Source organism: Lynx canadensis, chromosome C1, assembly GCF_007474595.2.
Source record: "Lynx canadensis isolate LIC74 chromosome C1, mLynCan4.pri.v2, whole genome shotgun sequence".
Classification (NCBI taxonomy): domain Eukaryota; kingdom Metazoa; phylum Chordata; class Mammalia; order Carnivora; family Felidae; genus Lynx; species Lynx canadensis.
Window position 1 is genome coordinate 162,903,116 of NC_044310.1, and position 144,179 is coordinate 163,047,294.

The window sequence follows — 144,179 nt, forward strand, 5'->3', positions numbered from 1 at the left end:
TAGTGACTGCACCAGTTTGCATTCCCATCAACAGTGCATGAGGATTCCTTTCTCTACATCCTCGCCAACATTTACTTTAACTCTTGTGTTTTTGAGTTTTGATTCTGACAGGTGTGAGGTGGTATCTCATTGTGGTTTTGATTTGCATTTCTCTGATCAGTGATGGTGAGCATCTTTTCCTGTATCTGTTGGCCATCTGCATGTCTTCTTTGGAGAAATGTCTGTTCATGTCTCCTGTCTATTTGATAAATAGATTATTTGTTTTTTGGGTGTTGAGTTCTACAAGTTCTCCATATATATCTGATAAGGAGATAAAATTCAAAATATCATTTGCAAATATATTCTCCTACTCAGTCAGTTGTCTTTTTGTTTTGTTGATTGTTTCCTTTCCTGTACAGAAGCATTTTACTTTGATGTAGTTCCAATAGTTTACTTTTGCTTTAGAATAGTTTCCCTTGTCTTAGAAGACACATTTAGAAAAATGTTATGGCCAATGTCAGAGAAAATTTGCCTATGCTCTCTCCTACAATATTTACGGTTTCAGGTATCACATTTAGGTATTTAATGCAATTTGAATTTATTTTTGTGTATGGTGTAAGAAAGTGGTCCAGTTTTATACTTTTGCGTGTCGCTACCTAAGTTTTTGAACATCATATGGAGAAGAGACTGTCTTGTCCCCCACTGTATAGTCTTACCTCATTTATTGTATATTAACTGACCATATAATTGTGGGGTCATTTCTGGGCTCTCTGTTCTGTTCTGTTGATGTATGTGTCTGTGTCTATATTTGTGCCAATACCATACTGTTTTGATTACTATAGCTTTGTAGTATATCTTGAAATCTGGGATTGTGATACCTTCAGTTTTGTTCTTTTTCAAGATTGCTTTCCTATTCAGGGTCTTTTGTGGTTCCATACAAATTTTAGTATTATTCCAGTGTCAACAATGCTTTGGGTAGTATGGCCATTTTAAGAATATCTGTTCTCCCAATCCATAAGCATGAGGTATCTTTCCATTTGTTTGTGTCATCTTCAGTTACTTTCACTGATATTTTATAGTTTCCAGAGTACAGGTCTTTCACCTCCTTGGTTGAGTTTATTCCTAGGTACTTCATTCTTTTTGGTGTACTTATAAATGGAATATCTTCTTAATTTCTCTTTCTGCTACTTCATTCTTAGTGTATAGAAATGCAACAGACTTCTGTATATGGATTTTGTATCCTGTGGCCTTATTGAATTCAGTCATTGCTTCTAGTAGTTTTTTTTTTTTTTTTGATGGAGTATGGACATTTACATTTAATCTCCACAATACTATTCACCTGTCCTTCCCAAACTGTCTCCCTTTCCCAACTTATTTTTATAAGTGACACCACCATTCCCATCTTTCAAGCCTGAAAAATGGAGTCTTCTGACTTTTTTTTTCATTATCTCTCTTTTAGTCTATAAATTCTATAGGCATTTCTTGCAAAATATTCCTTACACCCATTCCCTTAGCTACTTATTGGCCCTTCTTTCCCAGTCCTTATCACAACTCATGGCTGAATTCCTGCAATTTGCAGCTGGTTTCCATGTGGGCCAGCCTTCCTATTGTCTATTTCTTAAACTACTTTCCTCATGTCCCTTTTTGGAAAGTCAATGGTTTCCTAGGTTTTGTAGTCTCAATGAACTTTGAAGGCCCTCTATAATTGTAGCTATGCAACATCATTTGTTATTCCTAATCTTTTTCCTATTTCTCCATTGTACTATGAACATACTTATCTTTTTTTTTTTTTCAACGTTTATTTATTTTTGGGACAGAGAGAGACAGAGCATGAACGGGGCATGATGCCTCAAATGGCAGAGAGAGAGGGAGACACAGAATCGGAAACAGGCTCCAGGCTCTGAGCCATCAGCCCAGAGCCCGACGCGGGGCTCGAACTCACGGACCGTGAGATCGTGACCTGGCTGAAGTCGGACGCTTAACCGACTGCACCACCCAGGTGCCCGTGAACATACTTATCAACCCTTGTGTCTTCACCTTTGTTTTCTTTCTACCCCAATCTCATTCACAATTTAAGGTGAAGCTCAAATTTAATGTTAGTCTGTCTCCTTTTCTGAACTTATAAAGCCTGTTTCCTAAATTATAGACTGGGATTATTTCCTGTCATAGGTGTCACAAGTATGCTCTTTTTCCAAACGGATTCTACTTGAAGGTAGGATCCTGGTCTTTATTTCTACTGTGGGCCCTATAGTCCAACACCTCAGCACAAAGTGGCAGTTCACTGTACTTACTAGCCAAATTCTTCTCTTCCATGGCCTGTCGTTCAGTGGGCCAACACTGATAAGTACCTTCACCAGCAAGAGAAATAACAGAAGCCTAAGTTAAATTTATATTCAAAATTTTGGTAAGAGATTGTGGCGGGGGGAGAATTTTAAGCAAGGGGTTACAATATTTTAAAACTGGGGCCCGTGGGTGGCTCCGTCGGTTGAGCGTCTGGCTTCGGCTCAGGTCATGATCTCAGTTTCGTGAGTTCGAGCTCCACATCGGGCTCACTGCTGTCAGCGTGTCAGTGCAGGGTCTGCTTCAGATCCCCTGTCCTCCTCTTTCTGTTCCCCCCCCACCCCGGCTTCTGCTCTCCCAGAAATGAAATAAATATTAAAAAAAATATTTTAGAATTATCTATGATTTTATATATGCCTCTGCACTACTAGTTATGGCAGGCCTACAGATGTCTCTCATGCAAGTTCTCAACTTATGGAGCAACGTCCTCTTCAACAATAGCTCACTACTTTTGAGGTACTCCTACGGCATCTGCAGGTAAGTAGGACACTTATTAATGAAAATGATAGTGGAGAGATATCTTATTTTCAAAATTGTCACCTAATGTTACCGTGTCACAAATACACCCTAGTCCATAAAAAATAACTTTATTTTGCCTCTAATATCATGGGAAAGGTCTGAAGAGTTTTGCTTGCAATACGTTGAGCTATTGACAAGGCTGTTTATGCTTTTGCAGATGGCCTCATGGCGCCGGAAGTCACTTCAGAAACTATTAGTTGAGCTGAATAAACTAAGATGCAAAAGAAGTACTTTCCTAAAAATTTAGCAGTTGGGGAAAGTCAATAATAATCTGAGTGGTTTTTTGAATGTCCAAATTAATTAATGCTAGAGTAGTTGTATTACCTCATTTTATTTTTCACTGATGTTATTTAACTAGACCCTAGGACAATTTTGGACAGAGAAACTTAGCTACGTGTTTAAATTAAAAAATTATTGGTAGAAAAAAATCAAACAAGATAAATAATGTAGTAATAGCTAATGCAAAAAGGTTTACTTTTGAAGATAATGTATTAACAAATTTTATTTCCTCCTAAACCTAATGCATTTGTTCCCAATTCCGAGAAACTTATAATAGACAACACTCTCATCTCACATTCTGCTAAGTAAACCCCATTAAATAATTATTGCTTAATTTTTTTGTCAAGCTATAGAAAACAGAATTTCTTCCTAATTTACATGCTTTTAGAAAATTAGCAAAAATAATTTTAAAAGGTCCTCCTTTGAGAGAGCCTTCCTTTTTTTAAAAATTGATTTAAAATTTAATTCCAAGTTAACTTACAGTATAATAATGTTTCAGGAATAGAATTTAGTCATTCATCACTTACATATAACAACACCCAGTGCTCATCTCAACAAGTGTCCTTCTTAATGGCCCTCACCCTTTTAGCCTATCCCCCCACCCAACCACCCCTCCAGCAACCCTCAGTTTGTTCCCTGTATTTAAGAGTCTCTTATTGTCTCTCTCTCTCTGTTTTTATCTTCTTTGTCCTTCCCTTCCCCTATGTTCATCTGTTTTGTTTCTTAAATTCCACATAAGAGTGAAATCATGTGATATTTGTCTTTCTTTGACTTATTTTGCTTAGCATAATACATTCAAGTTCCATCCATGTTGTTGCAAATGACAAGATTCCATTTAGTCATTGCTGACTAATATTCCACTGTATATATATACCACATCTTTATCAGTTCATCTGTTGTTGGACGTTTGGGCTCTTTCCATACGTTGGCTCTTGTCAATAGAGCTGCTATAAACATTGGGGTACATATGGCCCTTCGAATCAGCACTCCTACGTCTTTTGGACAAACACCTAGTAGTACAATTGCTGGGTCATACATAGGGTAGTTCTATTTTTAATTTTTTGAGGAACCTCCATACTGTATTCCAGAGTGGCCGCACCAGTTTTCATTCCCACCAGGAGTGCAAAAGTGTTCCTCTTTCTTCACATCCTCACCAAAATCTGTTTCCTGAGTTGTTAATTTTAGCAATTTTGGCAGGTGTGAGGTGGTATCTCACTGTGGTTTTGATTTGTATTTCCCTGATGATAACTGATGTTGAGCATTTTTTTCATGTGTCTTTCAGCTATCTGGATGTCTTCTTTGGAGAAGTGTCTATTCATGTCTTTTGCCCGTTTCTTCACTGGATTATTTGTTTTCTGGGTATTAAGTTTGATAAGTTCTTTATAGATTTTGGATACTAAATCTTTATCAGATATGTCATTTGCAAATACCTTCTCTCATTCCTTTTAGTTTTGCTGATTGTTTCCTTCGCTGTGCAAAAAGCCTTTTATCTTAATGAGGTCCCAATAGTTCATTTTTGCTTTTGTTTTCCTTGCCTATAGACACATGTCAAGTAAGGAATTACTGTGGCCAAGGTCAAAGAGGTTGTTGCCTGTTTTCTCCTCTAGGATTTTGCTGGCTTCCTGTCTTACATTTAGGTCTTTCATCCATTCTGAGTTTATTTTTGTGTATGGTGTAAGAAAGTGGTCCAGGTTCATTCTTCTGCATTTTGCTGTCTGGTTTTCCCAACACCATTTACTGAAGGTACTGTCTTTTTTCCTTTTTTTTTTTTTTTTTTTAATTTTTTTTTTTTCAACGTTTATTTATTTTTGGGACAGAGAGAGACAGAGCATGAACGGGCGAGGGGCAGAGAGAGAGGGAGACACAGAAACGGAAACAGGCTCCAGGCTCTGAGCCATCAGCCCAGAGCCCGACGCGGGGCCTCGAACTCACGGACCGCGAGATCGTGACCTGGCTGAAGTCGGGCGCTTAACCGACTGAGCCACCCAGGCGCCCCGGTCCTGTCTTTTTTCCATTGGATATTCTTTCCAGCTTTGTCACATTAGTTGGCCATACGTTTGTGCATCCATTTTTGAGTTCCCCATTCTGTTCCATTAATCTGTGTCTCTTTTTGTTGTCAGTACCATATTGTCTTGATGATTACAGCTTTGTAACACAGCTTGCAGTCCGGAATTGTGATGCCTCCAGGTTTACTTTTCTTTTTCAGGATTGCTTTTCTATTCGGGGTCTTTTGTGATTCCATACAAATTTTAGAATTGTTTGTTCTAGCTCAGTGAAGAATGCTGGTATTATTTTGATAGGGATTGCATTGAAAATGTAGATTGCTTTGGGTAGTATCGACATTTTAACAATATTTGTTCTTCCAACCCATGAGCATGGAATGTTTTCCATTTTTTTGGTGTCATCTTCAATGTCTTTCATAAGCTTTCTATAGTTTTCAGTGTATAGATTTTTCATCTCTTTGGTTGAGTTTATTCCTAGGTATTTTACGGTTTTGCTGTAGTTGTAAATGGGATTGATTCCTTGATTTCTGTTTCTGTTGTTTCATTATTGATATATACAATTGCAATCAATTTCTATACATTGATTTTATATCCTTGCGACTTTGCTGAATTCATGTATCAGTACTAGCGGTGTTTTGGTGGAGTCTTGGGTTTTCCACAGACTATCATGTTCTCTGCGAAGAGTGAAAGTTTGAATTCCTCCTTGCTGATTTGGATGCCTTTTATTTCTTTATGCTGTCTGATTGCTGAGGCTATGACTCCCAACGCTATGCTGAATAACAGTGGGGAGAATGGACATCCATGTTGTGTCCCTGACCTTAGGGGTAAAGCTCTTAATTGTTCCCCATTGAGGATGATATCAGCTGGGTCTTTCATATAGGGTCTTTATGATCTTGAGGTATGACCCTTCCGCTCCTACTTTCTTGAGGGTTTTTATCAAGAAAGGATGCTGTATTCTTTCAAATGCTTTTACTTCATCTATTGGGAGGATCATGTGGTTCTTATCCTTTCTTTTATTGATGTGACCTATCACATTGATTTTGTGAATATTGAACCAGCCCTGCATCCCAGGAATAAATCCCGCTTGATTGTGGTGAATAATTCTTTTAATGTATTGTTGGATCCAGTTTACTAGTATCTTGCTGAGAATTTTTGCATCCATATTCATTAGGGAAAGTGCCAGTAGTTCTCCTTTTTAGTGGGGTCTTTGTCCGGTTTAGAAATCAAGGTAATGCTGGCCTCGTAGAATGAGTTTGGAAGTTTTCCTTCCATTTCTATTTTTTTTGGAACAACTTCAAAAGAAGAGGCGTTAACTCTTCTTTAAATGTTTGGTAGAATTCCCCTGGAAAGCCATCCAGCCCTGGACTCTTGTTTGTTGGGAGATGTTTGATTACTGATTCAATTTTTTTTTTTACTGGTTATGGGTCTGTTCAAATTTTCTATTTCTTCCTGTTTCAGTTTTGGTAGTTTATATGTTTCTGGGAATTTGTCTATTTCTTCCAGATTGACAAATATGTTGGCCTATAACTTCACATTATATTCTCTTATTATTGTTTGTATTTCTGCTGTATTGGTTATGATATCTCGTCTTTCAATTGTGATTTTATTTATTTGGGTCCTTTCCTTTTTCTTTTTGATCCATCTGGCTAGGAATTTATCAATTTTGTTAATTCTTTCAAAGAACCAGCTCCTGGTTTCATTATCTGTTCTACTGTTTTTTGTTGTTGTTGTTGTTGTCCTTTAAATTTCATTGATTCATTTTTTAGTATCATGGATTTCTGCTCTGATATTATTTCCCTTCTTCTCCTGGTTTTGGGCTTTATTTGCTGTTCTTTTTCCGGGTCTTTTAGGTGTAAGGTTAGGTGTGTATTTGAAAACTTTCTTCCTTCTTTAGGAAGGCCTGGATTGCTATATACTTCCCTCTTATGACTCTCTTTGCTGCATCCCGGAGGTTTTGGACTATTGTATTCTCATTTTCATAGGCTTCCATGTACTTTTTAATTTCCTCTTTAATTTCTTGGATAACCCACTCATTCTTTATTAGGATGTTCTTTAATCTCCAAGTATTCATGTTCTTTCCAAATTTTTTCTTGTGGTTGATTTTGAGTTTCATAGCATTGTGGTCTGAAAATATGCAAGGTCTGATCTTGATCTTTTTGTATTTGTTGAGGTCTGATTTGTGACCTAGCATGTGATCTATTCTGGAGAATGTTCCATGTGCACTTGAGAAGAATGTGTATTCTGCTGCTTTAGGATGAAATGTTCTGGATATATTTGTTAAGTCCATCTTGTCCAGTGTGCCATTGTTTCCTTGTTGATTTTCTGCTTAGATGATTTGTCCATTGTTGTAAGTTGGGTGTTTAAGTCCCCTTTTATTATAGTATTAGTATCAATGTGTTTCTTTAGGCTTATGATTAATTGATTTATATATTTGGGTACTCCACGTTGGGGGCATAAATATTTACAATTGTTAGATCTTCTTGGTGGATAGTCCCCTTAATGATAGAATGCCCTTTTTCATCTCTTGTTATATCTTTATTTTAAAATCTAGTTTGTCTGATATCAGAATGGCTACTCCAGCTTTTTTTTGATGACCATTAACATGATAGATGGTTCTTCAGCCCCTTACTTTCAATTTGCAGATGTCTTTAGGTCTAAAATGAGTCTCTTGTAAGCAGCATATAGATGGGTCTTGTTTTCTTATCCATTCTGATACCTATGTATATTGATTGGAGCATTTAGTCCATTGACATTTAGAGGGAGTCCTGAAAGACATGATTTTAGTGCCACTGTGTTTCCTGTAGAGTTGGGGTTTCTGGTGATGTTCTCTGGTCCTTTCTAGTCTTTATTGCTTTTGGTCTTTTTTGTTTTTGTCTTTTCTCCACTCAAAGAGTTCCCCTTAACATTTCTTGCAGGGCTGGTTTAGTGGTTATGAACTCCTTTAGTTTTTGTCTGAGAAATTCTCTCTCCTTTTATTTTGAATGACAGTCTTGCTGGATAAAGAACTCTTGGCTGCATATTTTTTCAATTCAGCATGTTGAATATTTCCTACCACTCCTTTCTGGCCTGCCAAGTTTCTGTGGATAGGTCTGCTGTGAACCTGATCTCTCTTCCCTTATAGGTTAAGGACTTTTATTCCCTGGCTGCTTTCATGATTCTATCCTTGTCTGTATATTTTGTGAACTTGACTATGATGTGCCTTGCTGATGGTCGGGGTTTGTTGAATCTAATGGGAGTTCTCTGTGCTTCTTGGATTTTGATGTCTGTGTCCTTCCCCAGATTAGGAAAGTTTTCTGCTATAATTTGCTCACATAAACCTTCTGCCCCTTGTTTTCTCTCTTCATCTTCTGGGACTCCTGTGATTCAGACGTTATTCCTTTTTAATAAGTCACTGAGTTCTCTAAGTCTTGTATTATGATCTTTTGCCTTTGTTTCCTTCTTTTTTCTCTGTTTCATTATTCTCCATAATTTTATCATATATACCCCCAATTCGCTGCTCTGCTTTGTCCATCCTTGCCATTGTGGCATCCATTCAAGATTGCATCTCAGTTATAGCATTTTTAATTCTAGCCTGACTAGATTTTATTTATTTTATCTCTGCAGAGAGGGATTCTCTGGTGTCTTCTATGCTTTTTTAAACCCCAGTGAGTATTCTTATTATCGTGGTTCTAAATTCTGGTTCAGACATCTTGTTTATATCTGTGATGATTAAGCCCCTGGCTGTCATTTCTTCCTGTTTTTTCTTTTGGGGTGAATTCCTTTGTTTTGTCATTTGGAGGAAGAAAAAAATTAATAAAATATAAAGTTAAAATTAAAAAATTAAAAACAAAACAAAAATCAAATAAAGGAAGCTAGGTCCTAGGTGTGTTTTGGTCTGCTTTTGAAAGTAGCTTGATAGAATAGAGGAAAAAAGGGAAAGGGAAGAAAAAAGTGAAAAAATAATTTAAGAATTAAAAAAAACTATATAATAGAATTATAAAATAAAATAAACAAAATGAAATAGAATAAAAATTTAGAAAAAAATAAAAAATTAGGGGCGCCTGGGTGGCGCAGTCGGTTAAGCGTCCGACTTCAGCCAGGTCATGATCTCACGGTCCGGGAGTTCGAGCCCCGCATCGGGCTCTGGGCTGATGGCTCAGAGCCTGGAGCCTGTTTCCGATTCTGTGTCTCCCTCTCTCTCTGCCCCTCCCCCGTTCATGCTCTGTCTCTCTCTGTCCCAAAAATAAATAAACGTTAAAAAAAAAAAAAAATTAAAAAAAAAAAAAAAGAAAAAAATAAAAAATTAAAAAAAGTATTTTATCTTTCTGTATCCAAGAAAGAAAAGAGAAAAAGAAAAAAACAATTTAAGCAAAAACAGAAGCAAAGAAAACAAACAAATAAATGAACCAGCAAACAGAATGAAACCCAGATGAAGTTATATCCAGTTTCCCCTACAACTGAAACTGTGGAGCACTCTATAGTCTGTACACTAAGCAGGTGGAGTATCTTGTGCTGGTCTTCTGGGGGATGTGGTTGGAGGGCGCAGCTGGGCTTGGTGTAATGGCTCCATTCTCAACTAAGTGGCACCGCTTAGCTTACTGGGGTGGATCAGTGTGGTGCGCATGCTGGTATGCATGTGTGCGAGCACGAGAGAGGTGGAAATGGCTCCACCCAGCTCCCTAGTCTCTGGCACAGGAATTCTTTGCCCTCACCGACCTGTGATCAAGCACCCCTCCTTTGTCTCAGGCCTCTGTCCACTCCCCACCTCTACCCTGTCCCTGTCCAAGCTGTCTGCTTGCCAGGCAGCACCTTCTTCCAGTGTTTTATCTCAGACGGAGTTGTGTTTCAAAACCCTACACTTTGGAGACCCCTGGGGCTTAGACCCATCTACACCGACTCTCTGGTGGAGGGTCTTGCTAAGCAATGGCCAGGTGCCGGCTTGCCCCAGAAGCGTTTGGGTGATTGTGCAACGGCAGGGGTTCAGAGATTATGGCAAATTACAACATACAGCTGTTGCCGGGTTTCACTGCACTCTGGTGTTTTTATCCCAATACTAGCAAACATGGCTGCTCTTCAGGGTTCACTGGGACCTTTGCCTATGGGGAGGCTGTATGGCCTCTACCAAATGCACTCCAAGTAGGGGAACTGCTTCTGTGTGGCACACATACCCCCTCAGGTTGCTCTGCCTGCTCCTGGGCATCCACCCTGCTTCCTCACCACAGCACTGCCCAGCACTGAGGTCCGGAACTTCAGGCTCTGCACTCCCCTGTTTATAGAATCCTAGTGGTGTTAAAACCCTTTCCTTTCTCCCCATCAATGGTTTTGGGAACAGATTTCTTGTTCAGTCTCGCCTGTGTTTTCACTCTCTCTCTCTGTCTCTCTCCAGGTAGCTTTGGGGAATGCTTTTGTCACACAATCACGATGCACTACACTCTCCCCCTTGCTCTGTCCTCTCTCCGCCAAAAACACCTCCCTTCCCTCTGCAGCCTTCCTCTCCCCCAGTTCACCTCTCTGTACCATGTACCTACCAAATTCTATGGCTTAAGTTATGCAGATGGTTGTGTGAATCCTCAGATCAATTTCCTAGGGTTCAAAATTGTTTGGCACTAATCTAGCTGTGTTTCAGGGACCAGACAAGCTCAGGGTTTCCATGCTGCTCCGTCACCTTAACTCCTCCTTGGGAAAGCATTCTTTTGGTGGGGGATGCAAAACCTAATGTAAGTGAATAAAGCAAACCAACCTTTATTCGACATAACGGACATAGTTAAAAATGCTTCCCAAATAATTGAGGTAATGATAAAACCATGGCAGCCATTTTGTTAAACACATTCTAGCTGAAGGAATTGCTTTACATTTAAAATTTAATGCAAAATAAAGAGGCAAAGGAAGGCATTGTGATCATGACCATATACTAATGACTTCCTCTTCTCAGAAAGCCACTGGAAAAATTTGCATGTGCATTTGATGATAAAAGATGCAACTCACTGTCCCATTATTGAATAACAAAACCCTTCTAGAGTGCTGTGACACATTTGATTATTTTACTATTAACATTTGATTCTGTACTTTAGACTGCTACAATAGAATAAAACTATGCATATACTTTTTATTGTAGGTTTCAATATCACGTGGCCTTTGTTATTTCAGAATAAATCCTTTAATTTTGAAACATTTTCACTGACTGTGCTTTTTCTATGGCAATACATGGAATTGGCAACTCACCACTTACTTAAATGGTAGATTGCTTTTTCCAGAAAGGTCCTCATTCTAAATTTTGTGTGGGTTTTTCTCTACACAGAAAGATGCTAGCTCTCTAGGATCATGATACTTAGCTTCAATGAGCACCCATGTAGAAGTCTGTTGTTAGTCTTGCAAAGACCTGTATTTTTTTTTTAACTGTGGGAGAGAATTACAGAAACAAATTTGTATTTATTAATAGTTTAAAGAAACGATTTCTCATAACTACATGAGATACAAAATGGTATGAATTGCCTTCAAAAGTAACCATTATCCTGTGGTCAAGATAATCTAGAAAATGTCAGATTAAAAAATTTTTTTAACTTTTTAAATGTTTATTTTTGAGAGAGCACGTAAGTGGGGGAGGGGCAGAGAGAGGAAGACACAGAATCCGAGGTAGGCTCCAGGCTCTGAGCTGTCGGCCCAGAGCCCAACGTGGGACTTGAACTCATTAACTGTGAGCTCATGACCTGAGCTGAAGTTGGATGCTTGATTGGCTGAGCGCCCCAGGTGCCCCTAGAAAATGTTTTCTTCTAAATGTCTTTTAGAACTAAATTTTTGGATAACTGTGTTCTCTAGGCATTTTTTTTCCCTGTGTCTGTGCAAGTGTATATTTATACAAATGAAGGCCTACAAGTAAACAGATTTCTCCTATAGATTCTCACAAGTGAATTCTTAATGTCAAGTGTTAAACGCTACAGTCTGAGATGTAGAAGTAATAAAACTACATTTAACAGTAAGTACATGCCAGAGACAAGATGATCTTTCCTGTCCTCTGAAACAAATCAATGCAAACAATGAGTTTGACCTTTTAATATTTTCGTCAAATTTTGTTAGGTATCAGCAGCTTGTCTTCATGAAATCTTTTATCTAATATCATGTAATCCAGATTAAGTACCTTCATTAGAACGTGTACCTTAAAAAATAGCCATGTGATTTTTTTGCATCTCTTCAGATTGGCTCAATCTGAACAAGACCAAAGTATCAATTCACATGCTCTCCATCTTTAATTTCTTCACTTAGCACTGACCACTTTTAGCATTTGTATCAGTAGGTTAATTGTGGTTCCCAACACTAACCCCCCCAACCCTCTTTGGAATGGAGCTCCATCCACAAAGGCACGGATTTTTGTGTTTGGGCTCCTGGTGCATTCCATGTGCCCAGAACAACGAGTGACACGCTGAGTAGCTCTCACTGAATAAAACGAGGTAGAGGGGTTCAGAGCCAGCACAGCACCGGGATGGGGAACAAACCGTCTTGCAGGCCGCTGTATGGACTTCAGCTCTGAGTGCAGCGAGCTGCTCCAGGATTGGAGTAGATGGAGCACCACAAGCTGATTTAATTTGAAAAGTACCATTCTAGCTGTTGTACTGAGGATGGGCTGAAGGAGGAGGGGTGGAAACAAGGAGGCCGTTACTAGGCAGATACAGTACACTGGGTGAACGATAATAAGGGTACAGAGCAATAGCACTGTACAGGGGGAGAAGTGGTTGAATTCTGGATTGTTCTGATGGTAAATCCAACAGCATTTCCTGATAGTTTGGAGGTGGGAAGAGAGAAATCAAAGACACCACCACCGTTGTCCTGGCTTAAGCAACTGGAAGAAGGGAGCTGTCATCAAGTGTCTTTTGAAAGACTGCTGGAGAACCACACTTGACGGGAAGGTGGGGGGGGGGTGCTAAGGAGTCAGTGCTGGACGTGTTACACTTGTAACTGAACTATAATGGTTGGCACATAACGTTGGATGTGTTACGTTTAAGATGTTTTGTCAGGCAGTTGCCAAGAGATGCCAGAGGCGGGCGGACTGGTGTATGGGTGTCGTTGAGAGAATGTTCGTGGCTGGGGACAAAAGTTAAAAGTTCAGTGTATCTGGCTGGGGCTTAATGAATCCAGAGAAGGACAAGGCCTGAGCACCCTGCAGTTGAAACGTCTTTAAGGAGGACTGAATTTTATCACAGAAATAGAAAGACTATCCGGTTCTTCTCAGGTAACAAACATCCTGAAGGGGGCGGAAAGCATATTATCAAGTGCTGTTACTTTACGAAAGAGAGGTAAGGACAAGCAAATTATGAACATAATTTAAAGATAGAATTTATTCTCTGATGGTTTACTCATGCAAACTGCACATAAAAGAAAGTAGTACAGTTTGTGTAACATTGCAAATGTAAGGACTCAAAATGCTAGGTACAGAAGTAGTGCGACATCCTGAAAGTCAAAATGGAATTTGTGTTTATACAACTAAGAATGATTTTCATTTGCTGAGCACAGACTGATTTACAATGAAAGTTTTGCTAACCTTGGTAAGTTCATTAACCGTTTACATGACTTCTTACATCTATGTAGTTTTATTTTACAGTTGCAAGAATTCCTGTTACCAAAAACTTTAACTTGCATAAATAATAAAATGAAAGAAAAATGTACTGAAGGACTTAGGAGAGTGAAAAGTTGAGGCTTTTCCTAACCCATCCAAACTTACAATAAAAAACTGCCTTCTTGCAGAATTCATATTTTGTGCCTTTGAGATCAACTCCTTAGCATAACTATGAGAAAATCATGATCAGAAATTCATTGCTTTAAATTACAAAATCAGTTAAAAATAAAAAAAAATTTAGAAGTAGAATTATCAACTAAAAACGCTCACTCTTGATAAGCCAAACAATAAAAATCCTATTATCTTCATACTTAAAAGTCCTGAAATGTCATTTGTATAATTTGAATGTTTCCCAGTTTGGAACTTAGGCAGGTGGGATAGTTCCTTGAATTACCAAGGAGATTCGACATAGGTTTTTAAAAGGTCAGTCTCGTTAGGAGATGGCACCGAGACATTCGTAAATAGTGTAGTATAGATGCAGAACAGACTACACAGCTTATTATAAATGTGTTACAGATATTTACATAATGGAATCCTGCTTGAATGCCAGAAGTTGCTACTGGGTAGGACTCGTAACTATTTTACAAAGTTTTCTTACACACGTCTACTACTTTATTTTTCACAATTTAGTCTATTTTAAAATATTGTACTGTATCTTGAACATAACTGGAGAATAAAAATAGATAATGGCACATTAGAAAACTCAGTATCCCACGGATGATTGGATAATGAGAAAAGTGTACCTACAATCATCTCCTCAGAAACAAACTACATCATGGAATGTTAGTTATCCAAGCCTGCACAGTAATGACATTTTAAATTGCAATCATCTATCGGCCAGCATCACACCGAAGGCATCGTTAAACATTCAAGCAAAGACTGCTGGCATAAACTATTGAAAGAAACATACACACATAACACACATACACACACACACACACTCTCTCTCTCTCTCACACACACACACACACACTCTTGCTTCCCACATTATAATTACAATGTTCTAAAGATAGATACTGATTTTTTTTCCCACGAGAAACATTATCAAAATTTGCTACTAAAAGATGACAGTGCTTTCACAAGAATAAGTACAAGTTAGCTTGCAAGTACAAGACAATGGGGGCAAACAGCCTTAAATTTTCTAAGTAATTTTTAGGCTTTTTCTGGCAACCACACCATACTTGATTATGCATAAACTTCTCAGTTTGTAACCTGAAATCTGCAAAAAAACCCAAAACCTAATTTCAAAAAATTATTAGCTATCTGATAACCCTGTATCATAGATGATATAATTTCATGTTTTATTAGCCTCAAAACATAGGATTTAAAATACTGAATTTAAGACTTGAAAAATAGTCCTTTTGAAATGTTGGAGGATTCCAAAATTCCTGTCTACTTAAAATCTTAAAGAAAACGCACGACGGATGACCTTGATTTAGTTTGAGGGTGCATAAAAGCACTGTATGTCTTTTACCACGTTTCACTCACTTAAAAAGTGTTCTCTAATGTTCTTCCTTTTGCATAATGTGCAAAATAAAAGGCAAAAAGATTAAAAGCAAATTTCTATCTTTCTCTTGCTAGTGCTTTATGACCTTGTTAACATTACAAAGTCAACAGGGACGATGCAGAACTTTGGTATAAATGATATGACAATACTACCATCACAGTTGAGGGTAAGAGGTGGTCAAAAGAAATGGAAGTGGGAAGAGACTCAGTAACACCCCCATTTATTAAAACACCACCAAATTAAAAGTGAAATAAACCACAATGAATTATAATACAATTTACACATTGAGCACAGAAAATTAATAAATCTAACAATATTTATAAAAAAAGCAAAATCAGTCTTTTTCCAGAGACTAAAAACTGTTGTTCAGGCTGATCATCAACTGCCGCTACACCAACTTTAGAGCCAAATTTAATTTCAAGTAAAAAAAAAAATTTACAACCACAGATTTCGCATCAACGGAAACCGGTCTTTCCTTGATTTCCCTTTGAAGTCACTAATGAGTATCTAAAACTGCCGCACCGCAGGTTTTTAATCAACTTCCTGAGGGCTGTGACTGGGAGGCAGGAGCCATAACAATCTGCGACAGCGCGGGCTCTGTACTCTGGTCCGCCATCTGTGTGAGGACTGAGGTGGCCACAGCTTCGGCCTTGGAGGTTGAACTGACTCCATTGGATGTGCTGACAGAACTATGCTGTATAGCTTCAGGGTGCGGGCTGCTTGGCACGGACAGGTCTTCTGAACTATCGTCTTTATCAGCAGCTGAGCGGAAAAAAGAAGAATCACGGTTTCTTAAAAACAGCTGTAAGAATGTATCAGTAGGTTGTCAACACACAAGAGTAAAGAGTCAGGGTTTGACAAAAGCGGTTATTTAGATACGATGGGATGACTGGAACTGAGCAAACCAAAAGGTGGCTTTCCGATTTTACTTGCAGCAGCTCAAATGAAGGCCTCGCCATGCACACGGAAGCATCTGCGTGCCCAGCTCACAGAACCGAGCCGAGGACGTGTTTGCTCAACAGTGTTAAGAAAAGTCAGGCAGGAATTTGGGAGACAGACTCTTACAGATATAATCAGACCCTTACCAAGTAACGACAATTTAACACAACCGGTCTGTTTGCCTACATGCCATTCTTATTAAAAGATAAGAAAATTTATACCCACACGCATAAACAAAATGAATTCTTCCATACAAATTGCATTTTCAAATTACTCCCTCTGCATTCTCTAGAACTATATTTATTCTGGCTGACTTTCCATCGATGGCAGCAATGGGTGATTACAACACCTGACTCTAATGATGCATACACATGAGAATGAGCAATATTTAGAATCTAAATGCCACCAGCTGTTAGAGCTGCACGAATTAATTGGGATTCAAATAAAAAATTATATAAAACTCTAGAAACTACAATGGAAGATACTCAGAAAGAGGCATTCTGTGTACTTGTGAAAATCTACCAACTTTTAGGACGGAACAATGCATCTCCTACATCTTTCTCATTTTAACAGGATCAAATCCAGTAATTTCATTTAGTGAAAACTCTGATACGCACACCACACCGGTAGTTACAGTGTACGTAACTTATAGAATGATAACATGGACCAATGATAACTGTGAACCTAGCCCCCAGCTTAAGAGAACACCGCCAATAACAATGATGCTTCCTGGAGGCTCTTCTCCTCATCAAAGGTAATCACTGTTCTGATAGCTCTTTAACCATTACCTTGTTTTTTGTTCGAAGTTTTACCAAATAGGTATGCATCCCTAGAAAGTAGCATTTAACTTTTGAACATTCTGAAAATTGTATCATACTGGATGTATTCTTTTGTACTTTTTTTTTTTATAGAGTTTATTTATTTTGAGAGACACAGAGCTGAGGTGGAGCAGAGAGAGGGAGAGAGAGAATCTCATGCAGGCTCTGCACTGTCAGTGAACAGCCCAATGTGGGGCTCGATCTCACAAACTGTGAGATCATGACCTGAGCCAAAACCAAGAGTCAGACGTCTAACCAACTGAGCCACCCAGAAACCCCTCGTTTTCTTTTCATTTGGCTTTAAAATAATTTTTATTTAGTGCTTAAAGGTAACAAGCGGGCTGTCAAATCTGACAATGCAGACTGGCCTGCTTACTGGTGGCCAGGTGCCTATTCTGAAAGTCCATTATTAAAAGACTGTGGACGCTATGAAGCAGGACTTATTCCATGATTTGTGATGCAGGAGATGGAGGAGGAGAAACCTGGCCAGCTTGATTTTAGTTCACATAAAACCCATTTTGAGAGTTTTCTGAAATATAGGACTTAAAGAATTTTGACAAGTTTGCCTCAAATCCATGCATTTTCTGGAAAGCAGTTTTTAAAAATATATTAATTAGAATCCCCTCTTCTCTATAAATCTGCTACCAATGCAAAATCACCCCTCAAGATATGATAAAAAAATCACAATAAACCTTTTAAAATTATATAAAGTAGAAAGGATCCTTTTTGGATGAGGCAATAACAAATGTTATAAAATATTTCTAATTCAGTTACATAGCCAACAGAACAGTTACGTGTTCAAGAAACCCAAACCCTGGCAATGGCACTCAAACTGACAAGAGTACAGTCCCCTTTACGTCTCTTCTTCAATATGAAAACAAACGGACCTTCCTCTCAATGTTAAGTTCTAGGGATACACCAGCTTTCAAAAACCAAGAGGCGAAGGTGCCTGGGTGGCTCAGTCAGTAGTGTCCAGCTCTTGATTTCTGCTCAGGTCACGATCTCACAGTTGAGCTGAGCGTGGAGCCTGCTTAAGACTCTCTCTCCCTGCCCCTCCATACCCACTCCTCTCTCTCTCAAAATAAAAAATTTAAAAATAAAGAGGCTGATCTATGATGAGAGGTCTAAGGAAATGTAAATACAGAGTACAGGCAATGACAACATAAAACAGTAAATTTTAAAGACAAGTGCTAATCTCCAGACTTTCAGAATTAGGCAAAGCAAATCTTTAGGCTATACAAAGTACCAGGTACCGATTTATAAATGGCGTAATTATACATTTTATATGTAAAATACTTTTATAAAGGGATATACCTGCACCTATGTCCACTTCTGGAAGGTGAGGAGAGAAAAATCACCAACATAACCCTAAGCACTAGAAAGAGAAGAGTTCTTACTGCACTCACAGAGCCCTTTTCAGCCCTACTTAAAAGCTACTAAAAAACCCCCAAGTGTTTGACAATTCACGCTCTGAAGATTTCTACCTATGTTCATACATATATTTTCATTAATGAAAATATAAGCTCTCAATTACATCTAGGGCCCAAAGAAGGTTTCCTTCGCACTTAAGATTACAGAAGCAAGTATAATACAATTTTAATTATGCTCCAAAATTTAGAAAATAGGAATCAATGGTAATAAGATCACTCTTGTGCTTTATTTTTCATAGAATCCAAACATCAAAAATATATTCCTATTTTCATTCATGTTTTATACTGTTTAAGGTGACCAACTGTCATGGTTTTCCCATGCCTGAGGGGTTTCATCCTAGGATGCACGGACTTTGACAATTAGAAGTGAGACCGTATGGTGGTGTGCTTTTATACTGTCACCTTTATCTGAAAGATTTTTGTAATATTCATTAGTTTCTATTAAACCTTGACTTCACAGATGTTTTGAAAGTCTTAACTACTATTACAGTTCACCATCAGCAATAGCTGTGTGCTAAGACATGCATAGTGTTCAGTATTTGTGAACTTCCCCACATTTTCTCCAAGATGTTAAGTACTCACTTACTCAATCCATCTGCCTTGACTACTAAACAAAAGTCAGATTTTCTGCTTCAAACTTGAAAACAGAAATTACTTTACAATTTCTACAAAATCCAATTATCTCCCAAGAGCTAAAGAGAACTAATTTTATACTAAAACCGTATTTTACTTCCATTTGATTATCTAGAGGACTAGGTAGGAAAAAGGCAGGAATAGTTCCAAACGTCCAAAATGTGTTATTCATTTCCTGCAGTCTATTCAACCTAGCATAATATGTATTTCCTAAAAATTTATTAATCTAGACTTTCAGTTTATTTAAGGGTATGGCACATAAACCCACACATTTATACCTTAAAAATATCTTTATAAATTGTTGCTTAAAATGAAAAATTGGCTTGCCTTTGCTGTGCACATGCTACCTTGATAAGAGATAAAACTGATGGGATTAAAAAATTGCAGATGAGATAAATTTTTAGTTGGATGCAACGGAAGAATTCATTTTCCTTCTAATTTTATAGAATCATTTGTATATTCTTTTTGAACTATCAAAATTCAAGAGCGCTCTCTTGTTAAGAAAATCATAGATGCATAATGCTGAACTCAGTAGCTTCTATCAGAAATTATGTTGTTAAGTCAGATGGGAGCCATAATGGCCTCATCCCTGCAGCAATCATTGTTAATACAAACCCCAAACATATTTCTATATGGTTCCAATTTACTCCACAATGTGTTTCACCATCCTGTGAAAATGACTAGATATCAAAGGACTGAGATTTATTTGCTCAAAACTGACAAAAATCAATGTTCTAAATATATATGGCAATAGAGAGTTGCTAAATCTACTGAATCTTTTAAATTAAAAAATATTGCCCATTCTGATGAAACTGCTTACAATGACTACAAGTAAAGATGGTGGCCATTAAGTTTTATCGTGAGCACCTGAGGAACTGTTTGCATCCAATACAAAATGTTTCTTTCTTTTGAATTACTGACACTGGCAAATTAAAATGAAGTGGATACATATGGTTGAAACAATCTTCACATTTACAAATATCCTGAAATATCACTAAATCATAAAAACAAAAGCTGTGGGTTATATATTATGAATGTTGCCTAATGCCTTCCCAGCTCTGTTACTTGTTACAAATTTGTGTACGATGGACAAAATTGGCCATTTATTCAAGAGTAACAGCTGGCTCCAATATTGTGCATCTTATCAAAAAAGAAGGACATTACAAGAAAGAAAAAGCACAATTAACCTCTAAAATGCTGAAAAACAGAAGAATCTCATTTTGGGGAAAACATGTAAAAGGAAACTTAGAAGCAGATAATGGAAGTAGTGTTCTGTAGCATTTTTATGACCAAAAGACTCAACATAAAGATTCACAACAATAAAAAAAACTGCACAATGCTGATATTTAAGAACAATAGGATCCGATACTGTAAATGGGTACTATATATTGTTAAACGAAGATAGTTAATTAAAAAAAAAATTACTCAATGGAGGCTGGAAAAGAAGCAGTGTTTCACTCTGTCGTTCTAAGACCAACCGTTACCCTGGGAAGATGAAATACCATCAGTACTTACAGTATATTTTGAATTATTAACCTGTTTTGTTGATGTATAGTAATCCCTCGAAAAAAGGCTAGAAACAGGAAAATTCAAAAACTCTAGATTCTACAAAGTATATTCCCCGTTCCATAATAACCCTGCAGAAGTTCTGATATTTAATATTAAGTATTAGAACTGCAGCCTCTGTCTTTTTAACTGTAGCGTGGTTCACTCTGGCAGTATTTCACCGACGCAGCCTAAGGCTATAGGTGATGGCACATTACTCACTATGATAGCCAGATTTCTTCTGCATGGCGGTTACAGGGCAATCTTTATGAGCCAGAAGAAGCTGTTTCAGCTGTGCCACTTCATTTCTCAGCAGGGTGACTTCACTCTAGAGAAGAAACAACTTATGTACCTTAACAGCATCAGACTAAACGTTTCTTACTGCTGATAACAAGTGAAAATTAAGGGTATTGGATATCTTTAACAGAGTATCAAGGAATAAACAAAACACACTGCTCGAGCAGGTTTAATCAGTACACATCAGTTTTTGTATTTTAGCATTTGTACAAAGACTGCAACTTCTATAAAAATTTAAATGAGGTAACAACATGACTGGATAACATATTTCAAAGTTTTTATGTTACCATTTGCCTTGGGACTGCTTATATATTACAGGTTACCTGCAGAAGGTATTTTTTAGTTATGTTGCATGCTCTTTTGATTATCTGAAAAATTAGAAACATCAAGGGAGTCAGAATGAATGTTCACTGTCTCTGTTCACTTGAAAGTGAAAAATTTATCCTGGAAACTCAATTAAGCAAGTTTCTGGTTTTCTGGAAACTATGAAAGCCTCCACAGAAGAAACCACAATAATCAAAGAATCATGGATACCTAAAATGCAACAAAGTACTGTGTTGGACACGGAACCAATGATAGTAGATATAATATCTAGATGACTTAGTTGCCCTTGATCTAGGTAATCTGTACACATCAAAATTTAAATCCGATAAATTAATGGTGATTTGTCCTAGTCCTTATTTAAAAATGAGCACTTCACAGCCTTTGTTTTGGAGGCGTTAATCTGGTAGATTCTATATTAAAAAGTTCCAAATTAAGGGAGTCCATTTAATTCCCTTGGGTCACCCCCAAATATTAAAGATGCAGAAGTTAGTGATAATTACCAATACTCCAGAGTGAGTCATAATATGAATTTAATAAAATGGCAGGAAAACTCTTAATTTACAAACACATCTACTTATTTGGACTTACATTACCCTTAAGTAACCCGAAATTAAATAAAGAAATATAACAAGCATGTGTACGTAAAAGCTCAGGAACTTTGTTTTCCACCCCTTGGTCTCTTAACCAGGAAGCTGAATGTAGAATTATTTAGAAGATTAGACTCATTAGATCCTATTAACTGATCAATGACAGAAATACAAAAATCCAAAGAATGAAACTTAAGCAAGTCTCTTGGGCCAAATAGTTTCTCGCACCCCCACAACAACAAATTGCAACAATGCATTAAAGCACAGAACAAAAATTGATGCTCACAATAACTCGGAACATTAAAAGGCTAAATTGTGTTTAAAATATTGTATTTGAGACAAGAATGGGTGTATGGTGATGAAAATATAAGAGGGAAATTTTTAGTTTCACTTAAAAAAATAAGCTGCTTATTAGAAAACTCATTTCTCTGTAATACTGCAGTCATCAGTGTCAATACTATAAATTATAGCTCTTTATTAATGACACCAAGCACGAGAAACCACGTTATGAAGAACCTAATATATATTATCCAAAATTCCTCCCTCCCTGCTGCATCAGCTTGATTTTGAGATCCATGTCTAGTAAGTTTCTCTCATTAATTTCTGTAATATGAAATAGGGTTGGACATGTATTTTTAGCCCAGAATATATAGTATAATCTTATAATAATCTCTTATAATCTCTTATAATCTGGTACCTGTGACCACCCTTTCACATTAGTTTGAACCTATGAAAAAAAATACTTAATTGTTCTGAACTACACAAACTGAAGTTCTTGTGAATACACACAATTTTCTCTACCTAGAAAAGCTTTCCTCTCCTTCTTCTCATCTTGCTAATTTTTTCACTCATCTTTAAGAGTCCACTCAGTATAAATTTGGATAGGAAAATAAGTTAGGAGTCCGTTTCTGTGTTCCCAGAGCCATATATACATATGTGTGCGCATTTACGTAGTATTCACCACACCAGGATTGTTAATTTTTGGTTTACTTGTTCATCACCTCTGCCAGATTGGGATTATCTGGCTCTCTGTATCCCCAGAGTACAGCACACAGCCTAGTACGGAGTACTATTTAGTACTATTCTAGAGAGAACCACGGTAATTCTATGTCCAGGGGAGGGTTAAAAAATACCAAAGAAGGTGAAATGAAATTGCTTAAATAATATAAAGTTGGTCAGAGGTCCCGATTTCCTTATTTATGCCCACAACCTCACCAACACAGCTACACTGTTAATTTTTCTCAGACATAAAATGAAAATTGGCATATTTTACAGTATCATCTCACAGAATTTAAAAAATCACAAATGCTCTCTCTCCTAAATATTCTATATAGACATTCATCATAAACCATGTTATGATTTTTTTTTTTTTTTTAGTCAAAGTAAAACATTTTTGGTAAGATAAGACAGATGCTGAAAAAAAACTGTTATTCTGGTCTAAAAGTAAATTACTTTGGCATTGTCTGTACCATTGCTTCATTCCATCTGTAGCTACTCAAAGGTTAATTACATACTAATGAACAATTCTTTTTTAGTTTATATGAGTAATCTATTAAAGGTTTTCATTGATCACTGGCTATAGATTGAGGACCAAGTATTCCATAAATTTATGATCTTTGGCTTTTCAGTTTAGACACTACCCCTCCAAATTAAATAAGGGAGTTTCTCATTGCTAAAGGTATGATTTTCCTCATGTTTAGTCTTCACAAAAATCAATGATTAAGTATCAAGATTCCCCTCACACAGTTCCAAGGACTGTCATGGATGCAAAAGCTTACACTTGAGAATGAAATACTTAACTTATGTCTATGACGATAGAAGAAAAAAAAAAGTATTTTGGAAATACTTTGTGAAATGAATGGGAATGACCCTTTTCTCATTCTCCTTAGTCTCATACTTTGTTTCATGTCAGTCTCCTCTGATAGACCACAAATTCTGTAAGTGCAAGGACAATGTCTTTTTCACTGTTGTATCTCCTGTGTCTAATAACATGCTCTGCACACAATAGATGCTTAACGACAGAATGAATAATAAATAACTAGCATTTGCATAGTGTCGTTATAATAGACTTCTCTGTACTCTCTCTCTCATTTGATCTTCATAATAGTACTTATTCTAGGAGTATGACAGATGGGGAAGTAAAGGCTCAAAGATTTTTAGCAAGGCCTACTAAAACGAAGAACCAGGTCTCAGGCTCCTAGTAAAATGCATGAAGTAGAGGTGGTATCACTATCACCCTTTCCCCCTCTACAGCGTAATTTAAACACTCAGGGGAAAAGAAGGAAGGCGGTGATAGCACACAATACTTCCCCACCACACCCCCACCTTGGAATTAAAACAAACAGGTATAGTATTTTCCAACTGTCACTATTCTTTCCTATTTCAAGGGATAAATACTGAAATAAAATATTGTTTAGGTGTCAGAAATAAAAGATTTGATTCTATTCCCTTTTAAGTCAACAAAGCAGTAACAAAACCTTTTCCGTGTCATCATTAACTTATGAGTGAAGTCTTCCAAGTACCCAGCTATGAAACAATGCTTCCATTTTTAAAAAAACTTACTAAGCTTCTACTCCACACACATTTTGCAACACTTAAGTTTCAAAAGCAAAATCCACGACAAAAACTCCCAAGTTTTATATCAGAGTAACTGTTAAGGAGCTACGGTGAGTAAAGAATCTGTCTTTGTCCACAAAGGAAACAGGGTGAAATTGTAAACTGACAACAAAATTTCAAAATGAGTATAACTGAAAAGCAAAGTCATGAAGAGGTAGAAACTCTTTCAAGTAAAAGACCACAAAAATCACATATTACCTTTAAAAATATAATAATTTATAACCAACAGTATCCAAGTTTTGGTCTAGATTACCATGTCTCCAATTCAACTTCATGATATTGCCTTTTAGCAGCAATTTTAGAAGGCTAAAATATTAAATTCAGTGAGTGGGGCAAGAAGATTGAATAATTAACATGTTCTTTAAAACCTAATATGTATTTGGTAAAAATATGAACAGTCACACCTCAACACTCATTAAAATTTATTTATAATATATAAGTAACCATGGGTCATTACTGCCCACTATACTGATCAGCTATGCCTGTATGTCACGTGAAGGATTAAGGAAATGTAGAATTGATGGAATGTTTTCACATAGTTTAATTATTTCTCTGACATTCAATTTTCTTTACAAGTCATTCTGTTCTTCACAGTTAACAGTTTTGCTGTTGTGAGACAAAGTTTTCCTCCCTGAATCCAGGTTAACTCTTTATATTCTGAAAATCAGAATCTGTCACTTTTTAGAACTGCTATTTCATTTGATAACTAAAAAACAATGAATAAAAACCATATAGCCGCTTGAAACAATTACTGAAGCCTACTCTATTCCCAAATCGTTCATGCTTCTCAACAGCCTTTTCCCCACTGTTACATCCTGGTGCAGATCATTCTTAAAATTCCACTTATATTTAGGGATTCATTCCTATAGTGATTTCCATATCTACACATTTATTCATCTAACTATAAACTTTTTATTAATGAAAAAGTTATGCTCCAACTATTTTTTAAGTAATTTAGTGAGGTGACATTCCATGAGCTAGAATTAACCATTTTTTAAAAATGTTATTAATTATTTTGAGAGAGAGGGAAACAGAACATCAGCGGGGGAGCAGCAGAGAGAGAGAGGGAGACACAGAATCCGAAGCAGGTTCCAGGCTCTGAGCTGTCAGCACAGAGCCCGAAGCAGGGCTTGAACCCACAATCTGCAAGATCACGACCTGAGTCGAAGTCAGACACTAAACCGACTGAGCCACCCAGGCACCCCTAGAATTAACCATTTTGAAGTGAACAATTCAGGGCGCCTGGGTGGCTCAGTTGGTTAAGCATCCGACTCTTGATTTCAGCTCAGGTCATGATCTCATGGTTTGTGAGATCAAGCCCTACATGGGGCTCTACTGTCAGGAATCCCTGCTTGGGATTCTCTCTCCTCTCGCTCTGCTTCGCTCACATGTGCACTCTCTGTCAAAATAAACAAACAACAACAACAAAAATAAAGTGAACAATTCAGTGGTGTTCAGTACGTTTACAATGCTGTGCAGCCACCTCTCCCAATCTGGTGATAAAACACTTCTGTCACTCCAAAGTAAAACTCCTTACCCATTAACCAGTTTCTCCCTATTTCCTCCTCCCCATGTCACTGGTAACCACCAATCTGCATTTGTCTCTATGGATTTCTCTCCTCTAAATATTTCATACAAACGGAGTCACACATGACTTTGTTTCTGGCTTCTTTCACTTAAGCATGTTTTGAGGTTCATACACATTCTGTACTCTCACTCCTTTTTATGGCTGAATAATATTCTGTGCATATATAACATAACCAGTCCATTCATCCACCGATGGACATTAGGGCTGTTTGCGGCAACTTTCTTTTTACCCCTAATAATATATTACAGATTATTTCCCAGGTTGATACATACATACGAACTTCATTCTTAAGCATTTTAAAAAACATCCCTGATAACACATCATTTCACCTATCTTCACATTCTGATATGCATTTCTAAAACTAAGAACACTTTCTTATCTAACCATGAAGCCATCATCACTTAGTTTTTAATGATTAAACATACGGAGTTTACTTTTCTGTTTGTAATCTGAAGTATTAACTAACGTCCTATTAAACTGTAGCGGTTAATTTAGGAATTTCTTTAATTTGACTTCAATTTAAAAGATTCATGCTTTCAAAATGATACGTTTGTTAACTTTTACTGAGGTGATAAATCTTGCCTTTATTCCTCCAATCAAGAAATTTCTACCCAGATTAGGAAAACATAAAATATATTTTAAGATAATGACATTTAATCATAGTTTGTATGGTGGAAAAAAAACATGAGATGAATGAAGTAAGGATTACATACATTTGTCTCGAATGTTGAATTTTCCAAGGTTTTCTGAAATAACAAAGCACTGTTGCTATTGATAATGGTGACCAGTGCTGCAATACAATTAAGGGAATAGCAATGATTCATTAAAGCTGTTAGTACTACCATACCTTGGGTCACAGCAGAAAACTGGCCCAATCTGAAGTCCAAGAATAGCCTGTAGATACCATATATTTCTATCCCACTTTAAAGTTTTCAAACATTTTTACTTCTTAAAAAGAATAAGCCAAATTAGGAAAATATTGACCAATTTAAGATTTAAAATTTATGTACTTAAAAATTCTTGCACTTATTCTAATTCAAATGATTTATGCAAAAAACCCTCAAGAGAAGTAGGATCAACAGGCATTATCTCTATTCTATGTGTAAGGCAATGGAGGCTAACAGAGAATAACATGCTTCATGTACAACTAAAAAACAGCCAAGTCATTTAGAAGAATAATCTTGTTAAGAACAGAAAGGAAACAGATACACCTAAATCATTTCGTTAATGTAACATATTTGAAACTTTAAATTAGTACCTATAATCTGTTTCATTTTATTTAAGAGGACAAAAAATCATAAAAATCATGTTTTTTTCCTAAAAAGTTATGAAAATAGTTTTAATATGATTTTTATTTTATGGAGAGAGAATCTTTAAGTTTATTTATTTTGAGAGACAAAGCATGTGTGGGGCAGGGTCAGAAAGGGAGAGAGAATCCTCAGCAGCGCAATCTCAGTGCAGACCCTGCCGGATCCCATGGTTTGTGAATTCATGACCTGAGCTGAAATCAAGGGTCAGGTGCTTAGCTGACTTGAGCCACCCAGGTGCCCCTAGAGGAAGGGATTAGGGGGAGAGGGGGAGGGGGGGAGGGAGAGGGAATGAATCTTAAGCATGCTCCATGCTTAGCACGGAGCCCAGCACAGGGCTCGCTCCCCATGACTCTGAGATCATGGCCTGGGCTGAAATCAAGAGTTGGATTGAAAATAGTTCTTGATTAAGAATTCACCAGATGATGATAATATATGTTTAAGATAACCTAGTATGTATTTAAAGTCTCTGTGATGTGGTAAATGTTTAGATTTTTTTCTAAATGGTTAAAATGGCTAAAAATAAATTTTTCAAGACAAATTTATTTGTTCTCGAGCTCATCCATCAATATCCAAAGCACAATAGAGAATTTTAAAAGATGACTGCTTCACATATGAAAAAATTTTTATAAAATTTACGTTAGGTTAAATACTTTGTCTGATATTAAAAACTTTTTCCGAAGTATTGAAACAGACATTAATACTGGTGACATCTTTAAAGATAGATTTAACAAGAGAGCAAGTCTCCCCATCAATTATGATTATACAGAAAGATTCGTTTTTAACTAGGAAAGGACAACTCAAAAGACTGACCGGTAACAAGTACAATTCACTGACATCAATTTTCTAGTTGATGCTCATCGTTTTCCCGGAGAATATTCACAACATTAAAACAAAAACAAAAGGAAGAAAGAAAAAAAGAGCATGAAGGAAATCGACTTGGTACCGACACCATCACTGTAAATCTTACCAAAGACTCAACAGGAAAGAGCTTTAAAACCTTTATATCCCATGAGGTTCCTAAGAAACCTGTCTGCAGTGAACTGGCAGGTAGAAATGATTTCTACTGCCACTGGCCATATTGTACCTGTTCTGTGGATAATCAGAGCCCTTCAGTTTCCAAGGCTGTCAATCTGACACCTTTTCCAAGCACTATATTCACTCTAAATAAACAAAACAAAATTTATAATTCAAAGAACAAAAGAAATTAAGAACAAAAATGCTACTAAAGCAACTTTACAGCTGTGATAGAAACCAAAAAATAAGAAAAATGAAATACCAGTGGTATTTTAAATTTCAAGGTTCTTTGTTTGAACTTTATACCACAACTTTATAAAGTTTAAGCAAGATAGTTTTGGTACTTTTGTATCACACAAGAACTTATATTTAACATTTCTTCATAGTGTCAGTGTTTAAAGTGTTATAACCCTTCATCTCAGTATTCAAATAGGTTTATAAAACTACGCTTTAACTACAGATTCCACACACACCCAATATTGTGTGCTAAAATGTCTGGATGGCTAAGTGGAAAAAACAGGGAAGAGCTAAGTTCACAATTACTAAAAATAAGACAACATTTACATATATGCACCTTACCTGCAGTTGACCATTTAATGAACTCAAGTCTTCTGCTTTCTTCTCTAAAGACTGAACCCAGACTTTCCTTTTTTGTCGGCATCTTGATGCTGCTGCTCTATTTCGCTCTAGAAATTTCCTCCTTTTTTCATCAGGATCTTCATTAGCTGCTCTTCTTCGACGACCGCTTGTATTTTGGGTCTGTGGAGTTGTGTGAGCTGGAGAAGCCTATAATAAACACAAATGGAAGCTTTTTATGTTTGTAGCAGTGAGCGAGAACATAGGCAGTAAAGGGTTGCTACTATATTTTCTAAGTCTCATTGTATATTATCAATATTTAGGGGTGACATGAAAATCACCCTGCAGTTTAACGAATTCCTTGAAATAAATAAGCCCTGCTAAAAAAATAAGATTCTCACTTTTTCACTACCATAGTGAATATATTTAAAGTTTGTATAACATTTTCATTTATACAGAAATAATGTAGAAAACTTGAAACCGTAATACAAATGAACACGTATAGATCTTGTGTTTTTCCAACTTTTTTTTTCAATATATGAAGTTTATTGTCAAATTGGTTTCCATACAACACCCAGTGCTCATCCCAAAAGGTGCCCTCCTCAATACCCATCACCCACCCCCCTCTCCCTCCCACCCCCCATCAACCCTCAGTTTGTTCTCAGTTTTTAAGAGTCTCTTATGCTTTGGCTCTCTCCCTCTCTAACCTCTTTTTTTTTTTTTCTTTTTTCCTTCCCCTCCCCCATGGGTTTCTGTTAAGTTTCTCAGGATCCACATAAGACTGAAAACATATGGTATCTGTCTTTCTCTGTATGGCTTATTTCACTTAGCATCACACTCTCCAGTTCCATCCACATTGCTACAAAGGGCCATATTTCATTCTTTCTCATTGCCACGTGGTACTTCATTGTGTGTATAAACCACAATTTCTTTATCCATTCATCAGCTGATGGACATTTAGGCTCTTTCCATAATTTGGCTACTGTTGAGAGTGCTGCTATGAACATTGGGGTACAAGTGCCCCTATGCATCAGCACTCCTCTATCCCTTGGGTAAATTCCTAGCAGTGCTATTGCTGGGTCATAGGGTAGGTCTATGTTTAATTTTTTGAGGAACCTCCACACTGTTTTCCAGACTGGCTGCACCAATGTGCATTCCCACCAACAGTGCAAGAGGGTTCCCGTTTCTCCACACCCTCTCCGGCATCTATAGTCTCCTCCAACTTTACTTTTTAACATCATGGTATTATACAATCCTTTGAAAAACTGTGAAGTACTAAAGGAAAAAATTTAATAACTTACTTAAATTCACTATGAAAAAACCGTTTTCTTACTATTTTTGAAGTAAAATTTTAAAAATAAAAAACAGTAAAATTTTCTTTTAAAAATTGGTTTCTCTAAAATTGAGGAGCAAAAGTACAGTAGTGTCCCTTATCAGTAGGGGATGTGTTCCAAGACTCCTGTGGATGCCTGAAGCCACGGAGAGTAGCAAACCCAATATATACTACGTTTTTTCCTATGAATATATACCTATTACAAGGTTTAATTTATAAATTAGGTATAGTGTGAGATCAAAAATAACTCATAATAAAACAGAACAATTATAACAATATACTGTAATAAAAGTTACGTGAATGTGGTCTCTCTTGCTTTTAAAATACTTGTACTATACTCACCCTTCTGGTGATGATACGAGATAAAACGTTTATGTGATGATGTGATGTAAGGTGGATGATAAAGACACTGTGGCATAGTGCTAGGCTACTAGTAATGAGCCTTCTAGCAATCTGTCAGGGAGGACCATCTTCTGAGCCATGGTTGACTATGCATAACTGAAAGCACGAAAGCTAAACTGTGGGACGAGGGAACTACTGGATATACATAGTTTGGTACACTCCGCTTTCCTTCAATTTGTGAAATTTAGGGTCAGGTTCACATGATTATTAATGTTCATCTTCCTGGTGGGCAGAATCTCACGGGAGTCTAAATTTTAATTTTAACTGGCTCCCCTTGCTCAACGGATCTGCCTAGTTATCTAAGATCAGCCAGGGGCAGAAATTTTCAGTCAGTCACTAGTGATACTGTCTAGTATCTGGGGCTATAGAACGATAAGCATTTCCAAGCCTTTCTTAAATCCCAAAATTGTGCCATGGAACACCTGAACTTGGGAGACAGGAAACAACGAACCCCTGGAAATAGCGCAAAGGAAATAGCACTTTGTGACTACAGGTATGTGACCCAAAGAAGCCTGAAAACAATCTTTTTTGCCTAATATGAATTACATTCCAAAATGGGGTGAATAAATAAAATTTCTATCTTCTAATCTACATAATAAGCAATAATCTTATATATAAGCTCAATCAAGGTAAGCTCTGCAGGGAAATCATCAAACTACTTCTCACTCGACAAACTCCAAAACCACAGGTTCTCATTTAATTTCTTTTCCAAATAACTAGCATTAAAAATTATGAGGGTAATTTAACTTATACTGTATTTTAATTGTAATAAAGATTAAGTATTAAATTAGATCATTTATTTTACGTACATAATTGCAAGTTAATCTTTTAGAAAAATATTCTATGCTGGTTTCAAGAATGGCAACCTTGAAACATTTTCTTGTCTTCATCCTCTTAACTTATTGATAATAGCAGGTTTTTTCTTTTACTCATTTGGCTGAATAGGAAAGAACAGGTTTGTTTGTTTTTTTTTAAATTTACAAGTCAGTTATTACAGCAAAGGCTAATCACAAGTATTATAAGCAGAAACTAAATACAGAGTTACATTTGTACATTTTTACACCTCACAATTTAAGGCTACTTAAAAGCATATATTCCTCCATCTCTCCTTTCTTTCAGTGATCCATTCATTACACATCATTAAAAAGAACACAGGAACTATCCTAGAAACTAGAAATACAATAGTAAACAAACATAAAGTCCTGCCTTATGAAGCTGTCATCCAATATGATATAAAGATACAAATAAAAATTAGATCCAGGGGAATAATGGTTAGCTTTATACAGAAATTATATAAAAATTTATATTTTCATAGTTATATAGAAGTTATATAGAAATTATTATATAGAAATTATATGTTCATTTCTTTTAAATAAACTTGGAGGATGTAAAAACCACACAGAGCTTGCAGACGATACAAAAAAACAGCCATGGGTGGATTTGGCCCATGAGTCCGTTTGCTAATGTCTGAATTATGACATTAAAACACATCCACTTATTTACCTTCTCTCTTGGCCCCTATGTTGTTTAGTCGATAACTACCATAACTACATTCCACTTTAAGTTTTGTAAAAATAAAATACAGTTATCTAAAAACTTATGCTTATGAGGCAATCTAGAACTTGCCATTTACCTGTTTAATAGCAAAGTTTTGCTTTTTAATGCTAATGCTAATACTGTTTAAGTATCTCTTAAGATAAAAGTTCTAAATAGAGTTCTGAAACATTTAACAGAAATAGTTACCCTTCCATGTAGAAATGCACTGTAGACATAACAGACCTATCAACCATCTGATAAGCAGTCACAAACTACAGATAAATGAAAAGGACCTCTGGTATAAACAGTGTCCATAAAGCATATATATCTGCTCCTTTGGTAATGTCTCTCACATTTTAATTCAAGAATCATTTGACTGGGGTGTCTGGGTGGCTCAGTCGGTAAAGTGTCCAACTTTGGCTCAGGTCATGATCTCAAACGGTTCGTGAATCCTAGCCCCACATCGGGCTCTCCGCTGTCAGCATGAAGAGCCCGCTTTGGATCCTTGGTCTCCCTTCCCTCTCTCTGCCCCTCCCCAGCTTGCTTGCACTGCGCTCTCTCTCTCAGAAATAAACAGAAACATTAAAAAAAAAAACCATTTGATATATGCCAGTAATCTCATAAATACAATCCACAAAAAATGAGTTAAAAAGCGTCAGTGGAGATTTGTGCTATGTCAGACCAACATACATAGACAAAAGCATTTACAGGGTGTCCTGAGCAGTAATAATTGCTCGACTATTTTAATTATTTACTTATTTATTTTTGGGTGTCAATACTTTTTGAGAGACAGCATGGGTGCAGAGGAAGGGCACAGGGATAAGGAGAGAGAGAATCTTAAGCAGGCTTCACACTCAGCGTGGAGCCTGATGCGGGGCTAGATCTCACAACTCTGAGGTCATGACCTGAACTGAAATCGAGTTGGACACTTAAATGACCGAGCTACCCTGGCACCCCTGGGTGTGAATACTTTTACACTGAACTACCTTTCCTAATGTTTTTGGTACCCTTTTGAAATATGACCAGAAGTAATTTTTTCAAAGTATATAGTCCTTTAAGTTACCCAGTATTTGTTTTTTAAAGGATAACAGAGTGTAGATTATAAAAACAACACACATACCGGAGTTTCTGTAGTGGATGTGGCTGGCTGTTGTAGGGACTGTGGTCGAGATTCCTCTGACTGAGTTCTAACCAATCCACTACCATGACCTTTGACAGTATCACCATTGGTAACTGGAGGATGTTGCTGGGTCAAAGCAGCTTTTAATCTCTGAAATGCAGACATCAATTAAAAAAAAAAAGTTCCCTGCTTTCCACTCAAGTCCAACTCTCAAAGTATTCTTTCGTTAACCAAAAAAAAGTATTTGTTAAGAAATGCATTTGGCTTTAAAATTAGTTTTATCATTACAAATAGTAAGACAAACACTCTGGAAAGCTTTCCTGAGTCTTTCTGAGTACTACTATAGGATTTAATACTTTGCTATCCTAATCAATTTTGAGGAAGGAGTGAAAAACACCGTTAACTGAAAATAACCAGTTCCGTTCAACTAACATAAATAACACAAGGTAATTATGTACACTGTCACCTATTTTCTTGCCCTTCATTCCTGAATCTCCATCTTTTTAGGCTCTCCTAGATTCTTAAACCTAAATCTCTTCCAAATTTGGGCCCACTTTGGACAACTGGGCTTATTTGGACAATGACCTGATGTTGCATTTTTTAGGCCACTATATTGACTGTCAGACTGAACCTCCTCCTAGAACCTACAGCTAGGTTTGCCTCCCGTAGGTCTTCCCTGTCTCCAGTAAGAAGGTTTAGTTTGAAGTCTATCCCCTCTACTATGTTCCATTTGCCATTTCACTGAATTGCATCTGACCCACTGCCAGGGTATGAGTAACCTAGTGTCAGAAGGAGGCCTTAGACACTTACGGCTACCTCTTAATAAAAACACAATCTGCATAAAACTTACTATTCTATCAGCAAAAGTGTATCACATGTGAATATCTTAGTTCCTCAAACAGTAAGCTCTTTCAAGAGCAGAGATTTCCTTACATTTCTTTGCATCCCTTTTAAGCGACTGGTACACGGATTTGCTACGTGGGTGAACAACAAATGTATTTGTTAACTGAGAGAAATTGGATTCTTTGGCAAAAATGGCACAAGCGATACCTGGGGTAGTTTTATTGTTAGAATCTGTAAATATGAAATAATTGGCACAAGATAATCATACCATAATATCTTAGCAATGAAAGGCACCTGAGAGACCTGGAATTATTATTGTTGATATTGTTCTCAGTAACAGTTGTAGTCCTTAAGCCCAAAATAAAGTTTCATTATCTGTGGGGGAAGGAGGCTACAAAATTGATATGAGAAATGTGTTGCAGTCTATCCAGTGCTTTCCAAACTTCCCAGAAGTCATAATTGGCTGGGTGCTAAAAACAGATTTGTACCCACCTTTCTCTCTCCCTTCCTTGCCGATGGCAGGGAGAAGTGGGAAAGAGAGAAGAGCTTTTGAAAAGCACCCAGGTGATTCTAGGACAACTGCTTTCATTTACTCCAATAAGAGCAACTTAGCAAATTATACAACTATCCCAAAATCTGTAGTTTGTTTTCATCTATGCATATCTACGATGCCATCTACAAATGATCCAGACCCCTGAAAAAACTGAAGCATATATGAAAAGGTCCACCAAAATTTCCCTTGAGGCAATAACTATACCTAGACAAGTGTTACTCGACATTTTCTCTCTACTGCTAATCACTGTAGATGCTGGGTATGATTTTAAAAATAAGCCAATAGTTTAAAAATAAAAGTTTACTGGGGTAGAAGTTATACATCGTAAAATGAAGTCTTTTTTGTGCATAGTCCTATGAGTTTTAACAAGCACATACAGTCGTGCAACCACCCCCTACCATCAGAATACAAAACAGTGCTATTATCCCCTCAAATTCCCTCATGCTCCATTCCTGTCACTCTTCCTCCCACCCCCAGTCCTTAGAAACCATTAATCTGTTTTCTGATCCCCAAAGTTTTGCCTTTTCCAGAATGTCATATAAATGGACTTATACAGTGTTACAGCCTTCTGAAATCTGGCGTCTTTCTTTTAGCATAATGTACTTGAGATCCATCCATGTTATCAGTATTTTTTCACTGAGTTTCTAACAGGACAGTGTCCCTATTTTACAGATTGGGAAACCAGAGATCATTTGCCCAAGGTCGTCTTAGTAGCTAAGACACATGAAATTGAGACACTCAACTGAAGGGATAGTATGGAAGTGGATGGATTAAACCAAAATGAGGTAAGTGATCAAAGGAGTAATTGGCTCCAACCAGTAGGACTACTTAGGATAAATGGTAAAGAACTCAAAGTAGAAAGGAGTTTGAAAGTATAGGTCAATATAAATAGAAGGAGGAAAATCTGGGGAGGTGGTCAGCCTACATAATTATATCTTTTAAAAACAGAAATGTTACACATCAAAATAAAAGAAATAGTACCTAGTCTATAGTGTTAGGTTAGGGCTTTCACTTCTAGATATAAAATGTACATAAATCTAGGTAGTGGTTGAGATGTGAAGCTTGGTAAATTATGTGTTGGTAAAACATTTTGAAGTCCTTAGGTAGAAAACATCATAGAACTGAAGAGCATTTAAAGTTTTATAGTGAAGAGCTTAACTCTTAGAATTAATGAAATACAGTAACTGCACATAGGGGAGTCTGAAGTACATAAACATCACTCTCTTGAATAATCTTTAGTAGGGCAAGTTACTACCTTATAGAGCACTTAAAAGCAGCATCAGTATTCATTCATTATCCTCTCTTGACTGCCCCAGTGTATACAGTACTCACCCAGTGAGGAAGCTCTAATGTTTGCTCCATGCTGTTACATTGATTACAATGGGTCTGACTTAGAAAGTGTGCCACTGGGTACAGAATTTAAGAAAAAGATTTTCAAGGGTTAACACTGCTCTGAGCTGCATGCATATATATATATATATATATATATATATATATATATATATTGTTGTAGTTGTTGTTGTTTTTAAACAGCAATAAAAATACTTGTGTGCTAAAAAAAAATTAGAATGGGTTAGGTGAAAAAAGTCACTAAACAGAATTCATAAAAATTTTATAAGGATTTTCTATAATCCACCCAAATATATTTGCTAGAGACATCTTAAATAATGACAAATAGTTTGGTTCAAAATTATTTATTTTAAAATAGAATTTTGGAACTAGCAGATATATTGATAATTAGTCCAATCACCAACTTACAGATAAAGGCCCAAAAAATGAAGTTACTTCCCAGAATCACAGTTAGTTAGAAGCAGAGTGACCAGAAATTCTGTTGACTCCTAATTCGTTGAACATATTTTAGACAAAAGTTTTGCCAAACTGGAGTTTTTGCCTGATATTAACTATTTTAGATATATTAGCAATCAAGAAGAGTATCAGACATTGGCCAGCTCATTTCTCTCCATATGGATATTTAATATAAGTAAATGAAAAGACTGAGTACTCAAAGAAATTCAGTAAGATCCATAAGGTCTGTATTCTCCAACATGTCCAATTAAAATAAAGCTTGAGCATAATTTTAAACTAGAGGCACTGTTTGAAAGAAAACTAAAATATCTTTATTACTCTATTTCCAAGCAGACTAGTGTTTTGGAATTAATTTTTAGCAACATAAAATTCAACTACTATATTGAAACTTTTTTTCTTAGATATAAAATGTGTCAATTAAAGGATGATTGGTTTGTTGTGCTGGCCAATACAACTTACTCATTGTAAGAGATAATCTCCTAAAAATAATTTGCTTTTCAAATTCTATGTTATATTTCACATTCCTGGAAACAAATTTTATCACATCTGTCAGAACTTAGTAGGAGCAAACTACTCCATCATAGTTCAAAGAAAAAACATAATGTTCTCTAGAAACAATTTATGAAAAAGTCAGATCCATATTTCATATGTGCCACAAAAGCTCATCAGAGTAATAACCCTCCTTCTCCTGGGTGTTATCCTACCATCTGCTGCTCTATTACTTATCTTTATTTTGCAACTAATTAACAGCATAATCTTCTAAATTCAGCAAGTTAATTATCATTATTGTGGTCTTTGCAGCATCATCAGTCCTCATGAAGTCTTGTCTCCCCACCCCCAGAGAACGTGTGAAAATGAAGTAGGTTGGGAGAGAGTCTGTTTCTTTGGAGTGGGCTCATTAGGTGTTTGCTGATTAGCTTGGCATGCAGAGGCAGGTCAGAAGAATTCTGCTGAACATGAGGTTCCATGCAGGGCCCAACTAAGTTAATGTAGGTTTCTGAACATTTGCCAAGATGCCCTCTGTCAGCTCTCGGTAGAAACCCCCTGCAGAAAACCTACTGGCTTCCCACCGTGTGCAAAGTTATTTCTCAGTTTGTCACACAACACTTCAAGGAAGGATTGTGAAGAATGCTACCTAAATACTTTATTAAATCTTCTTAACAAAGCTCCTAGACAATTAACATTGTCTTATTCAGACACATTACCTTTTAGTTACAAATATTAGGTAAGAAAGTTGTTTTAGTAGAAGAGTAACACAGATAGCAAACACCTACAGTTTACTTGCTTAATGACAAAACTCCTAAATCTAAATGTGGGGAGGTCCATTGCAATTCTATGGAAGACAGTAGATCCTAGGAATTTTTCTATAATATTAAAAAATACTAGATAATTTTGTATTTGTGAATCCCCACTTACATTTCTTTTTCTTACCACATTCTTACTTTCCCAAAGACTTAATGTTCTAACAACCAAAAAAAACCTTGCTCTGGAGAAATTTCTTTAGCAAAAAAAGGATCCTATTTCAATATTTATAGTAGACACAAACAATATGTATTTGTCTTCCTTATATAAGCACTAGGTTTTGAAAATCAGGGCCCCACAAAAGCATTCCTGGCTATCTTCAGATACAAATAAGTTTTCTCTTCAGCTGTAGTGTGCTAGTCATTCTAATGTGTTCCAATGCTATTTCTCCTAATTTTTTATTTTTTAAATGTATCTTTCACTATGTTTAAAAAATTTTTAATTCCTGTATAGTTAATATACACTGTTCATTTCAGGACTTATATAGTGATTCAACAATTCCATATACTGGGGCAACTGGGTGGCTCAGTCGTTCAAGCGTCTAACTTCGGCTCAGGTCATGATCTCACGGTTTGTGGGTTTGTGTCCTGTGTCAGGCTCTGTGCTGACAGCTCAGAGCTTGGAGCCTGCTTCGGATTCTGTATCTCCCTCTCTGTCCCTCTCTCCCTCACTCTCTCTCTTCTCTGCCCCTCCCCCACTCACTCACACACTCTCTCAGAAGTAAATAAAGATTAAAAAACTCCCACATTTCCATATATTACTCTGTGCTTATCTAGGTAAGCGTACTCTTAATTCCCTATTTCACCCATCCTCCCCACCTCCTCTCTGCTAAACATCTGTTCTCTATAGTCAGAGTCTGTTTTCATTTGTATTTTTTATTTCTTAAATTCCACATATGAATGAAATCATGTGGTATTTGTCCTTCTCTGACTGGCTCATATTGCTTAGCATTATACTCTCCAGATCCTTCACGCTATTGAAAATGGCAAGATTTCATTCTTTTTTATAGCCGAGTAACATTCCATTCTCCATATATACCTCTTCTTTATTCATCTATTGATGGACACTTAGGCTGCTTCCATAATTTGGCTACTCTAACAATAATGCTGCAATAAACACAGGAGTGCATATATTCCTTTGAATTAGGGTTTTTGTAATTTTTTGGGAAAATACCCAGTAGTGAGATGACTGGATTTTAGGGTAGTTCTATTTTAATTTTTTTTAACTTTATTTATTTTGAGAGAGCAAGCGAGGGAGCAAGAGAGAGCTAGAGAGCAAGCACAAGTGGGGGAGGGGCAGAGAGAAGGAGAGACAGAATCCCATCCACGTCATCAGTGCAGCTTGATGTGGGGCTCGAACTCACAAACCATGAGATCATGACCTGGGCCAAGATCAAGATTCGGACGCTTAACCAAACGCTCATTTGGTTAAGCGTCCCTTTAACTTTCTGAGGAACCTTCATACTGTCTTTCACAGTGGCTGCACCAGTTTGCATTCCAGCCAACAGTGCATGATGCCTCCCTTTTTCCCAACATCCTTGCCAACTCTTGTTTTTCTTTTTTTGATTTGAGCTTTTCTGACAGGTGTGAGATGGTATCTCAGTGAGGTTTTGATATGCATTTCCCTGATAACTGATTTTCATGTATCTGTTGACCATCTGGATGTCTTCTTTGGAGAAACACCTGTTCATGTCTTCTGCCCATTTTTAATTGATTGTGGTTTTTTTGGTGTTGAGTTGTGTTAAGTTCTTGATATACTGTGGATACTTACCCTTTATTGGGCACATTATTTACAAGTATCTTCTCCCACTCGGTAGGTTGTCTTTTTGTTTTGTTGATTGTTTCCTTTGCTGTGCAGAAGCTTTTAATTTTGATGTGCTTCCAATAGTTAATTTTGCTTTTGTTCCTCTTACCTCAGGTGACCTATCTAGAAAGATGTCATTATAGCCGATCTTAGAGAACTTACCGCCATACTCTCTTCTAGGATTTTTATGGTTTCAGTTCTCACAATGAGGTCCTTAATCCATTCTGAGTTTATTTTTGTATATAGTGTAAGAAAGTGGTCCAGTTTCAGTCTTTTGCACATAGCTGTCCAGTTTTCCCAACACTGTTTGTTGAAGAGACTCTTTCCCAATGCATATTCTTGCCTCCTTTGTCAGATTAACTGACCATATAATTGTGGGTTTATTTCTGGGCTCCCTATTCTGTTCCATTGATCTAGGTGTCTATTTTTGTGCAGTACCATACTGTTTCGATTACTACAGCTTTGTAATCTGAAGCCTGGAATTGTGATACCTCCAAGTTTTGTTCTTTTTCAAGATTGCTTTGGCTATTTGGGGTCTTTTGTGGTTCCATGCAAATTTTAGGATTGTTCTAGTTCTGTGAAAAATGCTGTTGGTATTTTTTTTTTTTTTTTAAATGTTTATTTATTTTTGAGACAGAGAGAGACAGAGCATGAACAGGGGAGCGGCAGAGAGAGAGGGAGACACAGAATCGGAAACAGGCTCCAGGCTCCGAGCCATCAGCCCAGAGCCCGACGCGGGGCTCGAACTCACGGACCGCGAGATCGTGACCTGGCTGAAGTCGGACGCTTAACCGACTGCGCCAGCCAGGCGCCCCTGCTGTTGGTATTTTAATAGGGATTGCATTACATCTGTAGATTGTTTTGGGCAGTATAGACATTTTAAACATATTTGTTCTTCTAATCCATGAACGTGCAATGTCTTTCCATTTCTTTGTATCATGTTCAATTTCTTTCACCACTGTTTTACAGGTTTCAGAGTACAGGTCTTTCACCTATACTCCTTATTCCTAGGTATTTTATTACTTTTCGTGTAATTATAAATGGGATTGTTTTCTTAATTTCCCTTTGTGCTGCTTCATTATTAGTGTATAGACATGCGATGGATTTCTGTATATTGATTTTGTATCCTGTGAACTTACTGAATTCATTCATTAGTTCTAGTAGTTTTTTTGGTGGAGTCTTTATTTTTTTAATGTTTATTTATTACTGAGAGACAGAGCCCAAGCATGAGAAGGGCAGAGAGAGAAGGAGACACAGAAACTGAAGCAGGCCCCAGGCCCTGAGCTGTCAGCACAGAGCCTGACGCGGGGCTCAAACTCACAGACAGCGAGATCATGACCTGAGCCAAAGTGGGACACTCAACCGACTGAGGCACCCAGGTGCCCCTTCTGTGGAGTCTTTAGAGTGTTCTATACAGTATATAAAATCATGTCATCTGCAAACAGTTGAAGTTTTACTTCTTTCTTACAATTTGGGGGACTTTTATTCCTTTGTCTTATCTGACTGCTGTGACTAAGACTTCCAGTATTATGTTGAATAAAACTTGTCTTCTTCCTGACCTTAGGGGAAAAGCTTTCAGTTTTTTACCATTATGATGTTAGCTGTGGGGTTTTCATATAAGGGCTGTATTATGTTAAAGTATGTTCCCTCTAAACCTAGTTTGTTGAGGGTTTTTATCATGAATGGATGTTGTATGTTGTCATATCTTTTTCTGCATCTATTGAAACAACCTTATGGCTTTTATCCTTTCTCTTACTGATGTGATGTATCATGTCGATTGATCTGTGAACATTAAACCACCCTTGCATCCCTGGAATAAATCCTACTTGCTCATGGGGAATGACTTTTTTAATGCATTGTTGGATTTGGTTTGTTAATATTTTGTTGAGGATTTTTACATCTATGTTCTGTAGCGCTCTCTTTTTTATTTGGCAGTGTGTTTATTTGGTTTTAGTATCAGGTTAATATTGGCCTTGAAGAATGAATTTGGAAGTTTTCGTTCCTCTTCTATTTTTTGGAAAAGTTTGAGAAGAATAGGTTTTAACTCTTCTTTAAATGTTTGGTAGAATTTATCTGTGAAGCCATTGGATCCTGGACTTTCGTTTTTGGGGAAATTTTTGATTACTGATTCAATTTCATTGCTGGTAATCTATATGTTCAAATTTTCTGTTTCTTCCTGCTTCATTTTTGGGAAGTTACATGTTGCTAGGATTTTATCCACTTCTAGGTTGCTCAGTTTGTTGACACATAATTTTTCATAATATTCTTACAATCCTTTGCATTCCTGTGGTGTCGGTTATTATTTTTCCTCTTTCATTTCTGATTTTGAGTCCCCTCTCCTATTTTTGATGAGCCTGGCTATAGGTTTATCAATTTTGTTGATCTTTTCAAAGAACCAGCTCCTGATTCATTTTAGTTCCTAGATCATTTATTTCTGTTCTGATATTTATAATTTCCTTCCTTCTGCTGGGTTTGGGTTTGGGTTCTTTTTCTAGCTCCTTTAGGTGTAAGGCTAGGCTAATATTTGAGATTTTTCTTGCTTCTTGAGGTAGGCTTGTAATGCTATAAACTTTTCCCTTAGAAATGCTTTTGCTGCTTCCCAAAGATTTTAGACCACTGTGTTTTCATTTTCATTTGTCTCCATGTGTTTTTTGATTTCCTCTTTGACTTGTTGGTTGACTCATTCACTGTTTAGTTGCATGTTATTTAACTTCCATGTATTTGAGCTCTTTTCAGATTTTTTTCTTATGGCTGATTTCTAGTTTCACTGCATTGTGGTTGAAAAGATGCATGGTAACTTCAATCTTTTTGCATTTGTAGAGATTTTGTGGTCTAATATATAATCTGGAGAATATTTCATGTGTACTTAAAGAATGTGCATTTTGCTATTGTAGGATGGAATATTCTGAATATGTCTATTAAAACACTAGTCCAATGTATCATTCTAAGCCACGGTTTCCTAATTGATTTCATCGATGTAAATAGCATGTTAAAGTTCCCTACAATCACTGTGTTACCATCAGTTAGTTCCTTTATATTTGTTACTACCTGTTTTATGTATTTGGGTACTCCCATTCTGGGTGTATAAGGGTTTACAATTGTTATGTCTTCTTGTTGGAGTCCCCCTTAATGATTATGTAGTGTCCTTCTTTGTCTCTTGTTACAGTCTTTGTCTTAAAGTCTATTTTGTCTGATACAGCTATTGCTACCCCAGCTTTCTTTTCACACCCCTTTGCATGATAAATGTTTCTGCATCCCCTCTTTTTCAATCTGCATGTGACTTTGGGTCTGCAAGGAGTTTCTTGTTGGCAGCATATACACTGGTCTTATTTTTTTTTTTTTATCCCTCCCATCACCCTATGCTTTTTTTTTTGGAATGTTTAGTTCATTTACATTCAGAGTAATTATTGATAAGTCTGTATTTATTGGTATTCTGTCATTTGTTTTGTGATTGTTTTTGTAGATCTTCTGTTTTTTTCTTCCCTTGCTCTCTTCTCTCACCACAAGTTGGCCTTCTTTAGTGATATATTTGGATTCCTTTATTTTTTTATTTTATTTTTTTTTTCTTTTCAACGTTTTTATTTATTTTTGGGACAGAGAGAGACAGAGCATGAACGGGGGAGGGGCAGAGAGAGAGGGAGACACAGAATCGGAAACAGGCTCCAGGCTCCGAGCCATCAGCCCAGAGCCTGACGCGGGGCTCGAACTCACGGACCGCGAGATCGTGACCTGGCTGAAGTCGGACGCTTAACCGACTGCGCCACCCAGGCGCCCCTGGATTCCTTTATTTTTTTTGCATACCTATTACCAATTTTTGATTTGTGGTTACCATTAGGTTTGTATATAACATCTTCTGAACCACACATCATTTTAGCAAAACCAAACAGGGAGGATGTTTAAGTATTTTCAAAGAGTTGAAGGCAACAACAAAGCACAGTCCAACTCAAGCCTGAAAGAAGACATTGTAAATTTTACTAGAAGGTTAGCAGACTGGCAAAAAAAAATTATTTAATGTGTAACATGAATCAAAGGGATAAGAGCTGGGAATCACTCATTTGGAGAAACTGGGTTTGGAGTCCTATCACTGATGGAGAATCAAGTCCTGTGATCATTTACCTGTCATTAAGGAAACCAGTCTCAACTTTCTTCAGTTGGGAGGATACAATTATTTCCTCAATTGGTAAGTCTTTTACCTTATTAAGCTCCAGGGGGCTAAAAATCAATGACACTGACATATTAATTCAAATTTTAAAATCATCTGTACCTATTTGGTATTCTATGTTCTGAAAGTAATTAAAGTAACTTGCCACAGACTAATAGGTTACCCTTGAATTTCAATTTAAAATGGTTAAAAGATCAATTCAGTCTTGTGATTTTAATTGGAAGAGCTAAAATAATCTCATAAGCCTCCCAATAATGGACTATTTAAGAAAACCAAGCCTCATATCTATAAGTTTAATTAAACTTAAAAGGTTATTAAAGTACTTAGAGAAGTTTATTAGACAACTGAGGTACCTATAGGGAAAACAGGATATATTAAGTTTAAAATGAAGTTTGGCATGTTTAAAATTAATTATATTTGAAGACCTTTAAAAGCAATTATATAGTTGGATTTGTAAACTGGCCTTAAAAATTCAGGGAAGAACTTTCTGAATTTGTAACTTTAATAAATCTAATATATTTTTTAAAAGCAGTCCCTGAAAAAAAAAATCAAATAAATAAAAGCAGTCCCTGAATAATGGTTTTTATGCACAAAAGTTATCAAGGGCACCAAAAACAAACAACTCACTGATATAATCCTAACTGCTAAAGAATATAATCAATGGCCTTAAAAGAAGACTTCTTTGCCTCTCTTGATGATCACCAGAACGATTTGCAAGAGAAACTCAAAATTTAAGATCACATATGCTGAATTTCTTAGCACCTAAGAAATGTATGTTAAATAAATGATAATTGACAGAAATAATTATTAAATGAGACTGAGGAAAAACATATGAACATGAAACCAACTACAAAACCCAAACTATTTTTAGGTCATTTCCCAATGTCGGTAGATTGGTTTTGTACTTGTAACAATATAGAAGTATAGTTGATAACACGCAAGCAGTGAAAATTCTTAGACAGTAATATAAAATGAACATTATAGACTAAGGGAAAACAGACTAGCAATATTTCATAAAAATATAAAACCAATGATGAAATGTGAAATTATTTCTGTACAACAAAACCCCCAATTAATCAGAATTCCCTTAGCATTCTAGGCAATTGGTATTTTGTTACCAGTTCATATTACCTGGATAGAAGGGCAATATCTAATTTTCACAAATGAGCCAAACAGGTATGATATATTAGAAAATGGAAACATAGGACAATCAAATATACCAAAGGTGGTATGTTCTCAAACCACAACGTAATTAAAATAGAAATCAAGATAAAAAGGAAAGCCCCCAGATATTTGGAAATTATACAATATACTTTTATATAAGTGCCAGTAGTTCAAAGAAATCACAAAGGAAATTAAAAGATATATGATAATGAAAATATAGCAGATCAAATTTATGGAAAGAAATTTATAGCTTTAAATGCCTATACTGGAAAGGTAAAAAGGTTTAATCAATAATCCAAGCTTCCACTTTAAGCCAAAAAAACATAGGCACATTAAACCCAATTAACTAGGAGAAACCATTAGAGATAAAAGTAGCAATGAATGATATGTTTGTACTATCATTAAGAAAAATAAAGCCAAGCTACCCACTAAGAGAAAATATTTGTAAGACATATGTAAAAATTTCGTATTTAGTATATCTAAAAAGTTCCTATGACATAAAAATAAGAGACAACCCATTTTAAGAAATCAGCAGAAGATATCACAAAAGCATCTGGCAAAATCAGAAATTAAATAAAACCGTAAGATACTGCTACAAACTGCTAGAAATGTCTACAATGAAAATGAGACAAAGACAAATGCTGGCAAAAATGTGGAACAACTGGAATTCCCATACTCTGTGAGAATTCAGAACTTTGGCAAATGGTCTGGCAGTTTCTTACAAAGTTAAATGTATACCTACCCCTTACTCAGCAAATTCTACCCTTCAGTAGATAGGCCAAATGAAAATAAACATCCGCAAGAAGAGTTACACAAGAACGTGCACAGCATCTCTGTTCACAATGCTAAACACTGAAAACCATTCAAGTGTCCACCAACAAGAGAATGGATAAAGAAACTGTGTTATATTCACACAATGGAATACTACTCAGCAATAAAAAGCAGCAAACCAATACATTCAACAACATTGATAAATCTTGTGGCTGGACACAAGAATATACGTGGATTCATTTATATTAAATTCTAGAACTAATTGCTGGTGACAACAGTTGGGAAGGTATACTGATTGCGAAGGGAAATAAACTTTCTGGGTAGATGTTAATGTTCTATATCATGATAGCAGTGTGAGTTACATTAATACACTTATACATCAAAATTAAAATTGGTTCATTTCAATGTATATAAATTTTACACTGAGAAAGGCCTATTAAAAAATAATTGAGTTGGGTAGGGAATGGTCTGAGGCATAGATAAAACACTAATGGCAGTTACAGTGCTAATAATTGAAGCTGGTGATGGGTACATGGGGGTTCATTATTCTATACTGGTTGTTTTGTATATGTTTGAAATTTTCCATAATGAAAAGTTAGGAAAAAAAAAAAGGAAACGGACTAATTTCTGAGTCTTTTTATTTAATTAAAACTGGACAATCTTATTTACTACTCCAATTAAAATAGGCAATCACCTAAATATGGTTATTTTACATTAGCAAAATCCTAATAATAAATTTAACTGGATTGTTAAATTTAAGTAGGGCAATCTATGACTCCCCATGCTATTTTTTGGGCCTTCAACCAATGATTATTTTCCATATATAAAGTTATAGCTTTGATTTTTTTAATATACAAGCACACAAAACACTCTTATTCTTGTTAATTTCCTGATGACCTAAAAGAAAAAGTTATTCAAGGAAGTATTAAATTTAATAGTTTCTACAAGTATGGCCTACTCTTATAGCCAAAACTATTTCTTTAAATCTGACTTGTTCCTTTTGAATTAATTTGCTAGGAAAAAAAGTCCACTGAATATGTAAAAGTATTTTTAGATGGAGGATAGAACAACAGATCTCGTTAACTCCTATTTCTACTCTATTCAGTTCTCACTAAATTGAATTTTTCACTAGTACGGTATGTTTAGGAAGTGTAAAAAACATTCCCAATGAAGCTTTTTGCTATCAAGTGAAGATGCATCTTAGTATTTCCAAAGCTTTGAGTTAAACATGCTGTTAATGCAAAAAATTGCCCTCTTGGGTTTTCATAAGTTCTCTCACCACAATCAATAACTAGCTAATTTTTACACTCTTCAAACATTGTTCATTCAGATGGTGTGTTAAGTTTTACTGTTAGTTATCACATGCCATTTTGAGATTATTAGCAATGGAGAATAGAGGTAAAAAACTTGAAACATTGCAATATATAATGATTTTTATATGTACACATTTATACTGTTAGTATACTGCCTAGCACAGAACTGATGCAAAATTATCTATTAATTTTTCTAAGGATACATTAACTGATGTTCAGAATTAGTCCTGAAAATGTGTTAAGACTATAGAAGGGAGAATTACATGTATTAAAAAAACAAAAAGCAGCTTTACTTTTTTTTGCCAAGGAATTTAGCACATTTATGGAATTTGGGGCTAAGAGACATTCTAAAAATCAACGTTTAATCTCTTTACACCTAAGAATACTGAGTCTCCTCAAAATTAAAATGGCTTGATTAAGGGTAATGAACAGCAGAGTCAGAATTAAAATTAAAACCCATGTCTTTGGACTCCTAATCTATAGCTTATCCCTTAAACACCACCAGTTTCTTGGTGTCAAAACGCAACTCAAAAATATGGATTTTCTTTATGTATTATGTGCTACATTTACTAACTTGTATACAATTTCAGAATTCTTGTCAATACTGTTCTACTAATTCCTATCACTGTTTAAAACCATCTGTATGGCCTTCCAATGTTTACACCTAGTTTCAGCTGTAATATTCCTAGCCACCACAAGGAGGAGATTTTGTTCAAAACGCCACAGCTCAAAAGCAGACAAACCGATGACAAGAACTAGGACTTTACTCTCAAATTCATCCATTTATTTTAAAGTACCACTAATTAGTCACTATGCTAATGGAAACTCTTCCATATTATCTGGTTCTTGCATAGTGTAATACATTCCAAAGCTTTATAAGATGTGATCTAAACTGTACATTTGAAGCAGGCTTTAATGGAAAAACTAATTCAAAACAGGCTCAAGAAATGTACAGAACAAGTAAAATCTTGCTTACCATTTTTGCTTCTGACTGTACTGGTTGAGGGGAGGAAGGACCTGGAATTCCTGGAACACTAGGCACCATGGTGACTGGCCGAACAAGCTATGCAAAATATATTAACAAATAATTGCTAGAGGATATATTCAATATGAGATTTGTGCTATATCTGCACAATGGTTATACAAATTTGAGAGTTCAGAATCAGAAAACTGTAAACCCTTATTATCTACTGTCCTGATTTATCTTTTAAAATTTGTCAATTTCCATAAAAGTTCACAGAGAGTGTCCTTATAAACAATTCCTGCAATAATCAAAGTACCATGGAATTACTGGACATGTGTTTTCGTACACATATATTCCTAAAGAACAGAAATCTGTGTTAATAATTGAATTCTACAAATCTAGTCAAAGTGAAATGGGCTGAATAAGGAATAAATTTCTTAAAATTAAAAATACAAGGAAGAATTTGAGAAACTTAACAGAAGACCATGAGGGAGGGGAAGGGGAAAAAGAAAAAAGTTAGAGAGAGGGAGGCAAACCATAAGAGACTCCTGGATACTGAGAACAGACTGAGGGTTGATGGGCATTGAGGAGGGCACTTGTTGGGATGAGCACTGGGTGTTGTATGGAAACAAGGAAAAGAAAATTTTGAGAGGATGGAAAAACATTTTCTAACCAATTAATTATGTTTGTCTTGAATGGTATATGCTGTCATTATAAATATGAATGAATACACACTACTAACCCCTAGTAAGTATTTTTTTGGATTCAGTTTCATAAACCAATCAAGCAGCCCTAAGTCAGTTTACAGAGTCTAAACCTCAAACTTACCGGGACTGCAGCTGGAACATGCACATTAGAACTTGTAATTGATGCGGGAATAGCAACAGGCATGGTCTGTCCATTAGGAAGATGCAACAGAAGAGGAAATGGGCCCGGTACAGGACTAAGAAAAACAAAAGAAGAATAATTAAAGGTAAGAAATCCTTATCAGCCACTTCTAACAATACGAGAGTATTTTTACTCCTATTATCATATCATTTAAAAATAAATTTTCTAACCACTGCAAAGCAAATTACAAAATTTTATTATTTTTAATTGTATTCTAAATACATAATGTATATAGCAGTGTGGAGAAACAACAGGTCCAGAAAAACAGGACAATCTCCAATATGCTGAATGAGAAAAATTCTTATCAGAAGGTCTTGAGGGTCACCTGGCTCAGTTGGAACAGCATTTAACTTCTGATCAGGTAAGCTGAGCCCCATGATGAGTGTAGAGATTACTTAAAATGTTTGGGAAAAAACCAAAGTCTTGACATATGTTTAAGAACTGAAAAAAATGTCATCTGCTGGAGTAATTTTATGTATTCTGTGTGAAATAGCATGAAAACTAGAGACCACCTTAAATTCACATTCAATGCAATTTTTTTAAAAAATTAAGTTTTAGATATTTATTTTCTAATCTATTAGAGAACACTAAGAGAGAAAGACAACCCAAATACTTTTTCCAAAAATCAAAGCATGCAGAACATGATTAACATACACACACAAAACTAAGGCCACAATTTGAATTACATGTCGTGGGAAAAACTGTGACAAGAAAAACTTGATTCATAAACAGTTCAATGACTGGCCCAAATCATCACTTACACGATTGGCCTGTTGGAGGATGGTGCCTGGGTGATCACAGTACTTGAGGTTGGTGAAGGTACTGCTTGCTGAATAATTACACTGGAGTCAGAACTTGTAAGCAGCACGTTGGGAACCTGTAATGATGCTGGACGAACGATAGCTGATGTGGGCTGTGCAGTTTGTGCCAATGGTACCTCCTATTTAGTGATGAAACAAAAAAGGGTGGGATTTAAAATTATACATCAATCCGGGGCGCCTGCGTGGCTCAGTTGGTTAAGCGTCTGACTTTGGCTCAGGTCATGATCTCGAGGTTCGGGAGTTCAAGTCCTGCAGCAGGCTCTGTGCTGACAGCTCGGAGCCTGGAGTGTGCTTTCAGATTCTGTGTCTCCCTCTCTCTCTGGTCCTTCCCCTCTCAAGCTCTGTCTCTCTCTCTTTCTCTCTCTCAAATAATAAATAAACATTAACAAAACATTTTTTTAAATTATAAGTCAATCCATGAAACTTAAAAGTGAACAGAATATAACACACTTCTAAAAGCATCTACACGCGTCGGGCTCTGTGTTGACAGCTCAGAGCCTGGAGCCTGTTTCGGATTCTGTGTCTCCCTCTCTCTGACCCTCCCCACTTCATGCTCTCTCTCTGTCTCAAAAAAAATAAACGTTAAAAAAAAAAAAATTAAAAGCATCTGCAGAATAATACCCTCCCCCAAAGTAATGTCCAAAGTTATTTAAAATTTTACAAGCTAAAGTTATTAAAAAGAAAATTTTAGAAGTAGCTAAAAAGCGTCAAATATAACGTTCATATTTGAATTTAAAAACACCTAAAAAATAATAAAAATAAAAACATCAGAGTGGTGTTTTTTTTTTTTCCATACTACTTGTTTTCCTATCAATCCAGAAACAGGCTAAGTAACTTGGCTATGATTCCATGAACATTTCTGAAAATCCATGAGAGACTGCCTAGTCCTACTCCATCATTATACTGTAAAAAGGGGAAACAGATCCAGAGAGACTGATACAAATTAGTAATAGAAATGATTAAAAAATTTTAATACAAATGTTTGCTACAACAATTTATTAATGTCAAAAGGTCAAGTAATGTTGATATCCTGAATGTAAAATAATTACTGGAGTGAAATCTTTGCAAATTAAAGAAAAACACAGAATTTGTTGAGTTAGCCAGGACCTTAAAGATGGTCTTTTCCCCAGTTTTACAGATTAGGAAGAGATTAAGAGCTTTACCTAGAACTCCTTTTACTAGTTAGGGTAAAAACTGGGTCTACTGTGTTCTTAGAATTGGTCTTTACGCTGCCTCTTATTATCAAAATCTTATTTAGCTACATAGGAAGAAAAGATCAACTAGTACTGTTGGAACTTCATTTATTCAACAAGTTTGAGAATTTATAGCATGCCCTCAAGGGCTACTGGGAAGAAAGAGACAATTAACAAGTAGAACAAGAAAATTCCAAATAGTAGTATGTTATAAAATAACAGTACAACATAATAAATCATGAAAGATTAACTGAGGGAAGGTTGGGGTTGGCTTACTTTAGATAGCATACATAGTGAGGTGAGGTGAGCTTTTCTGCAAAAAATGGTGCTGGATGAACAGATACTGAAAGGATAGCCGGAGAAAATTCTATCTAGGGAGAGGGAAGCGATACCAAGAGTAATGTCTTTAAGGTAGGAAAAAAACTTAGACTATTTGGGGAATACACCAGAGTGGCATGAAGTGAAGGTCGAATGGGCAGACAAGCTCAGATCAATGAGGCCTTATGAAAGGACTATTAGTTATCTTAAATGCCATGGCTAACCACTGAAGGATTTTAAGCAGGAAAGTGATTCTATAATGTATTAAAAATAAAGCTACCTATAGAATATTGGAGATGGAAGTAGAAAGTCCAGTTAGAAGTAATTATTAATAATCCAAGTAAAAGATGATGGCTTGGGACTAAAGTGATGACACTGAAGATCAAAGAAGATAAATTAATATTTCAGAAAGTAAGTCTGATAAGATTTGCTATTGGTGTTGGTGTGAAGAAAAGGAAGAAATGAAGGATTCTTGACTTGAGCAACTCAATGGGATGGAGAGAAAATTTACTGAGATAGGGAGAATTATGGAAAAAAAATCAAGAGTTCTGATTTAGATGTATTAAGTTTAAGATGTCTTTCAGTCATAGAAAAGGAAATGTCAAGACGGGAGTGAGAGATGAATATGGAAATCCAGGAGATACCTTGGTTGATAGAAGTTTGAGAGTCATCAGCATGTAGATGGTTTTTAAAGTTATGGTCTAGGTGATCTCACCTAGAAAGAAAAGTGAGAAAGAAAAGTGAAGAGGGCCCAGAATGGACTTTAACAAATTGGCATGGCTATGCCCTGCCCAGGAGGAGGCTAATGACTGAGGGAGGAATGTAGCAAGGATTACTCCTGAAAGAAGCTGAAGCAGCAATGAACAGGGAAAAACTGTTGAGTGTGAAGGGACTGGCACGATCTTTAGGAAAAAAGATACTCATATCAAAGAGTTAACAATATTTCCTGTAACTGTGATAATGTGGAAACCTTTATGTCCAAAAAAGAACAAGATAATTAAATACATTAAGATAATGATAAAGTACAACCATTAAAAATTATGATTTTGTGCGAATGTAAACTGGTATAGCCGCTCTGGAAAACAGTATGGAGGTTCCTCAAAAAATTAAAAATTGAGCTACCCTATGGCCCAGCAATTGTACTACTAGGTATTTATCCAAAGGATACAAAAATGCTGACTGAAGGGGCATATGCACCCCAATGTTTATAGCAGCACTATCAATAGGCAAATTATGGAAAGAGCCCAAATGTCCACTGACTGATGAATGGATAAAGAAGATGTGGTATATCTATACAATAGAATATAACTCGGCAATCAAAAAGAATGAGATCTTGCTATTTGCAACAATGTGGATGGGACCAGAATGTATTATGCTAAGCAAAATAAGTCAGAAAAAAGATAAATATCATATGATTTCACTCATATGTGGAATTTAAGAAACAAAACAGATGAATACAGGGAAGCAAAAATAAGATAAAAACAGAGAGGGAGACAAACCATAAGAGACTCTTAAATACAGAGAACAAACTGAGGGCTGCTGGAGGGGTGGCTGGGTAGGGGGATGGGTGATGGGCATTAAGGAGGCACTTGTTGGGATGAACACTGCATGTTATATGTAAGTGATGAATCAATAAGATTCTACTCTTGAAACCATTATTACACTACATGTTAACTAACTTGGATTTAAATAAAATTCTCAAAAAATGAAGAAAATTATGATTTTGGAAATTTTCTAATGATGTGGGAAAATGTTCATTAATGTTGAATGTCGAATGCATGATATAAAAGTAAACTCGAATCAGGATGCCTGGCTGGCTCAATTGGTAGAGCATGTGACTCCTGATCTTGGGGTCATGAGTTCAAGCCCCATGATGAGTGTACAGCTTACTTAAAAAAAAATTAAAAATAAATTTTTTAAATTAAAAAGTAAACTAGGATCTTTCTTCGAATTTTTCTTTGTATCTATTTATCCTTCTAATGAGCTATTCACTTACACAGTATATTTGTATAAATGCATGCATATATCTAGGAAAAAATGTTTCAAAATATTAGTATTTCTTATCACTCAATTATGGGCTAAGAGGAGATTTTGGTTTTCTTCCTTATATTTTTCTATATTCTTAAAGTTTTTATAAAGAGACTCACTTTTATAATTAGGAACTGAGGAAAACACCCCACAAAACATCTAAGGTCAAAGCCATGTCATCCTCTGCCATGACAGAAATCCATTAATCCATTTATGGTTTTAGAATAAAATAATCTACACAGAAACATTGTCAATGCCTCTTCATTGTGCCACACATAGCACCCCATGTGTTCATTAGATGTGCTTATGAAAAAAAGCAATCAAGAAATACTCACAAGAATGGTTACTCAACCCATACTATAGCCCAGAGGGTCCCAAATTACCAAGGTATTCAAGATCCAGGAATAAGCCCTAAATTGCCTACAAAAGGCCTGTACTAAGACAGTATCACCATCACCTCAGTTGGCAGTACCAAAGACCCATTGCTGAGAATGAGTATTGCTTTAGCCCTTAAAAAGCCTAAATAACCTTGGTTCGAGCAATTTTTAGTAGTAAAGATAAAGCTGTCACTATACAAGAGCAGTGAAGAACAGGGGCGCCTGGATGGCTCGGTCGGTCAAGCGTCCTACTTCACCTCAGGTCATGATCTCGCAGCTCCAGATTCTATGTCCCAACCCCCTATGTCCCCAACTCCCCTGCTTGCACTCTCTTTCTCTTAAAAATAAACATTAAAAAAAAAAAGGAGCAAAGAATAAAATAACAAAACCCAGAAAAATTAAGTTTTTATAAATTTGTGTAGCCTTTAAAAAATAAGTTTTATTTAAAATGACTGCTGTCCTCCCCTATAATTTTTCTGTGTAATAAAAAGCCAATTTTTTACAAAAGTGATGTCTTCTTGCCCTGAAATTTCCATGAGTATTCACAGGCTTTTACATATAAGACTATTACAACCTGACACTCAATTATGTACAACTTATTACATTAACATTTTATGTAAATCAAATACTAAACTTTACTTGGGGTGATTTTTTTACACTAAGTTTCTATTTCTACCAAAAATGCAAATTTCTAACCTTTTCATCACTGGTAGTAGATTCTGGGTGAGGTAAAGGACTATCTTGGTGAGTTGTTTCTACAACAGAGGGCTCCTCAATTTTGCTTCTTATAATGGGTGTTGCAAGAGGGGATAAATCTAGAGGCATCTAAAATACAAACGTTAAAAGAAAATGTTAGGAATTCCAAAATGCCAATCAGCATTTCTAAAATAAGAAAGCAGGAAGTGTTAGCTATGATTATTGTTCTGTTAGAAGTACTCTTTTTTTTAATTTCATGGTTAACAACATACTTTTTTAATGTCGTCTTCTGAGGCTTTCTTGAATTCATTCTCAAATGGACTTGCCAATTCATTAAACAAACCCACTTCTTCACAGTTTTTCAAGAATCTTGTTGGTGTTGGGGTCTGATCTGAAATAAACGTCAAGAAGCAATCACATAGATTTAAATATCATGCACGACCCTAAAATATAGCTAGTAAATTAACAAATTAGCAGGACTGGTTCAATCAGCTGTTAATTCTCTTTGGAAAGACCTCTTCCTTTAAAGCAAACAAAATTTGGTTAAGTTTTTGTTGCAGTTCAAGATATTTTCTCCAACTTTATGAACCATAAAAGTATGAAAAAAGTCCTTCTTCTTCCTTAGTCCAGACCTTCTCTCTGAGTAGAGTGACAAGCATCTTCTACTCAGAGATCAACTATTATCATTATTTAAGGCAGTAAGAATTTTAAAAAATTTTACATTATTAAAAAATTATGATTGTTTAAAATACATGCAGTTTGGGGAAAACTAGGACTAGAGCATGTATCTTCACTCTAGCCTGGCCCTTCCACTAGTGTTCATAATCTATTACGAAAGCAAGCTTAAGATAAAACAGAATTTTTAGGAGGTAGATCAAAATACTACAAGGAAGAAAAAGAAGGTTAAAACAAGAGCCCTGAAACAAAAACAAACCAAAACAACAACAACAACAACAAAAATAACCAACCCTCCCTCCTTATTACTATCCGCTAAAGCCAATTTTCTATTTTAATGCATTTTTCAAGTTTGGAACAAGGGGCTATTTAAGAGTTACATATTTATGTAAAGTTCTACCTTAATTTCTAGGCAGTAGAGGAATAGTCAACTCTATTTTCTCACAACTTGGAATATTTTTTTTTTTTTAATTTTTTTTTCAACGTTTATTTATTTTTGGGACAGAGAGAGACAGAGCATGAACGGGGGAGGGGCAGAGAGAGAGGGAGACACAGAATCGGAAACAGGCTCCAGGCTCTGAGCCATCAGCCCAGAGCCTGACGCGGGGCTCGAACTCACGGACCGCGAGATCGTGACCTGGCTGAAGTCGGACGCTTAACCGACTGCGCCACCCAGGCGCCCCCACAACTTGGAATATTTTAACTATCCTTGAATATGTACTTATGCTATGTACATTAACACATATACTGGTTATAGAATAAATGCCAGTTAAGGTCCATGTTGAATAAAAAATAGTATTTTTATGGACTCTGCCTATTTGGTCTCATAATTTTCCAGGCTATTTATTCATCCTGACCAGAGTTGGTGGCACACTGAAATTCTATTCACATTCTATGCATTTTAACTTACAGGTTGTATTAGGAATCTAGCCTAAATTAAATACATGTATAAGGATGAATCCTGGTTTAAGATTTTGTAAGATTAAAATTCATATATTTGTTAAATACTGTGTCCCCAGAATGGGCATTACTTATTGTTTCATCTCTGCCCCACATATATCTAGAGTACTGATATGCTTACTACATATAAATATATTTAACACTAAAATGACCTACATGTCACACATATTATGTATAATGTAAGCCTATTTCAAACACTACTAGTATTATCTAAATTACTGAAGAGACTCTCTCTTGCCTTCATTTTACCTGTTAGTCTACAACATACGTACCCACTAACCCTCAAAAGATTTCTATAATTCTATTACAGTAAGGGCTCAGAATACTCATATCAGTTTAAGTCCATCATAGCTGAATTAGTAAACTGAATATAAATCTGACTCTTCTATTCACATGCAAAAGGTCTATCTCACCTCAACAGAAGGCTCCTAATTTGTGTTAAAGGGAGAGAAAGAGCTTAAAAATAACCATGTTTTATGCATATGCATTATTAGTGATTACTGGAATGATGAAGCCTGAGAAAAGAAACATCAACACAGGCACGGTTTAAACATCAATGGTTTAAATATGATATGCAGTGGCTTATGGCTACTGACCATCAAATATATACCACACACATCATGCATTATACAGTAATGCTAAACTACTTATTTCAACATATGTTAGTAAAAAAATGGTCAAGTGCTGTGTTTGAACATGTTCTATTTTTCTACTGTAATAAAGGTAAAGCAACAGGAAATTTCTAGAAACCAATCTCGAAACATTTTTAAGTTGAAAATTTCCAGACATTGCTCTAGGGCAGGAAGTTTCAGACAAGCAAAGACCTTCATGCCTAGGAGAGTGAACTGTCCAGGTTGTTGTTACTTTGTTTGACTGCTTTTTTTTGGTTCTAGCTCTTTAGATCTGATGTATACCATTTTAAAGAAATGTATAGCTCATTCTTCTCTGCTTCCTTTTACGGAACTAAAGATACACTGAGCATTCTCTCTTTCATTTTTCCTAGTTTTTGACAAATTACCAACTTTTTGTTACCTCAAATTTTTTCAGTACAAAAATTATGATACTGAAAGTACAGGAAAAACCATCTGCCTCATTATCTCTCCAGAGCACTGCATATGACAATTTCTATGCTGGGTATTAATTTCAAAATATTCATAATATTCAGATATCAGGGTTAATTCCAGACTTACAAGCAGTATAACCCAAACTTTAGAAAAGAATAATTTAGGGGTGATTCTGAATACTTACGACTTTGTGGTTATGACACAAAAGGGTCTGAAATTTATATAAATATATTAAGTTTTATATGAAACTTTGTTTTCTTATCATGATACTTATAAAATATAGAAAGTGCAGTAAAACTATGCGTATTATGTGTGTGTCCATACACATAGACGTGTGTGTATATATATTTAAATACCAAAAAAGGGGCAGCTAATACAGCATGAGAGGACAATAAAACAATGCATGAATTTTCTCTTTTCACATATTGTGAAAGATATTCATCTGCTTATGTAATACTGTATGTTCATAGGCTCAAAACACAAGAAAAGCAAATACTGAATTTAGGCCCCTTTATTGAGAGTATTTTACTAACACAGATGTTTTAGTCCCAAGAGAAATATAAACAAATTCTAGTGAGCAAGTCAGCTAATTGATCTCTCTCCAACAGGAGGAGCTTGATCATTTCCTATCTTCCCACAGCATTGTAAACCAGGTGTAAAAAGCTAAAAGAAACACTGACTAAACATCACCTTAGTTCAATTATCAATTAAATGTAAATTCTGGAGATGCTATAAAAATGCTCCTGGGGTTCTAAATTAACTTCCACAAAACTGACATTGAAATCTACATTTGAAAAACCACACAAAAAAAAGTGAAATGAATGGTCAGAAGGAAACATGAAAATGTAATGGGTAAAATACATGTTGCCAACATTTACTGTAAATGAATTGGAATATCACCAGACTATATTATTTACAGAGAATACACAAAAATTGTGCACATTCCAGGTGAAATATGTATATAAGCTATTAATAAAAGCATATACTAACCAGCCACAATGACACTGTCATTACGTGCTGGACCAAATTTCAGTGTCATCTCATGTTTATGTTTATGGACAGCCAAATGATCCTCGTTGGTAAAACGCTGTGGCAAAAAGTTTTAAAATATAGTTAAGATTTTCAATTTGATCAAATAAGTAAAATGATAAGGAAATTCATTTCCACAACATGTAAAACCACCATTAACAATGAAATAGTTTGTTAACTATAAAAGAATCTATTGTTAGTATAGATAAACACAGAAGACTTCATATAATCATAGAGAAACCCATTACCCAAGAATAAGCAATACTGATGTATTACTAAGTCACAAAACTCATTTGACTGAGGCAAACTCATAAAACCTGAGGCAAAGAAACTTCATATAAATTTCATTTGGATACTAAAAACAGACCACTACTGTTTTTTTCTTTTTTTTGCTTTATCATAGTAGAAATATATATTCCATGGTACAATGACTTCTGAGGAAAGCACTGTATTGACCCAGACTTCAGGTTACTTACCACTTTTAAAATGAGAATTCTCTTATAAAAATATTATTCCCGGACAAATTAAGAAGTAAATCAGGTTCTTTATGTTACCACGTTAAAAAAGAATGCTTTTGTTATAATCCAACAAAGAAATAGCAACCAATATAATAAACTAGTTCATTTTAAAATAAAATTATGTCTGGACATCAACCTTTATGAAGATGCTCCTTATCGAGCAACAATTATAACTGAAAATAGGGAGCACTTATATTTTATTTCAGGGCAATAATTATAAAATGCCACATTAAGAGATATAAACTCTCTGTTCTACATCCTTATAAATGGGAATGTTAAAATTATACGTATTTGAACTCAGTTCCCCTAAACCATCAAAATGGATTCCTTCTCTTGTAGAAATATTACTCCTGAATAAATTAAGAAGTAAATCAGGTTCTTTATGTTACCATATTAAAAAAAAATGCTTCTTGTAATTCAGTGAAGAAATAGCAATCAATATAACAAAGCAGTTCATTTTATAATCCAGCTCTTTCCCACTCAAGTGCTATCTTACTATTGCTTTATCATTATAAGAATTACTCCCAAATTTGGAGGGAGAAGTAGCTGTCTTTTCATAGACTGCTGAATAACTGCTCTTAGAGAATGAACATACGTGTAGAATTTACTAGCATATTTAATTACCTTACATTAGAATTTAAATATACATGTATTACATTCCACACTAAAAGTACCTTAAAGCAAGATTCACTTTATGTCCAAAGAACCTAACAATGTAATTTCTCCCATGAAGGCAATAATTAAACATTTGTGAATAAATGCATTTTGGTAGAGGTCATAATTAACAGATAAGAACATGGAAAGTTATCTCCTAGGAACTTATTCTACCACTATCCCCTGCCTGGATTGGTTCGACCACAAATATCCAAATCAAAGAGCAACTACATATAGAATTGCACAAATTGTACAAAACATGTGAAAATGGCACCAAATTTAATCCTAAGTAAAAAAGAACAGTTAAAAGAACCCTAAAAACCATTTAGGATCATGTGAATATTAAAAGGGGGAGAACAAGAAATATGAAGTCTCACATATGATCTACAGATCAAATTTACCAAAATGCTATTTATTAAGAGATTTTTGATCAGATATTATTGATGTACATGGATAAAATACATTGAAACTGGTACCTGATATAGGGGAGTTGAACCTTAGCTATCACCTGAGGTAATTTATTTACCTTTAACTAGAAACTTAAAAAAAATGTCAACAGTCATCTTGTCAAAAGGCAGTCACCAGGAAAGGACAGATATATCTATAGATAGATGAATATATATCTATGTATATGAATGAAATAAATTATTTTTTCAACAAATGCTTATAAAATAGCTACTACATGCTAAGTTAAAATTTTTGCAAAATCTATTTGCACCGTTTTCTGAGCCAAATTAAAAAGTTTATTTTGAAAGTAAGTTTTATAGAAAAATTATGATACTACTAGTAATAACAACATACTGAATTCATAATTTCTTTCTCCCAGGCAATTCAGAGTACAACCCCAATGCAAACTGTTACACATGTACACAGTATTTTGCTAAACAACAAGGCTTTGAGCATACAGCTGAATAAAATGGAAAGGCAGTCAAGAAAAGTAGGATAAGATAACCATCTCTCTTAAAAAGTTAAAAAGGGTAACCTGACAGATGGAAGGGAGGTAAACCAGTTGCTTCTATAAGGAATTTAAGCTCTGATATCTGAGAAATCTGTGTTTCTAAGGCTTGAACACTCACCAGAACTAACTTCCTAAGAAGTCAGTCATTCTGCATTTAATACATGCATTCACATCCACGATATAGATTATTAACAGATTAAATAGGTACAACTAAGTTATAAAACCATCAGACCACTAGCTCATCTTACTTTTTTACTAGTTGAAGAAATCTACTCAACATCAGAAAGTTATACACACATATTCACATTAACATACCTCCAGTGACACTTTAGACTGAATAAAATCAATCTTAATTTCCTTTGCAAAACAGCTTATAATGTATAAACATTCTACCAAAGAGATAATTTTCAATGAAAGCATCACCAAAAGCAAAGCTATTACCAATAAAATAGAAGAGTTCCCATGTTAAATGAATCTTTCACTAAATTATCTCACTTTGTCTCTTTCACCAAATTCAGTGGAACATCACTTTAAAACAAATGCAATGAATGCAACTCTTTCTGTGAAATACATAATAGTGGCATATAAAAACATTTTTTAATTTTTTTTTTTTTACATTTTTTAAAATTTATTTTTGAGAGACAAGAGCGAGACAGAGCACAAGTGGGGAAGAGGCAAAGAGAGAAGGAGACAGAGAATCTGCAGCGAGCTCCAGGCTCTGAGCTGTCAGCACAGAGCCTGACGTGGGGCTTGAACTCACAAACTCACAAACTGCGAGATCATGACCTGAGCCAAAGTCGGACGCTTAACTGACTGAGCCACCCAGGCGCCCCTAAAACCATTTTTAATAGCAACAGTCAACAGTTAGTATTCTCTGCACTGATTTCTACTGGTCTCTCTCCAAAATAATATCAACAAAATATGTTTTAAGAAATTTAAAATCTATTTGAAAATTTAAATTTAAGTGCACTAAAGCTAAATTTCAAATTTGGAATAGTATCAATACTTATGACAAAAAATAACTTGTACTACATTACCACCACCAAATTGGTACTTCTAAAATCAATTTTTATATGAATTTTCAATTTCCTAGGAAATACTAGTCATAAAAAATTCTGGGAAGTGTAGTTTTTATAGCTTTCTTGAATTTATAGAAAAATGAATATCAAATATATCTCCAAAATATATGTCAAATCAGTCTATTTCTCTATATTTCCACTATTGGCATGTAGACAAAGACACCATTATCTCTCACCTAACAGCTGTCAGTCTACTCCCCGTTTGCACTCTTAGCTCAGTAATGGCTTTTCATCACTCTGTGAATAAAGCCCAAATACCTGATCACAGTCAACAGAGTCCTATAGAGTAGGACTCTTTTTTTCTACTTGACAGCATCTCTTACCCTTATTTATCCTTGTTGGTCACTACATGCTCCAGCACAATAGTCGTCTTTCTGTTTTTAAACACACCCAAACCCTTTCCCTCCTTAGGACCTTTATATTTGCTGTTCCTTCAGTTTAAAAACTCTTCCTCCAGGGTCTGCTCCCACATTTTCACGTTTTAATTAAAATGTCACCTTATCAGAGAGGCACAACCTGTATAAATAGCACCAACCCTGGTAATTCCTATCTTTACCCTGGCTCAGCATCATCAGATATCAGGTAAATTAAGATCATAATGAGATACAACTACATCCTCACCAGAGTGACTAAAATTAAAAGACTATCCAAAACAATCTTCAAAAGGAGAAAGAACTAAATTGGTGAACTTCCCTTTCCTGACTGGAAGCATTATTATAAAGCTAGAGTAATTAAGATATTGTGGTACTAGCATAAAAGTTGACAAACTGATGAAAGGAACAGAGTAGACTGCTCAGAAACAGACCTACAGTTACACAGTGATTTGATTTTCAACGAAGGAGTTGAAGCAAATTAATAGAGAAAGAAAAATCTTTTCAACAAATGATGCTGAAAAATCACATGAAAAAAAAGTGAGCTTGAATTCCTACCTCACACCAGTATATACATATACAAAAACGAGTTCAAGATGAAACAGAGACCTGAATGAAAAAACAAGCTTTCAGAAAAATAAAGGAGAATACCTTTGTGATCTAAAGGTAGGCAAAGATTTCTTAGACAAGATTTCTTAGAAAGCAACAACCATAGAAGAGAAAAAGTTAACACATTAGACTTCACTAAAATTAGAAAGACTTGTTCAAAAGCTTTTATCATGAAAATTAAGATGCCAACCAGACTTAGTAGAGAAACTATTTGACAATGGACTGGTATCCAAGATGGCAACCGTCCAACAAGCACATGAATAAGTGCTCATCTTTTCATCAAAGAAATGCAAATTAAAACTACAGGATATACAATAAAAATGGCTAAAATGAGAAGACCAACACAACACCAAATGTTGGCAAAGATATGGCACAACCAGACCTCTTATACACTCTTGGTAAGAATGTAAAGTGGTGCATCCATTTTTGGAAGACAGTTTGGCAATTTCTTAAAAAAGTAAATACATATCTATCATATGATCCCACCACTACATTCCTATGCATTTACCCAAGAGAAAAGAAAGCATTCATCCATACAAATGACTTGAACACAAATATTTACACCAGTTTTATTTATAATAACTGAAAACTGGAAATAAGCCAAATGTCCACATTTAATAATGAAATATTACTCATCAATGAAAAAGAATTTATTGATTACATAACAAGGGAAATCACAAATTAATTATGTGGAACAAAAGATGCCAGATAAAAGTACAGACTGTGTGACTCTATATAAAATTCTAGAAAATGCAAACTAATCTATAGGGATATAAGGCAGAATCGTGGTTTACAATGGTAGGAGGGATAACAAACGGAGGGATCACAAATGGGCATGAAGAAACTTTTGGTGTGATGAGTATGTTCACTATCTTAATTATGGTGATGGTCTTATGATCTACAGTTTGTATCATTAAGTACTCTGTAATTTGACTACACATTAAATTTATCCTTTTACTGGTGTCTATAAAGTTAGAATTATCATAATAGCAATAGATTAATAATGTAATAGCCTGTTAAAAACACTGAAATATTATTTTTTGAAACAATGCTGATTTTTCTGAAAATACTTTCACACATGCTCTGTAGTGAAAATGTTAGACTTAAGTACATTAAGAACATTAATGCATTAGTGATATTGTCAGAGGTAAGTATTAATTTTATGAGTTCAGCAAGTAAAATAATTTTCAAGCAAGATAATGTATATTTCATTTCCAATTAAGCAAATTACAATGATTTTTAACCAATAATGGTCAAATGAAAATACTTTTAAGCCCTGGATTTCATCTAGGTATCCACCTTTCCATTACAGGAATTTTAACTTTTTTTCCCCATATTAGATTGTGTATTTCAAAATTCAAATATTCTATTCAGAAAAATGAAGAATTTCTTCTCAAAAATTTTCTAGGTTATTTTTATTCGAACTCCAAAATTTTACAAAAAATTGCAGGAGAATCCTTTTCATGACAACAAAAACTGTCATCAGTGTTTTAATAAATGTGACTATACAAAATGATTTAAAGTAATTTATATATTACCTGGCCACATCCAGGGGCAGTGCATAGAAAGGGTTTGTCATCACTCATATTCCACAGGTCCTTGTATTGCCTATAATAAAACATTAAGAGATGACTTAACATTTTACAGTACAGATTTTTAAAGAATAATTTAAAATGTAGTATTATATGATTTTCACTAAGCTTATTACCTTTTCTACTTCAATGTGAACTAAACATTTTTACTGATATTTTAGCCCTATTTCCCTTTCATCTTCAATTTTTTTTTTAAAGTTTCTTTATTTTTGAGAGACAGAAAGAGCAGCAAGGGAGCTGCAGAGGAGAGAGGGAATCCCAAGTAGTCTCTGCTGTCATCATGACATGAGCCAAAATCAAGGGTCGGGACACTTAATTGACTGAGCCACACAGGTGCCCCCCCTTCCATTTTCTTATAATGAGTAGACAAATACATGCAGCATGCAGATTTTACACTACAAAAGGAAAAGGTCAGGAACCTGGGTCTGTCAGGCTAAATTTTTCCTGTTCAACAGTTTAAGTAAAGAATGAATGAAACAATTAGAAAATCATCACTTTAATCCCCAATGAAATAATGGATCTAGACCAGGTCACCAATGTCTGATGAAACCATTAGCAAAAAAGGTGATGGGAAACAGGTCAACCTTAACATCACTAAGAATGGGACAATCAGACATTATGCACAAGAAAGTAGTCCAGGGAGGCAGGGTGTGTGTGTGTTGGTGGTGGGGGGGGTAGGGGGGTGGATCGGGGTGTCAAACCTGAATCTAACTGAGCATCTCTAGATCCAGCTACAGGAAATATAGGAGGTAGAAAAACCTGTGAAAACAATCTGGAAGCAGTCAGCCAAATTCTATAGGACAAAGCCCTAGTCACTTCAACAAATAAATATCATGGAGTACACAAGAAGAGAGGAGGTAGACAGGAACTGTTATAAATTAGAGGAGATTTAATAAATCTCCTAAATACTAACTACATGTAAATCCTCTTTTGGATCCTGATTTGAACAAAATAACTAAAAAATTTTTTTGAGTCAAGATTATTTTCCTATTTTTGATTTAGACTTAAAGTTCCCAATCACTCCTATCAACTTGTAGGTTTTCATTGTTTTGGCTTTCTTTCTAAAAATTACATGTAACTGGGGCACCTGCGTGGCTCAGTTGGTTAAATGACCAACTTCAGCTCAGGTCATGATCTCATGGTTCGTGGGTTCGAGCCCCGCATCGGGCTCTGTGCTGACAGCTCAGAGTCTGGAGCCTGCTTCGCATTCTGCTGTGTCTCCCTCTCTCTCTGCCCCTCCCCCACTCATGCTCTGTCTCCTTCTGTCTCAAAAATAAATAAACATTAAAATTTTTTTTTAAAAATTACATATAATGGTATTTGACTCAGCTAAAAATTCAGTAACGTTGTTCTTTTTTCAACATTAACTTGTTAAGCCTTCAGAGTAATGTTTCCCAAAGCATATTCAACAGGGATGACAGCAGCTACTATAGAAACAAGGTATGTAATCAAACAAATTTGGGAAATGCTGGAGGACTTTTTTTCTTTAGGACTTTTAAAGCCTTTAATATGTTCAAGTGAAATGACTAAAGGAGCACCTAGAATATGGCATTTTTGCCACATTCATTTGCTATTTGAAATCCTTTTTTATGTAACATCTCATGGAACTAGTATTATCTGACACTGTAGAAATCAAACCCTAAAATATGTTTATGTTTGTCATAGTTATATGTATTTTAATGCTCCATTTGATACTTTAAAAACACAACAGGAGTATCAGCTAAACTAATATACCGGATAAGTGTTTTCTTTTAATAGAAAAAAATATTGAAATATTTATCTAGAAATAACTATGAAAATTTTTATAACCTAAAATATGAAAATGGCTAAAAACCCCAAATCCTGCATACATACCTGGCAGAATTCACATGTAACTTGAATTTCATAAGTTGAACAACTTATCACGTCCTCTTTTTCATGGCAAGGATACTGAAAAACAAAATAGTTTTCACACTGTTAAAAATAGTTTTGAAACATTTGAATAATATTGAAATATTGAAATATTTGAATAATTATTACTTTGTAATACTGTCACCCCCAAAGCCTGTCACTATTAAGAATCTTTATAATAGGTAAGAGTAGTGCTCCTACAATATGAATACCCATATAAATGCCTCAAACATAGGATCTATATATCCAACTCCACCATAGAGGATAAAAGGAGAAAAAACATTTAATTCAGCTCTTAGGGCTATAGTTGAAAGGAAGCTATTAAAAGAGTAAAAATCCTGGTTTTGGGAGTCTGATGAGAAAGAGGAGATCTAGCATTTCAGAATATCTATTTGGAAAGTTTTTAACTTCTTAAAATATAGTCAGAGGTGATCAAGTTCTCAGCCTAATTCACCAAAATCTATTTGTCCCATAATATCGTTGATCTATATAAGCATCTCTCTGTTTCACAACTTTATAACTTATTTATTTGATATTAGTTTGAGAACAAGTACAACATGTTGGAACTATCCAGGTCAGTGGCCCATTTTCTTTTATTAAAAAAAATTTTTTTTTAACATTTATTTATTTTTGAGAACAGAAACAGAGTGTGAGCAGGGGAGGGGCAGAGAGAGAGGGAGACACAGAATCCTAAGCAGGCTCCAGGCTCTGAGCTGTCAGCACAGAGCCCGATGTGGGGCTCAAACTCACAAACTGTGAGATCATGACCTGAGCCGAAGTTGGATACTCAACCAACGGAGCCACCCAGGCGCCCTGAGTGGCCCATTTTAAAAACTCTGCTAGGGGAGCCTGGCTGGCTCAGTCAGAAGAGCATGCGACTTTTGATTTGGGGTTGTGAGTTTGAGTCCCACGTTCGGTGTGGAGATTACTTAAAAAAAAATAAAGAGGGGCGCCTGGGTGGCTCAGCTGGTTAAGCACCTGACTTCAGCTCAGGTCATTATCTCATGGTTCATGAATCTGAACCCCGAGTTGGGCTCTATGCAGACAGGTCAGAGCCTGGAGCCTGCTTTGGATTTTGTGTCTCCCTCTCTCTCTGCCCTCCCCAGCTCACTCTCTGTCTCTCTCTCAAAAATAAATGAACATAAAAAACAAAACAAAACAAAACTTAAAACAAAACAAAAACCCAAACTCTGCTAATACTTCATCTTAGAATTACTAAAACCCCATCCAGTGGTGAACAAAGTATATGCTTTTTTTCAAGTTTACTTTGAGACAGAGCACGCATGTGTGTGCGCGCACGCTTGAGTGGGAGAGGGGCAGAGAGACAGAGACAGAGACAGAGAGGGAGGAAGGGAGGGAGGGAATCTCAAGCAGGCTCTGCACTGTCCGCACAGAGCCTGATGCAGGGCTCGATCTCACGAACCACAAGATCATGACCTGAGATCAAGAGTAGGAAGCTTAACAGACTGAGCCATCCAGGCACCCCCCAAAGTGACTATATACTTATCCAAATAAGCCAGTGATGCACAAAGAAAAATTTTTTTTCTAATTTTGCTTATAAATGTGGTAGCAAGAATGTCTTGCTCAGAAAAACTGGATAATTCCTGTGGGGAAATGTGTAAATAGCCACCGTTCTGAGTCTTGGGGTCAAGGGTGATCTGGTATAGGAGGGTAGGAAGACAGTTTTTTCCCTGGTTTCCAGGCAAAACTTGTATCTGGTAGGGTTCTATTCCTCTATTCACATCCAACTCTACCATGCTGTCTGTGAGAAGAGGGAAAAGAACACCAGAATAATCTAAAGGAAATCTGTAAAAGTTCTGCTTCTCTTACCACCAGTAAAATGTGACCTTAATGAGGGCAAGGAACTTATCTTTGGCTTAACTACCTAAAACAGTGCCTATCTCACAATAGCATTTACTCATTAAATATTAAGGAATGAATAGTCATATGATGTGAACAAGTTTGTCTACCTTAACAAACTCTTCTAAAACTAGTAAGAAAATGCAGTTATATTGCCATGAAAAATCAAAGCAATATTTAAATTCAGTTAAGTTCAAGAAACATTTAAACACCAAATACATGCCAAGACACAAAGATGAAAAAAGTCTCTGTGCTTGAGAAACTTTCAGTCTAGCAGAAGCAAGAGGAATACAGAAATATAATCTCAATTCCTCTGATAAGAACAAGAGTTAAAATACTATGACAATATACAGGGAGTGCAGGGACAAACCTGACAGTTCTAGAAAGGCTTTCTGAGAGAATTAGCCTGTGGTACCCTTCTCTCTCATCTCTTCCACTCCTGCACCATTACAACTGCCCCCTTCCTCTACAAAAGAAGTTCCTTACCTACATATCAGCCTACTTCCTAGCCAAACAATAAAAATTCCCATTCCTTATTACTATTTTCTAAAACCTCGCTGAGGTAGCTGTAAATACAACAGATGAAGCACCTTGAGACATAAATGATGATATTTGCTCTGGGAGGTTTAAAAACTATCTCTTCCTTAAACTGAATCTCAAGCCTCTAAATCTAGCCTTATTTCCCTTTTACAGCAAGGTTGGAAATACGTTCATAGGGAAAGGAGGCTTTGTTCACTATAAATTGTTGGGACTTCAATGACTACAGATAGAGAATTGTTAATATACCACACAGCTCTCTGGCAAACATCCAAAACTACACTGGTAAGAGAATTACTGTCACGAAGAAGACACAAGAGGATTGTAAGCAAAATTTAAAAGAAGTTCTTTGGTTTCTCTAATTTCACTCTTAACTCTTATTCTAACAGTCCTTTATCTTCCTTGCCCTCAAGATCCCATACCATTGGAGTTTCCTCTTTTCTTCTTTCAATCAACAAATACTTGAGCATCCACTTCCGGCTTGGCACTCTGCTAGATGCTAGGGATGTAGTGGGGAACTAAGATAGGTACCTGCCCTCAAGAAGCTTCCAGGATAGTGAGGAAGTTTACATCAGCTAATCTAGCATGCAACTCAGACTTCTTTCCAGGTTTCTAAGTCAATTCCACATGTAAACATGTATGTGTGCCCTAAAATATATTTCTCTATTTCTTTGCTATAAGGCATTTTATTTTAGAACCCCCAACCTTTTTTTTCATGTTTATTTGAGGAGAGAGAGAGAGAGAGAGAGAGAGAGAGACACGCGTGCATGCACGCACGCATGAGTGGGGGAGGGGCAGACAGTGGTGCTGTCAGCACAGAGACTGACACAGGGCTTGATCTTATGAGTGGTGAGATCATGACCTGTGCCAAAATGAAGAGTCAGACGCATACCAACTGAGCCACCCAGGTGCTCATAGAACCTCAACCTTCAACCTATACTTTGAATGTTGGTATACTTTGAATTTTGTTTGTTACAACAGAGCCAGAGCAATTTCCAGTATTAGATATCCTACATAAATTAGCAGTATTACAAAATTCTGAAAAACCTTTAAAGCAAAAGTCTGGGGTTCAGAAGAAGGCCATTGTTATTTCCCGATAATATGAACTAAATTACCCCTACTAAACTAAGATATAGTAAGGAGCTTTAAATTTGCTCCCATAAAAATACAGAAGAGCAAAAAGAAAAAAATAAAGTCACCCAAAAGACCATGATTTAGGGACAACTACTATTCGACATTCCAGAGTACATATTCCACAGTCTTATCAATGTATGGAGATATGTAGCTTTACAAACTGTACAAACAGTGTTATAACTTTAAATTGCAATCATCTAAATTCTGCTACATCATTAAATAGTAAGATCATTAAGTATTATATATAATTTTTAATTGTTATCTAGTATTCCATCATATGGTTGGGATATATTCATAATTAATTTTCTATTAGTGGATTTTTTTTTATCATCAACAAATATCTTTGGCAGCAAATCTTTGTGGAGTATCTGTAATAATTTCCACGGGAACAATATCTAAAAATGAAATTAAATTACTATGTCAAAGAGCCCAGCACCTCTTCTACCATGTCTTCCTGGGCCAGTGGGAATACCCTGAAGCGGCCTACTGGAACAGCTCAGGCTGGAGGCTGGAACTCCCGCAGTACCACATGCAGAATACCTGCAGGGATGTCCTGCTGGTAGGTAAGTGTTCCAGCTGGAAGCAACCCCTTCCAGGAGCCCAGATCCTGTGCTTTATTCTAAAAGCTGTGGGGAAAAAAGTTCACTGAGGAATGCATTTAAGCACAAAGTGATGAAATGACTGCTTCTAAGTCTCAAGAAAACACTTTTCTCCAGCCAAATGGCTTTTAGATATTTCAGACCTTTCCTGTGATCTGTCCTATAACCAATATTCTACAGAAATTGATGAGTTTCTACTCAGGTAAGGAAACTGGGTGAAGGCCATTATTAAACAATAATGGCCTGATTCTTTTGGTAAAGTGTTTTTTATGTTTAAGACAAAAAAAAAGTGTTACCACCAAATATAACTCTTTCCTAAGTGAATTACTAGTGTTGCTACACCTGGAATATTATGTTTGTTTTATTTACTGAATGTTTCTTTACGTTTTGGGAAGGAAAACATTTTTGTTTGTTAAAAAACTGGGGGCACCTGGGTGGCTTAGTCGGTTAAGCGTCCAACTCTGGGTTATCGGTGCAAGTCTTTATCTCACAGTTCATGGGATCAAGCCCAGTGTCAGGCTCTCTGCTGACACTGTGGAACCTGCTTGGGATTCTGTTTCTCCTTCTCTCTCTGCTCTTCCCCTATTCTCTCTCTCTCTCAAAATAAATACACTTTTAAAAAATTGAATATTTGTAATCTGTTGTTCCTGAGATTTTTTATACCATAACAAAACTTGTTCTTTTCTCATGAATTTACAGTTTCTAAATGAAGACAAGCAAGTATAAAACTGGGGAAGAATAGACTTTATTAATCAAATGATATCTTGATTTTTCTAAATGAGAAGATTGTTTTATTTGTAACACTAAACATGGGAGCAGTTTCTTAGAAAACTTGTTTGGAAAGATTCATAGTGTATTATGTATCAGATTACCCTATCCTATGTTTGAAGATTTGATCTTTGTCTTAAGTTCCTCTACTTTATAGTTATACTTAAAAAAATTAATATACTACATTATTTCATGTCTTTAAAAAATGTTTAAATGTGAGGGGTGCCTGGGTGGCTCAGTCGGTTGGGCGTCCAACTTCGGCTCAGGTCATGATCTCACCGTCCATGGGTTCGAGCCCCACATCGGGCTCCGTGCTGACAGCTCAGAGCCTGGAGCCTGCTTCGGATTCTGTTGTCTCCCTCTCTCTCTGTCTCCCTCAAAAATAAATAAACATTAAAAAAAATTTTTTTAAATGTTTAAATGTGATCTTAGAACACTGCAAATGATTTAAAAAAATAATGTGAAAACACTACAACCTAAATGAATTCTTAATGTCACAAGTGTTTAATGATGTGCTTTTGATTTAATTTGGGACACTTTTAAAAGGATACTTTGTGTTTGTAATCATCTTTGATGAGTTTGGAAATAAACTTTCTGCTTAATTAAAAAAACAATAAAAACAAACAAAAAAACAATTAAAAATTACTGTATCAAAGTGAAAGCATATTTTTAAGACTTGATTTACACTGTTAACTGCCCTCTAATATAGAGTACTGATTTCTCCTTTACCAGTAGTATACAGAAAGACCTCATTTCTTCACACCCATACCAATAGTGAATATTACTTTTTAACATTTTTGTCCGATTACTGGAACAAAACCCTAATTTTAAAGTTGCATATTTTGACACACTTAGGTTATAATTTTTCATATATATAATTATTATTTGTAGTTCTGTGAAATGTTTACATTGCCCATTCTTAAAAAAATAAAATCTTAGTCCAAAATTCTCTCTTGACTATAGATCATAGGCTTTCTTATCACACAGATTTCTGATCATGTACCTTATTGTATTCCTGATCTAGTCCTGACTACCTAACCTACAAATGAGGTCCCAAAGGGTGAAATGACTTACTGCTAGGTAAAAAATGGGACAAAAACATTCTTAATGCTAGACTGTACCTGCCAGCTGGTATGCCTTGCTATACTATGTTTATCAACTGTTACGCCTTGCTATCCTATGCCTACCAACAATCTAGAAATTTTATGTAAACCATCTTTTAAACATAGTATAGAAAGACTCTTCTAGGACTTCCAGAATTATTCAACAGACCTATTATCAAATAAAATCACACATAATATGAGATGCCAATAAGAAAATAGTAAAGAACACTTCCAGGAACAAAGAATAGAAAAAAATGGGAGAAATTAACTACCAAACATTTCTTATAACTTAAAATTAATATGGGGTGCCTGGGTGGCTCAGTCGGTTAAGCGTCCAACTTCGGCTCAGGTCATGATCTCAGTTTGTGGGTTCAAGCCCCACATTGGGCTCTGTGCTGACAGCTCAGAGCCTGGAGCCTGCTTCAGATTCTGTGTCTCCCTCTCTCTCTGCCCACCCCCACACTCCGTCTCTCTCTCAAAAATAAATAAAACATTAAAATTAATATAAAAGCCAAGCCTCCAGAAAAAACATATATTTTGGTATCTTCATGAGAGGCAGCTTAGACAGGCTATTGGGGAACAAACCAGCGCAGAGTGTCACAGAGTGGGCAGAGTGAGAAAGTTGTCCATGGCAATGGAAGGTGGCTGGGGGGAAGTCTGAGGAGGCAACCACATGAGGTAAGGAACAGAGATGGTATGAGTCTAGCACAGGATACCTGGGCCCAAGCTGGAGAACATCTAGATGATGATGAGAAGTGGGTGTGGTGGCAACAGGTGATTCATTATGTACAAATACAAGGAATGACAGAATAAGATATATCAAGGATGTGGGTGAAGGGAAATTTACACTATAGGTGAAGGTAATTATAATACAGAATGAATCCTGGCAATTAGATGAAATTTAGAGATATTGGTGTGAACTCTTGACTTTCAAAAGAGATATAAAGGTACAGAAATATAGACGATAAATATGTGTGTGTACATATCTGCATACATGTTCATGTATTTCCCTAGCTGTGTCTAGTGAGGGGGGCCTGAGAACACAGATACCCCCAAAGCAATACACCTACTAGGCACCCAGATCTTGATGTCTAAACACCATTCTCTACCAAAAGGAACCTGAGCTCTTTCAAGAATTGTCTGATTCCAGGGCTAGGGCAGGGCAAGTACAGGATGGCCCTTGAATATCTTGTGCAAGAAAATTAAGAAGGACTTACTTATGAATTTGGCCAGAAAGTGGCCAGATCTGAAACAATTTCAGAATCAAAATCAAAGATGATAGTAATGGATCATACTGTGAATAAAACAGGATCCCATTAATCCATACTGATACAAAAGAATAAACTCAGCATTTGATAAGACAGGATATTTATATCCTCTCAAAGTATTTCCTGATAAAATATATCTTAATTATAAAAACCTGGCAAATATTACCTTACTCAAATGATCCAAGTTAAAATTAGAAATAAGAAAAATTGACATGCAATAAGGACATAGCGTCATTTCCACGACAGTAAAACAAAGATACACACACCTGTATCTAATCTACACAATATCAGATACCTGTCTCTAATATTACACAACCCCAAATTGAGGTAAACTCTTCAAAATAACTGGACTTTAATCATCTAGTCACTAGTGCCCAAGTCCCAAACTCAAGGAAAGACTTAGGAACTATTTCAGATTTAAAAAGACCAATGAGACATAACAACTGCAATGTGAATTCTAGACAAATCTTTTGGATTAGAACTGGCAGAACTTTTTTTTTTTTTTAAGAGAGAGAGAAAGCACAAATGGGGTAGAGGGGCAGGGGTTGGGGAGGGGAGGGAGAGAGAGAGAGAAAGAGAGAGAGGCAGAAAGAGACAGAGAGAGAGACAGAGAGAGAGAGAGAGAGAGGCAGAAAGAGAGAGAGAGAGAGAGAGAGAGAGAGAGAATCCCAAGCAGGCTCCATGCTCAGTATGGAGCCTGACGTGGGGCTTGATCATGACCTGAGCCCAAATCAAGAGTCGGATGCTAAGCCGATTGAGCCACCCAGGCACCCCACAACTGGTAAAACTTAAAATGTGATATGCAGATTAGATGTAGCAATATTTCAATGCTAAATTCTTGGTTTTCAGGGCTGTATTGTGATTTTGTAGAAGAATGTATTATTGTAGAAAATAAAGTATTTGGGGTAATGGGACATAAGGTTGGCAACATACTCTTAAATGGTTCTATACTAAAAAATTAAAAAAAGAAAAACTTATAGAAGGTATTTATAATGATATGCACTGGGGCGCCTGGGTGGCGCAGTCGGTTAAGCGGCCGACTTCAGCCAGGTCACGATCTCGCGGTCCATGAGTTCGAGCCCCGCGTCGGGCTCTGGGCTGATGGCTCAGAGCCTGGAGCCTGTTTCCGATTCTGTGTCTCCCTCTCTCTCTGCCCCTCCCCCGTTCATGTTCTGTCTCTCTCTGTCCCAAAAATAAATAAACGTTGAAAAAAAAAAAAAAAATTTTATAATGATATGCACTATAATAATTCACTATATATCCATTATATAATTAGTATCACATGGTGTTTAGGAGTAGTTATGAGAAAAATACTACAAAACATGGATTCTCTAACAATTCTCTACTCATTTCTGGTTTATAACTTTCATGTTATAGAGATCAAAGAATAGAAAAATCACATCTGTATTGCAAGGTTAAGAGCAAAGAGAATCCTACTATGATAAAAATATTACCCTGTACCTGAATATTCAAAGAGTGATATTAGACAATTGTTTGTCTTATTAGTTCCTTTTTTTAAATATGAAATGAGTTAAGCAAGGTAAGATGATCCTATAGACTATAATACCACTACTCCCATGCTATATAGAACTCTATCATTCAAATGATTCAGCTGATAAAAACTACATGCTTTTCTTAAATCTCTACCAAAAACAAATTAAGAAAGAAACCAATTTACTTCACAGAAAATAGCGTGGGTAAATGAAGCTTTAAAAATGGGACAGGGGTGCCTGGTTAGCTCGATGGATAGAGCATGCGACTCTTGAGTTTGAGCCCCATGTTGGGGTAGCAATTACTTAAAAATAAAATCTTAAAAAAAAAATGGGAGGGAGCAAGTCAATTTCTGGTGACTAACTTCAAAAATCTCTAGATTCCTTTTTTTTTTTTAAATGTTTATTTATTTCTGAGACAGAGAGAGACAGAGCATGAGTGGGGGAGGGGCAGAAGAGAGGGAGACACAGAATCGGAAGCAGGCTCCAGGCTCAGAACTGTCAGCACAGAGCCTGATGCGGGGCTCAAACTCACAACCCTAAGATCAAGTGTCCATACTCTCCTGAATGAGCTGGTCAGGCACCCCCAAAATCTCTATGTTCTAAAATGTGAATTTTAGGGGCTCCTGGGTGGCTCAGTTGGTTGGGTGTTCGACTTCGACTCAAGTCATGATCTCGTGGTTTATGGGTTCGAACCCTGCGGCAGGCTCTGTGCTGACAATTCCGAGCCTGGAGCCTGCTTCGGATTCTGTGTCTCCCTCTCTCTCTGCCCCTCCCCTGCTTGTAACTCTCTCTCTCTCAAAAATAAATGAACATTAAAAAAAATAGTTAAAACAAAATAAAATAAAATGTTAATTTTACTGACCCTCTTAGCTACAGAACTGTAAATGCTGTAATTTCTTACCTTCAAAGCATGTACTCAAGTTTCAAAGCAGATTTCTAAAATACGGATAATACTAAATGTTACATACAACATACAGCATTCCCAAGCATTTCTAATACAACAAATTTATTTTGTAAAATGTATTTGGAAAACATTTGACTGCCTATTTTGTATCTTATACCATATTGAGAATAAGAGATACGGTCTTTGCCCTCAAAATCAGATTAGTAAGGGTAAACAAGTATAATTCAGTGATATAAGTATAATATATAATATTTACATTATACAATTCAGCAACATAATAATAAAGACATTACACAGGCACTATGGGAACATAGGGGCTTAAGGAGTATACTGGAGCTGGCCACCTCTCCTCAGCACCCATACTGCCCTCTTAGAGAGTCTGATTACCAGTAAAGGGCAATCCTATAATATCCATGACCTTGACATACTTGCCTCAGGTGAATCAGGGGACACCTAACCAAGTCAAGCCAATCAGATTACCTCTTCAGGAAATTTGTAAAAAGAAAAAAATCAGGCAAACAGAAGTGGGCACCAGAGATTCTAAATCATACTCAGGACTGGTGGACATTTATAGTCATGTTCATACTGATAAGAAATTAATGGGGGTGCCCGGGTGGCTCAGTTGGTTAAGCATCGACTTTGGCTAAGGTCATGATCTCATGGTTCGGGAGTTCGAGCCACGCATCCAACCCTCTGCTGTCAGCACAGAACCCACTTCAGATCCTCTATCCCTCCTCTCTGCCCCTCCCCTGCTTGAGCACACATGTGCATCCTCTCTCTAAAATAAACATTAAAAAAAAAAAAATTAATGAAAGCCAGAACCAAGAGTAGGCATAGAAAAACAGAGATGAGAAAGCATGCAGCCAAGAAGAAGGAAAGCAGTTTCTGTGATGCCTGACTATGTTTTCTGTGGCTGAATTATGCAGGTCGTCTGTATTCTGAGCGTGAGCTCTTTTTTCTTTTTGAACCCTGAATTTATCCGATTAAGTTTCTATCCCCTAACCAAGACAAGTACCTAGCCAAATGTGGAGAGAGGGGCTGAGAAGACTACTACTGAAGGAAGAAATGACTGTGTGTAGTCTCAAAGGAAGAGGCATCAGCTAGTCAGGGATGATGTTTTCAGCAGAGAAGACAGCATGTAGAATCACAATAAAGCAGAGTACACTGAGGGAACGCTGGACCCCTGAAATGTGGGATATAAGGTTGAAGGGAAGAGAGAGAAGGCCAGAAAGTGAAGCAAATCTTGAAGGGGCTTTATTATCCTGGTTAGGAGTTTGGATTCCACCCTCACCACCCCCATCCCACTGCCACTCTGAGGTTATAAATATAGGCCTGTGCTGAAATGTTGAACCAAGCAAGTTTTTCATATTTTCAAATGGTTGGGGGTAGGGGTGGGAGGAGAATAAGCAACAGAGACCACATGTGGCCCCTAGAAAGTCTAAAATATTTACTATCGAGCCCTTTAAAGAATAAGTCTGCTTAATCCCACTGTAAAAAATGGAAAGATTTTAAGATGATGAACTAGATAATCAAAGGGGAATTCTTGCAAGATCACTAATAGAAATGTGAAGGATGGATTAGAGAGGGCAAAACTATGCATAAGAAAGCCAGTACAAACTACTGCTAAATTCAGAAAAGAGAACGACAATTTGCACATCAGCAGTACCAGTCAAAATGAGAGCAAAGGACCAGTTATGAAAAAAATGTTTAGGATAAGGCTTCAGATCCATAACATTGTCTCCACACCTCTGTATGGACTGACCCCTGCCTCCTCCTACCCCAGTCTATGCTACCCCTTCATCTCCTTGGCTCCAGTTTTAGGTCGGCTTTTAATCAGCTCCATGTGGAGCCTAGAATGCTCTCATTTCCTACTCACCCATCTCTTTCTTAGTAAACACTGCTCACCTCCATCCACTAACCCCTTATACTCTGAAATTCAGATCACTCATTTACTTCATCCTTTAGTTAATAAATATTTATTGAGTACATGTAAGAGGGGAGGAATTGTGTTAGACTCCAGGATACAACGATACACAGTCCCTGCCCTCGTGGAATTTATGCTTTATGTAAAATACTTCTAACCAAATCAGGGTTTGAACATTTAAGTTCATCAAGTGGCTCAGAATTTATTTAACATATATTTCAGTGTGCAAGAAAAAGTTTGCCATCTTTTTCTCCTTAAAAAATTTCCTGTTTAGGGGAACCTGGGTGGCTCAGTCGGTTAAGCGTCCGACTTCAGCTCAGGTCATGATCTCATGGTTTGTGAGTTCGAGCCCCACATCAGGCTCTGTGCTGGCAGCTCAGAGCCTAGAGCCTGGAGCCTGCTTCGGATTCTGTGTCTCCCTCTCTCTCTGCCCCTCCCTGCTCGCACTCTGTCTCTCTCTCAAAAATAAATAAACGTTAAAAATTAAAAAAAAAAAATTCCTGCTTAAAACTTTTTACTTTTTCAGGGGCACCTGGGTGTTTCAGTCAGTTAAGCGTCTGACTCTTCATTTTGGCTCAGGTCATGATCTCACAATTTGCAGGTTTGAGCCCGTGGACATACCAGGGTCCACACTGACAGTGCAGAGCCTGCTTGGCATTTTCTTTCTCTTTCTCTTTCTCTTTCTCTTTCTCTTTCTCTTTCTCTTTCTCTCTCTCTCTCTCTCTCTCTCTCCCCCCCCCCCCCCCCCCCCCCCCTTCCCACATGCCTTCTCTCTCAAAGTAAGTAAATATATTAAAAAAAAGTTTTACTTTTTCAAACATATTTATATATATGTATGTATGTATATATATGCAGGTACATACACACATATATATATAAATATTTTCCAAATTTCATCAAAATTAGAGTAACTGTATTTTACACATGGTTTCACTTTCAGTCTGAACCTTCAGATTAAGGTACAACAGCATAGGCCAATCTGCTTGTATATCTTGATGTATCTGACCAAGTCTACAACTAGACCATTATGTTTTAAAAGATCACATTTATTACATCAATATTTCCCTTCCATTTTTAAAAGCTATATTCCCAAACTATAAATGTCTTACAGCCAGAAACCACTGTACTTTGTATCTTTAACATCACCACACTGGGGCTGATACATAGAAGATGTTCAAAAAAGATGTATTTGAAGAACTATACAATTTCCTATTAATGTTTCTGTTCAGTACGAATAATCACTGAACTAAACTTAGTTGATTTAATTCAATCCAAAAGCAAATAAGTTTTGACATTTTAGTTAGCTTGTATTTAGTTAGCCTTAAAATGGGTAATACTTTTTGTCCAAAAAAATTGTGCAGTATAGAAAATACTTCGGGGAGCCTGGCTGGCTCATTTGGTAGAGCAGGTGACTCCTGATCTTGGGATCATGAATTCCCAAGTCCCATGATGGGCTTAGAGTTTACTTAAAAAAAAGAAAAGAAAATACTTCAAGGATTAACTATTGTTACTATCATTTATAAAATCTTCAGAGAATTAGGACTTTCATATGGGGGCCCTTTACTATAGAGGATTCCCTAGTCAGATAAGTTTAGGAGGCTCTGAGTTAAAATTTAAAAATTTAATGTAAGTCTTCAGTGTGCTTTATATGCAGTAATGCACTGTAGCTCCAAAAGGACATTTCCAACTTTGCTGAACCTCCAATTTATGTATGTATGTATTTATTTACTAAACACTATCAATAATATGATAGGACACTAGCATCCTGAGGATACTATCTAGAAGCATCTGTTGAAGTCAGTAATACTTGAGAAATAATCGCAAAATAAAGAACCACTTTTGCATAAAAGCTTAAAGTCTCTTACCTTTCTAGCTGGTGGGCCATGAGCTTTATTTGCTCTGCTGCCAGGAATCCTTCAGCTCTAATTAAGTAAGCAGTACTTCTCAAGTTTCCATCTATGTATCCCTAGGGCAAAGGAGAGGCAGAAAAGAGTGAACCCCTTACTCTGTGATACCTAAGGAAACAGACGCATGCAGTTAAACTCCGATACAAAAAATGTTAAGTATTTACTTTATATTTTAAAATGTATGTAAAGTTGGCCTTCTGTTCCATTTTTTTCTGATATAAAAATTAAGGTTCCCTTCAAAAGTTTCAGTGCTCCAGGAAGGTGTTTATCCTATGGTCTCCTGTAACGCCCAGCAAAATGTCACCTATCCAGAGGTATAACAGTTTCAAGGATGGAAGTACAGCAACGGAGTCTTGGTGAAAGGGGAACAATGAAGCTTTTTACCACAACAGAAGGGAGAGGTAGTTATAGATGATAGGTGAAATGGCAGTGCTGAATCTGCTGAATCTTAAGAGTGGAGACGAAAAGTTTCTCCTGTGTCAGTGCTGCAACATAACATCAATGGGACCCAGTTCATATGCTTTTCATTTGGTAACAGCTTGATTTTTTTATACCTGTATCAGTTGGATTAGGTTCAGCTATGAGTGACAGAAAACTCAAAATTAGCAATGGCTTAAATGATTCAGAAGTTTTTTTCTCTCACACAAAAGCACAAGCAGTCTGGAACCATGATCATTAGGAACCCAGGCTCCTTCTATTTTGTTGTTTTGCCATCCTCAACACGCGGTGTCCACTTCATGGTTTAAAATAACTGCTTAAGGTCTAACCGTAACATCTGCTGATCAGATAGCAGGAAGGAGAATGAGATGAGCAACAGCCTCCCTTAAGGAAACTTTTCAACAACGCACAGGAAACTTCTATTTACATTCCATATGCCAGAACTTAAGTCACACGGTTATACCTGAGAAATACATTCTTTATTTTGCCATATGCTCAGTTAAAAACTGGAGCATCTATAATAAAGAAAAAGAAGGAAATGAATATTGGTCAACATTTAGGCGTCACTCTCTCATTCTAAAACATAAGATGGTTGAATACCTTGTAGAGATGCCTTAGTAGTCCACTGAAGGGAGCTTTCGAAAGCAGAAAGTCCTGCCAGTGGACAAGGAGCAAGACCAGTGTTCGTGAGAACGTCTCTAAATACGCAAGGCCAATCTGTAGGTGACAAACAAGAGAAAAATCTGAATAACAGAAAAACAATGTAAGAGCAAAGAAACAACCTAAACAGTTGTGGTTTGGGAGGATAAACTCACATAAGCAGTCCACAAAACTCAGAAATGGTAACACAGGGCCATTATGTAAGTAATGGAGTGCTCAAGCTGAGTCCGGCCGCATAAGATCCTGGCATTAGGAAAAGGCAGTATATCCTTGAAACAAAATGTTAAAAGGGAAAGTAGACTTCCCTCTACCATTACTTGAGAACCAAGCTCTCATTATTAGGCTGTGTATGAACTTGGGAGATGTCCCTATTGCACAGAGTGATGATAAGAAGGGTTGCACTTTACCACGAGTAAGGTTGGCTGAAACAGTCTTCATGTTCAAAACTTTGAAATGAGAATATCAGAAACCAGAAAGACTCTCATTTCAAAGCTGGCAACAAAATTCTGTTTTACACAGAACGTCCCTTAAAGGTAAAGGGACCTGAACAGGCTATTCAGCTATACAAATGTAAAATAGGGACCATAAATGGAGCAGCAATTCAAAGGACAAATGGCTTTGTGTAAAGGTTCACATTTTCTAGGTAGAGAGAAATTTCTGCAAATTGTTTCTTTCAGGGAAATGTTTATTTTTAAAAGCAGGGCCTCAGATTTTCCCATGGAGTGTTTGTATTCTTATTTTAGCAGTTGCTCACAAAAGACCAGGAACTAACACCCTAGAAAACAGCAAGATGGACTTCTGGTCTTCAAGTAAAAGGCAACAAGATTAAGCTAACAAGCTGTACCTGGCTTATACAGCTTATGATTTATGCAAGCAATGTTAAGACTACCATCCAAACTTTGGAAGACATTAATGTTTGGGGGGGCTTTTTTGGTAGCCTGAAACACATAGATGCCATCCAGACTTCAGAAGACATTGAACATAATGTCTGGGGGGCTTTTTTGGTAGCTTGAAACACATAGATGTAAGGAACCCCTCTTTTACCACTGCTCCCTATCCTAGCTACTGTATATATATTTCTTATACAGGCATACCTTGTTTTATTGAGTTTCACTTTATTGTGCTTTGCGGATGTTTTTTTACAAATTGAAAGTCTGTGGCAGCCTTCACTACATTGAACAATTCTATTGGTGCCATTTTTCCAACAGTATTTGCTCACTTCATGTTTCTGTGTCACATTTTGGTCATTCTTGCAGTATTTCAAGCTTCTTCATTCTTATTACATCTGTTTTGGGGAGTTGTGATCAGCGATCTTTGATGTTACTATTGCGATTGTTTTAGGGAGCCATGGACTGCACCCATATGAGACAGCAAACTTCATTGATAAATGTTGTGTGTGTTCTAATTGTTCCACCTACCAGCCCCTCCCCCATCTCTCTCCCTCTCCTTAGGCCTCCCTGTTCCCTGAAACACAATATTGAAATCAGGCCAATTACTAACCCTACAATGGCCTCTAAGTATTCAAGGGAAAGGACGAGGGGCACATCTCTCACACTGAACCAAAAGCTAGACACGATTAAGCTTGGTGACGAAGGCATGTCGAAAGCCAAGACAGGCCAAAAGCAAAGGCCTCTTGCACCAGGCAGATAACCAAGCTGTGAATACAAAGGTAAACTTGACGGAAATCAAAAGTGCTATTCTAGTGAACATACAAAGGGTAAGTAAAACAGCTTTACAACTGATATGGAGAAAGTTTTAGTGGTCTGAATAGAAGATCAAACCAGCCACAACACTCCCATAAACTAAAACTTAGTCCAGAGAGGGGTGCCAAAACTGCAGAAGAAAAACTGGAAGCTAGCAGAGTTGGTTCATGAAGTTTAAGGGAAGAAGCTACCTTTATAACATAATAGTACAAGGTGAAGGGGAGCCTAGCTAGCTCAGTTGGTAGAACATACAACTCTTGATCTTGGGGTTGTGAGTTTGAGCCCCACACTGGGCACAGAGATTACTTAAAAATAATAATAAAAATTTAAAGTGCAAGGTGAGGCAGCAAGCACTAATATAGGAACTGCAGGGGCACCTGGGTGGTTCAGTCGGTTAAGCCTCCGACTTTGGCTCAGGTCATGATCTCACTGCTCATGAGTTCGAGCCCTGCATCGGGCTCTGCGCTGACAGCCCAGAGCCTGGAGCCTGCTTCAGATTCTGTGTCTCCCTCTCTATGCCCCTCCCCTGCTCATGTTCTCTGTCTCTCAAATATAAAATAAAACATTAAAAAAAAATTAAATTAATATAGGAACTGCAGCAAGTTATCCAGAAGACCCAGCTAAGATCATTAATGACGGTGGCTACACTAAATAACAGATTTTCAATGTAGATTAAATAGCCTTAGATTGGAAGAAGATGCCATCTTGGACTTTTACAGCTAGAGAGGCATTCATACCTGATTTCAAGCTTCAAAGAACAAGATGACTCTCTTGTTAGGGGCTAACACAGCTGGTGACTTCAAGTTGAAGCCAATGCTCATTGATCATTCAAAAAGATCTTAGGGCCCTTAAGAATTATGCTAAATCTACTCTGCCTTTGCTCTACAAATGGAACAACTAAGTCTGGATGACAGCAAACCTGTTTACAACATGCTTTAACTGAATATTTTAAGCCCACAGTTGAGACCTGCTACTCAGAAATAAAGATTCCTTTCAAAATCTTAGTGCTCACTGAAATGCACCTGACACCCAAAAGCTCTCATGGAGACGTGATTAATGTTTTCACGCCTGCTAATAAACACATGTATTCTGCAGCCCATGGCCCAAGGAGTAATTCTGACTTTCAAATCTCATTATTTAAGAAATACCTTTTGTAAAACTGCAGCTGCTATAAATAGTGATTCCTCTGATGGATCTGGGCAAAGTAAACTGAAAACCTTCTAGTAGAGATTCACCATTCTAGATGCCATTAAAAGAATTTGAGATTCATGGGAAGAGGTCAAAATTCCAATATTAACAGGAGTTTGGAAGAAGTTTATTCAAATATTCATGGATGAGTTTGAGGGGTTCAAGACTTCAGTGGAGAAAGTAACTACAGATGTGGTAGAAAGAGCAAGGGAACTAGAAGTGGGGCTGGAAGATGGGACTGAATTGCTGCAATCTCATGATAAAACCTGAACAAATGAGGTGTTTCTTATGCATGAACAAAGAAAATGGTTTCTTGTGATGGAATCTACTCCTGGTAAAGATGCTATGAAGATTTTGAAATGGCAGCAAGGAATTCAGAATATTGAATTCCTTAATTGATGAAGCAGTGGTATGGCTTGAGAGGACTGACTCCAATTTTAAAAGTTCTACTGTGGGTACATTTCATTGTCTTATTTAAAGAAATTGTCAGAGCCACCCCACCTTCAGCAACCACCACTCTGGCCAGTGAACAGCCATCATGGACAAAATCTTTTATCAGCAAAAAGATTACAACTTGCTGAAAGCTCAGATGATGGTTAGCATTATTTTTTTAGCGATAGTCTTTTCCTTTTTTGAGAAAAATAACGTGCACACGCAAACGAGCAGGGAAGCGGCAGAGAGAAAGTGAGAATTTTTTAATGTTTTATTTATTGAGAAAGACAGACAGACAGACAGACACAGAATCCTAAGCTAGTTCCAGGCTCCGAGCTGTCAGCACAGAGCACAACGCGGGGCTTGAACTCAGGAACGGTGAAATCATGACCTGAGCCAAAGTTGGTTAACCGACTGAGCCTCCCAGGTGGCCTAAGGGAGAAATTTAAGCGGGCTCCGCACCTAGCTCAGAGCCCAATGCGAGGCTCTATTTCATGACCATGAGATTATGACCTGAGCTGAAATCAAGTGTCAGACACTTAACTGAGCCACCCAGGAGTCCCAAGGCATATACAGTTTATTTTTTTTAGACGTAATGCTAGCACACGCTTAACAGACTACACATCACAGTGAAAAAACATAAATTTTATATGCACCAGGAAACCAAAAAATTTCACTTGACCTGCTTTATTGTGGTAGTCTGGAACCAAACCTGCCATTATCTCTAAGGGATGCCTGCATTTGGATATAATTAACCTGTGGGTAGGGGGTATGGTCTCTGCTGAAGGAGGCAAATACTGCTAGTGGTTAAGTATTCTGGAAGGCAGATATTGTCAAACAACAGAGCTCAAAAAGTAGATATTCGTGTGAGAAAGGAGTAATTCTCTCTTGACATGGACTCAGAAGAGTCTAACATATTTAAGGGCAACTGTATAGCAGAGAGAATCCTGAGTAGTAGGCTTCTGGCCTGGTGGCAGAATAGGAGCTAGCCAGTGTTCAAACAGGGGTATGTATTACTAAGGTACACTAATGCTTTCCAAGTGACATCTGAACAGGATAAGTTTTAAGAAAATTTCCATATCTTTTACTTCTCTACATTTGCTTTACCAGAATGATCTGCCTAGTTTCCCTAAGTCCTTATTCTTCCACAGTTCCAAAGAAACCCATACCAAATCTTATTACCACGCGTTGCCCCAGGCTGTAAAAACCTCCAAGGAATAAAACAAGGGGATTATTTAAAATAAGAGTGGCTTAAAGCCTCCCTTAATCCAGGCACCATTAAACCTCAGGCTTGCATCTTCGTCTAAGTACTTCTGTTAAAGCAAAGCACTGCTTTTAAGAATGGTGTTCTGCCCTGTGTTTAGGACATGTTCTGAATTCATATATATTGTTTAGTGTGACGACAGGAACAATGAAAACTTTGTATTTAGACTGATTCTTCCATTCACAAAATATTGTTAAAAAATGAACTGTCCTGAGAGAGCTCCGTGAAAAGAGGAAATCAATAAGAAACTTAGAAAAGTTCAATTTATATTTATTGCAGAGAAGTAGGATACGGTGATCAATACTTTAAAACATTAAAATTCACTGGATTCAAATAAAATCACGTTGGAGAAGTGGAAGTTAAATAAAAGTTCCATAAGAAAGAGGAATAATGAAAACTTCTATTAAAAGTGAATTATAGTTTTTTAAAAACCAATGATAACCTCAAATGACTACTGAAATTACTTATAAGAGCCAGAAATTTTTTCCCCCAACTATTTAAACTTACAATGAAAAATTATAGGATTCAGCTTAGAAACAAGAAAAAAAGGTGCAAGGGTTCACAATTTACCAAATTTCTTTTCAGAAGCATAGGAGTGTAGTAGGTAGAATGGTCCCCCAAAGATGTACACACTCAAATCCCTAGAAACTATGAGTAGGTTCTATTACATAGCAAAATGGACTCTGAAGATATAAAAAGGTTACAGATCCTATAACAGGAAGATTATCCTGAGTTATCCAGATGTCCCAATCTAATCACAGGAGCGCTTAACAACAGAAAACTTTTCTCTCTGGAGTCTGAGAGATTCAGCAGCAGCATAAATCACAGAAATTAGAAGCATGAGAGAGACCTGACCTGCCTTTACTGGAGGGAGCAGAAATGAAAGCCTTCCAGCTTCTGAGAGCAAATACCAGCCCTGGTTGTCAGTCCGCAAGGAAAGAGAGACCTCCCCAGTCCTACAACTGTGTTCGGCCAACCCAGGAGCGGATTTTCCCTAGACACTAAAATGGAATGCAGCTCAGTCAACATATTTTGGCTTTATAAGATCCTAAACTGAGGACCTAGGGGAGCCCACCTGGACTTCTGACCTACAAAACCTGTGAGATAATCTGTGTTGTTTTAAGATGCAAAGTATGTGGTAATTTGTAATGCAGGAATAGAAAATTAACAGAGTGAGCAAAAATGTTAACGTACCCAGGAAGACAGGCTTGTGTCACAAGTCTTCAAGAGCAGCAACACCTTACAGACACAGTTTTCTCTGTGCTGTAATTTCCTTCTTAAATCTTGGTCAAGAGCCACAAAATGCAAAAAAGTGATCTTAGAGCAATCCTGGGTCCTCGGAACAGCACTATGGTCATAATAAAAAAACCTATGAGTTTAAAAATCTGTAACTATGAGCTAGTAGGACTTTATTCCTTTCAAGATTAAAGTATCTTTGAGTTTTATATTAGGAAAAATTTTAATGGCATGACTTTACTATGATCCTCTTCAATAGGAAATAATACAGCAGTTTTAGGGTGGTCAAAAAGCATAAAGGATAATAACATATGTAAAATATATAGTACAGTGCATGGCACTTCCATGGTATCTATTAAGTTTATTAGAAGCTTTACAGTATTTGACTTTAAGTGTACATTTTCCTGAGGCACTTGGCTGGCTCAGTCAGTAGAGCATGTGACTCTGGACCTCAGGATCATGAGTTCAGGCCCCACACTGGGCCTAGAGCTTACTTAAAAAAAATTTATATGTACATTTTCCTAATGCTTTAATCAGTCCTGTTCTTACTACCATCTTTAAAGCCCGAAACTGAGAATTACATGTTTAATACTTAAACAAAGGTTTTTAATCTTTAACCCATGAATCTGATGTTATCCCATAAGGTTATCTGGTACATAATGTTTAGTTCATCTATGTAAGGAAATCAAATGCCTCAGAAGTGATAAAAATAGAATTTAATGAGGGAAAGCAGCTTTTTGAGGAAAGCAGTTTTTAATTTTGCCCCACTCACAGTGACACAACAGATAATCTTCACACATATCACCAATTCCCAAGAGTATACTAATGTTTTGATGAAATTCCTCAAAGTTGATGGTACACATAACGAGCGCCTCAGACTTTTCCCAATATTGTATTCACGAAAGTACTGAGTATGTGAATATTGAGATCAGCCCAATATATCAGAATCTTCTGTAATAAAAATAGCAGTTTTTAAGTTAAACTTCATTTTTTTAAGGGAGTATTGATTATTCCCAGACCTGTAATCTCTAGGTGATTTAAGGTAAGCAAGTTCTTGTCTTATAGCTTAAAACTACAACAGTACATTAGAAATACATGTAAGAACTTACATAGTAATGGTTACAAATGTGAATGGTGCTAATGCAAGATTTTATTAATAACATAATTTTAGATTTGGTAATCTATTATAAAAATAATGTCCATAGCACTATTTTTCTCAAGGTAAACGTATAGAACGTCCTTATCTATTATTGTTTTATTTCTTAAAAACTTATCGTTTATAAAAGTTAAAAAAAAATAGAAATTCACAGCTCACCAAAAATTACAATAATTCCTAGTCATCACTGCTATTAAGAGTATATCGATATTAATTTCCCATTATGAAGAGGGCACAAATAAGATACGGTATAGTATTTTTAACTTTTTTTTAAAGTTTATATATTTTGAGAGAGAGAGAGCACACACACAAGGAAGCAGGGGAGAGGGAGAGAAGGGGGGAGAGGGAGAGACGGGGGGAGAGGAAGAGACGGAGGGAGAGAGAGAATCCCAAGCAGGCTCAGTATCGTCAGCACAGAGCCTGACATGGGGCTGGAACTCACGAAATATGAGATCGTGACCTGAGCCGAAACCAGGAGTCAGATGTTTAACTGACTGGACACCCAGGCACCCTGATAGGGTATAGATTCTGTACAATTCCCAATACAATACTAGTAAGCTCACCTCTCACTTCTCTCAAAGTATGTCAAAATTCAAGTTAAGTGAAAGAGATACTACCACAGGAATAACCCTCAATCCGACATACGTCAATAGTCATTAAAACCTTCCTTACAAATGATAAAAACATAGTGACTCTTAACAGTGTGGCTGAGAAGTGATGGTACAGTTACACTGAGTAATTGTTAAAGAATTCAAAAAAACCGAAGACATACAGATGGCCAACAGACACATGAAAAGATGCTCACCATTTATCATCAGAAAAATGCAAATCAAAACTGCAATGAGATTATCACCTCACACCTGTCAGAATGGATAAACTCAACACCATGGTGAGGATGTGGAGAAAAAGGAACACTTGTGCACTGTTGGTGAATGCAAACTGGTGCAGCCACTGTGAAAAAGTGTGGAAGTTCCTCAAAAATCTAGAAACAGAACTACCTTATGATCCAGCAACTGCACTATTGGGTGTTTACCCAAATACAACAACACTAATTCAAAGGGATACATGCACCCCTATGTTTACAGCAGCATTATTTATAATGGAAGCAGCCCAAGTGTCCCTTGAAAAAAGAATGGATAAGAAGATGTGCAGTGTTGTGTGTGTGCATGTGTGTGTGATGGAATATTACTCGACCATAAAAAAGAATGAAATCTTGCCATTTGCAATGACATGGATGGAACTAGGGAATATTATGCTAAGTGAAACAGAGAAGGATAAATACATGATTTCACTTGTATGTAGAATTGAAGAAACAAAACAAGGGGAAAAAATTGACAAATCAAGAAACAGACTCTTAATTATAGAGAAAAAACTGATTACCAGAGGGGAGAGGGTAGGTGGATGGATTAAATGGGTGATGTGGATCAAGGAGTGCTTGTCATGAGCACAGGGTTATGGAAATGCTGAATCACTACATTGTACACCTGAAACTAACACTATATGTTAACCAGAATTAAAATAACTTTCAAATTAAAAAGAGAACATTATAAATGTGGTATTTTATTTAATCATTAGCTCTTCCACTATGAAGAGAAAAGAATAAAAGGTCTCACCAAAATGTTTTTAGTGGAATTAGTAGAATAGAAAATGGTAATTAGGGGCGCCTGGGTGGCGCAGTTGGTTAAGCGTCCGACTTCAGCCAGGTCACGATCTCGCGGTCCGTGAGTTCGAGCCCCGCGTCAGGCTCTGGGCTGATGGCTCAGAGCCTGGAGCCTGTTTCCGATTCTGTGTCTCCCTCTCTCTCTGCCCCTGCCCCGTTCATGCTCTGTCTCTCTCTGTCCCAAAAATAAATAAACGTTGAAAAAAAATTAAAAAAAAAAAAGAAAATGGTAATTAGATTTTATGGAAATGATACTACCACTGTTTTATCATCTCAAAATATGAGGATGCTATCGACTTGGGGAGAAGGGATGTATATGAAACAAAAAGTATATGAAATACACTCTCACATGGAGTTTTGAAAATTCTAATGTAATAAGCTGCACCACAAATGATAAGTTCCTATGGAAAACTCAACTTTATTGCCAAAGCTATCAAACAGATGGTTGAAATCCTGCTTTCAAGTTACATCACACATTCCTGGAGGGGGTATGGTAGATTATTATTATTTCTGAATGTACTTTAACAGTAATAATTACCACACCATTTACTAAGTATTCGTTAGTTCCTGACACTGGTTTAAGCATCACATATACATTATTTGAACAAGGCTATAAATTATTACCTTTAAAAATAAGGACAAGGAAGCACAGAGAGTTTATATTATTTGCTGAAGGTGATACAGACGGTAAGTTGGAAGACTCATGACAGTCTCTGGCTCCTAATAATCACGCTAAAATGTTGATTATATACTTACTATATACCAGAAGATGATATTGAGGAAACAAAAACTCAGTCAATTTGGCTATAACATACATATTCTTTATTTCAAGGGTTACCTATATGGAAATAAATGTTATTATGAATTTTAATAACTCATAAATGCATAGGTCAGAAAGTAGCTCTTATATTAAAACCAGCATAAAACACCCAACATGTAAACCATTAAAAATACATCGAATGTAAGGATTATTGTTACTATACCATTAAATGTTTCAGTTAATTTTTAGGAGAAAGTCAGTGAAATGACAGAAAAAAGTGAAATATACAGTATCTGTCCCAGCACACAGATCACTGGCAGATAAATAACTACAGACTGAAATGGTCTCCTAAATAAAACTACTAAATAATGCAAGTTATTCCCAGAATTAGTAATAATTCCTAATTAAGCAATCCTACTTTATTAATAAGCATAACTCCAAAGTTGATAAAATCATGATAAAGTCTGTGAACTCATATTCTCATGACAGTGTAAATGTGCTCAACTCTTTGGGGAGACAAACATTTGGCAATATAGAAACATTTATATCCTCTGACCTAGTAATTTCATTTGAGATTAGTACTGTATGGAAAACAATTCAAAATAAGAAAAAAGATAAATGCATAGAGATGCTCAATTCAGTGTTAAAATAGAAACTGAAAACAACTATTTTCCTGTTGGGCATTTAAAATTGAGTAAATGTAGAGGTGCCTGGGTGGCTCAGTTGGTTAACTGTCCAACTCTTGATTTTGGCTCAGGTCATGATCTCACGGTTCGTGAGTGAGATCAAGCCCTGTGACCCACCGGCTCTGCACTGACAGCATGGAGCCTCCTTAGGATTCTCTCTCCCTCTCTCTTTCCCCTTGTGCATGCATGCACAAGCTCTCTCTCTCAAAATAAATCAACTTAAAAAAATTAAAAAAATAAAATTGAGGAAATGTTAATACTCATTTGGTAAACTATCAGGTAACCATTATATATTACAAAGGTTAGACAGTATGGGAAAATGCTAAAGCTAGAAAAGTAAAACATAAGTGTAAAATTCTGTTAAAACTACAATGTATATGCAGAAATTAGAAGGCAACAAAAGTAATGAAAAGTTATTTATCAGTAGGACACTTGTAATTGATTTTTAGTAACACTATTTTAACTGTTCAATAAATAGAAAAAAAACACACTAGCCCACATAACAAGAATTAGAAAAATCAAAGCTATAAAATTGGAATGACAAAGGTTTAGATTCAGGTAGGCAAACTAAAGAACATTTAGGGAATTTGTAAATTAAGGGAGTATTATAAAGATAATGATATACAGGACTAGCCAAATAATCAAAATACTCTTGGTATTTTGCCCACTGGCTTTTTGCCAATTTTAATCATTCCCACCGTTTCTCTTTCCCTAGTAATCTTGTTGAGAATCTCTGTGATAATAAGCTACTACTACCATTGGGAGTGTTTCTATTCCTTGGGCATTAAGACAGGAAAAAAATGGGAATCACTATCTTTGTTAAGATACAGAATGCAGACATGAATGCATAAGTCTAGCCTGGAGAGCATTCTACTTACATCCCTTCTTGTTACAAAAAAAATGTTTTTATTTTTTTATATTATTTTTAAAGTTTTTTAATGTTTACTTATTTTGACAGAGAGAGGGCAAGCAGGGAAGGAGGAGGGAGAGAGGGAGAGAGAGAGAGAGAGAGAGAGACAATATCTCAACCAGGTTCCATGCTGCCAGCACAGAGTCCGATGCAGAGCTCGAACACACTAACCATGAGATCATGACCTGAGCAGTTGGATGCTTAATCGACTGAGCCACCTAGGTGCCCACAAAAAATGTTTTTAATCACTGTACTACCACTGCCAAAATCTTGCCAAGAAGAAAAAGCATCACTTAAACATACTTAAAAATGTAAATGAATATACAAGTTTCAAAATTGTTAAAAAAATAAATGAAAATAGTACATATACATATATCTGTAATTAATATAATACATAACACATTCATAGTAATATATTTAAAATAATTCCAATTATTGTTGGCCTTAAAGATCCACAAACTTCCTTATATTTTTTTGAAATTATATTTTACTCTTTTTCTTGAGCTTATATATTTACTTCTTTTCTTGAGCTTAAGAAACAGAGCAAAAGAAATGTTTTGTGGGTTTTCCCTTGGACGTAAATAGGTGAATACTACTACTAATACCCCCTCATTAAGAATTACATTAGGAGAACATGCAGCAGTTTAGTTACATTCTTAGTCTCATGGAATAGGTGTGAGTATAGGATAAACACAGAAATACTAAGTTAAACTACTGATTGTAACAAGGCAGATTTGTTGTTTTTCTATAGTACATTTTAATTACAGTGAATTGCATAACAAACACTTAATGTATTGACTTTTACAAGGATCAGTTGACTATCCAATTGTTATTCGATGGGTTATTTTTTTTTTTTAAGTTTATTTTGAGAGAGACAGAGACAGTGTGAGTGGGGGAGGGGCTGGGAGAAAGGGAGAGAGTGAGAATCCCACGCAGGCTATGTGCTACCAGCGCAGAGTCCCATTCGGGGCTTGAACTCATGAAACTCAGAGATCATGACCTGAGCTGAAACCAAGAGTTCCATGCTTAACCAACTGAGGGACCCACGTCCCCCATATTCAGTGTTTTGTTTTTTTTCTAAGTTTGTTTATTTTTGAGAGAGAGAGAGAGCAAGCAAGCGCACAAGTGGGGGAGGGGCAGAGAGAGGGAGACACAGAATCCTAAGCAGGCTCTAGGCTCTGAGCTGTCAGCACAGAGCGCCCACGGGGCTCTAACTCACAAACCTCAAGATCATGACCTGAGCCGAAGTTAGACGCTCAACGGACTGAGCCACCCAGGTGCCCCTCAGTGGGTTTTTAAAAGACAGACTGTATTATTTGCTCAAGATGACACAGGTAAGATCTACACATTTGCTCTAACATGATCTAACAATTTCATTAATCGGCAGAGAACATATAAATCATTAAACCCAACTTTTTCAAAACACAAAAATTTAGGTAGGCAAAATGTTCATTATTTATTGAGACTTCATACTAGTTGATGTATAGCCTATTATTTTTAAAAATGATACTCAGAAAGCTTTCAAATCCTGACTACCAAGAAAAAGCATTCCTCCAAATTATTTGTTAAAGAGCTGACATAACAACCTTACTTTGTGCTGTTATTTTAATTTTTAAATATGAAACAAATACTCTCAAGTAAATACAGGAATTTCTGGTTTACATATATAATAGATTATGGTATAGTCCCCAAAGATGAAATAAACATTCTAATATGGTTATTTTAAAAAGAACTTCGAGGAAACGCAATCAGGTCGACAGAAGGCATGGGCACCTTAGAAACACACACACACACACAGTTCCTGAAAGCTACTTCTGTACTGACAAACACCTACATTCTAAATTACCACAATGCATTTTAAATAATTCAAAACTTAATGGCAGTAATCCTCTCAAAGCAAGATTAAACATGTTTTAGGAAAGCAGCATAGAGACCACCATAAATTTGTAAGATTCTTACAAATTACAAGGACTAGAATTCCTAACTGTTACTTAATTATTGGTGACCTTGAAGACCCAAGAACATCCTTAACTCTATTTTGTGATCTGCAGAAGGGCATCTCTATTTTTTAACATAACTTTACAGTGGTGTTCCTGAAGTTTTGAGGAGTGTTGACAGTGGATTCCTCAAGTCAGTGTAACACATTTAATTACAAGGTGTAATTGCTACCGTATTGGTCTTTCAGGTCACTTAACCCTGTAGGGTTGACTTTTAAACAAGCTTATCACCTTCGTAATTTTGGCACACTAGACTAAGTAAGGTTACACGCTATTTAAAAATTAAGCCTATAAAGGCTATTACTGACAATGTCAGTGGTTTCTTCAAATAGGACAAAAAGTGCACTCAAAGGAACAGTTTTTGTTTTGATTTCAAGTATGTCTATTAAACTTACACATTGTTACTGTTTCCATAATTTAAAATTCCTAAGAAATCACAACTTTCACATTATAATTTAGGGATTAGTCAATATGCCTAAAGTCCATCAGGTGTACTGCCTTTTACTCCATCATATTCACAGTAGTTTTGCTCTTGGCCTCAACCAGTTTTAAGCTCCCGATTAAGCAAAGGCAATTTTACACTACCTAAGGACACAAAAATAGTACCCAGCTCCTCCGCCCTCTCCCTCCTCTAGCGTCGGTTCAACGAGCTAACACAGAAAACACTCACTCACTCCCTCTCCCCCTCTCTCGGCCCTGGCCCCTAGGGCATCACTAAAAAGCACAGGTTACTTCCCTACGGAGGTTCTGCAGTCCAAGCAGGGAGGTTAAAAATGGGGGAAAATACCAGAATCAATCTGCACCCACATCTCAGCCCCGCCCCACCAGGAAAAAGGGGGGTGGCGAGAGTGTGAGGGGGCAGAAAGGACAGAAAATGCCCAGACTTCCAGCTCACAGGTTCTCTATACCATTTGTTCCATCATGTTCCACCAAAGGCAGAGACCCTGACCCTATTTTCAGCGGCGCCTCCCGATCCTCCTCCCCGCCACCATCACATACACACGGTCCCCAACGACTGAGTCTTGGGTGGGGAGACCAGAGCCGGCCCTCTCCCCGCTAATCCAAGACTAAAGGGGGTCTCCTTGCGCCCCCGGCGGACCCGACCTGCAGCCCAGGGACCTCTGAACTAACCAGAGAAGGGGAAGATAAATCGGGGGGAGGGGTCTAACAGGAGCCGTTATTCCTTTTTCCTCTTCGTTAGGAAAGCGCGCGAGCGGGGAGGGGCCGGAACAACGAACGCCAGTTACCTAACGGTCCCGGCCGGTCGGGCTCCTGAAGCCGACCCCGCGCGGGCCGCTGAGGTGGCAGAACAGCCACAATCGCCCCGAGGGCTAGGCACCGAGGCAGGAGCGCCGGAGGTGATGGGAAGCGGGGGGTGGGGACTACGGTGAGCGACGTCGCCATGTTAGTGCCTTCTTTCTCCGTATCCCTACAGTTTCCAGTCCTTCGGCCTTCCCCCATCACAACTCACCTTTCCAGGTCACTAGTTCATGCTTCCTTCGGTCGCCACCGAGGCCCGAGCTCAGCGGTGTTTACAAACTACCCCTAGAGGAAAGGGCTGAACCGCACTTTAAAGGCCACGGGCTCCCACAGGCTTCCGTCCTCTCTCGCGAGATCGGACTGACACCCCTTCCCTTCTCCCCGCCCCACTCCCGGCATCCCCCCTTTCTTCTCGGCGCCCCTCCCCTCCACCGCACACGCCCCTTCTTGCCTTCTATCTGATGGAGCGCCTCCGGGTCAGGTGATTTCGTCAGCTTAAAGGGGAAGGGGGCGGGACTTCAGGAGGGCGGGGATGGAGGGGGTGGGAACCAAAGAACACTCGGTGGCGGGTGATTGGACAAAGTGCCCGAAGGGCGGGAAGCAGGCCTGGAGGGGGCGGGATCGGAGAGCCAAAAGAGAGGAGCCTCCGTAACCTGTGCGGAAGCCTGTGATTGGCGGCTGGCTGCCGACTCGCAAGGGTGTGGGGCGCTGGAGCAGGTGGATGTTGGGGTCCAGGGAAGGGTTTGACGGTGTGGTGTGCGGAGAAGTAAGGTGAACTCTGGAAAATGCTGCGAGTGGCGGGAGAGAAAGCGCAATGAGTCCTCTGAGCTCCGCCACGGGAGCCCGGTATTTTTGTCGCTGTCACTTCCCGGCCCTGGGTAGGAAGGCAGGCAGAGCGTTAGAGAGGCGCGCGCCTAAACCCATTTTGCTGCTACTCTGAAGTCTGAGAGAGGGTGTCTCCGTTAAGCTGGGGTTTGGAAGAGGCGGAGTTTGCCTCAAAGTATCCCCAAGGCCCAAAGCGGGAAAGCAAGATAAGTCCGTTTTGAAAGCAAGAGAAAAAAAAAGCCTGTACTTTGGATGGCGTTTGGTCGAATTTTACTAAACTATAACTGAAGCTGATTCTTCTGGCTCCTAAACGCCTGGTACAGTGTAGGATGTTATCATATAATTATATCTAAATAACTTAGCAAAAGAAATACAGTGCCCTCCACTATATAACCGTAAGTTAAAACAGTGCACAGAATTGTTTATAAGAGAAAAATCGGGGGCGCCTGCGTGGGTCAGTCGATTAAGCGTCTGACTTCAGCTCGGGGTCATGATCTCCCGGTTGGTGAGTTTGAGCCCCATGTTGGGCTCTGTGCTCACAGCTCAGAGCCTGGAGTCTTCTTCAGATTCTGTGTGTCTCTCTCTGCCCCTCTCCTGCTTGTGTGCGTGCTCTCTCTCTCTGTCTCAAAGAAAAAATAAACATTAAAAAATGTAAAAAAAAAAAAATCTTCCATGCTGTGGTGTATTCTATTTTATCAATTTTACTGAGTAGTTACCGATTTGAAATATATCAACTTTAGGGACACCTGGGTGGCTCAGTCGGTTAAGCGTCAGACTTTAGCTCAGGTCCTGTCGATCTCACAGTTTGTGAGTTTGAGGCCCCACATGGGGCTCTCTGCTGTCAGTGCAGAGCCCGCTTTGGATCCTCTGTCTCCCTCTCTCTCTCCCCCTCCATCGCTAATGCTCTCCCTCTCTCTCTCTTTACCCCCTCCTTCAAAAATAAATAAACATTAAAAACTAAATATATCAACTTTATTAGAAATAATTTCAAACCTTCAAAATATCAGCATCTGCTTATTAACATTTCGAGAGGACCAAAGGACACCAAATTGGAATATGGAATAGAAATGGCTCTCTACCCATAGTACTATCCTACCGCCCACTAGGTTGCTACAGTGACAAAGAAATGTCCCTCAAACTTTGAAAGAAGCTGTTTAAAAAAGGGTGCTGGAGGAAGACAGTTTGATTCACATGAGGGACAAAAGAGACCATATTTACTGCTCTGCAACTGACACAGATACACTCCTAAAAACACAGAAAGAAGTATAGTGCTGAAAATATTTTTTTCAAATTTTTTTTTTTGAGCAGCAGGCAAAAGTTTATTAGAGTATTAGATTAGAAAGAAAGAATAGTAGGAAAGCTCTCTTTACAGAGAGGGGACATTCGAAAGTGAATGCCCCTGAAAATATTTTTTTAATGTTGCTCTGTGATTCTCTATACAACTTAAATATTTCAATGTCAGGTGTGGGGATATTGACTGTTCAAGAAACATACACTGGCACAAGTTGAAAAGCATGATGAGGGGCTCCTACAAAAAAACTTGCATCAACTTTTAAAAAACCAGTTGTTTTTCAGTGCCTTGTTTTTTCATCTATTACGTGCTTTCTAGTCTATAACAAATTATGAATAAAGCTTTGTGTTAATATAAAATGTACTCTCGGGGCGCCTGGGTGGCGCAGTCGGTTAAGCGTCCGACTTCAGCCAGGTCACGATCTCGCGGTCCGTGAGTTCGAGCCCCGCGTCAGGCTCTGGGCTGATGGCTCAGAGCCTGGAGCCTGTTTCCGATTCTGTGTCTCCCTCTCTCTCTGCCCCTCCCCCGTTCATGCTCTGTCTCTCTCTGTCCCAAAAAAATAAATAAAAAACGTTGAAAAAAAAAATTAAAAAAAAAATAAAAAAAATAAAATGTACTCTCAAACATCCAAACCAAAGTGAAACTGAAATTATTGGAAAATTGTGCAGTATTGTATTTGAAAGTTACACTTGCAGTTCAATAATGGTATCTGACATAAAAATGAAATCCTGATGGCACTGAACCTTTTAACGGGTTTCTTTCTGGCCTATGGACATATATGTGAGCCAACTCACTCTTCTTTTGAAACTAATTTCATTATTCAAGAGACCAGAAAGAAGCCACTGTTTACCTTCTCAAGTTAAAATTAAAGTACTATCCCTATCTAGTAACAGTCACATTGTCCTAGTGTTAATGTAGTGTAGCACTCGTCACATCAGTTAAACCCCAGCGGCTCAGACTACTGAACATGAATATGATGATGGACAAAATGTGCAATTGACAAATGACAAATTGTTAGGTCAAGTATATGTTCACTACAATGGTGCTTCTCTCCATCTCTCAAAATGGCTAATAATGTCTAATGTGAGAAAAAGAACTATAAATGTTATGACATTTCAAAAGAACTTTGCGTCAATTAGAGTAGCGTTTTAAAAACAATTATTTCCATTCACATATCAAAAATTCGAAATTCTTTTCTCTGGTTTTGATTCATTTTCAATTGGCAGTAGGTTTGGTTTTAAATTTCTCCTCCTCATCCAGTCTGTTGTCAAGTAATTATCTACATAATGCACTAGAGGAACATGTTAATTTAAAACTTTTTTTTAATGTTTATTTTTTGAGAGAGACAGAGCACGAGCGGGGGAGGGTCAGAGAGGGAGACACAGAACCCGAAGTAGGCTCCAGACTCTGAGCTGTCAGCACAGAGCCTGACATAGGGCTCGAACCCACGAACTGTGAGATCATGACCAGAGCTGAAGTCAGATGCTCAACCCCTGAGCCACCCAGGCGCCCTATGGAACATGTTATTTTAAAGAAAGTCTTTCTGGGGCGCCTGGGTGGCTCAGTCGGTTAAGCATCCGACTTTGGCTCAGGTCATGATCTCGCATGATCTCGCAGTCCGTGAGTTCGAGCCCCGCGTCGGGCTCTGTGCTGACAGCTCAGAGCCTGGATCCTGTTTCGGATTCTGTGTCTCCCTCTCTCTCTGACCCTCCCCCGTTCATGCTGTCTCTCCCTGTCTCAAAAATAAATAAACGTTAAAAAAAATAAAAAAAAAAGTGTTTCAGGAGTCCTCATAGACAAGAATATTTAGTAATACAAATAGTACTCTGCTCTGTTGGAGAATGCAGTTTTAGCTACTTTTCTTTTTTAAAAAAGTAAACTTAAGGTGCGAAAAAATAAAGCAGCTCACAGGAAGAAAACAGGTGGAAAAGATGCAAATCTGTTCCATATGCATGTTGGCAACCTTCTAGTTAGAAAGTGTCTTACTTTAACCTACATATTTGTAGCTCCACCATATTTCATGTAATACAGCTTTTCTACAAATGAAAAAAACATTCAGCTTAGACAAAACGAATGTAGTTACGACTTTTAATTCTGATCCCGTGAACTTGGAAGTCTCACTATATCTTAATAAAATGCTTTGCTTTTCAGTTCTTTTTCTCATTGTCATTCCTCAAGCTCCCCTGACAGCCTGAAAATTCTCTACAATCTTCTCTTTTGCAAACGCAGGAAGTCTGTTCTGGACCCCTTCTTCACCTGTCTTATCATTCCAAACATGCATCTACCCAACTTACTCCTAAGAGAGTTGGTAAGGACCTGGTAAACCTCCTTTAAGAACCCAGCATGACTTCTGAGTAAAATTGGTATCCCTTAGATACAAGAGACTATTTGAAGAAAACTACTTCTATTGTAGAAATGCCCATTATTAAATACTGCAAGAAATAACGGGGGCCTCTCAATGCTCTCAAAACCTTCCAATGCCCAGAATGTGGTATTTCTGCCTTGTTCAGAAGACGTGGTTGTTAATCCATTAATCTGTTGTTATTTTTAAAAATTCAACTAAAACCCTGCTCAAGTAGTATATAAATATACTAACATAGAAATATACAGATCTGTATATATGAAAAATAAGGTGAAAAGGAAGATTCAATTCATAAGGACATAGTTTCTGTTTGTAGCTAAACAAAACATAGCATATTCCAGGACGTCCCTTATGTCTGTCTTGAACTCAGAGAAAAAGCCTCTGTGTTTTCACAGGTATCCTCAAGATATAGCCCGGTACAGAAAGATGAGATGAGGACACCGTGACCCTAGACATTTTGGTTGATTCTTTTGGTAGCTTCTATCTCCAGACGGATCTTCTTTCCCTCCCTCTGACAACCCAGGGCTTGCCTGCACATCCTCGAAATTGCCTATGCTATAGTTAACCTTTCAGCATCTGTTCTCATAATGGAAATATCCATTCAGAACATTTCAAGTACAAGGTGGGGGGGGGGGTCATTGTCCACTTCCCACCCTCAATGTCTCACAAGAATTTGTAATTAATTGTGTGTGGCATTGTGAAGAAAAAAAAAATTAGAGGGCTGTCTTTATCTTCAAATTATGCTTTAGCTTATGCCAGCCTCAGTGAGATCAGCCCAAAGACAGAGAATGGAATTTAAGGCCCTTGTTTCCATCCTTCATATCAATGCCTCCTCCCACCTCTCTTCTCATCCCACTCACTAGAAAGAGGGCTTGTCTGGGAATGCAAGCTGGTGCAGCCACTCTGGAAAACAGTATGGAAGTTCCTCAAAAAACTAAAAATAGAACTACCCTACGACCCAGCAATTGCACTACAAGGCATTTATCCAAGGGATACAGGTGTGCTGTTTCGAAGGGACACATGCACCCCCATGTTTAGAGCAGCACTAGCAACAATAGCCAAAGTATGGAAAGAGCCCAAATGTCCATCGATGGATGAATGGATAAAGAAGATGTGGTCTATATATACAATGGAGTATTACTCGGCAATCAAAAAGAATGAAATCTTGCCATTTGCAACTATATGGATGGAACTGGAGGGGATTATGCTAAGTGAAATTAGAGAAAGACAAATATCATATGACTTCACTCACATGAGGACTTTAAGAGACAAAACAGATGAACATAAGGGAAAGGAAACAAAAATAATATAAAAACAGGGAGGGGGACAAAACATAAGAGACTCCAATGTGGAGAACAAACTGAGGGTTATGGGAGGGATTGTGGGAGGGGGGATGGGCTAAATGGGTAAGGGGCACTAAGGAATCTACTCCTGAAATCATTGTTGCACTATATGCTAACTAATTTGGATGTAAATTTAAAAATAAATAAATAAAATTGAGTAGAAAAAGAAAAGAAAAGAAAGAGGGCTTGTCATCGTTATATTCAGCTTTCCACATACTATTAAGTTACCAATACAAGTAGATAGAACCACTCCTAGGATAAAGATTTTTTTTTTTAATTTTTTTTTCAACGTTTATTTATTTTTGGGACAGAGAGAGACAGAGCATGAACGGGGCAGGGGCAGAGAGAGAGGGAGACACAGAATCGGAAACAGGCTCCAGGCTCTGAGCCATCAGCCCAGAGCCTGACGCGGGGCTCGAACTCACGGACCGCGAGATCGTGACCTGGCTGAAGTCCGACGCTTAACCGACTGCGCCACCCAGGCGCCCCTAGGATAAAGATTTTTGTCTGCCATTCCAGTGTCTACCCTTGATGATTCACCATAACTAGTCTGTCACCCTGAGGCCCACCTAGTACCAAAGCTATGAATTCCTTATGCCAGAGACCAGAAAGTCTTGGTCATATGGACCCTCCTAGGCCCTTAGATTAATACTTCGCTCTTTTCAGTTGCATTCTCACCTTGGACACAGCCTCTTAGGGTAACGATCAACCTAATGCTCTGTTTCTATACTTTATTACTCATAAAGCATCAATATTTATTGAGCATGAACATGCCAGGCACTGTTCCTGGCCCTGCTGCTACAACTGTCAACAAGACAAAGCCCCTTAGGGAGATTTTCGTGGGGGAGGGGAGTCGAGGCACATACATAAACCGTGTGACCATTTAAAGAATAGTAAGTGCTGTGGAGAAAATAAGGCAGGAATGTGATAACGTGCAGTATTATAAGCTTATTCTTTTTGTACAGCTCCTGGGGTCTTGAGAGCTAAAGATGTTTTGGATATCTCTAGAGAGGTAGGTAAATACTTTGAACTGTCCTTTAGATAGAGGAAGTCTTGAGGGAATCATACTGAGCTGTCCAGCATCTGAGACACTCAGCCAAACTACATTAACCCTTGGACAAAGCAAACTCTGGGACTCTCATGTCAGAGGAGCAGATCCTGGAATCTCCACGGCTGGGAAATGCTGACTAAATGCTTTTGTTGAAAAGTAGCCACTGCCAACAACCATGGGTCCTCTTAGGAGTCTCTGCCAAGATCAGCAGTAGGATGCTAGCTCATGCTAATAGGAGAACAATCAAAAGCCCTTGGATTTACGAGTCCCCATTGATCTTAGGTCAATTCTTTTCAGTATTTAAGCTCCCTTGAAAAAAGAAGCTCTAAGTTACTAAACATCTAGGAGGAGATAGATTACTTGAATCATTTGAGAAAGCAGTGCAGATTCTTGCTAGGAACATGGGCCAATTTTTAGAGATTATAAATAGAACGATAGCTGAAGGGAAGTGACCTAGGGATACAGGGTTACCTTCAACTTACAAAACTGACATTTCTATAAAGTTGTAAGTGAAAGGTCATATTGGAGCCTGTTTTCTCACTGACAGACCAGTCAGGGAGATTCAGTACCCTTCACTCCATAACAACATGTTAACATAAATAACATGTTTTTGAAAAAGAACTATATGGGGCTCCTGGGTGGCGCAGTTGGTTAAGCGTCCGACTTCAGCCAGGTCACGATCTCACGGTCCGTGAGTTCGAGCCCCGTGTCGGGCTCTGGACTGATGGTTCAGAGCCTGGAGCCTGTTTCCGATTCTGTGTCTCCCTCTCTCTCTGCCCCTCCCCCATTCACGCTCTGTCTCTCTCTGTCCCAAAAATAAATAAAAACGTTGAAAAAAAAATTAAAAAAAAAAAAAGAAAAAGAACTATACTTAAAAAAAAAAAAAAAGAAAAATAACTATAGTTTCCAAAGCAAAAATAAAAGAATGGCATTGTTTTCATTTTTGTAAATAATTAAGTCACACTTAATCTACTTCTGTATTTGATCTGTTGCAATATGTTGTTTTGGTTGATGTATTTAATGACAATCTAGCCTCACGTAGCCGTGCAAGCGGCAAAGGGAAGACCTTGTGAAACCCCTGAAAGAAAGGTTCTAGGAGCCCTCAGAAGTTTTCAGACCACACTTTGAGAATCACTGGATTAGCAGTACATTCCAGGAAGAAAGGGGTGGCGGGGGGGGGGGGGGGACTACCCAATTAATGAGTTGACAACTTTTTGAAAGATAAGGAGTCTGAGCTAAGGCATATGGAGGACTACAGTATTCTAGACCAGTACTCTCAAAGCTTAATGTATATACAAATCACCTGGGGTCTTGTTAAAATTCAGATTCTGGTTTAGAAGATCTGGTGTGAAGCTCCAGAACCTATATCTCCGACAAGCTCACAAGGGATGCTAACGCTGCTGACCCCCGGACCTCACTTTGAGCAGCAGTGCTGCATATATCGTGATATACACATCACCAGAAAGCCTTTAACAAAATGCACTGCTGAGCTTGTGTATATGTGTGGTGAAGGAGGAGGGTAGGATAAGGGTGGGTGGAGGGAAAAGAGGAGTATAAATAAAGCCATGTTATCTACTTTCCAAAAAATCTGTAAAAACGATGATATTGCTTATAAATCTATACTGTCACAAGTTTCGACTGCTACGTATCAGCTATCTCTACATCAAAGCCAGCTAAGGCATAATGTTGCTATTGGCAGAGACAGTCTAACTGCCTTGTCTGTTGAGGCAGAGGAGGGTGGTGCTGGATCTGAAAAAAATAATAATTTTTGGCCGTAGTAATGTAAAGTATTGGGCAAGTAACTGACGGACGATGTATTGAGGTCTTAAGTCCAGAATATTATCAACAGAATAATACCATGAAATTACTAAATTAATATATGCTTGGCATGTAGAACAGTTAACAACTCATAATTTCGTGTGTAGAAATCACATATTTTAAAAGCCTTTGCAGAGGATAGTACTGAAACAACACATACCATCCTCTCCCAAACACTCAACACCCAAACCTAACCACATTGGCTAAAAGTGCCAAATAGAATTTAAAACTTACCAAAGAACTATGAATATATATATATATATATATATATATATACATTCTCAAATCATATTTCCCACTTATCTACAATCCTTCCTTAAACTTCAGTGACATTCCTTTTTTTTTTAAGTTTATTTTTATTTATTTTGAGAGAGAGATAGAGAGCAAGCCAGGAAGTGGCAGAGAAAGAGAAAGAGAAAGAGAGGGAGACAGAATCCCAGGAAGGCTCCGCACTGTCAGCACAGAGCCCAGTGCGAGGCTTGAATCCACAAACCATGAGATCATGACCTGAGCTGAAGGCAGGCGCTTAATGGACTGAGCCACCCAGGCATCCGGGCATTCATTTCTACCTAACTTTAGCTGCTCAGCACATTTTTTTTTCATTCATTGGACCTACTTACCTTCAAGAGCTTGCACTCTGAAGTTCTTTACATTTCTTGTCTATTTGTTGGCTCTTACTGAAATGGATCTTCCGCTGTTTTGTACCCTCCGGGCCCTTGACTGTTCTAGCGCTGTTTTATTTTAATAAAATACACATAACAAAATTTACCATCGTAACCATTTTCAGTTTATGTTTCACTGATATTAAATATATTCCTAATGTGCAACCAGCATTACCATCCATGTCCATAGCTCTTCATTTTGTGAAACTGAAACTCCATACCTGTTAAACTGGAACCCCTCCCCTTTCTCCTTCCCCCGGCCCCTAGCAACCACCATTCTACTTTCTGTCTCAATGATTTTGAGTACTCTACCAAAGTGGAATCATACAGTATTTTGTCTTTTTGTGACAGGTTTCGTTCACTTAGTATGATGCCCTCACAGTTTATCGACATTGTAGCCTGTGTCAGAATTTCTCTCCTTTTAAGGCTAAAAAATATTCCATTGTATGCATATACCACATTTTGCTTATCCAGTCATCCATTGATGGACACTTGGGTTGCTGCCATATTTAGCTATTGCGAATAATGCTGCTATGAACATGTGTACAAATATCTCTTCAAAACCTTGCTTTCAGTTCTTTGGGGTACATACCCATCAGCGGAATTGTTGGATCTCATGGTAATTCTATTGGTAACGTTTTGAGGAACTACCATACTGTTTTCCACAGCAGCTGCACCATTTTACCTTCCTCCCAACAGTGCACAAGAGTTCCAATTTCCCCACATCCTTGCCAATGCCCGTTTCTTGTTTTGTTTTTAGAGTAGCCATACTATAGGGTGTGAGATGGTATCTCACTGTAGCTTTGATTTGCATTTCCCTTATTATTCGTAATGGTGAGCATCTTTTCGTGTACTGGTCAATGGGGGGGGCAGAGTTAAGACGGCAGAGAAGTAGGGGGACTGGGATTTTCCTCCTCCCTCAGATACAGCTGTGTTGAGGCCAGCTTACTTGCAACACCCAGGAAATCGATCTGTGGAGTGGCACAAAGATCTCCACAGTTGGAGGGAGACAGCATGGTGGTATCGAGGTGTGTGTATGTGAATTGGGGGAGAAAAAAATGGTGTAGGCACAGAGGGGAGGGAACCCCTTCTATGGAAAGACAAAAGGGTGAGAAAGGGAGAGAAAGGCTGTGAAATTGCCCTATTGAGTTAGCACAAGAGGCAAACCTCTCCAGACCACGGACTGGGGAACGAGAAATAGGGAGGGTGCCAGTTTCTATTTTGCAAACGGCCTTAGGAGCTGAAACTCGAAGGTTGCAAAAGTGCGCGACTTTCTCCGGAGGGAAGGCCAGTCTGTGCGCGTGTGCTGGCTGGCAGGGGAAGGAGCCGCTCAGGGCATGGTAGCGATCTCAGGGGTGCCCTAGGAGAGAGCAGTCTCCTCCGAGTGCTGTGAACCCCTGCATGTGCCAGCCAAAGAAAGCCCTTTTATCAGCAGAGCTGAGTGACGCTGCACCACGAAAGGGTCCACTCGGTGCAGGGTCCTTTAAGACTTTGGGTTTTGAATTCCAGCCGAGCACCTAGGAGGCGGGGGAGAACTGTGGAGCAGGGCTAGCCGGCCACCCATGCTACTCTGTGAAGGCTGAGGGCTGCCTGAACAGTGTGGTTTGAGACACCCGGTCAGGGGAGGAGAGATCGGGGTGTCGCCATTCTTCTCCCCAACACCAGCATGGTGGGACTGGGAGAGCAACACAGAGGCCCCCCGGGGGAAGCGGGACCCACTTACACCTGAGCCCTCCCCTCCCTGCGTGGCAACTGCTTATCTACTAGAGCTGACTGACCCGATACAGCCTGCCTCTCTCCTCCAGGCCAGCACAGCCACTGGTCCCAGGCATCAACAGACTAACTGTTAATTTTTTGTTTTTCTTTGTCTCTGTCTTCTTTTTCTTTCTGCCCTCTTATTTTTTTTCTTTTGGAACCAGGCTTATAGTTTCTGATTTGTTTTTGGCCAATTCTTATTTCATATTTACATCTATCTATATCTACATATCTCTCTATATTATATATAGATGTAGGTCTATAGATATAAAATAGATATAGAAATGTATCTATATATAATTTTTTGTTTGCTTCTTTGATCAGGCGTTTTTACTCTCTTCTTTTTACACTTTTTTCTATCTCTTCTTTATTTTCCTTTTTCTCTGGATTTAGCCTTATAGTTTTTTTTTTTTTTTTTATTCTGGTTGGTCTTCTTTTCTCCCCTTTCGTTTTTCTTTTATGGGATCAGGCTCCTCCCCTCCTTTTTTCCTTTTTTTCCAGGGTTACTTCAACGAACAAATCAAAGCACACCTGGTTGAAGGTCCAAACACTCACTACTGCAAGCAAGAAGGAGCTTTGCAGAGAGGACTGACCAGTGAGATAGAACAGCCAAAACACAACAGACTGTCTGCAACATACACCAAGAACGCTTCCTGAAGCGCCAGGCCCTGGACAGTATATGACCCCTTTTTAATATAGTAGTTCTTGCAGGTGCAGGAATATAACAAACTATTAAAATACACATAAGACAGAAAGTTACCCAAAATCACAACATGGAAGAATTCTCCTCAAAAGAAAATCTGGGAAGAAATGACAGCCAGAAAATCGCTCAAAACAGATATAAGCAATATATAAGAACAAGAATTTAGAATAACAGTCATAAGACTAATAGCTGGGCTTGAAAACAACATAGAAGACAGCAGAGAAGCTCTTGCTGCAGAGATCAAAGATCTAAGAACTAGTCGTGATGAATTAAGAATGTACAAATGAGATGCAAAATAAACTACATACAGTGACAGCAAGGATGGAAGAAGCAGAGGAGGGAATAGGTGAAATAGAAGATAAAATAGGTGGTAAATGATGAATCTGACAAAAAAGAGGGAAAGGAAATTACTAGATCACAAGGGGGAGAATTAAGAGAGCTGAGTGATTCCATGAAACGTAACAATATCCATATTAGAGGAGTTCCAGAAGGAGAAGAGTGAGAGAAAGGGACAGAAGGTTTATTTGAACAAATTATAGCTGAGAACTTCCCTAATCTGGGGAAGGAAGCAGACATCCAAGTCCAGAAGGCACAGAGAACTCCCTTCAAAATCAACAAAAACAGGTTAACACCATGACATATCAGTGAAACTGGCAAAATACAAAGATAAAGAGAATTCTGAAAGCAGCTAGGGACAAATGGTCCTTAACCTATAAGGGTAGACACATAAGGGTAGTAACAGATCTGCCCACTGAAACTAGGCAGGCCAGAAGGAAGTGGCAGGAAATGTTCAATGTGCTGAATAGGAAAAATATGCAGCCAAGAATCCTTTATCCAGCAAGGCTGTCATTCAGAATAGGAGAGATAAAGGCTTTCCTAGACAAACACAAACTAAAGGAGTTCATGATCACTAAACCAGCCCTGCACGACTACAAAGGACCAGAGACATGGCCACAAACATGGAAATCTACAGATGACACAATGGCACTAAATCCGTATCTTTCAACAATCATTCTGAATGTAAATGGATTAAATGCCTCAATCAAGACATAGGGTATCAGAATGGATAAAAAAAAACAACCTATGATCCATCTATGTGCTGCCTACAAGAGACTCATTTTAGACCTGAGGACAACGTGCAGATTGAAAATGAGGAGATGGAGAACCATCTATCATGCTAACGGATGTCAAAAGAAAGCTGGAGTAGCCATACTTATATGAGACAAACTAGATTTTATTTTATTTTGTTTTAAATGTTTGTTTCTGAAGGAGAGAGACAGAGAAACAGAGCATGAGCAGGGCAGGAGCAGAGAGACAGGGAAACACAGAATCCGAAGCAGGCTTCAGGCTCTGAGCAGTCAGCATAGAGCCTGATGCAGGGCTCGAACCCACGAACTGTGAGATCATGACCGGCGCCGAAGTCCGCTACTTAACCAACTGAGCCAGCCACCCAGGCACCCCAGACAAACTAGATTTTAAAATAAAGACTGTAACAAGAGATGAAGAAGGGCATTATATCATAATTAAGGGGTCTATCCATCAAGAAGAGCTAACAATTGTAAATGTTTATGCCCCAATGTGGGAGTATCCAACATATAAATCAATTAGTCACAAACATAAACTTATTGATAATACCATAATTGTAGTGACTTTAATACTCCACTTAACAACAATGGACAGATCATCTAGGCAGAAAAATCAGTAAGGAAACAACGGCTCTAAATGACACTGATATTGGACCACATGGACTTAACAGATAGTCAGAACTTTTCATCCTAAAGCAGAATACACATTCTTCTTGAATGCACATGGAACAGTCTCCAAAATAGATCACATACTAGGTCACAAAACAGCCCTCAACAAATACAGAAAGATTGAGATCATACCATGCATATTTTCAGATCACACAACCATGTACTGGTTACCCATCTGAATATCTTCCTCAGAGATATGGCTATTTAAGTCCTTTGAACATTTTAAAATTGTGTTGTGTTTTTATTGAGTTTTAGGACTTCTCTATATATTGTGGATATTGTTAAGCCCTTATCAAATACAGGATTTGCAAATGTTTTCACCCATTTTGTATGATGTCTTTTTACTCTGTTGACTGTGTCTTTTACTGCACAAAATTTTAAATTTTCATCTTAAATTTATCGAATTTTGTTATTTTATTGCCTTTCTTTGGTGTCATATCCAAGAAACTATTGCCAAATCCAGTGTCCTGAAGCTTTTGCCTATTCTTCATTTTTGGAAAGTGTTTGTTTATTTAGAGAGTGAGCTCGTGCGCTTGTGCACGTGAACACAAGTGGGGGAAGGGCAGAGAGAGAGGGAGACAGAGAATCCCAAGCAGCCTCCTGCTGTCAGCACAGAGCCCAAGGAGGGGCTCAATCTCAGGAACCATGAGATCATGACCTGGGCTGAAATCAAGAGTCAGATGCTTAACTGACTGAGCCACCCAGGCACCCTGCCTTGTTTTCTTCTGAGAGCTTTGTAATTTTAGGTTTTGTATTTAAGTCTTTGATCCATTTTGAGTTAATTTTTGTATATGTTGTTAGATGGGGGTCCAACTTCATTCTTTTGCATGTGGATATCCAGTTTCCGAGGTCCCCATTTGTTGAAAAGTCTATCATTTCCCCATTGAATGGTCTTGGCACTCTTAACAAAATTGGGACTTATAGGACAGTATATGCAAGGATTCATTTCTGGGCTGTCTAACCAATTGGTCTACTCTTTCCTTATGCCATTAACACTCTTGATTATTGCAGATTTGTGCTGTTTCAGTATAAGGAAGTTCATGTATCACTTTTTAAACTTACTCTACCTCTTCCTTTAGTTCTTTCATCATCTCTGAGATGGTTGTTTTAAAGTCTTCATCTAGATATCTGCTATCAGGTCTTTTTCAGGGACAGTCTATTTTCCCTTTGAACGGGCGCTACTTTCCTGTGTTTAGAATGCCTTGTGATTTTTTTGTTGCAAACTAGATATCTGACTAATGTGGTATCTCTGGCAGATTATCCTTCTTTCCTAGGGTTTTGTTTTGTTTTTTTTAATTGTTGTAAATGATTTCTGTGCCAAGGATTAGCCTGATGTGTAAACTTACTGTTTTCTCAGGTCTTTTCTGAGCCTGTGCCTTTTCTTGGACACGACTGATCACTTTCAACTTTTCCCTGTATATACAGTTGTTTTTCAATGTCCTAGTCTTTAGTGTCTGGCTCCCAAAAGGGGAAAGAGAAAAAAGGGTGGAAATGAATACCAGCTCTTTAAATCCCCTGAACTCACTTCAGTTGGGAGTGGAGAGGGGCTTGTAACAATTAAGGGAGGTACAGCAACAATGGCCACCTTCGTCTTTATCTGTACCTCTGTAATCAGAAGTAGCAATCTGTGATAAAAGCATTGATGACCAGTATTTGGAGGGCAGGGTTCATTTTGCTTACCCTGGCTCCTGTAAGCTGTGTGTAAGCTGCTCCAGGAAGATGTACATAGTGGCCTGCCCTGGGGCTGGGGCTGAGGGTTAGCAGCTGCTACTCTATGAAGACCTGAAATTGAAATTAACCCCAATTTACAGTCCAAGCCTTCCTTTGGAAGTTGCAAGCCATTAATAGACCAGAGTTCCAAAACAGTTCTATTAGATAGGACAGTGCAATTGCTGTGTAGGTGGTGAAGATTCTTGGTGCTTCCTACTCCATCTTTCCAGAATCCCCTTGACCAGCCTCTTTTATTCCAACTTGTCACTATCGTGGCTCTACTCATTCCTTACCCAGTTTGAAGCTCATAGGTCAGCCTGTTGAACAATGTGCTGGCTTGCTGTTGCTTAGAGCCCCTTTGACCTGTCATTTCTTCTTGTCAATAACCAGACTTGAATAATCCTCACTGCTCTTTATGAGTTTGTGTTAACAAACTTTCCAATATTACTGGGTAGTCATAAAGTGAGGTTAACGAGGTTCATTACCAACTCAGGTAACTATCGGGAGCTGGGTTCTTACTGCTGCTCTGCACTGCTTTTATTCAAATCTACTCCATACCAAACACCGTTCCTTTCCTCTTTTCAAGCCCACAAGGCTATCTGTAAAATTATACTTCCATTTTTTGCTTTAAATTCTATAACAAAACAGTTTCTCCCAAATCAGCTTTTCCTTTGTCATCCCTTACAAAAAAAAAAAAAAAAAAATAAGGAAGAAAGAAAGAAAAAGCAAAAAAAAAAAAAATCAAAGCATGGGCTTTGGAATCAAGGAAGGTCTGAATCTGGACCCTGACATTGCCACTTAATGGCTATGGGATTTGGGGAATTAACCCCTCTGGGCCTTTTTTTCTCTTCATCTTTCCTCCCTAATTATGGAAGATTGTCATCGAGGACTAAATTACCTAAGATACATTAAGTTCCTAGGACAGGGAGTGGCACTTGTGTGATGCACATACCCTTGTCCTTCCACAACTGGTTCCCAAGGTCTAGACATCAAATCTTACAGGTACAATTTCTATATTCTTCAACATACTCCATGTAGTATTAGAAACAAAGTACTGTTGAATCAACTAGCATCCCCAAATTCTAGTGATAACCAATGCTTTAGCAACTTTTGGCTTTAAAAATATAGCCAATTCAGCTTACTTTTTGGTATTTGGTTTTTAACGAGAGCCTTGTTCAAGTAAGAAACTAGATGCTAATTAGATTTTCTTCTTAGAAACTCTACTTTGCTATAGGACACTTAATTGCTAAATGTGAGACCTAACTGAAAAGCAACCCCTCCCCCCAGTTTAACAAGACTTCAATTCCTAAAAAGCTGACATTTATTTTTAGATCCAGCTGTGTAATACTAGCCAAGTTAGTCTTGGAAAGTAATTCTGCTCCTAGGTACTGCTAGACCCTATAACTCATGTCAGCTCTTAAAAACACAAAACCATCTCAAGCAATTAACTATTTTGGTTTAATTTATCATGTTTCATAGAAGCTGAAAACACATATTTCTCCTTTATATGGATAACCAAAAGCCCTACAAATTACAATATGCAGAATACTATACAAGAGAATTTTCATGAAATTGGATCTTTTTCATCATGGGCCAACAGCCGTAGTTTCCTCTGACTTATACACCATCTATCTGAATGCATATTCTTCTTTATGATGATCTAAATTTAGGTAAGTACAAATCACAGCAAAAATTAAAGTTTTTACCTTTAATGAAATGACCTTGGAAATAACGTACATTTCCATGACACCAACACTATAGTTTTCGGAGTCACAGTAAGATACACAGAATTACATCCGTAATTAATATGAATGCCAACATTTCAAGCAGTAATTTCTGTTACATGGCAAACAAAATCAAGAAAGCAACCATCAAACAAAAGAGACCCATAGCTTCAGACAAGGCAAATCCCAGGATAGCATATGAGAACAGCTGCTGCTTCAGCGAAGGATTTCTAAAAGAGATACAACACATATAATTGTTACTCTGAAATATTAATGAATTTCAGAATGTTTGGTAAATGCTAAAGAATCAGATTATTACTGTGGGATCTTTGTAAACTGGGTGAGTCCTGGAAAAGTATTTGCCCAGCTCTCTTTTATTTCTGCCTTTGATATTCCTTTCTCCTCAATCCTAATCACATGGGGAAAAGGTAGGAAGCTAACTCTGTATGTCAATATACATGGTTAGTCTTCATCCATTTTAAGGGGTTCAGACATATTTGCTATCCCTGTGAAAGTATGTTCTGTACTCTTAAGATCTAAGAGTTTAGAAATAAGGTCTTAAATAAAACGAAGTTGATACTTCTAAAGACTGTGCTGTTAACTATATTCCAAAAACAGCTTCATAATCAAGAGTACAGACTCTGAAGTCAGAATTAAAATTTATTTTCTGACACTTACTAGCTACTTGGGCAATCAGTGTAATTTCTACGTTGCTCATCCCTCACAGGTAACCTGGAGTATATCTCCAAGGGGTGTTGTGAGAGTTAAGTGGGCTCATGCATGCAAAGCCCTCAAAATACAATGCAAGACACGGAGTTGGCCCTTAATACAAAGTACTTATTATCTGACTAGTTTTCCAAGTTTCCAACTATGTCAAACATGCTCTTAAAGTAGCTTATTTGGTGATAGAAATTACCTGGCATAACCAATGATAAGGCTGCCAAAGACTGTTCCAATACCAGCACCAGAACCAGCCACTCCCACAGTGGCAGCACCTGCACCAATAAATTTGGCAGCAGTATCGATATCTCTGCTGACTGCACTGGTCTGAAACTCCCTTTGGATTAGGTGGGACACACCAGTCCTGGACCCATTGAATACCGTAGAGCCCTAGACAAAAGGAAATAAAGGCAAAGGTCAAATCAATAATCACAAGTGGCTATTTTAATTACTATCCTGTAAATGGTAGCTACTTCTCTGTTTTGTAACTGAGTCTGAATAAATGGAAAAATCAAGAGTTTAGAATAATTCCAAAGCTGTAGAATAGGGAGAACAATATCTATTATAAGGCTGTTGAAAATTAAGAGACAGTGTATTTGAATATGCTTTTTGGTAGGGCAGGCTTTTCAATAACTGTAGCAAGTGTAATCTTAAATACAGGCATTCAAAACCATGTATTTAAACATACAGACGAACTCCATTTCTTGGACAACTCAAGTAGGTAAGTTTTGGATACAGAAGTTCCTTTCATTGGCTTATCCTCTGCACTACTTTTTTGACAAAAGGGTGGAAAAAGACTGCTCTCAAATTCACAAATGAGGTTTTTCCTCCCCTTTGATTAAAACCACAGGACTTACTTGGTAGGGTTACTCAATTTCTATTACTACTGCTATTACCTCTTCAGTCCTAGTCTCTGGTCGAGATAACACTGATGCAGAAATTGGTCTGTATGCAACTCTGGATCCAGCTCGGATCTATGAATGAAAAAAATATTCCAAATATTAACAGTGGATAAGACTTCAATGACCCTTCTTGTACCAGGAGTTCTAAAAAAGCAAGCAGCAAAAATGAATCAGAGAGCTTATGACTTCTCTGTATTGTCTGGTATCTTGCTGTTTGATTATTTTCAGTCCATGAAGGTATTTTAATAGTTCTAAAGTTGCTAATTAAAGTTTAAAGTGTGGTACATAACCTATTTGTAATAATCTGAATAAAACTTCTAAGAACAATTGGTGGAAAGAAAGCATTATTTTTAGATTTTCAGTTACTGTGGTGCCACAACTCAGATCAGAAGAACAGCAATAAACATGCCACATTCTTCAGTAAACTTATGTGCAGCAACAAGTACATCGGAGTGTTGCTAGAAAAGCTTGTCATTTAAAATAGCCCATCAGTTAATATGAGTCGCACAACTTCCAAGATATTCCTATATGTCCGTTAATTATAAAATAAAAAAGCAGTTTAAGCAATTCTGTACCAACGTACGAATCATCGGGGAAATACTCTGACCATAAGGAATGTCTCGCAGTCCAGCGTCTCTGCCCTTGACCGTCCACTAAACTAAGGTCACAGAAAATCCCTTCAGAACCAAGACTTGATTCTCTAAGACAAGTCCCCCACATCCTCACTTCACCTAAAGCCTCCAAAATGGTTATGGAAATGACAGCCAGAGGCAGGAAGAAAGACTTTCGACTCCTCCACCACCTTCCTCCGCCCACACAGGGTGAGGCAAAGTCCCTCCTTCTGCAGCAGCGAGTTTGACCTACAGATAGGCAATGGAAAACGCTAATGCGGTCAAGTAGGCCTCAGGGGCCCCCAGCATCCTTAACAGCACCCCAACCTTCGCGCCGACCCCAACCCCAGAGTCACCGAGGAGGTGGGGGAGGGGGCCGCTCCGGCACTAGCTGCAAGGAGGGTTTGACCTACAGCGAACGAAGCGTGACAACTAGGCCGCGGCTGCGCCCCACCGCCCTACTGGTGGGGAGGAGCCGAGCGAGGTGCCCCAGGATCAGAAGGAAAGGCAGGAGAGGCCACAGAGGGTAAGAGGTGAAGGGGTGAACTGTCCCCCGAAGTTGGTGTGCCGCGCCCCATTCAACAACGTGGACGCTCCGGGCCAAGAGCTCGGCCCTCCGCGTCCCGGCCCAGCCTGGGCTACGCACCAGAGCGGGGGTGCAGGCGAGCTTGGCGCAGGCGAACATCTTACAGTCTTCGGGGCGGCGCGGCTGGAGGACGTGAGTGAATGGCGACGTGGGCTCTTGGGCTTCCCCTCTGCGGAAGTAAAGGGGCTTAAGGTCAAGTGCCCTCCAGGGCCCGTCCTTCCCACCCACGTCCCGCGGGCTCCGGAGCACGCCGTCGGCTCGGGCCCTCGTCCAGCAAGGCGCCAGCAGAATGAATGGATCCCGGCTGGACGCCGCTCCGTTCGGGCCAGGCCCGGCTGTCGCGCCCTCCGCTTACCTTCCCGGGAGGTGGCGGCGGCAACTGCGGCGGCAGAGGTCGAAGGAGCGGCGCGCGGCGCGCAGGCGCGGTCCGGCTCTTATCCGCGCCGCGGCACCCGGATGGAGAAGGCGGGGAAACGGGGCAGTAGGGAAGCCGCTCAAGGTCACTTTGTACCAACTTTATTGGCAACTAGTTGGGAAGGACAACGACAGTCCCACACAGGTGGGCTGGCGGGCAGGGGGTGGTGGAGGAGAAGCAGAAAGAAGAAATTGAAAATTGGCCCTGGCTGAGAGAATTGAACAGGTTGTTCCCCTTTTGATCTGAGCTGGCCGGAGGATAGCGTGACTTTTTCTTTCAATTGGCACCTTGTGAGATTTGGCCTTTTAATCAGTTGTTCTTTCATTGTTCTTTCATTACGGGAGGGGCCCCCTTCCCGGTCTTTCTCCTTTATTGTGAAACTGGACTCTGTGTGTGCGTGGGGAAGGAGTTCAGTCACTGCTTGACCGACGAAATTAGGTCCCAGCAAAGCACATTTCTTTAAAGGAATCTGGAAAAGTATTCCAGAAGTATGGCTAATCGTTTGGGCGACAGAAGACATGACCTAGAAATACTGGGACAAAGGAATGAGCATGTGAATAGATCAAAAAGTTATGTGACTGAGCATAAAGTTGCCTTTTGTAAAGTAAGGGAGGTCAATTTTTCTTCCAGCCCTATGCTTGGAAAAAGTAAGGGATGTGATGTATTTCATGGGACTAAGGAAAGTCTGAGTATTTTCAAAACCCACCCAACTTTAACACTTGTTTTTGGTAACTTTGCACACATCATCTTTTTCGATGAATGCAGAAATGTCTCAGAAAAAAATGGCTCCTACTGAACTTCTGGTGGATCTAAAATTCTGTAAATTTTACTTAGTAGTTCTAACAAATGACTACTAGCAGTGATACAAGCCAACATAAAAGATTAAACATCTAGTATGACGAGCTGAAGGGATAGCTGGGGGCTGAAATCACACCCACGCCACCTAGAGAGTTGGCATGGGACAACATCCACCCAGAGGATCACCCTTTTTCTAGTTAGCACAAAGGTTCAGTATCATCTAGCAGCAACCCTGGGGAGAAGCCCTCAGAAGTAACACATGAAGAATGAATAAGAATGTGTCACTGATCCAACTTCAAACACAAATGGCTCAAAATCACGTGAATGCTAGTCATTTTAGGCTCGATCTTTAGCCATAAAATAGAGATAATTCATGTAAATTCACACGTACAGTTCAAACATTATTCATTTATTTTCTCAAGTATTTACTTCTTACCTGAAGTATGTAGTGTCCTGTGATGCCTACAGTAGAATAAACAAAGCCCTGTATTCATCAGAGTTCGCCAGAGAACCAGAACCAGTGGGAGATTAATTGATTAATTAATTATTGACTTATTTAGGAAGAATTAGTACATGTAGTTATGGAAGCTGAGAAGTCCCATGATCTGCTGTCTCCAAGCTGGAGACCCAGGAAAGCCAGTGGTATAATTCAGTTAGAATCTAAAGGTCTGACAACCAGGGAGGCTAATAGTGTAATTCCCAGTCTGAGTGCCAGAGATGAGATGAGATGTCCCAGCTCCATAGTGAGATGGGGAAAAAGTGGAAAAATTCTTCCTCTGCCTTTTGTTCTATTCAGACCCTCAATGGATCAGATGATGCCCACCCACATTGGGGAGGACAGTCTACCAAGTCCACTGATTCAAATGCTAATCTCATCCAGAAACATCTTCACAGACATACTCAGAGATAATACTCAATCTAAGCACACCCATGGCCAGTCAAGTTGACTCAAAATTAACCATCACGTATCCTATACTTCAATAATAGACTCTCTTAGGGAAAAACTATCCTAAGCGGATTTGTGTACAGAGGTGGTGTAAGGGAACTTCCTATTTCTTCAGCCATAAATGAGTAGCAGTAACTGTTGAGGAGGAGGAGGAAGCAGGAGAGAAGCCAGGGTTCCTAAGAGGATCACTTCCAGGGTGTATTTGGGTTAGGTGCCTATGGTAGGGAGAGGTGCAATCTAAGTCCAGGCTCCCAACTGTCAATATGTCGATTAGTAGGTGAGCTGGCCTAGAAGAGGAGGCAATAATAGGTCCTTGGTGTGTTCTACCAGAGTTTAAGTATTTATGAAGAATATGAGGTGTTCAAAGAACAGGTGTGTTAACCTGTGAGAATGGTGTGTGTGTGTGTGTGTGTGTGTGTGTGTGTGTGTGTGTGTAACAGAGAGAAGTGGATCTTGAGTGACACCATCCATGTTGATAGGGGGTGGATATTTACACTGAGGAAGTTTGAAGAAAAACGGCACCTTCTGAGAGGAGTAAAGTGAGACCACAATGATGCACAGAGGACTTCTTTGAAAGTATTCAATTCTCTTTGTATTTCTTCTTAAATCGTGGAAACAATCATCTTACGTTATGACCTCACAGTTTGGCAGTACCTGATAAGCCTGAGTGATGATGGCCTGGAGACGAAAGGAATGGTGCAATAAAGAGAAGTATGGACAAGCATTCCCAAATATACGTGCAGCAATCCCTCCTACCCTGCATGCCCCTTTGCGATGGGACTTTGCCACTCATCAAGCAATGGAGTCTGTGTCCCTTCTCCTTAAATCTGGGATCATATTTTTTTTTTAAGTTCATTTATTTATTTTGAGGGAGAAAAGAGAGCGAGTGTGCGCAAGCGGGGGGTGGGGGGGGGGACAAGAGAGGGAGGGAGAGAAAGAATCCCAAGCAGGCTCCATACTCAGTGCAAAGCCCCACATGGGGCTCAAGCTTGCTACTGTGAGATCATGACCTGAGCCGAGATCAAGAGTCAGATGCTGAAATGAGTGAGCCACCCAGGCACCCAAACCTGGACTAATCCTATGACTTGCTCTGACCCAAAGAATGCATTGGAAGTGACACTGTGAATTCTGGACTAGGTCTTAAGTAAGAGGTCTCATAACTTTCATTCTCTCCTTGGAAGCCAGCCATCACATCAAGAAACATGGGTTACACGGCTGACAGATGAGAAACCTTCTGGACAGGGCCTCATGACAGAGAACTGAGGTGCCCTAGACATGTGAGTGAGGCCACGTTGGCTTCTCTAGCTTTAATCAAGTTTTCCCAGCCAACACCACATAGAACAGAAATGAGCCTTGCCTAAATTCCTGACTCACAGAATCAAACGCCATGAAAAGGTTATTGTTTGAAGCTACTTAGTATTAGGGTGGTTTATTACACAGCCATAGGTAACTGAAACAGAAGACATTGTCTTCAAAATATTCACTCCTCCTTTGAGATCCATGTGGAGGCAGTAGCATCGGTTTTTTTTTTTTTTTTAAATCTCTATGCCCAACATAGGGCTCAACCCCACGACCCCCAGATCAAAAGCTGCATGGTCCACCAACTGAGCCAGCCAGGCACCCCTTTTAAAAATTTTTAAAATTGTTTTTAAGTAATTAGGAGGCAGCAGCACCTTAATGTGGGAAATTTCAGTTCAGAACTCCAGGCATAACTCAGAGAAAACCAGATAGAATCACATGTCTTATGTACTGACTCCCCTTTCCTTGAAATTCTGGGGTGGAATGGGGTTGTTATTGTTAAAACTATTGCAGGGGGGGCACCTGGGTGGCTCAGTTGGTTAAGTGTCTGACTTTATTTTAAAAAATTTTTTTTAATGTTTACTTACCTTTGGGAGAGACAGAGACAGAGTGCAAGTGGGTTAGGGGCACAGAGAGGGAGACACAGAATCCAAAGCAGGCTCCAGGCACTAGAACTGTCAGCACAGAGCCTGATGCAGGGCTCGAACTCATGAGTTGTGAGATCATGACCTGAGCCAAAGTCAGATGCTCAACCAATGAGCCACCCAGGCGCCCCTAGTGTCTGACTCTTGATTTCCGCTTAGGTCACGATCTTGCTGTTCGTGAGCTTGAGCTCCATGTTGGGCTCTGGGTTGACAGTGTGGAGCCTGCTTGGGATTCTTTCTCTCTCCCTCTCTCTCTCTCTGCCCGTCCCCTGCTTGGGTTCTCTCTCACTGTCTCTCAAAAAAAGAAAAAAAAAAAGGTATTGCAAGGTAGTTCTAACCTGGACACGTGGAAAGATGTTTAAGTTACCTGCTTTTGAGAGTTTTCATTTTAATACTAATTCTCACATTAGTGTGATTTAAAAATATACATATTATTTGTGGAAGTGAAAATCAGAAATGTGAGTTAAAAATATTCTGGACTTTATTATAAAACTATTTTGCTTTTCTTATTAAAATTTTTGTTTCATGTCATTGGCCTTAATTTGCTATCACTTTATCATTTTTATTCTTTTATACATTTTTTTAAACATTTATTTATTATTGAGAGACAGAGAGACAACAGAGGGTGAGCAGGGGAGGGGTAGAGAGAGGGGGAGACATAGAACCTGAAGTAGGCTCCAGGCTCTGAGCTGTCAGCACAGAGCCCGACGTGAGGCTTGAACTCACAAACTGTGAGATCATGACCTGAGCCGAAGCTGGTCACTTAACCAACTGAGCCACCCATGTGCCTCTCACTTTATCTTTTTTAAAGGAAAACAAACCTCCAAACCTGTGCTAATTCTATAGGATTATTCAAGTCAGATAAATACTGGGTCCTCTCTTTGAACATAGTGAGTATACAGGAAAATGTAAGAGTTTTCATTATTATTGGGGTATATGAAAAATTAAACTAAGGTATATAAAGAATTGGAGACAAACACAAATTAGTACATGTTCTAGGACTAAGTTGTGTGGTGTGTGATAAGGGAAATAGTTTAAGAAAAAAGATTGGGCTGGTTAGAAAGTGCCTCATTTAGGGGCGCCTGGGTGGCTCAGTTGGTTAAGCGTCCGACCTTGGCTCAGGTCCTGATCTTACGATTTGTGGGTTTGAGTCCCACGTCGGGCTCTGTGCTGACAGCTCAGAGCCTGGAGCCTGTTTCAGATTCTGTGTCTCCCTCTCTCACTGCCCCTCCCTTGCTCCCAATCTGTCTCTTTCTCTCTCTCTCAAAAATACATAAACATTAAAAAAAAAAAAGTGCCTCACTGAGAAAGACTTGAGCTAGGATGAGATGGGATGATGTTTACAAAACGCTTCTTGGCACCCCTTATATAAAACCTAACAGTCTCAGGTCTGTCTAGGCTACTGATCACTTTCTGGTGCAGAAATTTTTGTTCCTAAACTTCATTTTTGACTCCTCTACAAATTTTTTTAGCTACTGTTATGCCATCCAGTGTAATGGAATAGATTATTTACTAAATGACGCCAAAGAATTTAGTAAGGAATTAAACGTAAATGTACCTCTTCATGGCCTCGCAGAGGTTCAGATGGTCCACGCTAAAATTTATATTAAAGAGTTACATGGAACAGTATATTAATACAGTAAATATTATTCCATCCTTTTTTCTTCTGGTAAGATGTCGCTAGTTATTGAGGAAAAAACAATTTTATGTCTCAGTTGATGATTCATGTAGAAAGACTATTTACGTGAGAAGAAAATGAATAAGTATGTGGATATGAGATCAGGTCCCTCTTGCCTCTTGCCAAGCAGACACCGCATAGGGAAGATAGTCAATAATATCGTAATAATGTACGGTGACTTGTGGTGGTGATTACATGTATTGTGGCCAACACTGAAGACTGTATAGACTTGTACACCTGAAACAAATATGACATTGTGTGTTAACTGTACTTCAATAATAGACAAAAAAGAAGTAATTTACTCACTTTTCATTTAATTTGTGGCAGATACAGCTAATTGCCTACCCAACATATGTTCTCCCTTTCTTAGTTACAGAACTAAGAACTGTCTGCAGTTTAAAAATACTGAACTTCCCAGGTTTCCTTACAGTTAGGAATGGTCAGTGAAATGTGAGTTAAAGTCACTTGGTATTGCCTCTAAGAATGTGTACAAAAAGTGTAGATTCGACTGGCTCATTTCTTTTTTTCCTTTCCTTTTTTTTTTTTTTTTTTCCTGTTTGGAATATGGATCCAATGTCTGGAGGTGAAGCAACAATCTTGTGCCCATGAGTATAGAAGCCAAACAGTAAGGATGAAGAAGTTGGGAACTAAAAGGAGACTGAGTTCTTAACTTTTTTTTTCTTTTTTTTTTTTTTTTAGCAGCTAGAGCTGCTTTTAACTGTCTACTTATGGACTTGATGTCATATGTGAAAAAACCTCTATTTGTTTAAGCCACTGAGGTCAGTTTTCTGTTACATGCAGCTGAACACAGCACAAACTGACATATAATTCCATGAATCGACATCTCTGAAGTTTTTTTGGTCGTTGAGCTGTGATTACAGCAGAAATAGCTCTTTTCCCACAGAATTTACATTAACTTACGTCTGTCTTTTTTCCATATTCCATGGTATATCTGACAGGGACCAGCCAGGAGACAGAGACCAGTTTAGTAATTTGAATGAGGAAAATTGAACGTAGAGATTGCTAACCAATACAAAGTATCTACTACTAAGAAGGGTAGAGTGGATTGTAAAGGGGGTGCAGAAGTAGCAGCTGTCAGAAGAGCGACCACCCTTGGCTGAGGAAGAGTGAACAGAAAGAAGAACGTAGAGGTTAGACGAGAGGGCATGGCTGTCATAGGAACTCATAGTCTACTTGTGGTGACGGACTTAGCTGGAGGCACCTGCCACAAGTGAACCAGGAGGACTGCGGAGGTGAGCATAACCAGGCCTCTCTTGCAAACCAATCCATGGGCTCCACATCAGAGGGAAGAAAATTGTTTCCTCCAGCTCTGGCCTCACAGGGGTCTTTCCACCGTCTTCTTTTGGCAAAACCCAACATTCTTCCAGTTGTCAAAACAGAAATGCCTACGGGGTCCAGCTCTAGAATAGGGAAGCCAGGCAAAGAAGGATGGATTTGTAGCTGAGAAGTCGTAAGTTGATAACTGGCACAGATGGTAAGATTCTCAAGGGCAAGGATTAGGTCTAACTCATGTTTATGTCTTCCACAGCACTTGACACAGGGGGTTAAACATAGTAGTCACTCAATAAATTTTGCTCAATAACATATAAGGGATTTAGTCTGTACAAAGTAGTTTGCAATAATTTTTTTTGTTCTTCTCTTTCGACTAAGATTGTAGTCTCTGTTCAAATTAAGGATGATCTGTAGAATGCCTTTGTCTTTCTAGTATTGCAAAGTTCAATCTAAGAGAAACTGACGAACATTTTTTTGATCTGTGGCGTGAATTTGTTCAAACATTTTTGTGTGCTATGAAGGACTCTGTGTTTATACTCTCATGTGCTTAATGAAGTCACTGAAAACCCAAATTACCAGAGCCCTTTATTGATCTAGTCTCTGATACAACCTAGTCTAGGCGGGAATGGGACATAAACCGAAGCCGCCACAAGTCTGAGTTGTGAAATAAGCAATGTCTGTCTGCAGTTACCCTTTCACTTCTTTTTTCAATGCCTTTGGTCCATTCCTAGTCAACTTGCTCTTTTCTGCCAGCAGCTGGTATCTTCATGGTGACTTCTGACTACGCGAGGTTCTCCATGGGAGCACCTACTGAAGCCACCTCTCTCCAGTGTCCAGCTTCTAAACTTCCATCCATGTCAAACATTAATCTCTTAGTGCTCATTTCAGCAGCACAGATGCCAATATACCAATATTATAATGATAGAGAAGATGAGCATGATGCCAATGCAAGAACAACACACAAACTCAAATATTCCATATTTCTGTACTGTGCTGCCATCGATGTCAGCAGGAAGGGTGGGGAGGGGTGGGGGATGTGACTGCATCTGAGAAGCAGAAGGAATTCAAATGTATTTCCTATATTTAAAAACTAGAAGGTTCATAGATGGCTACCTGTGGGAGAAGAAATAGGTTGGAGGGAAGAAGAATAGAAGCTAGACTTCTTCTGGAATTCTTGGCTTTGTAGATTTGAATTTGGAACCATGAGAACCATTTGTCTTAATTGATTTGTTTAAAAAAATGAAAACAAAATTTAAAGTAAGCTCTACTCCCAGTGTGGGGCTTGAACTCATGACCCAAAGATCAAGAATCGCACGCTCTACCAACTGAGCTAGCCTGGGACCCCTCCACACAAACCATTTATGAAAGGAAACTTAGGGGCACCTGGGTGGCTCAGTTCCAACTTCGGCTCAGGTCATGATCTCACAGTTGATGCGTTCGAGCCCCACGTCGGGCTCTGTGCTGATAGCTCAGAGCCTGGAGCCTGCTTCGGATTCCGTGTCTCCCTCTCTCTCTGCCTCTCCTCTGCTCGCGCGCTGTCTCTGTCTCTCAAAAATAAATAAAAATGTTTAAACAATTAAAAAATGTAAATGTAAAAAAAATCCCTAAAAATTTAAGGTAAATGAAGCAAATGAGTTTAACTGCATCTAGTCGGTACCATAACTACACAGGGTAAATGCAAAGGTTTCTATAGATGGATAAAAACGTAGCTCCTTGATCACTCTGCTTCATGCTATTTCTCCAATATGCCAACCATATTCCTCATCTCACAGAGCATCTCACAGAGCTGCACGTCTGCTCCTTTAGCTTGGGCCATCTTTCCTCTGGATATTCACTTGGTTTACAACTCCATTTTGTTCAAGGCTTTGCTCAAGTCTCCTCTTAAGAGAGGCCTTCCTGGATCCCTTACATATCTTAATATTTCTTCATAACACTTGCTGCTACTTGCCATTATTTGGCTCCTGCATTAGACTGTAAGTCCATGGTGGGAGGGACTTTGTTTTGTTCTTTGCTGTATCCACAGAGTCTAGAACATGCTTGGCCCATTGAAAGGCACTCAATAAATTTTTGAGCCAAGAGGGTGGAGAAGGAAGGGAGAGACTGTTAACTTTTTCTTCACACATCACTGTATTACTTGACAGGTTACCATGAGCGTGAATTACTTTTTTTTTTATAGTTTTTTTTTTTTTAATGTTTATTTTGAGAGAGAAAGCACAAACAGGGGAGGGGCAGAGAGAGAGGGTGACAGAGTATCCAAAGTGGGCTTTGTCCCGATGGTAACCCGATGCGGGGCTCGAAGTCATGAACCACAAGATCATGACCTGAGCCGAAGTTGGACTCTTAACCAACTGAGCTACCCAAGTGCTCCATCAGTGTGAGTTACTCTGATGTTTTAAAAACCAGGATGTTAGGAAAGTTTTAATAGTTTGCAATCATTGATAAAATTTATTACATTATCCCCTATGTGGTTCTTGCATTAATTAAACCTAAAGGAAGCATTATTATTTTTTTATATAATTTATGTTTAAGTAATCTCAACACCCAATATGGGACTCAAGCTTGTAACCGCGAGATCAAGGGTCACATGCTCTACCAACCAAGCCAGTCAGGGGCCCCAGGGAAGCATTATTCAATGTTGACTTTCAGTTCTTGGTGATGGGCTTGGCTGTAGCCCCACATAATGATTTTTTTTTAAATTTTTTAATGTTTATTATTGAGAGAAAGAGAGAGACACAACATGAGCAGGGGAGGGGCAGAGAGAGAGGGAGACACAGAATCCAAAGCAGGTTCCAGGCTCTGAGCTGTCGGCACAGAGCCTGACGCGGGGCTCGAACTCACAAACCGTGAGATCATGACCTGAGCTGAAGTCAGACGCTTAACTGACTGAGCCACCCAGGGACCCCAGTGATTTTTAAATTACACTTGAAGTTATGGTAGGCTATCCCTATTTTAAAGCGCAACGTGTGTGTGCACGTGTGTGTGTACCTCATCTCTATCTTGGCTGAAGTTTCTTACATGTGATTGCAAGGCATCTTGCCAATTTCAGCTATTTTTTAAGACAATTACGTGTCCTGCTCTCCTTCAACAAGTTAAATCCATTGATATTCAATGGACCCAGATATTCAGTTTAGGGTTAAGAGATAAGAAGTTTCACAACACTAACACAATGTGTGAGAGGACTCTTGCTTATCTAACTTTTCTGCTATTCTAGCCCTAGTGAGGTCTTTAAGGGTCATATTCCTAGTCCTAGTGCCATGTGATACAGACAGGGTCTTATGTCAATTTTGGGAATTATAGGGTTTCTATATGACACCAGTGCATCATGCTAAGTGATGCTTTCTTTCCTTTTTACTTTTGGATTTCCATGACTCTGTGGAGCCTGGTGAGACCCATTTCAGAGTTCTGTCCTCCAAAACAGAAAAATAATTAATTTGTGTTGTTTTAAGCCACTCTGTTTGTGGTAGTTTGTTACAGCAGCCACGGGAAGCTAAAAATAGTCAAACTCTTTCTTGTCTGATTCCAGGCACAGGTTATCAATCTGGAGAGACAAATCAAAGATGGGATGGGGACTTAATTTTGGAATGCAGGCAGCTGAGTTGTCTGGCATTGTATGGGATAGGTCATTCATTATGGATCTTAGTTTAGTACAAGGTCAGGGAGATGAGCAGCAGGGGTGTGCTCTGACCAATAATGGCATGATATCCAAGAGCATAGTAGATATACTAGCCAGCTGACTAGGTCATAGGACCAGGCCCATCCTGGGCACCCAAAACTGGGAGGCCAGGAGAAGAGCCAGGTATCCAAGAAACTGGGCAGAAGTGTATCAGAAGGGAAGACTGATATCTTTAGGGAGGCAGTTGTAGGAAGCTGATATATAATGTTGCTGAAATGCTGTTAAGCATAAAGCATCAGAGCACTTTCAGAACCACACTGACTTCTAGAAGAAGAGCTAGGAATATCTTTCTAGGTTGCCCTTCAAATTGCTCTTAGGATATAAAACCCTGTAGGATGAAGGTCATCAATGGCAGGGTGTTGGGTGGAAAGGGAATAGAGTGAGGGCCACTCGTGGATAGGTCACTAGAGGGTAAATGTCATAGGCTTCCATATTCACACTTCTTGACTATCCAGGGGTCTTGTCCAGGGACTCACTAGGCAGCAAGTCTCCATGTATTCTTTTCTTTTCTTCCCCCACCGAAACCACCTATTTAGGCCAATGTCTTTCTAGTATGAGTGTACTCTTAGCCTACTTGTCTTCATCTCGTCTCCTTCAGATTTATGTGTCATTTATGCAACAAGCATTTTATTATATACAATTGTGAGACTGCTTTCCAAAGATATTTCATGGGTGAAAACTAAAATAAAATACACACTGGGGCGCCTGGGTGGCTCAGTCAGTTAAGCGACTGACTTCGGCTCAGGTCATGATCTCATGGTCCGTGAGTTGAAGCCTCGTGTCGGTCTCTGTGCTGATAGCTAGGAGCCTGGAGCCCCCTCTCTCTGTCACAAAGAGAACTCTCTCACAGAGAACTCTTTCTGTGAGAGAACCTCTCACAGAGGTTCTGTGTCTCTCTCTCTCTCTCTGTCACCCTACTCACCTACTCACACTCTGTCTCTCTGTCTCTCAAAAATAAACATTAAATTAAAAAAAATGCATACTAACTAATGTAAAATTAAGATTTTTTTCCCCTGTCCCCTTGCCAGTCTGCTCTGAAAACCCTCTGGTCTGGTCAAAATAGTCCACTTGCCATTGTCCAAAAAACCATTGCATAAAAACCTCTTTGTACCTTTGGCTGCTTTGCTCTGGCAAAGTTTACCGAGACCTCTAAGTCTTCAGTTACCTCTTACATATTTCAGCAAAATCTATGCTATCCAAAGACAGCTGAGACTTAAAAATGGAATAAATTAGGGTGGGAGATTGGGGGGTAGGTGGGAGGTGAAGAATTAGGACCGAGTCTTCTTAACTGTCTCTATTTGCTATTGCTGCGGCCAGATTATCTGGACAAACAGCATTACCCTTGAGATCTGCTAATTCCTTCCCACGATACAGTTCTCCTACCTCAGAGTTTTTATTTAATTTGGACCTCTAGCTTGCTAGAATATCAACCCTTGGCCTACTAGTCCCATGCTTCAACATCCAATCAACTTTCTCTTAAAGACAAATAGGAAAAATATCCCCACTAGAACTATCTTTTAAAATTTATATATGTAATATATAAATACAGGCTTATAAATAACCTAAACAATACAAGATTATGTACAGCAAAAAACTGTAGCTTTTGTGTATCTTCCTCCCCAGATTGTTTTCCTTTCCAGAAGTAATCACTATTAATAGTATAGTGGAGGGGTGCCCGGCTGGCTTAGTTGGTAGAGCATGTGATTCTTGACCTCTGGGTTGTGAGTTTGAATCCCACGTTGGGTTTGGAGCCTACTTAAAAAACGATAGTATAGTGTATATCTTGCCAGATCTTTCACTATGTTTTTTATGTGGAAGTGTATGAATATAGTTTAAAATTTTTTTAAATAAAAACTTACATCTTTTTTTTTAACAAATAGTGTTGGGAAAATTAGATAACTACATGCAAAACAGTTGGACACTTACATTATACCATATGCAGAAATGAACTTGAAATGGATTAAAGACCCAAATGTAAGATCTAAAACTATAAAACTCTCAAGAGAAAATTAGGGGAGAATCTTTATGACACTTTATTTGGCAATGATTTCTTGGCTATGACACCAAAGGCACAGGCAACAAAAGGAAAAATAGATAAATCAGGCTTCATCAAAATTAAAAATTTTGTGCATGAGAGGACATTATCAAGAGAGTGAAAAGATACCCCACAGAATGGGAGAAAATATTTGCAGATCACATATTTGACGAGAGATTAGTACGTAGGATATGTAAAGAACTCCTGCAGCTAAACAATGAAAAACTCCAAACAACCCAGTGAAGAAATGGACAAAGGAATTGACATTTCCCTGAACAAGATATACAAATGGCCAATAAGTACATGATAAGATGCACCACCTCACCATGAGGGAAATGCAAATCCAATGAGATTCTACTTCACAACCATTAGAATGGCTATTACTTTAAAAAAGGAAAAGTAACAGCCGTAAGTGAAGATGTTGGAAAACTGGACTCCTTGTGCATTGCTGGTAGGAATGTAAAATGGTGCAGCTGCTGTTGAAAACAATGCGATGGTTCCTCAAAAAGTTAAACATAGAATTACCATACGATCGGCCGTTCCACTTCTAGGCATATGCTCAAAAGAACTGAAAGCAGGTACTCAAGTGGATACTCGTACCCTAGTGTTCACAGCAGCTTTATTCACAATAGCCAAGAGGAGGAAACAACACAAATGTCCACCAACAAATGAATGGAGAAGCAAAATGTGGTGCAACACACAATGGGGGTATTATTCAGACTTAAGGCAGAATGAAATTCTGATACATGCTATACCAGTAGATGAATCTTGAAAACGTTATGCTAAGTGAAATAATGAAAAAGGATACATATGGTGTGATTCTACTTACGTAATGTATTTAGAATAGGCAAACTTATAGAGGCAGAAAGTAAAGTAGAAGCTACCAGGACTCCCCTGAGGGGAGGGGAAATGGAGAATTATTGCTTCATGGAGACAGAGTTTCTGTTTGGGATGCTGAAAAAGTTCTGGACATGGATAGTGATGATGGCTGCACAACGTGCGAATGTACTTACCGCTACTGACCCGTACACTTCAAAATGATTAAAATGGTAAATTATATATATTTTTCCATAATAAAAAGCAAACAAGTTATACTTTGATTTTTCGATAAATGTACATGTTAGTAGGGTTTCAATTTCAGTAAACACATAGCTACTTCAATCTTTTAAAAATAATGTTTAAATTTTATAATGGAAATTTCAAACATATTCAAAAGTGAAGAGAATGGTATATTAATTCCCACCCATCACCCAGCTTCAACAGTTATCAGCACATGGTCAATCTCATTTCTTCTATTCTCCTTCTCATCCACCTCTTCCCCACCTACCCCATGTCATTTTGAAACAATTTTCAGAAGTCAAAACATTTATATTATGAATGTGTAAGTATGAGTTTCTATAAGGACTCTTTCCTGAAAAACATAGGTACAATACCATTATCATACCTAAAGGATCTAACAATAAATTCTTAATATCACCAAATATGCAGCCAGTGTTTAGATGTCCCTGAGTGTCTCTTAATATTAACAGCTCATTGGTTGAAATTAAGAATTTGTACAAGTTCTTTGCATCATTATTAGTTATATTATGTCTTTTAAGTCTGTTTTAGCCTGTAGATTCTCCCTCACTCTTCAAATGCGTTAGTTCAAGAATCTTGGTTGTTTGTCAAATAGAGTTTTCCGCATTCTGGATTTTGCTAGTTTTATCCTCATGGTGTCATTTATTTTTTGTTTTAATGTTTATTTATTTTTGAGAGAGAGACAGACAGACAGACAGAGCATGAACAGGGGAGGAGCAGAGAGAAAGGGAGACACAGAACCAGAAGTATGCTCCAGGCTCCGAGCTGTCAGCACAGAGCCCGACGCGGGGCTCGAACTCACAAACCTCGAGATCATGACCTGAGCTGAAGTCAGATGCTTAACCTACTGAGTCACCCAGGCGCCCCCTCATGGTGTCATTTAGCATGTTCATCAGAGCTCTATATTTCCTATAAATTGGTAGATGGATCTAGAGTCTTGGTCAGCTTTTTTTTTCTTCTTAAAATATCCTTCACAGGTGGTGTATTTCTTACGTGCACTACTTAGGTGGCACATAATGTCGGGTTGTCTTTTTTTCTGATATTAAAATTGATCAGTGAGGTCAGCATGACTTATCTATTATAAAGTTCCCCATCAGCTTTCTGCTTAATGATTTTAGCAGTCACTGATGATTATTTCTGAGGATTGAAATATGGCGATATTCTTTTTCTATAATTTCTTTTTCTTTTAGTAGCTGGAATTATTTTATAAAGAAGAACTTTCCCATATCAACTATTTGTTACCTTATATTACAGCTAGGACAGAAAAGACAGAATAAATAGTTGATTCTTTCTCTTTTATTTACAATTTTCAGAATAATGAGTGATAAATAATCTAAATCATTAGGAAATGAGTATAGAGTGATTTATCCTATAGATTAAGAATGGGTGATGTATCTTTAAGGAAATCTGAATGATTTTCTGTCTTTGAAGGAAGTTTGGACCAGGTGATTTCTAAAGTTCCTTTGAGCTCTTACAGCTCATAAATTTTCTTCCTCATGAAAAACATTTATGCCTTAATTCTCAATTTCAAAGGAATTAGTTAATATCTTTCAGTGGTCTTCCGAGAGTAGATGTTCCTTTAACACATAACATAATTTGCAATAATTTTGTGGGTTTGTCTCAAAGTACTGGAGAGTTATCAGGTCTTTTTTGAGGGGACTACTTTTCTATCTTTTCAAAATTATTATATAAAAAATTTTAAACCTAGATTTTTAAGCTTTAAGTATTAACAAAGAAAAGTTTCCAAAAGAATACAGAGAGCTACTGTTTACTCCTTATCCTGATTCACTGATTTTTACCACTTTCTATACTTTTTCATATTCTCTTTCTTATTCTGTCTGTAGATATGCGCACGCGCGCACACACACACAGAGCGTATGTATAGAGTTGTCCATATTTATAGACATATATCATTCTATACACACATGCACAGACATATTACACATTTTTTTCTAAACCATTTGAGAGTAGGTTGCACACATCATTTCCCTTAATATTTTTGTGTATATTTCTTAACAAGAAGATTCTCTATATGCAAATATTGAATTATTTTTATACACCTGAAGTGAATATATCAATTACACAGTCATAAATATAGATTCTCTTACATAATCACAGTTTGCTTATCAAATTCAGGAAAAATAACACTGATAAGATATTTTTATTCAATCTACAGTCCACATTCCAGTTTCATCAGTTGTCCCAATAAGGTCCTTTATAGAATTTTCTCCCTCTAATACAGGATCCAGTCCAAAATGACATACTGCATTTAGTTGTTATGTCTCATCGTCTGCTATAATTTAGGACATTTTTAGCCCTTCTTTGCCATGACATTGAGAATTTTGAGGAATACAGGGAAACCTCACTCTTTTTCACTGCCATGATTATACACATTACGTAGTTCTCAGTTATAAGTCTTGAGTTACCTACCGATTTAAGCAAGAGATGAATTTAATCAAAAAGGCTTTGGGGAGCTCCTAGAATTTCAAATAATATCAATAAAAATATTTTCCTTTGCATATGTCTATCAAACAATATTGTTTACAGAAAAAAAGATAAACGATACTTTACTGAGCAATTATAATATAATAAGGACACTTATTAATATAATTATAATAATTATATTAATTACAATAATTAATATAATTAATAAGGACACTGTCCTTATTACATTACATGAAATGTGATCTACCTAAAACACAGCTCTATTAGTTAAGTACTCTTTCGAATACTCCTAACTCCCATTTTAACAATGAGACAATTGTGGATTCTGAAGGTTAAGTGGATTGCCCAAGGATATACAATTCATTAGGGACTCAGAGTTCAAAGTGATGTTTCGTCTGACGCTAAAGTCCATCCTTTTTCTATTCCACATTTTAATTTTTTTATTTAAAATTTTTTTTCATTTTATTTATTTTTGAGAGAGAGGGTAAGGGGAGGGGGAGAGAGGGGGAGAGAGGGGGAGAGGGGAGGGAGGGAGAGGGAGAGGGAGGAGGAGAGGGAGAGGGAGAAGGAGAGGGAGAGAGAGAGAGAGAGAGAGAGAGAGAGAGAGAGAGAGAGAGTATCTTAAACAGGCTCCATGTTCAGCACAGAGCCCAACCCTGGGCTCAGTCCCATGACCCTGGGATCATGACCTGAGCCGAAATCAAGAGTCAGATGCTTAACTGACCCAGCCACCCAGGTACCCCTATTCCACACTTTTCAATGGCTGCGTAATTTGAAAACTTTCCTGTAAGATATTTACTCAAAAATAAATAATCTGTGATGATCTGAAACATTATCGCTTCAGTTGATAGTATATGATAAAAGATGTATGCTGAAAAGCATACACATTTTAGAAGTTTTTTTCATCTTCAAAAGTACCTCACAGACATAACCTAATGCAAGAGGAACTGGCCAGAAAATCCTCAGCGTGCACATCAAAATATACCCACTTGGGGGCACCCACAATGCAGCTTTTCTGCCTGTTTTCCTGCCCAGAAGCTTCAAGCCCTGAAGAGCTGGAGTTGAGCCAGCAGATGAATTTAGTCTGCTCTCCAGGGCGCAGCCAGCCAGATCTGATGTCTCAAGGAATAGCCTTCTATATCACCAGGTTTGGGGAATATCTTATTTAGCATGTGGCCCGCACAATAAACTATTATGTGCTATTTCAAACATTAATCATTAGTGTACTTGTTATAGGCCAAATGTGCTAGATATGTTGTGTTAGTAAGATTCAATAGCCAAGAACTAAAAATAATTTGCAGATTCAAAATGATATATTTGTCCAAAGAAGGTTCTAGATTATGGCTATGCCAAAATTAGGAACATAATAATTAACTAGCAGGGGTAAAAATGTGCCATAAAATAAAGCTAAATGTCTTACATTGGTGTTGCATGTGTTCTCACCTAAGGCATGCTGTCTGATATGGGTATGGTTGGGGGTCCATAGAGCACGGGAGGCTTCTGTAGATATTGCTGCTGCTGTAAGCTCTAGGTCAGTCATGTGGTCTTTTGCTGCATCAGATACTAGAGATGCCCCTGAAATATACTGATGCCAAAGATGTCATTGACCCAGATGCAGTTGCTGTGACCCTGCCTGGAAAGGGGTTATTATTCTAGAGCATAAGGAAAGAAGGTGTAGAAAATGAGGTTGTACTGGGCATGGCCATCACAGTGTCTTTTACACCTACCACCTCTGCCAAAGAGGCAGATGAAGGTGGCTGTGTTTTGTATCATATAAGTCTGTTTTTCATATGGCTGATTGTACTACAGAGAGCCACAATATAGACTGGGAACAGTTTGTGGGGTCGCCTAGCTCAAAAAGCTCTTTTCATTGAGACACAGCCATTCCAATCACAGGCTTACTCATGGGGAACCTGATTTGGGAAACAAAATATGAGGTGGGTAACAGAAGGAACTGATAAGAAAGGATGTATAGAGGGGATATATTGTAGAATAGAGAATAAGATCAAATCTGGGTTATAAGGAAGCTACACTGTGAAGAAAGTAAGACAATAATTAAGCAGAAGCTGGGAGAAAGAGAAAACACAGAGAAGAGGCATCTACTCCTTTAGTGGAAGGAGTAGGAAGACATGTAGGAGAAGCGGGGCCAGGGGGAGGCTGAGGCATGTTTGTGATGGAGCACTTGAGAGGAGTCATGGCTCTTGCCTCTGAGGGTCCTTGGGTTTCTGTTCCAGTCACGTCCCTGTTCATTGATTGCCATGTGATCCTGGCTCCATCCTGACTCTTGAAATCGACGGCCATTACTTGTGGAAACTTGAGTGAATATTTGTTCCCCTGTAACCAAAGTAGCTAACTAGAATAGGAGTGATATGAAAGATTAATGTTGCTGCTTTGGGTCTTACAAAAAATCGTGCGAAAATATACCTAACATTTTCCACTTTAGCCATTTTTAAGTGTAGGGTACAAGGGCATTAAGACCATTTGCATTGTTGTGCAACTATCACCACTATCCATCACCAGAACTTTATCATCTTCTCAAATTCTATACCCCCTTTTTATTATTTATTTATTTATTTATTAAAAAATTTTAATGTTTGTTTATTTTGGGAGAGAGAGAGAGACAAGACACAAGAAGGGGAGGGGCAGAGAGAGAGGGAGACACAGAAGCTGAAGCAGTCTTCAGGGATGTGAGCCATCAGTACAGAGCCCGACGTGGGGGGTTGAACCCACGAAATGTGAGATCATGACCTGAGCCAAAGTTGGATGCTCAACTGACTGAGCTACCCAGGTGCCCTTATTCCCCCCTTTTTAAAAGTAAGCTCTCTGGCCAACATGGGGCTTGAACTCAGGACTCCAAGATCAAGAATCACATGCTCTACCCAGTGGGCCAGCCAGGAGCCCCAATATCCATTTAAAAACAACTGCCCACCATCCCCTCTCTGCAGCCTTTGGCAGCCACTATTCTACTTTCTGTCTCTATGAATGTGTGTGGAGTCTTTTTTGAATGAATAATATTAGTATTCAATGGTTAGGATATTATTTATACAACAAACCTGTAAGCGGCAAAACCATTGCCCAGAGTTTTGGGAGAACTGGAGTTACTTTACCCCAAATAGCCTGGAAAGTGTAAACTACTTATTGTGTGTGGTCAGTCAACTGCAGAAAGAACACAAACCAGACAGGAAACCAAACCTGAGTGGGAGGCCCCCAAGGGAGTCTGAGATGTTGAGCTATGGTCTTTTGTCATGTTCTAGCAAAGGGGTTGCTATGTTTAGAGGAACACTTCCTTGATGTATGAAGTAAAATGGCCCTATCTGTGGGGGGAAAGACTAAGATCTGGGAAGTAAGGAAGCCAAGGAAATTGTGGGTTAAGGTCTATTATCTGTATATGGCTAAAATAGAATTATTATAGCAGTAGGACTCCTGAAAGTTATACTTTGGAAGCATCCTTCTAAGAGGCTTCAAAGAATCATAGGATATATAACTTGCCAATGGTCACCCCAGAGCCCTAACAGTGGATCTACAAGAAGAGGAGAGTAAGCTTAAGTTTTATAGGGCAAGGGTTTGGGGGACTGACCCTACCAGTTTCCAAGGAAGCTGGACCAGAAGTCCAAATCACAAAACCCCAGTTAAGGTATTAGATAAGATGAGCTGGGATCCTGTAGCCAGAGTCTCTGAGCAGTAACTATGGTGGTGAAACTCCATGGGGGATATTATTTTGGTTCAGATGCATACAGGATCCCAGAGAGCATGTGGGGATCAGGAATATGGGCCAGCCCCTACAAAAAATAGATTGACCAAAACTGGGTGGAATGAGAGTCCCAGCCAAACCAATGCATTCAAGAAAAGGTCTGGACCACTGAATAAATCAGAACTGGTGTCAAGAGCCCATTTCTACCAACTGAATTTCTATGACAGAGATTTATGCAGAGGCTGCTGTTAGTCCCTTGTAGGCAAGACTGGTGAGAGGAGAGAGAGGCAGCCCCTAAACATAACCGTGTTTGGTTCTCTTTAGCATACCAATGGGGTGGGACTGAGCTGGAAGGTTGAACATATCAATTGCCTAACTCAGGGCTTGAGCATCCAAGAACAGAGAATGTGACAACAGTGTCTTGCTGCAGAGTCTGGAAAAATTCCATGGCTTTATTGGCCAATCCCCTCTTTCAGACCATTCCAAGTAAGGCTAAGCGGGCATTGTCCTGAGAAAATGCAACTTCCCTACTTCAGAGACCATCAGCCGAGCTCTGAACATGGGATGAATATGTTTGGTGAGGGAACTCATGCCAATAGCTGACCTGGAAGAGAGTGTTGTGGCACTTATCACTGGGATTCCATGTTATTCTACGTACTTTATCTGTCCTTGTGATGCGCCATTCAGATTCTCTTTCAGTGGAACTTATTCACCCAGCTATGAGGAGTGTTGTCAGCAGACAGCCTTCAGTTGTCAGCCCTTTCAGCAATTACCTAACCAAGGGGAATGGCCTTGCCCAAGCTTATTCCCTTTCCAGGGCAGCCCATATGCAGTGATTGATCAATGGGGAATATAAAGACACTGATATCTCAGCTCAACTCGAGACAACTTTGAAGGACCATTCTAGCTCCAGCACTTTCCATAGAGTCATTGGAGGCACCTTGATTTCTGCTCAGTTTTGCTTCTGTCTCTTGTATGCTTGGAATGTTTGTGTCTCCCTCAAATTTATATGTTGAAATCCTAACCCCCAAAGGTGATAGTATTGGTAGGGGGCATTAGAGAGGTGACTAGGTGATGGAGGTAAAGCCATTATGAATGAAAATAGTGGGCTTCTAAAAGAGATCCCATGGAGCTCTCTTTTCCCTTCCACCATGTGAGGACACAACAACAGGATGCCAGCTATGAACCAGGAAGAGGGTCCTCACCAGAAAATATGACCATGCTGGTGCCTTGATCTTGGACTTCCAGATTCCAGGACAGTGAGAAATAAATTTCTTTGGTTTATAAGGCACCTGGCTGGTGGTGTTTTGTTACAACTGCCCACATAGACTAAGATAGTCCCTTCCCTCCACAGATGTTCATCTCAAGGGTATTCCTTTATAGACTACCATGCCATGGACCTCAGTTATACTTTGGTGCTCATTCTTAGTTCTTGTTCTCATGTCTCTTTTCTGGTAACCTTATGCCCCAGTCATCACACCGGGGCCTACCTCGTCCTGTTCTTTGTTATCAATGCGGGTGTTACTGCCATTTTGGTTTCCATTCATCTGAGGAAATTTAGCAACACTGGCCAAATGCCAGTAGCATTCTTCTTTTTTTTTTTAATGCTTATTTATTTTGAGAGAGAGAGAGTGCATGTGCGTGTGCACATGAACAGGGGAGGACCAGAGAGAGAGAGAACCCTAAGCAGGCTCTGTGTTGTCAGTGAATAGCCTGACATGGGGCTCGATCCCACTTGTGAGATCATGTCCTGAGTCGAAATCAAGAGTCAGACAGTTACTGAGTGACTGAGCCACCCAAGCTCCCTGATCCTACTGGCATTCTTGAGCTGTGTACAGTCAGAAATATTTCCAAACATTTCCAAATACCTCCTAGCTTGTTGAGACACCTGAATTGAAAACCACCAGGTCAGAATATCACCTCAGGGCCTAGGGGCTTTGTGCTGAATCCAGTCTGGAACCTTGTTGTCTGAGAGCAATGGATGCCTTACTATGTTCTTGGACTTTGCTGTGACCTATTCTGTTCATTTGCTACAACAGTTGAATGACCTACTCCTTCAGTAGGTCTGTCGAGCCAGGTGAGACTGAGGCAAGGAAAACGAGGCTGAGGGCTAGCAATAATAGGTCCACACACATTATCATTACATGTAACCACTGTTCATAAGAATAGGGACCACTTAATCACAGCTTACTATAGACTTTTATACATTAGCCCATTTAATTTTCATACCCACCGTATGAGATAGGAACTCTCATTTCTCCATTTTATGGATAGAGAAACTGAAGCACAACATGACTGAGTTACTTGTCCAGGTCCCATGGCTGGCAGGTGGCAGAACTGAGATTCTGCCACAGGAAGCTGAGTGTGCTCACTTAACCCCTCATCTCACTTTGTTTTTTTCCAGGGCTAAGTTGGACCTCAAAAAAAATCAATAGTAGTATCATGGGCCGCCAGGCTCATCTTGCATTAGTTGCTGAAAAATCGAAGGGAAACCAACCATTTGTTTAATTTTTCATAAATTATATTAAGATTTCGTCCAGGAACCCGAATTGTCATCGATTCAGAGCTTCCCAGTAGTGAATATGGTGTGTGTGAGATCATGAATGGTCAGTGAGTGGCCAGGCGGTCAGTAGTTTCTCCCACTCACTTTGCAGGGATGTGCAAATATGATCATGTGCCCCGATGTGAAACAGGGAGTGACAGCACAGAAAATTAGTGGATATTTCACGCTTTCTACTCTTGGCTTCTTAGTCAAATATACTACCTACCATGCTGGGTAAGTTTAGAGCTTAAAGGTTTTTTCGTTTTTGCTTTTGTTTGGTTTTTTGTTATCTCAATTTAGACTGAAGCTTAAACTTTTGGATATCAGATCTCATCCTGGCTGGGAATAAGGTGAGGTTTCCGTATTTGAGAGACACAGGGGTGTGAGGTACCAGTAGAAGAGCGTTTGGGGATATTACATTAAAAGATGCCAAGGTCATTGAGATTGAAAGAGTACGTTGAAATCTGAAATCCGGAGCAAACTTAAATATGGCGCTGTGAGGGAGTGGCATCTTGAAAGCGACTCACAGAGCACAGAGGGCTTTGCCTAAAACCACAGATTACATAAACTTCATCTTATCTAAGGGCTTAAAATAAAGTGATGGACCGATCAAAGAATAATTTAAGTGAAGATCTATACAAATGTTCTTTCAATAAAGACTTACCTGCATTTTCAAGGATCTGAAGTATTTCTCCTCAAAGCTTGTGCGAGGTATTCTGAGCAGTTAGAACAGTGCTTCTCAAACTTTGCTGCACATTAGAATCACCCGGGGAGATTTAAAATCTCTTGAGGCCCAGGCTGCACCCTCTCCCAATTAAATCAGAATCTCTGAGCCTAAGAAATAGGCACCAGTGTTTTAAAAAATGTCTCCAGTCATTCAAACATCTGAGAAGGTGGTTTAGAGCAGTGGTTCTCAAACTTGAGCTGCTCATTGGAATCACCTGGAGGGCTTGTTAAACCCCAGGTTGCTGGGCCCCACGCCCCAGAGTTTCTGATTCAACAGGTCTGGGGGAGGTAGGGCCTGAGAATTTGAATTTCCAGCAGTCTGCCAAATGGTGCCGATGCTGCTGGTCCGGGGGACCACACTTTGAGAACTACTAATCTGGAAAATTAATTTACATATTCATTAATGCCAGTTGAAGGCATGTAAGTCATAAATTTTTTGCTGGGCAGCTTAAGTAGATGCAACACCCTTGGAAAGGAAGCTAACCACAGTCGTGAGCTTGCTGCACACACTGGTTCTTTGGCAGGGTCGCATTCATGCCCATCTGTTGGGCTGGCAGCATGCCCACGAAGAGTGTGCTATGCCAATTTCAGCAGGGCTTAGGTGCTAACCAAACACGGTTGTAGAGGGGCGGCTTTCATCACACAGCAAGTGCCATTCCTTGGGCCAGGCAATCCTGCTGTTTGCAAACAGCTCCAGCCTGAGGCCACATGCTTCCTTACATCTGTAGATGTTTGAGAACATGATTAAAAAAATAAATAATCAACAAATGGTTGATTATATTTCTCCCTCAATCTGCCTTAGCGCTGTAATTTGGCATGGAGAGAAGCACTCTCTGTTCGGTGAGCTGGAAGCCATTCCTAAGGACTTTACATATGTAGGGCTTTAAAGGTGTAAGATTTGGATCAGCTGTATTTATTTGTTTGTAGATGCCATGATCTGTTTTTGCTTTATCATATTTGTTTATATTTTTCTTTATTTTAATTTGTAAATTGATTTCTTTTATTTTTATTCTTTCTTTCTTTCTTTCTTTCTTTCTTTCTTTCTTTCTTTCTTTCTTCTTTATTTTTCTCTAGGTTTTCACTCCTTTTCTGAGCTTGGTTTTCCCCCCCGTTATTTTATCTTTAAAATCTAGAAAAGTCCTGTTATAAAGTTAAACTGGGAGTGGGGAAGCTTCTGTTGCAGAATTCTAATTACATTATAAATCAGTTTCATTGATTATAAATCTAGGTGTATATATTATTTTATTTGTCCTATCATCAAACCTGGGCTATCAGAGCTTTGAACACTTTTAGATTAAAACATTGGTTTTTCTAGGTTAAAAATTCTTTGAACTATTTAAAAAAAATAAAAGTAAAACAATAAGAAAGAAATCCATTGATTCATAAGAAAGAAATTCATTGATTTGGAAGATGTACGAAATATTATTTCCCTTTAAGACAGCATACTGATTATGCTGGGATTGAACATGGGAACCTAGGATTGGGGGAATGAATTAGCAAGGAAACATGAAAAGACACAGCTCTCTTTCTTCACTATGGTTGGATTTTATATTGGGTTAAGTGCTTGAAAGGGGAGTTAGGGGTCTGAAGCGTTATGTACCCCAAATTCCAAGGAAAAGAACCTCTGTCTATAAGCTCTAAAGCAAAGCTAAATACTGAATTGTGACTAGGGAAAACCATTTTTATCAGTTATCCCCACTTGGTTGAATGAGGAAAATCACAGGTAAAAATGAATTCAGAAATGAGAATCAACTAATATTCCTTATTAGCTTCCAAAGCCCTTGAAAGTGTCTAGAAGGCTTCTTCACAATTTCCACAGAAATTCTTCATTGACCATTTCTTCGGCTTCTTTAAAAATTTTTTTTTTTAAATGTTTATTTATTTTTGAGAGAGATAGGGGGAGGAGCAGAGAGAGTGAGAGACACAGAATCCAAAGCAGGCTCCCGGCTCCAGGATCTGGGCTGTCAGCACAGAGCATGACACAGGGCTCAAATTCACTGTGAGATCATGACCTGAGATGAAGCTGGATGCTTAACTGGGAGCCACCCAGGCACCCCTCTTCAGCTTCTATATACAAGCATTTTGTCTTGAGGGCAAGTTTTGAAGTTAAAGAAAAGATAAACTTTTTATAATTGTTATTTACTTGATTGTTATATTTATTTTTAAAGATATTTATTTATTTATTTATTTATTTATTTATTTATTTATTTTCAAGGCTGGATTTGTGGCCATATTCAAACAGAATTTGGAGAATGAGCCTATGTCCACACCCACCCTGTTATTTAACATACTGAAAGTCCTAGCCTCAGCAATCAGACAACAAAAAGAAATAAAAGGCATCTAAATCATCAAGGAGGAAGTTAAACTTGCACTATTTACAGATGACATGATACTCTATAAAGAAACCCAAAAGACTCCACCAAAAAACTGCTAGAATAAACGAATTCAGTAAAGTCACAGGATGCAAAATCAATGCACAGAAATCTGTTGCATTTCTATACACTAATAATGAAGCAGAAGAAAGAAATTAAGAAATGGATCCCATTATAATTGTACCAAAACCAATAAGATACCTGGGAATAAATCTAACCAAAGAGGTGAAAAACGTGTACTCTGAAAACTATAAAACATCGATGAAAGAAATAGAAGATGATAAAAAGAAATGGAAAGACATTCCACGCTCATAAATTGGGAAAAAAAATATGGTTAAAATGTCTCCACTACCCAAAGCAATGTACACAATTAACGCGATCCCTATTAAAATATCGCCAGCATTTTTCACAGAACTAGAACAAACAATCCTAAAATTTGTGTGGAACCATCAAAGACCACAAATAGCCAAAGCAACCTTGAAAAAGAAAAGCAAAGCTGGAGGCATCACAACTCCAGACTTCAAGTTGCAAAGCTGTAGTGATCAACCCGGTACAGTACTGGCACACAAAAAAAGACACATAGATCAATAGAACAGAATAGGAAACCCAGAAACGAACCCACAACTATATGGTCAATTAATCTTTGACAAAGCGGGAAAGAACATCCAGTGGGGGGGGAAACAGTCTCTTCAATAAACGGTGTTGGGAAAACTGGACAGCAACATACAAAAGAATGAAAACTGGCACTTTCTTACGCCACACACAAAAATAAATTCAAAATGGATTAAAGACCTAAATGTGAGACCTAAAACCATAAAAATCCTAGAGGAGAATATAGGCAGTAACCTCTTTGACACCAGCCATAGCAACTTCTCTCTAGATATGTCTCCTGAAGCAAGGGAAACAAAAACAAAAATAAACTGTTGGGACTTCATCAAAATAAAAAGCTTCTTCACACAGAAGGAAGTAACCAACAAAACTAAAAGGCAACCTACTGAATGGGAGAAGATATTTGCAAATGACATATCTGATAAAGAGTATCCAAAATATGTGAAGAACTTCTATTACTCAATACCCAAAACCAAATAACCCAATTAAAAATGGGCAGAACACAAGAACAGACATTTTTCCAAAGAAGATACACAGATGGCCAACGGACATATGAGAAGATGTTCAACATCAATCATGATCAGGGAAATGCAAATCAAAACTACCATACCTCACCTCACGCCTGTCAGAATGGCTAAAATCAACAACACAAGAAATAACAGGTATTGGTGAGGATGTGGAGAAAGGGGAGCCCTCTTGCACTGTTGATGGGAATGCAAACTGGTGCCGCCACTCTGGAAAACAGTATGGAGGTTCCTCAGAAAGTTAAAAATAGATCACTGAGTCTTTTAGAATGCTCTTAAATTTTGTGTTCCAGAAAAGTGTCTCACTTATTTCACTCTAGTCCTGGTGCTGGCTCTGGCTGGATAAAAACTGGGGCAGCTGTGGGTTTTAGGTAGGAGGACAGTTTCTTTGGGACATGGCAGAAATGCAGGTCAGCCCTCACTGCTTTGGATTTCACTGCTTAAGATTCAAATTCTAGAGGCAAACCCTGATTGGCCCACTTTGGGTCTGATTCCTGCTCCTCTTGATCTCATTGGCAGATGAAGGTGGGGTCATCTTATTTGATGGTTTCACCAGCACTGCTGTTTTCAAAAGAAGGTGGGAGAGATGCCTGACAGAAACAACAGGTGTCACTTACAAACTCCAGGAAACAAAAATAAAAGGTATTCCGTTGCAACCTATCGATTAAAAATCAAATCTTTGTTCGAGGCTATCAGAACATGATCGAAGAAAGTCACATTGTCCTCAAACTGCGCAGAATTTGACTGCTTTTTGACATTAATATGTTATGCCAAGACATGATCTTTCTTTTCTTCTTGAAATGGGCATTCTTTCTGCCCACCAGGACTATGGGAGTTTCTTTTGCTATAACTTCCTTTCCTCATTGCCCCTCCTTGGCTTCTTGTCATCTGTCCTCTCCTTAAATGCCCATGTTCTCCCACTTTCCCTCCTTAGCCCTGTTCTCTTTTCATTTGACTTTTCTCAAATGAGTCATATCTTTCATATCTCTGCTTTGGTCCTTTATGTGCACAAATACCAACATGTGTAGCAACTAAAGGGGTGCTTAGTGAGAAATTTATAGCTGTAAATGCCTATACCAAAAAAGAAGGATCTCAGTAAGTAACCTAACTTTTCACTTTAAGACACTGGAAAAGAAGATGAAACTAAACCCAAAGCAAGGAGAAGGAAATAAATGATAAAGACTAGAGCAAAAATAAATGAAATAGAAAATAGAAAAATAATAGAGAAAATCAGTGAACTGAAAAATTGGTCCTTTAAAATGGTCAACAAAATTGACAATCCTTTAGTTAAACTAGCCAAGGAAAAAAGAGAGAAGACTCAGCTTCTTAAAATCAGGGATGAAAGAAGGAACGTAACTACTGACATTAAAAAATCAAAAGGATTATAAGAAAATGCCATAAATAATCCTATGCCAACAAATTATGTAACATAGATAGCATGGATGAATTCTTGGAAAGACACAAACTATCTTTTTAATGTTAATTTATTTTTGAGAGAGAGAGACAGAGTGCAATCAGGAGAGGGACACAGAGAGAGGGAGACACAGAATCCAAAGCAGGCTTCAGGCTCTGAGCTGTCAGCACAGAACCCAATGCGGGGCTCAAACTCACAGACTGCGAGATTGTGACCTGAACTGAAGTCAGATGCTTAACCGACTGAGCCACCTAGGAGCCCCAGAAAGACACAAACTATTAAAACAGATGCAAGAATAAATAGAAAACCTGAATTGACATATAACAAGTAAAGAGACTCAATCAGTAATCGAAAAAACTTACTATAAAGAAAAGCCCAGGACTGAATGGCTTCACAGATACATTCTATCAGATGTTTAAAGAAGAATTAATATCAGTCCTTTACAAATTCTTCCAAAAAATAGAAGTAGGGAGAACACTTCCCAACTCATTTTATGAGGCCAGTGTTATCCACATACCCAAAGCAGACAAAGACATTGTAAGAGAAGAAAACGACTGCCCAATATCCCTTATGGATACGCACGTAAAATTCCTCAACAAAACTAGTAAACTCAATGTAACAACATATAAAAGGCATTATATACCATGACCAAATGGGATTTGCCCCAGGAATGCAAGGTTGGTTTAACATATAAAAATCAATGAATATAGGATATTAATAGAATAAAGGACAAAACCCACAAGAATACCTTAATAGTCATAAAAAAGCATTTGACAAAATTCAACAGCCTTTCATGACAAAACACTCAATAAATTAAGAGTAGAAGAAAACATCTTCAGTTTGTTAAAGGGAATCTATGAAAACTCCACAGCTACATCGTACTTGGTAAAAGACTGAATGCTTTCCCCCTAAGAGCAGAAACAAGACAAAGATGTCGCCTCTCTCCACTTCTATTTAACATTGTACTAGAAGCTCTAGCTAAGGCAATTAGGTGAGATTAAGAAATAAAAGACATCCAGTTTAGAAAGGAAGAGGTAAAAAAAACTTAATATGCAGGTGATATGATCTTTATATAGAAAATCCTATGGGATTCACTAAAAAGCTAATAGAACTAACAGATTCAGCAAATTGCAAGACACAAGATTAATATACAAATCAATTTTATTTCGTATACTAGCAACAAACAATCTGAAAATAAGATTAAGAAAACATTTTCATTTTTAATGGCATCAAAAATAAAATACTTTAGGGGCGCCTGGGTGGCGCAGTCGGTTAAGCGTCCGACTTCAGCCAGGTCACGATCTCGCGGTCCGTGAGTTTGAGCCCCGCGTCAGGCTCTGGGCTGATGGCTCGGAGCCTGGAGCCTGTTTCGGATTCTATGTCTCCCTCTCTCTCTGCCCCTCCCCCGTTCATGCTCTGTCTCTCTCTGTCCCAAAAAAAAAAAAAAAAAAAATACTTTAAGTTTAACAAAATAAATGTCAAATTTGCACACTGAAGACTACACAATATTAAAAATATTTAAAAGATTGGAAGACATCCATGCACGTGGATTGGAAGACTGAGTACTGTTAAGATGACAATATTCCCCAAATTAATCTCCAGATTCAACACAATCCTTGTAAAAATTCCAACCAACTTTTTGCAGTAACTG

The 144,179-nt window shown here is 38.1% G+C and overlaps 2 protein-coding genes across 11 annotated transcripts; both read right to left on the reverse strand.

Annotated features, from left to right (window-relative positions):
* Positions 1-13,402: 13,402 nt before the first annotated feature.
* Positions 13,403-94,900, reverse strand: ATF2 (activating transcription factor 2). Of its 10 annotated transcripts, XM_030323884.1 has the most exons (16): positions 94,742-94,891; positions 80,219-80,335; positions 79,139-79,239; positions 75,347-75,381; positions 65,648-65,722; positions 63,740-63,809; positions 57,974-58,070; positions 54,557-54,675; positions 54,285-54,413; positions 49,613-49,791; positions 48,792-48,906; positions 47,976-48,062; positions 33,283-33,432; positions 28,895-29,101; positions 20,802-20,907; positions 13,403-15,976 (listed from the first exon to the last, which is right to left on the reverse strand). In XM_030323884.1, exons 5-16 carry the CDS (start codon positions 65,677-65,679, stop codon positions 15,750-15,752), a joined length of 1,518 nt encoding a protein of 505 aa, XP_030179744.1. In that variant the 5' UTR covers positions 65,680-65,722; positions 75,347-75,381; positions 79,139-79,239; positions 80,219-80,335; positions 94,742-94,891; the 3' UTR covers positions 13,403-15,749. The 10 variants fall into 10 exon arrangements, 8 of the variants coding, with proteins under 8 accessions (XP_030179744.1, XP_030179742.1, XP_030179746.1 ...); XM_030323882.2 differs by lacking the exon at positions 75,347-75,381 and having other exon boundaries at positions 94,742-94,900; XM_030323886.1 differs by lacking the exon at positions 57,974-58,070.
* A 16,340-nt stretch (positions 94,901-111,240) lies between these two features.
* Positions 111,241-114,783, reverse strand: ATP5MC3 (ATP synthase membrane subunit c locus 3). The gene is made up of 5 exons (XM_030326415.1): positions 114,703-114,783; positions 114,408-114,516; positions 113,145-113,222; positions 112,445-112,638; positions 111,241-111,758 (listed from the first exon to the last, which is right to left on the reverse strand). Exons 2-5 carry the CDS (start codon positions 114,444-114,446, stop codon positions 111,644-111,646), a joined length of 426 nt encoding a protein of 141 aa, XP_030182275.1. The 5' UTR covers positions 114,447-114,516; positions 114,703-114,783; the 3' UTR covers positions 111,241-111,643.
* Positions 114,784-144,179: the final 29,396 nt, after the last annotated feature.

Excerpts from the sequence above, each read along its gene's own strand:
- ATF2 (XM_030323882.2), bottom strand. The coding sequence starts at position 65,679 with ATGAAATTCAAGTTACATGTGAATTCTGCCAG. Across the intron at positions 54,676-57,973 it reads TGACAGTGTCATTGTGGCTG|ATCAGACCCCAACACCAACA; the intron begins GTTAGTATATGC and ends CGTTTATTTCAG. Across the intron at positions 33,433-47,975 it reads TACAGTCAGAAGCAAAAATG|AGATTAAAAGCTGCTTTGAC; the intron begins GTAAGCAAGATT and ends TCTGCATTTCAG.
- ATP5MC3 (XM_030326415.1), bottom strand. The coding sequence starts at position 114,446 with ATGTTCGCCTGCGCCAAGCTCGCCTGCACCCCCGCTCTG. Across the intron at positions 112,639-113,144 it reads CAGAGACTAGGACTGAAGAG|GGCTCTACGGTATTCAATGG; the intron begins GTAATAGCAGTA and ends CCTTTTGTCTAG. Across the intron at positions 111,759-112,444 it reads CTTATCATTGGTTATGCCAG|AAATCCTTCGCTGAAGCAGC; the intron begins GTAATTTCTATC and ends TATCTCTTTTAG.